Source organism: Ostrinia furnacalis, unplaced genomic scaffold (assembly GCF_004193835.3).
Source record: "Ostrinia furnacalis isolate ACB-3 unplaced genomic scaffold, ASM419383v2 OfSCF0404, whole genome shotgun sequence".
Classification (NCBI taxonomy): domain Eukaryota; kingdom Metazoa; phylum Arthropoda; class Insecta; order Lepidoptera; family Crambidae; genus Ostrinia; species Ostrinia furnacalis.
This window is the reverse complement of record NW_021130643.1, coordinates 177,416-303,467: the sequence shown is the minus strand read 5'-3', so window position 1 is coordinate 303,467 and position 126,052 is coordinate 177,416. Positions and strand designations below refer to the sequence as shown.

Genomic DNA, 126,052 nt, shown 5'->3' with positions numbered 1-126,052 from the left:
TCATAGGGCATGCGTATACCTCGGCGGAAAAATTAGAACCAGTTGTGGTTCTAGAGAGAGTCGATTTAATTGCGCTCAAAATTGCCCATGATGCGAAACCTTTGTCCGTCAGTAGTACAAATTCTGATGTCAGATTGAAATTAAAGCCAGTTGTTGTTATTGATCGGGTCGATTTAAATAGCGGTCGGGTTAGTAACGTAACGTCAACTAAAACTCGACACCGAGAGGCTGTTAAACGATAGGTCGACCCAAAAAAAATAAGAGATCAAAATCTAAGTAGATCATCGAAATAACAATCCTTAATTCAGATGTAGTTGGAAAGATAGTTATTGCATGTTATTTTGTACAACATGTGCATTGCGCGGGAATCTGGCACACGTCATTATTGAAGACGAGAGACAGGAAGAGGCACAAATGATTGTTAGCGTTCAGCTGTGGTTCAGCGAAGGCAAACCAGAGATTTATCAATAAACACCGATATAGCTATGGGGCAATTATCCAGACAAAACTCAGTAAATATGGCTATGGCGTTCACATCGTAATAATAATATTAAATATGAGTATATTCATAAACTCACTTTTAGCTTTAGAAAGAAATGAAATTAGATTTTGAAAACTTTTACTAGATAAAATATTTGTATTTTTGTATATTATTTTAAAGAGGAAAGATTTCTATTTTTGTCACTTGTCATTTTTGCAATGGAACCCAACTGGATTGCGAACAGGCTTTTTCCAGCTTCACTGCGCGATGTTGATGTTGCAACATTGCAATTAGTTAATATTTTGCGCAAAGTCGTGTTCACTCGCGAACGTATCGATACTCGGGATAGTTACTTGTTCACTGGGAACAATTATACGGTTTCTTTTTGGAAATTTGGCAACAAATTTTATTTATTTAATAGCCATGCGGTTGGCGAAAATAATAAATTCAATCATCGGGACGAAAACCAAAACAAGGCGCGTTTGTTTTGGTCCCAAAATTTAGATGATCTCGCTAAATTACTGTTCATAGGGCATGTGTATACCTCGGCGGAATNTTAGACACTGAGAGGCTGTTGAACGATAGGTCGACCCAAAAAAAATAAGAGATCATCAAAATCTATAGTAGATTCTTCTGCATCCAAAAATCGAAATTAAGTAACGAAATTAAAACCAGTTGTGGTTCTAGAGAGTCGATTTAACTGCACTCAAAATTGCCCATGATGCGAAACCTTTGTCCGTCAGTAGTACAAATTCTGATGTCAAATTGAAAGGGTTGCATTAGATTCAATAGACATTGTACCGGTGCAATCAACCAAACGAGGTCTACCCAAAAAAAATAAGAGATAATCAAAATCTATAGTAGATTCTTCTGCATCCAAAAAATCGAATTTAAGTAACGAAATTAAAACCAGTTGTGGTTCTAGAGAGAGTCGATTTAACTGCGCTCAAAATTGCCCGTGATGCGAAACCTTTGTCCATCAGTAGTACATATTCTGATGTCAAATTAAAATTAAAGCCAGTTGTTGTTATTGATCGGGTCGATTTAAATAGCGGTCGGGTTAGTAACGTAACGTCAACTAAAACTCTTAGACACCGAGAGGCTGTTGAACGATAGGTCGACCCAAAAAAAAAATTATACGGTTTCTTTTTGGAAATTTGGCAACAAATTTTATTTATTTAATAGCCATGCGGTTGGCGAAAATAATAAATTCAATCATCGGGACGAAAACCAAAACAAGGCGCGTTTGTTTTGGTCCCAAAATTTAGATGATCTCGCTAAATTACTGTTCATAGGGCATGTGTATACCTCGGCGGAATACTCTATTCATAGATTAGCTGTCGTCAATTTTGCACCATACGAAAACGTTAATTCCGATGTCCCATTAGAACCACGCGACACGAAATTATCAATTTTAAAATCGCGGTGGGCAACCCTCTAGTTGGGTTCGCCAATGATCGGGCGCCTCATGAGATATAATGCAATGGAACCCTATTGGATTGCGAACGGGCTTTTTCCTGCTTCACTGCGTGATGTTGATGTTGCAACATTGCAATTAGTTAATATTTTGCGCAGTCGTGTTCACTCGCGAACGTATCGATACTCGGGATAGTTACTTGTTCACCGGGAACAATTATACGGTTTCTTTTTGGAAATTTGGCAACAAATTTTATTAATTTAATAGCCATGCGGTTGGCGAAAATAATAAATTCAATCATCGGGACGAAAACCAAAACAAGGCGCGTTTGTTTCGTTGCCAAAATATAGATGATCTCGCAAAATTACTGTTCATAGGGCATGCGTATACCTCGGCGGAATACTCTATTCATAGATTAGCTGTCGTCAATTTTGCACCATACGAAAACGTTAATTTCGATGTCCCATTAGAACCACGCGACGCGAAATTATCAATTTTAAAACCTACTCTAGTTCTTGAAAGTGTTGCATTAGATTCAATAGATATTGCATCGGTGCAATCAACCAAACGAAGTCGACCCAAAAAAAATAAGAGATCATCAAAATCTATAGTAGATTCGTCTGCATCCAAAAAGTCGAAATTAAGTAACGAAATTTAAACCAGTTGTGGTTCTAGAGAGAGTCGATTTAACTGCGCTCAAAATTGCCCATGTTGCGAAACCTTTGTCCGTCAGTAGTACAAATTCTGATGTCAAATTGAAAGAGTTGCATTAGATTCAATAGACATTGCACTGGTGCAATCAACCAAACGAGGTCGACCCAAAAAAAATAAGAGATCATCAAAATCTATAGTAGATTCGTCTGCATCCAAAAAGTCGAAATTAAGTAACGAAATTAAAACCAGTTGTGGTTCTAGAGAGAGTCGATTTAACTGCGCTCAAAATAGCCCATGATGCGAAACCTTTGTCCGTCAGTAGTACAAATTCTGATGTCAAATTAAAATCAGTTGTTGTTATTGATCGGGTCGACTTAAATAGCGGTCGGGTTAGTAACGTAACGTCAACTAAAACTCTTAGACACCGAAAAGCTGTTGAACGATAGGTCGACCCAAAAAAAAATAAGAGATCATCAAAATCTATAGTAGATTCATCTGCATCCAAAAAATCGAAATTAAGTAAGGAAATTAAAACCAGTTTTGGTTCTAGAGAGTGGATTTAACTGCGCTCAAAATTGCCCATGATGCGAAACCTTTGTCCGTCAGTAGTACAAATTCTGATGTCAAATTAAAATTAAAGCCAGTTGTTGTTATTGATCGGGTCGATTGAAATAGCGGTAGGGTTAGTAACGTAACGTCAACTAAAACTCGACACCGAGAGGCTGTTAAACGATATTATTATGCTGCCCCAGAACCCCACTGTTCATAGGAACGCGGCTAAACAGTACTCACAAAAAAATCCTTCGGTTAATAGGGACGCGGTTAAACGTTACTCGCAAAACAAACCCTCTGTTAACAGGGACGCGGTAAAACGGTACGCGAAAAATAATCCCTCGGTCAACAGGGAAGCGGTACAACGGTATTCGCAACAAAACCCAGACATAAAACACGCGTCGTTAAAACAGTATGATACAGTAAATCGAAATTTAGAATCCGCGTTGCGTGATTCGGAAACTTTTATCGGGCAAAAACAAAACGACGACTTAGATTCCATTCAAACTCATTCCATAAAAAAAATGTCGTTTGATATTGCTAGAGTATTTTATAAGTCAAAACTTTTTTATAATTAGTTTAAATTTCAATTAGATGTAACTGACTTTTTAATTTTGGAATGGAAATGGAACCCAACTGGATTGCGAACGGGCTTTTTCCAGCTTCACTGCGCGATGTTGATGTTGCAACATTGCAATTAGTTAATATTTTGCGAACGTCGTGTTCACTCGCGAACGTATCGATACTCGNTAGATTCTTCTGCATCCAAAAAATCGAAATTAAGTAACGAAATTAAAACTAGTTGTGGTTCTAGAGAGAGTCGATTTAACTGCGCTCAAAATTGCCCATGATGCGAAACCTTTGTCCGTCAGTAGTACAAATTCTGATGTCAAATTGAAAGAGTTGCATTAGATTCAAAAGACATTGCACCGGTGCAATCAACCAAACGAGGTCGACCCAAAAAAAAAAAGAGATAATCAAAATCTATACTAGATTCTTCGGCATCCAAAAAATCGAAAATAAGTAACGAAATTAAAACCAGTTGTGGTTCTAGAGAGAGTCGATTTAACTGCGCTCAAAATTGCCCATGATGCGAAACCTTTGTCCGTCAGTAGTACAAATTCTGTGTCAAATTAAAATTAAAGCCAGTTGTTGTTATTGATCGGGTCGATTTAAATACCCCCTTCGTTAATAGGAACGCGGTTACTCGCAAAACAATCCCTCCGTTAACAGGGACGCGGTAAAACGGTATTCGCAACAAAACACGCGTTGCGTAATTCGGAAACTTTTATCGGGCAACAACAAAACGACGACTTAGATTCCATTCAAACTCATTCCTTCAAAAAATTGTCTTTGAATGACAGTCACAATAAGTGTCCTCAATGTCAGGCGCGAATTTTTGTTGAGGAAAAAGGTAGAGTCAAATGGTGTTGTGGTTTTGGAGCATATAATGTTCAAAATTTACCGCGCCGTTAACCGAGGAGTTCTATTCTCACCCAGCTTTCCTCTAAGATCACGAGCTTTCAATAATTTGTTTTCGTTTAGCGCATTAGGAGTTTCTCATGGTTTTCATCAACCAAATACCGGTGTTTCATTCTTAAAAATTCAGGGCCGAACTTACCATCGCGTTTTCGATTTGGCTTACACCGACACAACTTATTTAGTTAGCCGGAATATTTGTTTAGCCTCATTTATATTATTAATTAAATTAGTTCTTTAATCAATTCACCTTAACTGTCTTTAATTAGAGTAACTGTCAAAATAGTTTAGTTTATTTGCAATAAACAGTCATTGTTGTACGATTCATCGCTCGTTTTAATTAATCAATCCCTTAAACTCACCCCACCCTGCTACAGTATATTATTTTAAAGAGGAAAGATTTGTATTTTTGTATATTATTTTAAAGAAGAAAGATTTGTATTTTTGTATAGTGTTATCTGACGTCTCTTTTTCCGTTAGATTGTGACGTGACGTTTAAATAAAACATAGCTATCAGTTGGGTTTTGCCGCGTATTCCCGGTGTACACCGGTCTCCAGTCATTCCCAGCGATTATTTTGATAATTCAAGTACATATATAACTTTTGCTCAAACCGTTTTTAACACGCGATTAACAACAATGCCAGAATCATTAAATGAGGCTGCATTTAACGAATTTCCCTTGGGCTCACCAACGTCTATGAGGGTGGAAAGAAAATCTCTTCGTAGGCCAACTTTTCCATCACCGGCAATCTGTACAATATGGAGTCAGAAGGAACACCTCATTGCATGTCCACATTCATTGTATTCCGAGGAAGGGTTTTCGTGGCTACTCTTCCATTTATGTGAATGTGGCACTGTACGAAATTCAATTAATACAAAATCTTATTGAGAATATGAATAACACACAAAAAGAGAGCCAAGCACAAATGGCTACACTGCATTCTCTGGGCGATATTGATGTTGCAACATTGCAATTAGTTAATATTTCTTCACAGCAAAATCAAAGTCTATAAACGACGAACGGGTCATTTCCCAGAAATGTACACAGTATCACTTAAATCCAACAAAACAACTTTATTGTGGGCGATGTTAATGTTGTAACATTGCAATTAGTTAATATTTCGCGCAATTAAATGTTTATTCGAACATCGATACTACTACTAGTTATTTGTTCATCGGGAATAATTATACGGTTTCTTTTCCAAACGCGGTAGACGCAACTAGGGCAGTCAATCATCTGGACGAAGCCCTTAACAACATAATTACAATAACATTCATAGATTGGTCTTTCGTCAATTTTCCTCAAACACAACCACATACAAATCGCGAAGAAAACAATTAAATATTGTATTCGATGCTGTCGGTCTTTACGGCCATTATCACGCTTGGCCGAGTTTACCGCGCTTATGCGGCATGAATAAGTTGATTTTATTCAAGATACAAAACACTGTAATAAATCTTTGTTACTCTTCTTTCCAGACTGCCGCATATTTTTCCATTGATGGTTATGAGCCACCGTACAAAATTAATCAATTGAAGATCGTATTGAGAATGTTATGATCACACAAACGACGCGGAATATCAAATTAATTCCATTAATAAAAACCGAATTGTGGAAAGGAAATATCCAGCTTCTCTGAGCAATGTTGATGTTGTAACATTGCAATTAGTTAATATTTCACGTAATTAATCGGGACGAAACCCTTAACAAGGCGTATTGCCAAAATCTTGATGATCTAGGTAAATTACTGTTCAGAGGAAATACCTTTGGGCTATATGCAACCGCAACAATTTTCTATTCATAGATTACTGATTCCTGACCTTTGCGTTGCAAATTGAAATGGAATTCACATATTTTATACATCCCAGAAGTCTGAGCCAAAAGTCAAAGAATTTGAAGAATATTGTTATTATTCAATCAGAACCTTTTTAATTCCATCGCCGATGAAAGTCCCGTTAGTGCCTGGTGTATTTAACATTGTATATTACAAAACCAAACAGGTTTGTACATTTACGACGAACGGGAAAGGATAGCTGAAGGCTAACATTTAGATATGCAGGTAGTTCGTTGCATTACTGATTTTATGTATGTGATGAATGAATCAAAGATATCGGGGTGGCTGGAGAGACGATTCGTATTCAGATGACTGTACCAGAACTTTCAAATGTAGATTGTAGTGACGTGGAAGATATTCCGAATCTCAATTTTAGATTCGATTCAGTACCAGAAGATGAGGAGCCCAAATCACAACTTTATAAATTGTCGATACCATGGAAGATGGGTCTTTTGATGGCTAGGTACACTGACAACCAAACCTATAGGTTTGTACATTTACGACGAACGGGAAAGGATAGCTGAAGGCTAACATTTAGATATGCAGGTAGTTCGTTGCATTACTTATTTCAAGTATGTAGTTACGTGACTTTAGTTAATAATTAATAAATACTACGGTGGCTGGAGACGATTCGTATTCATATGACTGTACCAGAACTTTCAAATGCAGATTGTAGTAACGTGGAAGATATTCCGAATCCCAACTTTAGATTCCAATCAGAACCAGAAGATGAGGTGCCCGAATCACAACTTTATAAACATTGTCAATACCTTGGAAGATGGATTGGTAAGCCCATCATGATGACTCTGAAGTAAGTGCCACTTGAAAATTTTAAACGAATTAAAAAAGAAGGTAATTTGAATGAAGAAAATTGGAACACTTCTACAAAGTTGATATTTTAGTCGTATACCGCTGTTATTGACTCTTGTTAAATATCGTCGGTTTCCATTGTGTTCATAGAGTTTTAGATTTGTGAATCCTTGTAAACAAAAATATATAGACAATCGTATTGCTGGATCTTTGCAGTCTTCTAGAATTGACGGCGTTCAAAGATAATGATGATTACCCTTTAGGCACAGAAGTTCCAAGTTGCAAAATGTTCAGGTTGCAAAATGTCCAGGTTGCAAAATGTCCAGGTCTTGACTGCTAGATTGAGGAAACCTCAGTCCCAAAAGGACGTTTTAGTAGTAGACACTGGAGACCTGTTAATTGTAACTTTCACTCCTAATACGATAGGGGTAAAATCGAAAAATGAGCTTAAAATCTCAAGAAGAAACGAATGAAAAAATCACTTAAGGTTTATAAAAACTAAGAAGAAAATTGATTTTATCTAGGATAAGCTAAGATTTTTGTCTATGGTAATCTTATTAATGTATATTTACATATTAGTTTCGATAAATGGAGAACCAAAGATGGTTTGTTCAGAATATGACTGTTAGAGCGGCTTAAATCTACTCATCTGTGTATTTTTAAAGCCTGTAAACCTTTGAAAAAGAGGCTGACAATAGTGTCTGAGTTTCTTGCGCTGCTTCTTCTCAGCACTGGCCCTTTTATTGTCCTGAAGCAGTGGTAGGGTTAACGGGTTAACTACTGGGACGTGTAAAAGTGCTTTTTTTATTGTACGAAAAAAATTACAACCCTTAGCGTCAAGTTTGCCAAACGTTAAATATAAAAATTCATTGTGAACGATGACTTGTTGTTGATATCTCAGTATCATTGCTTAATTTCGCGTTCTTTTCAGAGTTGTCAAGAAGCTTGAATTGGCTTCTATCAATACCTGTATTGAGACAGTATCCTTTGGCTTTAATGACTGCAGCAGATATGCTATCCATTAAAACAATCCTCCGGAGACAAAAACCATCGATTTTGGAGTCGAGTATCTTCCAATTTGATGTCCTGAGATCGGGCTGTACCCGTTGTAACAATTTTAAAACTCTTTCGATATCTAGACGAGCAATATTCCGTGATTTCCAGGCCATTTTTACAGGTTTGGGGAGATCTTTTGCATGGAAAACTTTAATGTTGATGCCCTCAATGGTTTGCTTGTCAAAAGAAGAAATGAGCCAATCTGCGGACTGAGCACCTTCACAGGTTATTTGGATTTTGCCCGAATCAATATTACCCATGTTGACAATTGGCAATGGATCAGGTGCTTCTTCTAGTTTATCCCAAATAGCCCCTTGGATAGCGAGGTAATCGATGTCGGTTAATGCAGTGTTTGGGTAATCTTCAGATATTACAAAAAGTTTGTATGACACCGTTTCGGAAAGATCATGGGTCTTAAAAAGTTTCACAGTCACATCCTCTTGCTCTGCTGGTGAATTGCAGGTATAAACGTTCGCTTCGCTGTAGGTTCGTTTTTGTTTGATCTTCGACTCAGTTGAGATATATTTATTTACTGAACCGTCATGGCAAGGCAGATTATTGTCCCCCCCAGAATACGTGGGACAGCCTGAGACTAGCTCAGGGAGGGATTCCCCAGCGCTGCTGGAACCCTCCTGGGGTAATTTCTCTTTTAAATTTGCCTCCATAATGTCTATTTCCTCTTCCCCTTGTTTTTTACGAAGTTGTCTCTCCGGCCTCATGGTCCGCGGGAGGTTGAACCTCCTACTCCACTGCTATTAGCAGAAGAGCGTTCCCCTATCCGCCACCTGGGGACGCGGCCTCTAGGGTTAAGGCTACCCCGAGGCTGAATTAACATCTAATCTTAGACAGCCCACACAATAATAAGAAATACTAACAGATTTGGTGTTAAAGACATTTTGACAATTTCGAACAACCTTACAGTGGTTAGTAGCGCGTACGTGTTACTTATCATTGGTATTGACAGAAAAATATCGAAGGATTGTAATGATGGGGGGCAATTGTAGTAACCTCCCCGCGTTGCCCCGTGGAAACGGTGCATGCGATAACGTAGCCCGGCCCGGTTAGCTACTACATTTCTGACGACCAAACGGTCGGTCTTTGAGGAGACTTGGCGCCTTCCTTCAGACTACTGTATTTCGCCTGCAGGCTGCAATGAGCGCATTGAAGGAAGAGCTATCAAAAGCTAAGACAAAGTCATCGGGCAATATAGGACCCGGCACCGGCGGCCACGGCAAAGGCCAAGGAATATAATGATGAAGGTCTTTCTCTATGATCACAGGCGTGAAAACTCAACTTCACACCACATCTATTCTAACAACAACGAGAACACATCGGCATCTTGTGATACAACCACAAAGCCTCAACATACTGAAAAGGATTGTTAAAATGTGAAATGTACAGAATCAGACAACTCTATACAGCGCTTACAACGTCACAACTCAAAAATTTCAAAAACTTATGGAGGATACACTGCGGGGTGTGCCTGGCTGTGGTATTCTGTGACGACAATTGTGTCACAGGTGTTGATACACCCAAGCATACGAGTAATTTGCGAACGGTACTTGACGAGGATACGTAACACAAACTATTAGTTGATTGCACGCGCGGGAATTAAGAGACCAAATTACCCATTTAAATTATTTTTTTGTGGCTCCTTATACGCCGGCGCCTTCTTCTGAAACACCATCCGCCAAGCACCAGCAGGCGTCGGCGGAAACTTAGGCGAGTATAAGCGTAGCGTCGAGGATACCAGACTTCTGGGCTGAACCGTGACTCTGGTTTGTCCCGTTTAAGGCTGTGATAGACTTAACGACTAGGGGATGTGATAAAACAGAACCTAGTCGCCACCAAACTTTATCTGCCATACAGCAAGTCAGCAACAGCTGCTGTCACCGCCACAAGAGAGACGGTATCAGAATGTAAAAGATCGGCTCCCACAAGTAATATAGGTCTGAAACGCGTCAATTCCAAATTTTTTTGGGGGAGATGAAACTGGGCACACATAAGCCATCGCAGCTTCTCCGTCTTGGCCCGAAATAAATTACCGGACTCAACGCTGCAAATAATGTGGGCCAGACACTTGTCGTCGGCAGTTCAGTTGTCCTTGCTGTCACCGAGGTCAAGAATTTGGAAACGGTGGCGGACAGTTATGAAGGTAATCAGGCCAGTAGAAATAGCCGAAATAAATACTCAGGCACATGGTAGCAGCAGCGGTCTCTAATGATCTGCTGGAATTATTTACCAATGGAAATTTGCACTTGGAATAAAGTCTGTCAATTAGGACACCTTGGTTAAAAAGGAATTCAGAGTACCCAGAATTAACAACAGAGGTTTGAAGTGTTTGATTCCATTTGCCGTCATTCCGTTCATTTGTCGTACTTGTGCAAGTTGTCATTTTTATCAATGGCCCAAATAAATCTTTCTCCAATATGTAGCAAAAATGAATCAATGATGGGAGAAATTAGTAACTCAAAAACAAGGGTAACCTTCGCATTAACATGGACGAGTATTTTTTTTTTGGTTGATTTGTATAACATGTTTCAAATTATGTATCTTAATTTATTTTTTTACTGAGATAGTTTTTGCAACCTCTCGCAACCCCCCTATTGCATAACAACAAAGGTGGTCATTACATAACAATAACTATGAACTGGCAGCATTGGTCAATTTGTTCATTGTAAATATTTCAAGAATGTTTACCTCAAGTCAAGCAAAACTAAATGTTGTGAACCACAATCAATAAAATAAGTCATCATGAATTGTTGCAAAACATAAAATTTGCACGACTATTTCTGCTGTTATTTTTGCAGTTTACAATACTGCGACTTACGTAGGACAAAAATGTAAGATTTGCATGCTATACATTTAAGATGGCATAAGTACAACTGAAAAAATGTAATAACACCCACAAATTTGTGAAATCCCCTATTTAATGCAAATGACGCTGCAGTGACAAGTTAAGACGTAACAAACTTATTTTGATGTTCTCCAATTTATTTCTTTTTCAAACCAATAAACTACTTTTAGACATAACATCACAGCAGCACAGTAGACTCACGACAAAAACGAAACACAGACATGTGATTCTTTGCCCTTTTGTCGTGTGACTATGGCCTTGTGATTTTAAGTCTAATTCCGAATCCACACATTTATTTAAGAACTATAGTCGACGGGCGCCCGCAGTGAGTGTGCGAGCGCAACAGCAATATAATTACGCGTGAGCGATAAGGATGGGTAGCTTGGGGTCATTGGACAAAATTCTACGTGCACGATATTTGAGACTTTTGATAAATTCACTGAAAATTCCAACATTGGATTTGCAGAGCGGATGATATTTTGGATATATCCGAATTAAAGGCATACATACTTGTGTCAAGTTTTCTAAAATACAATGTTCTTTTTAACAGATCGACGATGTTTTAGACATAACATCACAGCAGCGCAGTAGACTTACGACAAAAACGAAACACAACTGTGATTCTTTGCCCCTTTGTTGTATGTCTATGGCCTTGTGATATTAGTCTGAAATTGAAAACAACAAAATCATAGAATTCACAATTACTCTGTTAATGAAAGATGTTAGATTTAATAAATGGAGAGAATGGATTTAATAAAAGATAACAACGAAGAATAAAACCTTTAAATTAACAGGTTACGACGATATATGCGGATATCCACATCTCATTCACAAATCGCATGAGCTTAAGGGACAAATACGTTTTAAATTATTTCAAAACATGAATTTATCATTGTTCAGACCGAAAAAGACCTTTGCGAGATCTGTGAAACTCATAAATGTAAAAAAGTTTTGCGGGAAAAATACATATTTAAATAAAAATGCATCAAGAGCAGAAATTACAATCTGATCAGATCATCAGATGAACCTGACAGAATCGCGTTTTGACAGCTCAAAAGTGTTTCTGACAAAAAATAGCCCATTTCTGATAACTAGACTCATTTCCGACAAAAACTAGTCTATTTCTGACAACAACTAGCCTATTCCTGAAAATAACTAGCCCATTTCTGATAACATACAAAAAACAGATACAGAATACGGGATTATATCCTGTATTTTTAAGCTACGAGAATCAATCTAACTCAAAATATATTCAACACTATAATTGGTCAAAATATTGATATTTCGCCATAGATTTTGTATGGCAAAGCTATACAAAATTGATAACCAATCACAGACTTGAATATAAGTTTGAGTTTGAATCGAATATTGAGATTCGTTTAACAATACGACCCAAGTTCAAATTCTTAAACGCGTCTCATATTTTACAAACGGAATGTTTTAAAGTTGAAAAAAATACCCATCTCATAAGATGTGAGTAGGAACATCTAATTATAGGTATATTTTTATTACAAATACAAAAATTCAATTAAAGGCATGTTTGTATTGACCTATTACATAGGAAAAGTTGGTACAGTCAGTGTCAATTAGTTCATAACACCCAAAGTTACCGTCACGAACTATATGACGCTGAATGTACGTACTAAAGTAAACAATTAAAAATTATGTTACTGTAACTTAACCTGTATTACACTTTTGGATAGTGACCAAGTAATAAAACTACTAATATAAATATTTTATGTCATACTGTTTGTAATCTTAAGTACATTGTTAGGTAGTCACAGGGAAAAATGTCTTGTAAAGAAAAATATTTTGTCACATTGCTAAATATTAAGTAGTTGCTTGATTATTAAATATTTTAATATAGATAAACAAGACCCTGCCTTTAATAAATACAAACATTACAAATAATTTCTCTAAAAGTTGATTTTAATTTTACAAATTGTCATTGTATGCAGTCAATAACGATATTGACCGGGCTGATATTGAATTTGAATATTATTTTCATTGATTAACTAACATACTTTGCATCCCACTGCCGACCAGAAAGCTGTTACTGTTTACCAAGAATCATATGATAGATTAATATTTCGTTTCACAAGAGATTTTTAATAGCCGATTGCAGACCAACCAGTGGTCATTTTACTCTATAACAAAGGAACAAAACACATTTCAACTCATATCTACACTCGCAAGCAAAAATATGGAATCACCCTAATTGTTTCGAGCGATCACAAAAACTAAATGACTAATAGAAGACAAATAAAAATGGTACCGTTTTAAAGGTAATGTTATAAACTTTAAATCAATACCAAAAATACATACATAGCCATTCAGTTCTTAAAATCGCTCGGTACAAAACACAATTCCATACTTTTGCTTGTAAGTATAGAATCTAACTTTACTTGCTTTTCATTTACCGTCTTTATCAGTGCAGTGGGACAAGTTATTTGTCTCATAGAATCAGTTTTTCGGTATTAATCCTACGCTTCAAGGCTAGCAATAGCCATTTTCAAAGCACCTTCCCTGGTGACGTTGCCTCCAATGAATCCGGTGCTATGGCAGAACACACAGCCTGGGATACCAGCCACATCACTGAGAATTTCGTCCCGGACTCCCCACCATTTTGGGTGAAGGGGCTTCCTAAAATCAGTAAGTTATATTTAATATCCAAGGCAAAGAGCAAGATGTATGATTAATAAAATTTGAGATTAGTCATAATAATAATGGCTTGTAATGAATGCTTATGAAAGTATACATAGTAGTTACATAGAGCAACAGGATCATTTCAGTTAAAAAACAACAGACATGTATTTGATGTAATAATATACAATGTTAGCAGACATTGATAGTTACATTTCCAGGAAATACGGGAAAATTACTTTGTTTCTATTACTGTTTCCTAATAAAAAGATAAAAAAGAGAAATTTTAATGTAAACCAATAATAAATATGTATTAAAATTGACTTTTGATGTAACTCACCTTGTAACAAAACTACTGGCATACTCAGGAATCGCTTGTACTCTCCAGGAGTTAGGTTTATCACAAAAAATGACATACTTTATTTTCGGTTCCACCGCTAACTCATTTTCCAAATCAAAAAAGTGTTCTTTCCATGGAAATCGCTCTTCAAACTCCATGATTTCTCCCGACTTATGAATTTGAAAGCGTTTGTCTATGGCACTTTTGACGAAGTCACGTGCCGGAAGCCAAACATTAACAAGATAATTGACCGAATACAGAAACTCTTCACCGACTAGGGCCATGGCTTTGGAGAATATGTCATCTAAGTTAACTTCCTGTTTGGAATTCCATTCTGGGTTAAGTCGGGCTACTCTCGAACTCAGATGAGTACGTATTTTGTACTTTGGCTCTTCAGCAGTCATAGGAACACCATTATCAATAGCATCAATTTCTTCGATGAAATTCTCATATACCTTCTTGTAGACGAGTTTCAAATCGTCTTTGTTAAGAAGAGCTTCTTGAGGAGCCAATTGCTGTATTAACTGCTCCCCATAATATGTGTAGATTAAACCAGCTGAACTTAGCCTAAAAATAGCATTAAGTTTTGAGTACAAATCATAATTTACTTGTGCAGTTAGGTAAATTATTGAATAATAACAATAATGTATAAGAACCAGAATAACTGAAGTTTACCAAAAAAATAACTCCTCATTCACTCATGTCCAAAATAAGTTAATCTGTGCAACAACTTACTTGATTTTGTACTTTTCTCCAAATTCAGGGCGCAAGGAGCTCAGGCTTTCGTTGAATTCGCGTTGATGGTGGTCATAACGCTTCTTTGTGTGGTCGAATACAGCTCCAACGTCTACAACTATGTCACATTCGCCGAGTTTCTCCGGGCTTCTGGTGCGTACAATCTCAGCATCTTTGTATTCGGGAAGCAGCTTGAGCATGTAGCAAGCGAGGACATCGTCGCAATGGAAAACACCATCGTGGGTACCGATCTAGAAAAACAATCGTTTATTGAGAACAAAGGTTGCACAACTTGCACACAATATGGAATCCTTAATTATCGATTGCTAGGGCGCAAGTTAGGCAAATTAATGCTTAAATGCTGTGAATGTGCCCCGCGAATGCATGAGAGAGTGAAATCTTAACCTCACAAGTGCATAAACTAAAATATTCACCTTCATATATTTTGTTAGTAACGCCCCACTTGAAACAAAATGCCTCTTAAAATTCCTGGAAATGCCTTCAAGTGGCGTTTTACAATAACCAAAACTACTCAGCCTAACTAAGGACTTTATCAACATTACAACATGTAAAAAAACCGCGTGCTTAACGCTGTACTTACAGTTTCAACAATACAAAAACCGCTAGCGTATCCACTTCGTCCTCCGCTGATTTCGCCATTTTGTTTTTGTTCAGTTGTTGGCAAGACGATCAATAACAGTAACTAACAGTGAAGGTAAACCCGGATTTTGGATAAGCTGCAAGCAATTATTTATATTATAGTGTTTATATTTATTATAATGTATGAAATACTTCAAATAAACTATGTTGTTTAGATCTTGTGGGTTTGGTGGGAAAACTTGGCGGTTATTTATTGCATTACATTGTAATTTTTAATCAATTTCATTGTTAATCATAAAAATCATGATAAATTGAAACATTCAATTAAATTATCTGACATTGTCCATTTATACCGGTTCACTACTTCACTAGCAAACCAGGTACAATAGTTTTGAATACAAAGTATAGATGGCGGTAGGATTGCGGAAAATAATATGTACATCAATAATAGATGGCGCTACGAAGTTTTAAATACAAATTACAGATGGCGTAAGCATTGCGGAAAAAACTACGTAAATAAATGATAGATGGCGTTATCAGTAGGAATTAGACCATAGACCGGCGCGTGGTTTACAGCAAGATGTCATTTTTAGGGTTCCGTACCTCCGTCCCTCAAAAAGAAGAAATGGAACCTATTTAAAGCAATGTTTTTCAACCTTTTACATGACACGACCCATTTAGTATGAAAAAATATTTGGCGACCTTATAATGTTACAAAGATGTAGTAGGGACCGAATACTTCAATCCATCCAGTCATCATTTACGCATTTGGGTCATTCTACCGGCCAAGAAAATCACGTGTCCGGGGCCAAAAAGTACCCGAATATCATAATATTTTAGTAACAAATATTTTTATCTAATAGTATAACTTTGGTTCTTGTTGTTAAACCACAGAGATAGTTAATAATAGTTAATTAAGTAATTTAAAAAAAATCGTAAGTCGTCAAAAATNACATCCCCAAGCAGGCTCTAGATTGGAACCCCCAGGGAAAATGCAAACGTGGTCGCGCCAAAAAAACATAGCGGCGCACTGTTAAGACTTGGAGCGAGATCAAACGCGAAGCTCAAGACCGAATGCGATGGAGGACTGTTGTGGACGCCTTCTGTCCCATATAGGAGACATAGGACATTGAGTCACTAATATTATATGTATAATGTATATGTATGTTTTTTACTCTTTTACGCAACAACTACTTAACAGATTTTGTTGAAATTTTACAATATTGTCGTTTATACATCAAAATAACAAATGGCTAGTTATAATAACATTTATTTTACCATAACTTAAAAAAAACCTTAGAAAATAAAATATTTTGTTTTATTTTTGATTACTCTGACTCCCAACTTTGATTACCCCGACCATGAAAATTTTGATGTCGCATAACTTTTTATTCCTGCTTGCTACAGATGGGCCAATATAAAAAATATGCTCTTAATAATGTCTATTTTGAAATGTTTTACCTAAACTTACTCTAAATTCAAAAATAAAAAAGGTCGGGGTAATCAACAAAATAATCCAGATCCGGAGAATGACCGATTTGCATAATTAGATTTCGGACAAATTTATCCTATCTTAACACTATAATAATGTTTATTTTTCTGAGGTAGTTTTTCGACCTCAGGTTGAAAAACACTGCTTTAAAGGATTACTTTTCGGCAACGGCAGACGACAACTCGGCAACGCGTAGAGCCATCGAAATTCATCGAATTGGAAATTAAAACGATAAAGATACTCAGGCAGATCACAGGCTTCACAGTTTATTTACTGCATAAAAGCTTTGACTTACGACTTTGACTTTAACTTTGTGATGTGGGGTATCGTATGAATGGGTTTAATTGGGATACTCATAAACAGATTTTTATTTGTATTTTTTTATGATGAAAAATGAAAAGAAAACCTACAAGTTTGCTTGAAACCCTCAGTGCGCGAGTCCAACTCGCACTTTGCCGGTTTTCAGACAGACAGTGTTACTTTCGCTGTCTGTCTCTCTTTCACGCCTAAACTACTGAACCGATTTTGATGAAATTTGGCATAGAGATAGTTTGAGTCCCGGGAAAGGACACAGGATAGTTTTTATCCCGGTTTTTGAAACAGGGACGCGCGCGATATAGTTTTTCTGTGACAGACAAAATTCCACGCGGGCGAAGCCCGATTTTTTTCCGTCCCGCCCGATTGATTTCAATCCTCGCCATATTTATTTAGGTGATCTATTATTATGTCTTATATGTATAAACGCATTATCCACAAAAAAAAATTACGAACGAAAGTGGAATTTTTAGCGAATATTTTCCGTGTGACATCAACTGTACTGTGGCACGCAATGCTGCAATACGTTTACACTGCGGCACCATCGAGCTACGCGGATCGTTCGCTTAACATGTCGGATAGCCTAATGAAGAAATCCACGTAAAGTAGGTAGTGTAAATAGGTATTTTTCTTTGACTAACTTAAGTTAAAGTTCGTTTTAAATTTTTTTCGAAGTTAATTTTTTTACTGATTCGTAATCAGAATAATCTACTTAATCAAATCCCTAAATATGACGAGGATTGAAATGAACACCCTGTATTATTTATGTTGTTAGTGTCGTGAGTTGTGTGCTTGAATCCTTGCTCTTGATTCTACGGCAGTATCAGTCACGCACATTTTTACTCCATAAGTATGTACCTACTTTTATTTTGTTTCAACTTTAAAAAGTTAAACGAACGAACAATGGTATCCAGCGGAGTCAGTTGATGGAAAACTCTTAGCCTAGGCGCAGACCATCGATTATTCGTCGGCCGATAGTTTAGTCGGGCAGTTGATATGTATGGGCATGTATGGAAGTGCGCACATTACACCGATTTGATTTGGCCGATTCTTCATATAATTTAAAATCGGGCACAACAACTATCGGCCAACTAAAAATCGGTGGTCTGCGCCTAGTCTTAGACTGGGTTGCATCAATAAACTTTAACAGTAACTATAACTTTAACCGGTGTTTTTGTACGGAGTTTGACAGACTTTTATCATAGGCTGAGTTGCACCATCATACTTTAATTTCAACAAACGTCAAAGGTCTGTCAAACTCCGTACAAAAAACACCGGTTAAAGAAATAGTAACGGTTAAATAAAATAAGGTGGTGGAACTTAACCTTATTTTGTTATTTTAAAGTAAAATGATGCAACCCGTGCAATTTACCCTTCTAATCCAACAAATATTTACCTGTTACCTAATCCGTACCGGGAGTAGCGAAATAAGTCAACAACTCATTTTATTTTAAAGAAAATTTGATTCATTCTTAGGCTAAGTTGCACCAACTTACTTTGACCGTTACTTTAACAATAACCGGTGCTTTTTGTATGGAGTTTGACTGGTTTTTGACGTTTGTTAATGTCAAAATATGATGGTGCAACTCAGCCTTAGTTTCTTAGTTATCTACCTGGTCGGGAATCGAACCCTGGACTTCTTGCCATAGTAGTCAGTTCCGAACCACCACAATAAACGGCCAACATAATATAATTGTGGGAACAAACTATTTACATAAGTACCTACCCATAAGTTTGTACGGAACCCTCGGTGCGCGACTCCGACTCGCACTTGACCGATTTTTTTTAATTTACACTTTTCGTTGAGATTTTATGCAATAAAGATTTTAAATAAATAAATATGTATAAATGTATGTATTTAAAAAGTATTTAAATATGTATTATATCCATTAAGCTAGCACCCATAACACAAGCATATTAATTGCTTACTTTGGGGCTAGGGCGTTGAAATTGTTCAAAGATATTTATAATTTTTATTTACTTTCTCACAATGTGGCATCCGATAGTGGACAGTCCATATTGAAAAAATGACAAATCGACCACCATACTTTTATAATACTTTTTTATCCATAACGCGGAAGCTCTTCTTGACTTCTTCTGCTTGATTTGTGGTTGGCTAGTAGATAATGCCACAACGCATTAAGTCAGCTAAATTGTACAGACGACATCTGATAATATGATAATAATCAAATATTAAACAAGTTGTTTGAATTTAGAGCTAATACGTAGCAATGTGTGGCTTTTCATGCAATTGTGGCGCCCAACGTGGGGTTGCGTATAGCTAAATAGAATAAATTGTTTACAGTTTGGAGTAAAATTAAATAAGAATAAGATTTTTATTCGTGGTAGCTCAAGTGGTTGTCGCTACTTTTTACATCCTTCCTACTAATATTATAAATGCGAAAGTTTGTGTGGATCTCTTGATGTCTGTTACTCTTTCACGCAAAAACCCGTTCAGAAGTTTTTGATGAAACTTTACAGTATTATTGTTTATAACCCAGAATAACATATAGGCTATAATTTATGACGATCTGTGACAAACTAAATTTCACGCGGGTGAAGCCGCTTGCAAAAGCTAGTCCTATATACATATAAGTGGACCGCAGCGAAGTCCGCGCTTGCGGTGCGCCTAAGTTCTTACGAATCTTACATAACCCATAGATGCCCTTCAACTAAGTTTGTAAGCATGTGTCCTTAAAAAACTTAAATAATACATTTTGTGGAATTAATTAGTCTTTTCTATTACTAACAATAATGTTTAGACTTCGGTCATCAAGATTTTTTATCTCATCATCATTTCAGCCATAGGACGTCCACTGCTGAACATAGGCCTCCCCCAATGCTTTCCATGTTGATCGATTGGTAGCGGCCTGCGTCCAGCGCTTCCCTGCTACCTTTATAATGTCGTCGGTCCACCTTGTGGATGGACGTCACACGCTGCGTTTTCCGGTACGCGGCCTCCATTCCAGAACCTTGCCCCATCGGTCGTCAGTTCTGCGTACTATGTTCCCTGCCCATTGCCACTTCAACTTGCTAATCCGTCGGGCTATGTACTTTAGTTCGTTGACGTTTAGTTTTTTATCTGCCTACTTGTATATTTTATCAACCTGTAAGTAGTAACATTTATTTCGGTCATGTCATCATTAAATGCATTGTTTAAACGATTTGATAAGTGTAATAACTACATAGTTGGTATAATAGTGAGAACATACCTTAAACGTGACGTCGATCGACAGATAACTACTGATTGGAGCTCTCCCTTTACTATAATTAAACATTAAACAATTAGAACTAATTTAATAAACGATGCGAAAGACGTCAATGCTGTATTTATTTATACATCAACTATTTTTGTATGTAATTAGGTACCTATATTTGCTTAGTTTAGTTTGAAGATAAAAAGTAATTTTTTTTGTTTATTTGTTTGCTCTTTCAAATTCGTTTTGAGATGACGTCAGTAAATTTTATTGTGCGTTTGTAAGACCGCACTTTTTATTATATTTAGTACTTATGTAATCTAAGTTACGGTTATTTTTATAGTGAAAGTCCATGACATGTGGTGACAAGTTAAACTAGTAGGGCTATATTTCACCGGGACACCATGGCGGCGCAACCAGTCGCCGGCTACCAACAAAATGTATGCAGCTCTATAGAGAGTTAGGGCTATATTTCACCGGGACACCATGGTGGCGCAACCAGTCGCCCGCTACCAACAAAACGTATACAGCTCTATAAAGTGTTACTCACCTGGTGTCCGTTTGGTTGCGCAAAGCTGTATACATTTTGTTGGTAGCGGCACTAGCGGCGACTGGTTGCGCCGCCATGGTGTCCCGGTGAAATAAAGCCCTTACTCACCTGGTGTCCGTTTGGTTGCGCAAAGCTGCATACATTTTGTTGGTAGTAGGCGACAGGTTGCGCCGCCATGGTGTCCCGGTGAAATATAGCCCGTAGAGACCATCATTTGGTCATTTATGCCCGTTTTCACCATAAATCCCTAATTTTTAAGTGACCCCTATGGTAACACATAATAGGATTTTTTTTCATTAGGGTCACTTAAAAATTAAGGATGGTGAAAACGGGCATTAGTCTCATTTCTACAGGAATATGACCCTCTCTGTTTATCAGAGGCAAATGGAGCCAGGCAACATACTACAATGGCCAGGCGGGTTGTAAAGGCCTGATGTCCGCATATTCGTTCTTGACTTACGAACTTTTTAGGTACTACCTGAAGGTTTTACTCGTAGACTAATTCAGGTAACTAAAGCTTATCTACAGGTGTCATTTAAATACTTGATAAAAAAAAGGGTTACTACTACTCAAACACGACTATTTTTCCAAAATTAGGTCTTCAATTTTTTTTTAAATTACCCATATTTTGATATTGGTCCTGTAGGAAAAGTAGTTGTTTTTGAGTAGTGAATCAACCCACCAATCAAATATATAATTACATAATAAAATAATAACATTGAATAGTGCCCGTTTTCACCATCAATCCCCAATTTTTAAGTGACCTCTATGAAAACAAAATGCCTGTTATGTGTTACCATAGGGGTCGCTTAAAAATTAAGGATTGACGGTGAAAACGGGCATAGGTCCTTTAAAATATTATGACTCCCAAAGTTGCTAGGACTTTTTTTTATTTAGGGATCCGTGAAGTGCTAATTTTTGTTCAAGTCCTCCTCTTAGCTAAGCTTGGAAAAATCTGGAAATATTCTTGAACATGGTGCTTTTTACGAACTTTTAAGGAAAATTATAGTTGAGATGAATCAGTTAGTTCATGAGTAATAGTCGTTCAAGACGGGCAACTACGGAAATCTCTACGCGTGGTACGACACGCCAAGTGTTTTTTTTTGTTTGATCAAGTATACAATTACCCTGTTTAACAAAGCTACATAGGACTGTGTAATTTAAAAAATCTACTACTAATCGACTTTGAAATGAGTAATCATTAATATTATGTTCATTATGGCATCTGTTGTTTTTTGTATAATTATGAACTTTTTTAACAATTAGTTAAAAAGAAGATTTGGTGAAATTGTATACTTATTTGTAATTAACGATTAATGTTGTAATTAATTTAAAGACGCTGATTTGGCGTGGATTATTTTTTTAATCCTGAAATAACGATTGATATTATTGCACTATAAGCTAAAAAAATAATTAATGAATGTTTAAAATATAGATGTTGCATAATTTTTGTATGAAACATTTTATAATTAATTTATTACAGAGCAGCGTAGCGGCCAAGTGAAATAAAAACGATGAAGTCCTGTAATTTTTAAAATATTTTTTTATAACTTTATTTTATTTATTGTTATCATAAATAAGTGCCACCAGTCGTTTAAATTGAATAAAATATTTTTGATTTTGATCCTAATCGATTTTTTAATTTAAGATTTTTTCTAAACCTGAAAAAAAAAAAGGTCTGCAATCCGGTTCGAAATAAAGTAATATCTTTGGTTATTGCTCTAATAAAAACTATCATGATTTCAAGACTATTTTTTTTTGTGCTTTACAAAAAAACTTAAAAAACTTTTTTGTAGACGGTACGCCAGACTAGTTAGCGCTGCGGACCGTACGCGCCATAGGTCGGAGGAGCTTTTTTGAACACGTGAGTCTAGATACGGCGCGACGCCTCAGTCCCGCGCGGAAGGCCCCACGGTGCGGTCGCGTGATGCCGTCGCCTCCTACGATCGCGCTCTCGAACTCGAAAACCCGGTAAACATGTGACCGACAACAAATATCATAGAGTAAAAATACCGAAACAAACTTTTTTGAGGTTACTTTTTTTTTTCTACTCAAAATTTTGACACTTGCCCAGAGCGCGGAATCTGTAGTTGCATAACAATGCAGTGAAGGCCGAAGGAAAAGTTGCGTTCTTAGTGTTTGTAAAGTTTTCCCAGCGGCCGCTCGCTCGGTGAATTTCGACTTTTTCAGTGCACGCGTACGGTTTTTCGAGTGCCTGTTACGAAACGCCGAAATACGTCGCTTACCTTTACCACGGGGACTGTTAGCCGATAATTGTCGGGCGAAATTTCTTTTGGCACGGATTTGTGTGCGTTCGTCTTTAGCCGTTTTACACGTCGATTTGTGTAAACATTTGGGGCGATTCTTTTTATCGGCGTACTCACTTAGTGATTTATTGTGGGTCACAAAATTACTAAAGTTTTTTCGGTGTGAATTACTCTCTGATGTTTGAGTGATAGGTGCTGAGTGGTGTGCTATAACGTGTGTGAATTTCAGCTCTACAGCCGTTGGGAAATAGCTGCTGTATCAGTTACCTTCCTTGTGTGATATAAAACCAATAGTAAGACGTGTTTATATTACAATAACCACAACTGAACTTAATACACTCGGAAACGGTAAAAGTGACACAGTTGACAAACGGGTGGTTTGTCGATGTATTAACTATATCGATATTGTCGATAGTGTTCGATATCTTACCGAAAGTGTAATCTGCGAAAGTGATTTGTTTGCTGACGCTACCACGTGACGGCTTTAACGGTAAGTGATTTTAAAATTTTAACCCATCTTCAAAAAATTTTGGTGACTTTTCTAATATTTTATTTCTTAGGGTTATCTTGAATTTCGTGGGACATCTAGGTTAGTTACAAAGTTTCAGTCGCGATTGAGAATTTTTGGAAAATTGAAAAGTTGTTAATATAATTATTTGCAATTTTATTGTCATGTCTGTTTTAAATAATGAATAGTCGTTAGGTTTTTTTTAAATTGGAAACGAAATGAAAATAAGGCTAAGATAACTTCTGTAGTCTTTAAATAATTTAATACAGGAGCTCATGTAGGCTGTTAGCTAAAATAAAATACAATGTTTATTTACGGATTATTTAAACGACTGGCCATTTTTTCCTTATTTTATAAAATCTGTTGACTTTGGCTGCAAACATAAATTGAAAACGAAAGTGCAACGTGAAAGTAAAATTGACAGAGATTTTTCCTCTTATCCCAATGTAGTAGATATTTACTCGTACCTAAAGTATTTTTATTACATCTTAATGATTTTTTAAAATGCTAAAGCTACATATAGATATTTAATTAATAAACAATAATTTTATAATATATTGACATAAACTTAAAATTTATTTTTTTTGTATTTTTTATTTTGTAAATAGTTTTTATCATTAGTAATTTTTAAATGCTAAAGCTTGTAGTCAAATTAAAAGAAAACCTAAAATTTTGTCATCTCGAGTTACATAAAGTGACTGGTTTTATGCTTTATTGATAGCTTTTCTTACATTCTTGGCCGCTTTAAACAAATGTTTATTTTACATTTCACGGTTTTCTAAAGGTTAACATGTTTATACCTTTTAACCTTTAATAAAATGTAGGTTAATAAGTGGTAGAGTAAGCTCTACTTAAATTGGAAAGTTTCTAAGTCCTGAAAAGTGTGTATTCTAGTAAAGAATTTAGTAGGTAACATTATCAATAGTAGAACAAATAACATTATATTTCAAAGGTAATCGAATTAGATTCCTTTTTTTGGAAAGTGTTCTAACAATGACCTATTTTAATTTTAGAAGGAAAGCAAAAAAGCAAATTTTTTTACTGTGTAGTTTTTGATTTTAGTTTCCGTACTGTAACGTTGAAACTTGTGTGTGATATTTGTTACTGATACAATATTCTAGGGAATGTTCCCAGCAATGGTCCTAAATGTTCCTGCTCAATAGAAACATTAAGGGAACTCTACCGGGATTTTCTTTGACGTAGAAATGTTGAGGAATGGCACATCCCTACGAATATTTAAATAGCTTGAAAAAATCAAATTGCCTCGTAGAAATTTCGACGGGTCCACCTAATTTCTAAGTAGCTTATAGTTAAGAACAGTCGCCTCGCAAGCGAATGGTCGTGGCTTCGATTCCCACCTTAGACAATCCGAATTTTTCAAGTTATGTAAAAATTTAGTTTTAGATGTGACTCTGAACGCTAGAAAACTTTAATAACTATCTGTACGAATGACATACCCGTACTCACAAACGATGCTTGCTTAAGTGAAGCAGCAAATCGAACGTTGCGTTGGCGTTGAATAGAGCTCTGTGATTGGTTCGTGTGTGACTCTGTGCGTACACGCGCACTGTGAGACCTCATAGTAATTGTGAATACGGGCGACATGCGACAGTAAGTTTTAAACTTTCAGCAGTCTGTGCTGAAACTGTGAGCGTAGTGACCTCGACCGCACTATTGCAACTAAAAATAATGTTTCAAATTCTCTAGCATGTAGAATTAGTAAATACTAATTCTACATGCTAGAGAATTTGAAACAATTAGCCTATCTATTTAGATAGGCTAATTGTTATCACCGTTTTTGTGATTGTTATGTCATGATGACTGAAAAATTAAAAGCATTTAAAATTTTGCAGTCTTTACACGTAGGTACGTAGGTTACATGATTTTTTTCAAAACTTGATATAATCGAATTGCCTGAAGTGGGAACCCACGATCTTTCAAGATGTATTCAAGTTATTTTTTTAGTTTGAGATGTAACTTAACTTTAGACAATTTTATGGGTAGTTTTGACGTTTTTTTGATTATGACGTGACGGAACATAACACATCTGGAGTCTCGCTGACATTGACGTAACAAAATACCCTCCTTTGCCGCTGCCATATCTCAAGCACTGTCTGAGTAATGTACTACACCTTAGTACATACGATACCACAATTAAGCCTGAAATCGCCACTATACAATCATCATCATCATCATCTCAGGCACAGGACGTCCACTGCTGAACATAGGCCCCCCAATGCTTTCCATGCTGCCCGGTTGGTAGCGGCCTGCGTCCAGCGCCTTCCTGCTACCTTTATGATGTCGTTAAGTCCACCTTTTGTGTGGACGTCTCACGCTGCCTTTTCCGGTACGCGGCCTCCACTCCAGAACCTACATACAATAACATTCCGTAAAAAGAAATGTGAAGACGCGTAATATCTAACACTGATTTAACGCGATAAGCGATGAAAGCATACAATGTACGATAACCGTACAAATTACTTATCGCTGGCCCGCTTGTGTTATCAGTTATCAGCTCCAAATATAGCGGAAGCCAGGCAATGATAGATTGGTTGTCAGGTATCACTGTGAGGCTAGATCTAGAAGATTTAGGGATAAGAAATGTATTGTTAACCCACATAGAAGAGGATTATTAGGCTCTGGTCTTCTATAAGCGCCGTAGGCCGCGTGCGCAGTGTTTAGGGTTGCCAGCCGGACATGTTTGGATTTTTACGGCCTTGTCCGGCTAACAAACGGCCTAAAAAGGCCAAAGCCTAACAAAGGCTTTTCATGTGACTGCCGCGCCAGGCGAAAGTCGAGAGAATAATATGAAGCGCACGCATCAGGATGTTGGGCAACCGATGATGGTAGTACTCACTCGTGAGCTATGACATTAAAAGAATGAAACATGTATCCTTAAGAGCAATTGACGATTTGTAAGTACATTACTAATTTAATTAGCATATAAGTAATACAAATAAAGATATTTTTGATTTTGTCCTTTAGACGCCCTTTATGACATCCACGGGAGAGTGGTGTAGTCGATTTTTATCCCGATTTTTGAAACTGCTGAACTGGGAAATAAGCCTTTCTGTAACAGAGCGAAATTCAAGCGGGGAAATCCGCAGGAAAAGCTAGAATTTAATAATGTACACGTGGTTAGTAATAAGGGTCTTCTTTTGAATGGCATTTTTTGTGTCTACCATTTAAATAATTATTTTAATTAGTGCCCAATGAGATTAAATATCTTCCCTAAACCGGTACCACCAAATTCTCGGTTCGATTCCGTGCGAGCGCGTCGTTCGAGTTTGAATTTACAATGTTGCAGAAGTGTACCAATCAAGATTATACAGGATGGCCCAAAATTTTTTGGAAATAGCAACGCTTGATATCTAGAAATCGGCTCGAGGTAGGGATCCGAGAGTGATGGGAAACTGTGCAGCATAATTTCATAAATTTTTAGTCACTATGGAGCGCTTCATAAAACAAAATCGTGCTTTTGTTGTTAATTTTTTCGTATAGTTCCATACAAATCATTGCTTTGGTAAAAAATACACAAAAAGAACGCTGTTTTCTCATGAAACAGTTTCCCATTACTCACGCGTTTCTACCTCGAACCGTTTTCGAGAAATCAAGTGTTGCTATTTGCAAAAATTTTTGACTCACCCTGTAATATATTAAATATTCACCATCTGTGTAGCTGGTGGCAGACTTAACGAGACACCACGTCTGATATAATTCGATGGAAACTGATTTTTTTTAGCTATTGCCTGATGAGTTCCTTTAATGTCGAGTTCAAACTAATTTAATATTTTTTCTAATTTAACTAGACTGGGAATCTTGGGAGTTATTGCTTTCAAGTTGATTCACTGCTATTCCCTGTCCTTTAAACTTTAGGTATACACAAGACCCATAAAATTTGAGAATCTGGTTTACTTTTATTTTATTAATAATTAAGTAGTAGTAGTGTAGTGAACTACTAGTAGTGCTTACAACACCTTAAGATCAACAAGTTGACTAATTAAATCTTGTTCTGTTTTAATTACAACATTTCTTAACCTGTTCGCCGCAACAGGTATTGTCGCTTTCATTAATGAATTATTTACAAAACATTGATTAAAAACGTTAAGTTTAATTATAAAACATAATATTCAGACTGGGTCGGTGAATTGTGTTGCGTAAATACATAAATATAACCTAAACAAAATCCTTAATTCCTCTCAAAGCATCAAGGAACGTCTTCATCATCATCATTTCAGCCACAGGACGTCCACTGCTGAACATAGGCCTCCCCCAATGACTTCCATAATGATCGGTAGGTAGCTTAAGGCACGTCTTAGCTTAAACTTAAGTCAGTATTCTGAAACCATACTCAAGTATGAATTTTATTTGCTGACATTTTCTAAAATTAGCAGCAGAAGTTGAATTGATTGTGAGCTTAATGTGCATTCTTTGACGTTTAAAATTCTCAATCATGTGTACTAGAGGTACTATAATAAAATAGCTATTATGCCATTGACTTTTTAATTGATATTGTAGCTTTTGAATATATTTTATCACTTAAAAATTAACTAAAAAACACAGTAACAGAGTCACAGTACTTAAGATAAATTACCTAAAGCTCATTTTACATGCAAAATTCTCCAATCTACGAAAATTGATATCCATCTCTATAATAAACCATCCATTTAACAAATAAACATACAGACGTAGAAAATCAATAGCCGAAAAGTCAATTAACCTTAATTTTGGTGTGAGCCCTAAAATGCTGCTCGTAAATAATCATAAATAAAAGTGAGAGAGGTATTCACAAGCTCTCGTCTCTACAAGCTGAATAATTAAGTGCTAATGCTGATATTAAAAAAACCGGCCAAGTGCGAGTCGGGCTCGCGCACAAAGGGTTCCGTAGCAGCAAATATAATAAACTTATTATGTCAATTTATACACCTGGTGAATGGAGCCTAAACTCTCCCGATATTTTGCCTTGTACTTTTATGTATGAATATTAATTTTATATATGTATTTATAAATATTCCGTGCTATAGGCGTAGGGCTATAGACCTACATTATAAAGATTTTATATCATCGCGGATTTTAAAAGGTGTACAATACTGTAGTATATTTTTTGATCTATCTTATAAGGTTCAGCCATCGTTTTCAGTGTAAGCACAATAACTTAACCAAAATTACAGTTAAATCAACCTATCTCAAAAACTATAAGAGATACTTTGATCAAACCAAAAATCGTTGAAAGAGTTAATTAGCATGCATCACCTCTATTTTTTTTAGAATTTTATACCCCGTAGTTATAAAAATAGAGGGGGGGGGACATACTTTTTACGACTTTGAGAGCTGATATCTCAAAAACCGTTCACTTTAAGAAAAATGTTTTTTAGAAAACTTTATATCATTTTAAAAGACCTTTCCATTGATACCCCACACGGGTATGTACATCGAAAAAAAAATTTTCATCCCTCAGTTACATGTATGGGGGGCCCCACCCCCAATTCTTTTTTTTACTATTTAGTGTCATAATTTTGTAGCGGTTCATACAACACATATTCCCATCAAATTTCATCACTGTAGTACTTATAGTTTCCGAGTAAATCGGCTGTGACAGACGGACAGACGGACAGACGGACAGACGGACAGACGGACATGACGAAACTATAAGGGTTCCGTTTTTGCCATTTTGGCTACGGAACCCTAAAAAGGGCATAATATAAAAAATTACATCCTAAATTTTATTGCCGATGGGCCACCCTCGTAACGTAGTCTGCCTAACCGAGGTCCCGTATTATTGATACGGCTGATACGGCGGTAGCTACGTCCCTGTATTTCAGACGTTTTGTAAGTCTGACTCTAGGCCCAGGATACTTGACTTTAATTTTTTTGGAGGGTATTATAGTGGCCTACAAGGTGGACCGACGACCTCGTAAAAGTAGCAGGAAAGCGCTGGATGCAGGCCGCCACCAACCGGCCTTTGTGAAAATCATTGTGGGAGGCTTATGTTCAGCAGTGGACGTCCTATGGCTGAAATGATGATGAGAGTGGTCCAACCCACTTGAAAGTTAGTCAGTCCACCAGTCCTTTTGTATTGTTGACGTCATTTTTGACATTCAGATGTTAACGACGTCCACAAATGACACATCTCTGAAGGGTTATGGCGAAATTTCACCGTCACTGCACGTGTGACGACCGCCGCTAAGAATAGTGGCATAACTACCCACTTCCTAGTTCAAGGGAGTCGTTAACAGTCCAATAGCTTTTGTTTTGCGGGCTTTTAGTCAGATAATCAAACGGCATTTACTATAGTTTTATTATACATATAAAATGCGAATTATTTACATTCTTGTTTGTTATAAAACGGAATATAGCCGTGTATCTGGGTTTTATGTATGAAGTTCAGAAAAACACTAATGTTTTAACTAGCGGACATTCTTGGGATTGTAACGTCGAAACACACTTAAAAGTTATACATTAATTAAGCCATTATTGTGTCAATCAATCGTAAATAAAACACCAAACGTATATTTGACAACATTAGGAATTATTGAAACATTTATTTATGTCATTTCCAAATCATTAAATAAAAAATACCTTTATCATTGTGGCAACGTCTTAGTGGCCAAAAAGTTGTAGAATGCCCCCGCGCATCCGAATTCCAAACCCGCAATAGACGAAGCCACGGTATGCCTACTAGGGCAGTAAACCAGAAAAATCACTCTACCAAATGATTTGGATATCATCAATTTAGAAGGAAAATAAACAAAATTTTGTAAGAAAGTCAAAAAGCAAACTGCGCAAATAGAGATAGAAAAAAAGAGAAGATAGAAAAAAAAGAAGATAGAAAAAAGAAGAAAAATGCAATGCAATGCAGGACAGGCAATGCCTAGTGTGGAGGTCTGTCTTCTAATTGATAATTCTGTTCTGTCTAATTGATTTGGCAATAAATATTTTCATTTATTTTCAAATTTTTATTTCAATTTGTCAAAATACTGATGCCATTCGCGATGTCAATTTTAATAGTGTATTTCTATCTAATATTTTAATAATGTCGTTAAACAACAGTAATATATCTTTTACTATCATGGTAAATTGTCCTACTTATCTGTTTTCTACTATGGCTGAACTTTCCGCCATTAACTCACCGTAGAAAAGTATACAAATGGTGCCCATAAACTAAGTCAAAGGCCGATGGTGTTTTATAAAACAACGCTTTAATGATTGAGGAAAATTCTGAGCGAACACGTGTTGAAAAGTAGGACGAGCTTTTTCCGATTTTGAATATTTTTGTCCAATTAACACTTTATAAGTAAAAGTGACACTATCTTACGGCCCAGTCCGGTGCGGTCTATGTATTTATTCATACATATTCATTGTCTTTTACGATATGTCAATTATGAACTCTCTCCCCCTTTAGGAAATTGATCACTAGTTAAATTGACATAGTATATAAATATACAGGGTGTTAGGTAAATGGGTATATGAACCGACACTAGCCCATGTTAACATGGGCATATAAATGGTATGGTGAAGTCAGAAAATTAATATCTTCATTTTAATTATTTTAATTTTCATACAAATCGGATTTTATAAAATTTATTTTGTATGAAAATTAAAAAAAATTAAAGTGATGATATCAAATTTCTGACTTCACCATACCATTTATATGCCCATGTTAACCTTTAACCAGTGACACGTAGTCTCACAGGCGTCGCATGTTTTTCAAATTCTTAGAATTGACCACTTCCCCTCGCTTGCCGCGACCCAGCGTCTTAGTAGCTTTTGTTTTAGAGCTAAAACGACCATCAAAGAAGGCAGTCGTGTTATCGGTTGTTTTGCACGAAAGTGATACGAATTAGAAAATCGATCGTAGCCTGTGAGGCTACATGTCCTTAGTTGTCATACAAAAACTTTTACACTCTACTTTTTATTTTTAGTGCAAAATGGCAGAAAAGACTAGGAAAAGATAACTCCAGTCCACGAATTCATCAAACAATAAAATATTACGAACAGTCGGTCCATCGTATGAACCTTTTGAACCTCGTCAAGGTTCAAACGATGGGACTGTCTGTTCCATCCTGAAACAAGTCAAGCCAAGCGAAGGGCATGCAGTATTTGTCTGCCTAAACTACACAGAATGACAATGTACATAGCGGACAGTGGCGTCGTAAGGGGGAGGGGGGGGTGAGGGGTCCGCCCCGGGTGCCAAGCATCAGGGGGTGACAACGGAGTGACAACTCATTCGCGCAAATTAGTACCCACAGGTGCATCTGCATGACAAGGACGTCGCATCTGATATGTCATGATAAGGGGGTTCGTGCGATTGGTATCATCATATACGATAGCTCATGACTTAGTACTAACATCTTTCGTCTTCAAATCGGTAACCCGAAAATTCTGGGGGACGCCTGACAATTCTGGGGTTCATTAGCCCCCCGCAATATGAACACCCAACTTATGGTCTTATGAGGGGTGGGAAGGGGGGGAGGGGGTCGCCCCGGGTGCCAACCCATGCTATGCCGCCACAGTACACGTGTGTCGGGGTGTTGCAATCTCATATGTTTGCAATGGTCTCGCCTTTTGTGCAAAAATTGCCATTGATTTTATGCCAAATTGAGGGGGTGTCAGAATTTTCATTTTCAGTTTTCAGAAATGGCTTTTATGTTTTTCCGGTGTCTATATTATTAGATTTTTAGTAAAAAGTATTAAATTTGACAAATAATTTATATAAAGTCTATTAAAATGCTAAAAAAGGACCTCATGTCAATTGAGGCTGAAAATTACCACTAATTGGTATTTATAGTTTTTTTTCTATGTAATTATAAAAAAAATGTTTTATTTTATTTAATTTGTTTTATTGACATACCAATAGTTAAATACAAACACAATTTTAAATAATCCACATGCAATTTTGTCAATTTTTTGATTTCGAAGTAGTAGCCTGTGAGACGTCATGTCCCTTATAGTGTTATTAAATTGTCATGTCACTGGTTAAAGGTTAACATGGGTTAGTGTCGGCTCATATACCCATTTACCTAACACCCTGTATAGCACCACCTGAGTTGCACCACCTAACTTTGACCGTAACTATGACGATAACCGGTGTTTTTTGTATGGAGTTTGACAGATTTTTGACGTTTGTCAAAGTTAAAGTAAGATGGTGCAACCCAGCCTTAGTGTTTTAAAAAAAAGGTTTATCGAGAGATTTTAAAAACTTTTTTGTAATAAGTCACTGTAGGTTTTAAATTAAATCACTAGCGCACTAGGTTATAAATAGTGTTACGAATGAAATGAATTAAAACTGTTGTCTTTTGCATTTGCATTTGTCCATTTATCAAGTTGTATCCTTACAAGAGAAAATCATACCCGGCTAGTGAAATGAGGCCGACTGTATTTGTCTTTGTAATTACTAATTGCAGACAGGCATAACTAGGTCTGGATTAATGGAGTCAGGTCAGTGTAGGCGCCTGATTGTTGTCGGTAATTAATTTTGAACTTACACAGTACTTATTATTATTCTGTGCTTACACTGTTAATGTTAAGTTGGTTAATTTATAACTTGCTACTGTTGAGTTGGAGTAAAGTATAGTAATTGTTGTAGTTTATATTAAACTTATAGTAAGTATTGCGACTCAGAAAAACATACGAGTTGGTACGATTTTATGCTAATCACGGCGGTGGGAACGGGAGGTAGGAATAGTCATTCTATTATCAATTGCTCTTCTTTTTAAGACAGATGATAAGAAGTTTGTTTGCCAGTATTTTATATCTAGACTATGCAACCGCTATAGAACTTACGTTGTTTTAATTTAACCAGTCCAGTTGCATGTGTGAGGGAGCGGCAGCCCTTCTAAATCTAGAAGCTTTATCCGAGTTTGCCTGTGCCACAAAATAGTCAGACCCAGAAGAACCTCTTAATATAACATCTGATTATAGAAAACTAGCTTTTGCCCGCGGCTTCACCCCCGTGAAATTTCGTTTGTTATAGATCGTCATAAATTATAGCCTATAAATGTTATTCTGGGTTATAAACAATAATACTGTAAAGTTTCATCAAAATCCGTTTAGTAGTCTTTGTGCGAAAGAATAACAAACATCCAGACATCCAGACATCCAAACTTTCGCATTTATAATATTAGTAGGATAAGGAATAAAACAAGTACCAACAAACACAGGGTTTTTCAAGTTATTTTAATACTTAGTTTGAGGTGCGACTCTTGAAGCTAGAATATTTTAATAATGAATATTTAGAATATTTTATTTACCGCCTCTGTGGTCTAGTGGTTAGACCACCTGCTTCAGACGCAGAGGTCCCGGGTTCGATTCCCAGTGGGGGCAGATTTTTCTGTTCGGTTTGGTTGGTGGTAGGGCTTAATCTAAGTCCGCCTGGCTAGCTACCACCATCTTACCTAAGTCTGTCGCCATAACAACAATGTTAACAGCATCGTTGTGTTCCGGCAGTTAGAGGTAAGATAGCCAGTTCCTCCGTGGTTGAGGATTTCGGGTGAAGCTCGCTTCCACCTTCGGCCTGATCGTCACTTACCATCATACAGGCCAAGAGCTTCCTCGTTGTGGATAAAAAAAAAATATTATACCGGATGGTCTTAAAAGTGACGTCACTTTTTTTTTATTTCTCACACCTAGGTGTATCCGAAAATAGTCTGGGTTCTAGGTGGTTCTCATTAGTGATGCACTTGAGGCGCTAACCGTGCGGTTACGGTTTGATGCGAATGTACGAGAACTGCCTAGCAACCACGTGATTATCGCTGTGTCTAAACCAAGCAAAAAGGGATCAAAACAAACGGGACTATTCCCACCTCTCGTTCCCACCGCTGCAACTCCTGTATAGCCAGGATCTACAACTTGACCGCCAATAAAAAACCCAACCAGTGAAGGTCAAGTTTTTCCCGGGGGAAATTAAACTGTCATTGGACCCGCAACGAAATTGATCAGAAGAACAGGAGTTCGAAGATAGGGCAAAACTAAACAAGGAAAATTCAGAGCAAGCTTACTGCGTTTTGGTAACTTATGTTTACCGGCATCCACACGTGCAATACAGGTCCTTATAATAATAACACGATAAGGGAGGTAAATGCATGCATGATTGGAATTATACTAGCTATTTGAAAATTTAACAACATACAGATGCGAATTGCGTCCTTAACCGTCGCTTTCAGGATCAAGGAATTCCGCTAGGACCAATATAATTATGTTAATAGGAAATTATGTACAGTCATAGTAGCTATAAACGGTTAGGTACGGGACTATTCCCACCTCTCTTTCCCACCACTGCAACTCCTGTGTAGCCAGGATCTACAGTTTGACCGCCAATAAAAACCCAACCAGTAAAGGTCAACTTTGTCCCGGAGGAAGTTAAACTGTCATTGGACCCGCACCGAAATTAATTAGAAGAACATATGAGGTGTTCGAAATTAAGGTTCGGTAAAACGATTAGGTAATAGGCATTATTGAGGGTTTTAAAATAACCATTTAGCCCAGAAAACTCCATTATGTTAGTTAGGTTTTAAAACGGGCAGGGAATGCTTTATGGCATTAAATTCGTACCAATTTAGAGAATAAAAGCACATTTTTGGAAGCTCTACTATTTTGTGACTTGTGTTAACATACAGCAAAAGTTAATATTCAAGTTACATTTTAATAACACCTTATTATAATATTCATTAGAGATAATGTGCGTGACTCCATTATTTCTTATTAGCAATTTTAAGCCATACGACATCAATTTTAGATGTTCCACCGTTCCAATTACCATATTAGCATTTTGATTGTATGAAACTTTTACGATACTTAAGCATAATTAATTAACAATAAGCACGTGCTATTGACATTAATAAATTCCATGTCAACATAACTAATCAACAAATATTTGTCTAACGGAATCTCCCCATCAACGATGCCGATGTGTGCATGTTTCACATATTAGAGTGTTGCATAATTAAAGTAATGTGATATAAATTATTTTTATTAGACAGATTTTATACTACCGACACGTTTCTATACGAACTTAAACGGTTTAACCTCAGTCATAAATAAATAGTAGTAATTTAGGGCTTAACACACAATTTAGGTATGAGCTCATTTGCATTCGACATCCAGTTAGGGTCATTTTTTATCGACTAATTGGCTAATTACTCAAAACTCTAAGCCAGAGATTAATAAAAGTAACATTAGCGTATTTTTTTTGTCATATTGTGGTACCAGTGTTAATAGTAAATAGACCACCTCCTCCACTCTTACGTGGATGTTGTAAGAGCCGACTTAGGGACAAATATGCGAATATCATTCCTCTACAACCAGTCTGGCCAGCGTTGGTCAAATCTCTTGGCTCTGGTAAATTATAGAGATTCATCTTCCTACAGTGGAGACTAAATGATCTGATGATATTAGAATGCTTATGCCTGAGATCGGACCTTGGTGAAAAAACTCGACGGGCAAAATCAAAATTCGTCCCCGTTATACTAACACTAGCTGTGCCCGCGACTACGTACGCGTGAAAACCCGTTTTTGCAATAATTTTCATTATTGCTCTGCTCCTATTAACCGCAGCGTGATGTTGTATAACCTATAGCCTTCCTCAATAAATGGTCTATCTAACACTGAAAGATTTTTCCAAATCGGACCAGTAGTTCCGGATATTAGCGCGTTCAAGTAAACAAACAAACAAACTCTTCAACTTTATAATATTAGTATAGATACAGAACATACTCGTAGAAACAGCTGTATTGCTCTTCACAGCTGCATAAAGTCATTCCGTCGCACATTGAAAATTGTATACGATCTATTTACAAGAAATAAAAGCAAATTGTACCGCAATCGCCATCTCTATATCCGTTCGAACGGTGTAAACTCGCGATTTTACGAGAACACAGACAAGGGGTTTGCTCTACAGGACATAATGTGCTCTAAGGTCTATATTTAGTTGGATTAAGTTACGTACAATGTTGTGAGGTTCAGTTTACTTATTTCGTTGGATAAGATTTTAATAAGGAAGCGAAGGGTAAATAAGATGGTCTCATTCCAAGACTGACTCTATTTTTATTTCTATTATCATCATGAGGCAGTTAGTCTCCATTGCAAAAGCAAGACACTCTAATTTATCAGAGACATATGGAGGATTTGGGCTATACTACTCCCCTAGCCTAAGACGGGTTTAAGAGTTGGTATATTGTCCCTTAGGTAGCCTTTTACAACGTTCACAGGAAGTGTAAACCTATATGTCTTCTGATGGAATCGCACTGTTTATATCTCACTAGCAGCCGCCCGCGACTTCGTACGCGTGGATCCCGTTTACCCCCTTAGGGGTGGAGTTTCGTAAAATCCTTTCTTAGCGGATGCCTACGTCTTAACATACCTGCATGCCAAATTTCAGCCTGGACCGTCCAGTGGTTTGGGCTGTGCGTTGATAGATCACTATGTCAGTCAGTCAGTCACCTTCGAGTTATACATATATATTTAGATAATCGTTAAAGGCCTTTACTTTTTTTTAAAGACTGTTTCCCTCAAGAGTTTCTCTAAGAATTCTAATACAAAATACTCGACTCTATTAAAACTTCATAAGACATTTTTGTGTAATATCTGTAACATGTGGAAACATTAATCATGTAGGTACTACGTATGATCGTTACGTGGCTGTCGTAATGCGACAGTCATTCAACTTCGCACGATATAAATATGCATACAATTCAAGGTTATCAATCCTCATTCAGACTTTCGACGCGGACTTCAATTTTACTTTTAATGTAACAGTTTGTTTAAAAGTAGATGGATTACAATGTAAGGGTCAGTCTGTTAATTGTGCTGTTAGACATCTCGCAGTGACGTAACAACGTTTCTTCTTTTAGACTTACAACCTAAGAATAGCTTGATATCAAGTAAATGCTAAAGAACCTTATAATTTGAACAATACACGTTCACAAAGTCCGACATTTGTTATGTCGATGTGCTTTAAACAAATATGCATGTACTTTACAGACATTATGATGCTGTATTGATTGTGATTGTTTGTAATTTACTTCCAAATATCTTCTTTAAATTGGAATGCCGGTAGACAACAAATAAACTGTACTTTTTAAAGTACGTTATCGTATTCAACAATTCTTGAAGACGTGTAACAAGCCGCGAGAGATGCGCCGGCGCATCTATTATATCTGGCGCTATAAAATAGAAATGTGTTTCGTGTACCACTCTTCGTGCATTTTGGTGCCGTGTTACTAGGTGTAAATGTACTACAGCAATACCTTGTATTAGTCGTAAAATACTGTTTTGTAATGTTCTGAAGGCTCAGTATTTCTCGGAAAGCCTTTTCTATCATACGGTCAAGAGAATAAGTCAACAGATTTTCTCTTCCTTTGATCTAGTGGTTTATCAGACCACGACACCAATATGTACTGTGGTTGCGTGTTACTAGTAAAGTATTGTATACTACAGCAATACCTTGTATTAGTCGTAAAATACTGTTTTGTAATGTTCTGAAGGCTCAGTATTTCTCGGAAAGCGTTTTCTATCATACGGTCAAGAGAATAAGTCAACAGATTTTCTCTTCCTCTGATCTAGTGGTTTATCAGACCACGACACCTGTACTGTGGTTGCTAATTAGGTACTACTAATTGTAAGTATTTTTTTAAACTTTTATTTGTCAACTATCACTCCGTTTACCTACTGTTAGCGACCGAGCTGTAGACCCTGACCTTTCAGCTGTGAGAATGAGGGAAATGAGTCCCGTAATATGATGCATCCCCCCACAGGATAGACAGACGATCTCATAAAGATTGCAGGAAGGCGCTGATGCAAACCTCTGCCAACTGGCCATTCTGGAAATTATTGGGGTCTATATTCAGAAGTGGATGGTCTGTGGCATAAATGATGATGATGATGATACTATGCCGTCGTATACATACTACCAGCGTTGCCAGACGTCCCGATTTTGGCGGGACGTCCCGATTTTTAAATCAAATTTAAATGTCCCGCGCGGGACAGGCTCGGTCCCGCTTTTCGGAGAGAGACACTCACTTCACCAGACTATTGTTTGAAACGTTATATTATTGTAAAGAATTAATTTTTTTTTAATTTTTTTTTCTCTTTTTATTCTAAATACTAATTTAACGATAGAGTAAATCTGATTTAAATTATATTTTTTTTGTTAAAATACATTTTCTATGGCTACTTTTGCTATCTATTGTCACGTAAACGTAATTTTAAGTCAAATAAAAAGATAAATATTTGAAAACCTTTGATTATTATAAGTTTTTTTACTATGTCCCGCTTTTGACGGAAGAATCCCGCTATTTTCACTCAAAAAGTACCAAAGTCCCGACTTGGCGAAAAAAAAACTGGCAAAGCTGCATACTACATACATAGAACACATGTACGCAAAGATAGGGTTTCTGTCGGACAAAACCTCAAGTTTTCTCGACCAAATGAAAGTGTACGCGAATGCGGTTTGCTAAGTGTGTCTACTTACACACTAAGTGACGGATTCTGTTACAGTTCACACAATACTAATATGATTTGTACTTAAAATGTTCTTTTAATTTTAATTGTAACAATTTTTAATTGTTCTGTGGTAGAGACTCTATTAAACCACATGCCAATCCTACATTTATGTCACAGATTTAATTTCGTAATCGATTTGCTACGTCCAGCATACATCTACTACTTCTTACTACAATAGGCCATGTACAGACGAAGACACCTAAAGCTAAAGACTATAATCTAACAGAATAATGTAATCAGAATCTATTGTTCCAAAAAGTTCTATTTTGCAAAAATCCATAGCCCAATGTGCAAGCGACTATACCTACGAGTACACTCGACTTTTATGTTGTAAGTTCGTTCGTTTGTTTATACCTATTTTATCGTCCACTGCTGGACAAAGGCCTCCCACACACGACAAAAAAAAACTCACAAAGTTATTAATAAATTATCACTATAGTTAAGTTTCCCAAAACGTTTTATTAAAAAAACAATTCCGAGTACTCTTATCGTTCTCTCAACATGAATAAGTGTTTGTAAAACAATAAACAGCGCGTTAAGATGCGCGGGCGCACAACAATTGCTCAGATACTGACAGATACGTCTCAGTAATGTCTGTGTGTACTGATAGCGAGGGGCGTAGTGTAGTTAGGTCAAAGATAGATTAATTAAAAGCACTTCAACGAGCTATTAATTAATTTAAAAGGCAGGTGAAATTTAGTTTTTCCGTAGTTTTTATCCACTCTTTTTTCCCACTCTTTTTCGCTGCATCTCCTGCCAGGATCTACAGCTTGACTGCCGATAAAAACCCAACCAGTGAGGGTCAAGGTATTTCTGTAGTTGTGTTCTATTAGATGTGTAGACCGTTAACAGCATTGTTGTGTTCTGACAGTTAGAGGTAAGATAGCCAGTTTCTTTGTGGTTGAAGATTCCGGGTGAAGCTTGCTTCAACCTTCGGTCTCATTATCACTTTCCAACAAGTGAGATGCAGGTCAAGACTCAGAGCTTCCTCGTTGTGGATAAAAAATACTCTTAACATAAGTTAGTTTTTGTCGTGTGGTTTCGACAAATCAGAATAGGACCAATCAGTACTCTTCCCGTAGATGTCGTAAGAGGCAACTAAGGGACAAATATGCGAACATCAGGCTTCCCCAACCCGTTTGACCAGCGAAAAGTTGTAAGCCAAATACTCCAGAAAACTTTGTTAAATTGGAGAGAATCGTGATCCTGCAGTAGAGACCAAATGACTTATGATGATGAGGTTAGTTCAAGTCTATTGTCATTTTGTTAAAAATCTATTGTTTCTCAAAAAATACAATAGTCGGAACTAGCGTAAAAAACAACGCAGACAGACACATTATACATATTCGTAGTTGTTTTAATACACGTGTAAATATTGACAATGAACTTACTAATGATTTCTTTTCAATAGCATCTCAAGAGGCTACAACATGTAACGGGTGCTTCCAAAAAGAAATCAGTCAGAATCGCACAGATTAGTTTTTGCTAATTAAGAAATTCATTGGAACGATACTGAGAACGCGTAACCAGTGATTAGACGTTCAGATCACAAACAAGGTCACACAAAAAGAACTTTCGAAAATATACTGGGGTCTGTATAGATAGAACATACAGGGTGGAAACGATAAGTGATCTCACTCGATTATTTCTAAACTATACAAGATATCTAAAAAACTGGTCACTAATCCTGAAAGCGCTTCAAGAGTTCTATCAAACGTTTTCAATAAAAGGTTACAGAATAAACTAGATCTATCTGAAAATTCAATGATTCCGGCTTCAATACATTTAATTTTAGTAATCTTTCAAACAACCCTCAGTGAGGACATGTGTTGGACTTGGAAAATGGAAATTAGATACATATTTTGTATTGATCTTTGCCACTTCCATTTGAACCCTAAAAACAGCGGTTGTTAGGCCTTAGATCTATCTAGATCTAATTTTGACATCGCAAAAAAAAGTAAAGACAGAATCTAACAATAGAAAGGCTTAAGGTGATTATACTGTTTCAATTACAGTAAAAGGTAACTTAGTCGGACCAAAATGGATTTTTAGATTTTATTGGTCATTATTTAATACCTTGGATTGATAAAATTTCATATATTCTGAACAATTTTTACCAAAAAACTGGTCTTAAAATGCGTAGGTTCAATGACAGGAACATCTGAGTCAATACTACGTATAATTTGTCATTGGCTGATGTTACAGATGAGCTAGAAGAAACAACTCATTTCAGACAAACTTATTAAAATATTTTAGTCCAGTAACAACCTAAGGACTATACATTTTAGAATCGTCAACCTAATTATGTTTATGAAAGAAAGAACGAAAGAAAAAGAAATAAAAAATACTTAATTGACAACTAACACAAAACACATCAAAACAATGGAAAGAAAAAGAGAAGAAAAAAAAATGTTGTCAAAGAGGTCACCGTCTCAGTATCCTCTTGACAGTTGACATGTTACTGCCAAGTGCCAAGACACTAGTTTTCAGTGGGTACCTTGTTATTATGATGCGATTTAATATTCAGTAGAGTCATACAAAATTATTATGGAATGGTTCTTGGTTTGGTTAGAACCCGAGTATATTTTTGGATGTTGCAATGTGTTAATCATTCATTTTCCCATTTATGTATCCTTTGGGAAAGAAGGAATCTACTTCTCTACCTGCTATGGTGTAGGTCTCGGAGAAGTATTAATGGGGCATTTCCAAGAGCTGAAAAGGCAGTCCACTTTAGGATAGGTACTTACGGAAAGGCTGTACAGCGGCCGCAATTCGGTTTACCTGGATACTGAAAGCTGTATAATGAAGTTAACAGCGCTTCTACAGCTCTTAATAGAAGTGATGTTTCTAGTGACCTGTCGGTTCTTTTTGGTCTACCCTACTACATATTAATCGGGTGTACGCCTAAATGTAAAATGAACGTAAGTGCCAGCGATTACAATGATTGATTATGCCAGTTACTCACTTTATACAACCGTTTGCATTTCAGATTACGCTAAACGAAACATTATCTTGTCTGTCTGAGCTTTGTTAACTGTGTTAGATCTAAAAAGTTTTCTTAAAAACTGTCTACAGTACCTACACTAAGATTTGATTGTTTGTTTGTACTGAAAACTATTGGATCCATTTGAGAAATTATTTCATCATTAGATTTCTACATTATTTCTGATGAACATAGGCGGTGCAAAGTTTGCCGAGCTAGTAGAGTATGAAATATACATTCTTTTTAGCACGTAGCGAAGTCTACTTCCTAATGAATTTGATTCTTGGCTATGACATCCATAGACAATGTCAAAAACTAATTACAACCTTTTTTAAACTGACAGTATACCTCCATTTCGGTCGCACGTTACCGATAAGAAAGGCCAACGCCAAATTTAAAAAAAGAATCCGAGAGATTTCAATTATAGAACGCACACCTGAATGCGAATATTGACCGAGCCTCACTCAATGGCCGAAATGTTTTTTTATTTCTTTTTTTAGACGGCTGCCAGACAATTTAGGTATTTCAATGTGGCCAGCCAAATTACCTTTCGGGAAGTGCGTGTTGGCTGACGCATCGAGACTTTTTTCTCGTAGTTTTGATACGAAACTTTTTGTTAGAATCTAAGTAGTGATGCGTGATCTAGATAATTTGCGATGGTACCTACCTACTTACTTAATTGCTATAAGATATGCCGAATGTTAAATAGAAACGTCTATCAGTGTGTTGATACTCGAAACTTTTTTAGATATCTGTCAGTGTGTTGCTACTCGATACATTTTTATCATTGGCCATTTTTGACGTCCACTGTTGGACTTAAGTTTCTTTCTATATGCATTAAAAGGATAATAATCCAATAGTATATTTACCTATACAGTCGTATACAGTCAAGCAGGAGATATTTATGCACTACCTGCTTGCAGACGTATTGTTTTTTAAATAACTTGAAAAATCGAATTGCCTAAGGTGGGAATCGAACCCACGACTCTTAACACCAGAAATTTTTAATAATTAGGTATAGATAATGTTAATATGTATAATTGGCTTCTTTCGCAGAACTCCAGCGGCCCTAAGATGTCGGCCAGTCTGCTCTTTAAAAATTCAGTCCTCTATCTTATCTCTAAAGATATAAAATACTACATTGACTTAATCAGCCCATTTCCAGCCGATATAAATCCTTTCTCTTTACAACCTGCCCGTATAAATCCGAAACAAGTATATAAACTGTTTTTACTTCTTAATAGTCAATATAATAGATAGTTTTAGTAGTTTTGCAACACGAAAAATGTAGTGATATCAGGCCGCGACAAAAACTAATAAAAAGTCCATATATGGCACGCGGGCTATAAGGAAGCCATATTGGATTGATAGATCCAATAACATTTATCTAAATAACTCGATACTTTATATTAAATCAGGAATCGCATGTGGTCTGGTTGATTACCGTTATTACCCTGACTCGGAAATCCTGGATTTGATTCCTAGTAAGTATTAGGGCCAAGTTGCGAATATCTCCATGTAGAAAAATATGTAGCGTCCTAATCTCAGACCTACTGAATATTCATTTACACACAAAATTTCATAAGAATCGGTTCAGCCATGTTTGTCACTGTTGCAAGCACCTTATATAATTTTATGTAAGTATACTAGATTTCGATTCATATCCCTTTTATTATAAATGTATAGAATAAGTCACGCAACGATATTTCACGATTTGAATACATAATGAAATACAAATCTACTCAATTAAAATAACGTTAAATTAATTAGGTTTCTTTGTTAAAAAACACACAGACTTAATGAACATATCGATTAAGGTCATCTATTTACAAATCATTTATTGCAAGGTATATTGTAATCGGACTAATCTACCGATTGCAGGCAAAACTGAATGACACGGTTGCCTAAAAAAGTCTATGTTCACACTATAGTGATAGATTCACGCATTTTGCATGTCAACAGTGAACGCACATGACAAAAAATGGGCCAAGTTTGGGCAAAAACGGAGTTCAAGTCGCGTACGTCTTTGATGCTAACTTTGTTAGTAATAACGAAACTCATTTCATTATGTTGGTTGATAAATAAAATAAATAAATATCATTGGACATTTTGAACTGCGCCGCTAGTCCCAAACTAAGCAAAGCTTGACTAGACAACGGATATAAACATACTTAAGAACTTTTTTTTAAATATACATATTATACATAGAAAACACCCACTTTCTAAACTAAACACTTTTTTTACTTTACTTTTACACTTTTAAGCACACATGAAATCAAGCACTGAAATAATTTTAATAGAGTAAAGAATACAGTGGCAATTATTTTACAAAAAAAACCACATAAACGAGGATATAAATAGTAAACATAACTAGGTTCTGTTAAATAATTAATTTATTACTGAAAAAACTTGGCGTCATTTTTTCAAGTGCACAAAGTCGCCAAGTGGTTACTTACGATACCCGCTAAGGTCATAAAAGATTTAGCGCTTTTAAAAACAGGCAAAGACTGTAAAATTTTATAGGTAGGCTCAAAACATGTCTAACAGAGTGTCAAACTGAATCTTATAATAAAATTGTAATAGATGCTATTTTTCGACAAAAGTCATCAGATAACTGCTTCCGTCTATTGCCGACTGCTAACTTAATTGCACATCTAGATAATGCGTAACTCAAAATTATCAAAAATTTAGTTATTCCGATTTTCAGAATCTGCGTCAAAAGCTACGTGAACTTGCTGTTCCTGTAAAATGAAGTATTTTGAGTGAGACTATGGCTGAGTCTGAGTTACGTCATCTTTACTTTAACCGGTACTTTTTGCATAGAGTTTGAATGACTTTTGACGTTTTTTATGTAGTTACGAGTAAAATAAAATAGTGCAACCCAGCCTTAGGCTGAGTTCTTAATTTAACTTTGTCAAACGTCAAAAATCTGTCAAACGCCATACAAAAACCACCGGTTATCGTCATAGTTACCGTTAAAGTTAGGTGGCGCAACTCAGCCTAAGTCTAACGTGCTATTAATAGTAAAAAACTGCTTTCATCTATTGCGGAAATGCGAACTACTAAAATAAAATAACTAGTTATCATCTTTGACTCTTCCTAGGATTTTTAAGTCAGTTCAAAATTTGGCCTTGATCTAAATCTGGTCCCAATTCAGGCCTTTCCTGCAATTCCAGTCGGGAGCGAATGCAATCATCCCATCGGGCTTGTCTTTTATAAGGAACTGGCCACCGCTCGGACCCCTTCGCTATTTGGAGTGCTATGACCCTGATGGACTGTGAACCGACGTCCCCTCTGTGGCTAGTGCATAGATGTAGGTTGCTAAGTTTCTCTTACTTAAAATACTGTAGGTATAGGTAGTGGTCATATGAAGAAACAATCAATTGACATTAATTTCCCATAGATCTTGTATGGAAAACCGGATTATATCGTCAACAGTTAGGCTGGGTTGCACCATCTTACTTTAACTTTATTGATTTAAAATTGATAACAACAACTTAAAAACTGTAATTTGATTTTATAACCCTGAAAACTTCAGTTTTGTAAGAACTTTCGAAATAGTATAGCCTACTTTGTATGACTTGTTTATTCTAAGATTATACAAAAGTAAATGACGACCTCATAAAGGTAGCAGGAAGGCGCTGGAAGCAGGCCGCTAGTAACCATTCAGTATGGATCATTGGGGGAGGCTTATGTTTAGCAGTCCTATGGCTGAAATTAATAATGATACATAAGTAATACAAATCAGCCGTTGTATTTGCAATCACATAGCGTTGTGAAACAGTGACCCGTGACTCATCGGCTCTTATTTTCATTGCACTCGGATGCGTTTGACAGGTCGCGTATTTTTAACCGGTTGCAAATAGACGATTGGCTGAACGCAGCGTCAATGGGATGTGGGGCAGAACAATGATTGTGATAATGATTCGCTAATCCTCCACTTCAATCAGATATACGCCCGATGATACCTTATCGGCACCAAAGTTCTGGAATAGAGGCCTCCCCGCAAGCGACGTAGGACGTCCACTCACAAAGTCATCATCATCATCATCATCATTTCAGCCATAGGACGTCCACTGCTGAACATAGGCCTTCTAGCTCAGACAATAACTCGCAGCACCGCCCCAAAGACTTCGGGAGGACACCGTCAGGTTTTAGTGAGTAGGCCCTGCCCATCTGGCAGGGAGAGCCTTACATAACCCACTGGTTCCCCCGGGCCAGTGGGTATGCAATTTCAAATTGGAAAAAAAAGGCCTCCCCCAATGCTTCTTGTGTAAATGACAACTACAGTAATAATTTTGCATGCCTAAAGGTGGAAGATGGAGATATCTACTTGAAAAATTGTAACACCTACTGATGTAAACCCATTTTCGCAAAATAAATGATTTGATTTGATTTGATTCTTTCCCCCAATGCTTACCATGTTGATCGATTGGTAGCGGCCTGTGTCCAGCGCTTCCCTGCTACCTTTACGATGTCGTCGGTCCACCTTGTAGGTGGACGTACTCACAAAGTGGAGGCCTTTATTCAGCAGTGGACTGGACGTCCTGTGGCTGAAATGATGATGATGGATCTATACTGCTAATATTATAAAGCTGAAGAGTTTGTTGTTTGGTAGAACGCGCTAATCTCAGGAATTACTGGTCCGATTTGGAAAAATATTTTTGTGTTGTATAGCCCGTTTATTCAGGAAAGCTTTAGGCTAATAACATCCCCTTTCAGTCAATAGGGGCGAATCAGTAAAGATAAATTACAAATGGGAAATATTTATTCAAACTATTTTCACTCGTACGAAGTCGCGCGCACAGCTAAGTGTTAAGCGAAATTTTTTTTAACATTTTTGATAAAGACAATTTTTAAGCTCTCGTTCCAACCGCAACAAAATTGTGTAAGTAAGAACTCGTAAGCTACTAAATAAAATAAAAAGATTATATAATCGTCATACTAATTGTAAGATCGATTTATAAATATTAGGACTATGGGTTAATTTGCTACTATGACGAAATGCTAAGTGATAATAATGGACTGGTACATGTCTGCTGTGTCGAGTTGGTGAAAAACCCACTAAGTATTAGCATACTCCATGAAAGTGGTACTTGAAATCTACATTCTTAATTTTAACTTACGCCCGTATTCGCAAACGATGCTTGCTTAAGTGAAGCAGCAAATCAATCGCACAGCGTTGAATAGAGCTCTGTGATTGGTTCGTGTGTCACCCTGTGCGTCCACGTGCACTGTAAGACCGCATAGTAATGTAAATACGGGTGTAAAACTTTGACAATTTTTTTAAATAATTGTTAATGTCAATTCCNCTGCACATATTTGATGTACTTAAATTTGACTATTCTTACCGTTAGATAATTCCTGGCAATAAGTGGTGACTGAGTTTGTTCCGGCGTTTCTTCTCAGCACTTGCCATATGTTTGTCTCGAAGCGCTGGTAGGGCCCAAAAGATAAGGAGACATGTAAAGTGCCCCATAAGGGCTACCTTTTTCTTTTTTTATTATTTTCTATTGACGTTCATAAGTGCCACTTGTGGTCTAAACTGAATAAATATTTTTGATTTTGATTTTGATTTTGACAAACGCAATTAATAAGTACTGTCGAATTTTTGTCGCAAAATAGCTCCTATCATAACTACGATGCAAAAGTGTAAAGCTTAATGTGCACTTATTAGTTACAGTATACAGGTTGATGTGCGCTTACTTAGCAACAGTCTTTATTGACCCAGAAGCAGATCTATCAACCTGCTCCGATCACTTAAAGGTTAACTGGCCAAAACTGCAGCGAAACCGGAACCTTGACGAGTTCAATGGCTGACAGCAAAAAACGTTGCGTATTTCTGCCAAATATAGGCCTAATTTTGTGACTTATCAGTTTCCATTTTTTCCCGGATACAGAATTCATAGACAACGTAATTTTTTACCCGACTGCGCTAGGAGGGTTATGTTTTTACGGGTTATTGTCGATTTGTATAGTCAACTCGTCACAGGGAAACGCATGTGTTACGTCACGTTACAACTCACACGTCATAGCTCTACGTTGTCTCAAAATTATTGAGTACATTTTTTCGCACACAATATTTTATCTGTACACGCAATTATCTGAGGCAATACAATAATGTCAGATTAAAATAAATACGTGCAACCTTTTATTAAAATTTAAATTAAGTACCTACTGGAATTGGTAAGAATTTATCGCATTCACAATAATTTATCTTATTGCTTTAAAATTTGAAAACGTGTGCAAAAAGACCTTCAACTTTTATAATGTATACTTGGTACGCTAAAGTGTTAACCAATCCCGAGTGTGCAAAAAGTTTGAGATATTAACACTTTAAACTTTCTTTGAACAGACAGCAAATCAACTGTACTCGTATATTCTTGATGCAAATTCACCCCTATTACTACTGCACAAGACACTTCAATATTTAGCTTGATATGCTGTCGTCTGTACATCTTACTGGTTAATATAATTCAAACTCAATACACCAATAGCCCGAGGCCTCTCACCAAACTCCCAAAACTGGAGTGCTTGCTTCAACAAAAAAGTTGTAAGTGTAATTTAATGTGTGTGGTTCCGTATTATTTCGGTGCTATTTTAATACAAAAAGCTATGTCTTATTTTGAGTAGATTAATGGATAAAAATTATTAACTACAAATAAATTAATATTTATAGTAACGTATTAAAAATGACCCTGCCTTCAGTTTAAGTGCTCATATAACACTATTTGACCTCATTGAGATTCGAATCTGCAACCTCCGCTGGCGTCACTCCAATAAGCCAACCACTAGGCCATGCCGTCAATACAGATAAATAATCTGCGATTATTATCAATACAAACTTTCATCTGTAAGAAAGTTTTCTCAATTTATCTCTTTACTCGTAATTATTACGTGCTAGACACTTCTTGTTAGCACGATTTAGACCTGCTATTTATGTATTTATGTCAAACGCACTGGAAAAGCTTCCCGACCAGTATTCAGAAAACACTTGTAAAAGTTATGAACTAATTACTCCAATTACAAAAGAAACGGTATTGGCACTTTCATTATAATCAAACAAAAAAATAAGTTTAAGGCACAAGTATTTACAGTGTTCCAAAGGACAGTGTCTAAATGGTACTATTCCCACCTATAGTTCCCACCACTGCAACTCTTGTGTACTAGCTACCTCTTGCTAGCATGACCGCCAATAAAAACCCATCCAGAGAAGGTCAAGTTTGTCCCGGGGGAAAGTTAAACTGTCATTGGATCCGCAACGAATGTCAAAGGGAATCTAAAAAATAGAGCACAGCTACTTGCGCAGACCCAGTTTGGTTGGTAGGGCTTGTTCTAAGTCAGCCTGGCCAGCTACCACCATCTTTCCTAAACCTGTCGCCATAGCGACAATGTTAACAGCATTGTTGTGTTCCGACAGCTGGAGATAAGATAGCCAGTGCCTCTGTGGTTGAAGATTCCGTGTGAAGCTCGTTACCACCTTCGGCCTGTTCATCACTTTCCATCAGGTGAGATGCAGGCCAAGAGCTTCCTAGTTTTATATAGAAAAAACAGGTGTGATGGCTACCTAATGGAAACTCTGAACCATTTTGGCCTTTCGTGGTTTCTTTATCATTACTAAGGAACCCCAACAACTCCACCCATTCTTACGATCGTATCGACGTGCACTTAGACTGAAAATTCCTTTAAGTGTACTCAATGGAGAATAATTTTTCGGGTTCTCCTCGATAGTCATCAGTTTTAAACTAACATACAGTTATAACTTATTCTGGCCAAGCATTGCGATTTTGAGAGGGTGAGATTCAGAATTTCCGTGACCTCTATTCAGTCCTTTGATATTTATCTGCATATTTATTTAAATTAGTAGGTAGCTAGTTTTATTAAATTAGTCATAATTATACCAATGTAGAGCAGATTGTTTGAAACCAACCTCGAATTCATAAAAATGAAAGTATATATTTTCCTGTAAAGGCCATTGGGCATCTCACAACGCTTTCTTATAAAGCTTCTGAGGCTCTGAGGCCTCTATTTGGAATCCAAAAGTACTTAATAATCCAAAAGGTGACTTTAATTATTTATGCATAAGTAGGTCTATGCAAAGACAAGTCTTTAATCAAAAGTCGGCCAGTACTTTTTGCGTGAAATAGTAACACATCCACGCAAACTTTCACATTTAATTTAATTAACGTTAGTTCAGAAACATCTTGCAAAAAGACAAAACTGTTTTAATTTTACAAATGGATGACGAAACTAAAACACAATTTAATGACTCAAAATCAATTCATCTCTATGGCAACTCTCTAATTAGTCGTATCGATGGTAATCAACGCTTTGTAGACAGTTAAAATAGTTAATTTTACGCATTTTATCGGCTTCCCAAAACCAACAGATGCTAAATTTATCTGCCGTGTCCGGAACTTATCTTTTAGGCTGAGTTGCACCACCTAACTTTGACCGTAACTATAACGATAACCGGTGTTTTTGTATGGAGTTTGACAGATTTTTGACGTTTGTCAAAGTTATAGTAAGTTGGTGCAACCTAGCCTTAGTATTCAATGTCCAGTGTTTTTCCAGTGCTCTGGTTTGGTTTAGACTCTATGCCAATTTAGTTGGTTGTATTGCATAAAGTTCGTATGCCATATTATGCATTTAATGTAATTTATGAATGAAAGCCTAATCTAGATTCAAATATGTCCACTTATTTACAAGAATAACTAAGCTAGAGCCTTTAATTTTGTGATGATTTGATACAGTCGCTAAAAACTCTACCACAGGCAGGTGACAATTTCCTTCACATTACTTTAAACTTTAGGCATAAGATATAAAGTTCTATAGTAAAATATTGACCCTCTGATATCCGTATACATTTAAAAGTGTTAATGACGTCATCATCAATTACTGATTCATTACTTAAAGTCTTAAATAAATAGATAAAATATGGCGTAACATTCATTAAATCTACAAAACATTCAACACAATCGTACATTACCTAGTAAATGACAGCACGGTATGCAAATCACAGGTCAGCCGCCGCGACATTCATGTGTACGAATGTGTTTGTTATATACTATGTGTATTATGTATTATATTAGTATGTGCACCTGAACATATCCCCTTGTAATTGGTCTAACTGCTAGATAAACGCGTTTTAGTTTAACTCAGATATAGTGGGTGGGCGCAGTGTCAGCGGGCTAGGGTCAGAAATGGTTGAAAAACCAGCTGAAAATTCTCATATACTTGGGCTTTTGTTGGTTGGGTTTTATTGGTGTAACGGAACGTACCGTAAATCGCAGCGTGGGATGTCCACCTACAAAGTGGACTGACGACCTCATGGAGGTAGCAGGAAGGCATGCAGGCCGCTACCATCAGGGTGATATGGAAATCATTGGGGGAGGCCTATGTTCAGCAGTGGGCGTCCTGTGGCTGAAATGATGATGATGATGAAGCTGTAAGATCCTGGCTACACAGGAGTGGTGGGAACGAGAGGTTAAGGAATGGTTCTGTGACCAAAGAATGAAAACACTTTGAGTATTTTCAACCGACTTCAAAAAAGGAGGAGGTTCTCAATTCGACCCGTATGTTTTTTTTCTATGTTTGTTACGCGATAACTCCGCCAATTATGAACCGATTTGAACAAATCTTTTTTCGGCGTATAGATAATACCTCAAGGGTGGTCCCATTTAAATTTAATAATAGAAAAAACAACCCCCAAGGGTGGAAAATTGGGGATGAACTTTTTTATACGCAATATCTCCGCCGATTATAAATCAATTTGAACGATTATTTTTTTGTTGAATAGGTATTATCATAAGGGTGGTTTCATGCGAATTTGAAGAAAATATTTCACCCCCAAGGGTGGAAAATTGGGGATGAACTTTTTTATACGCAATATTTTTAATTTTTAGATTTTTTTTGTGTTCACGCATTTGAAGTCGGTTTTATTTTTTTCAAAAGTTAATTATCAAAAACGCTTATCGCTGTTATAGAGCCCGTGTATCACCATCTAGCGGCTCGGTTTTAGGTCGGTCGACTTGCCCAACAATTGAATAATGACCGTTGCTCACCACTTAGCAGCTAACAGTATTTGTTTTTATATTTAGATGATAGATGGCCGCCACTAGTTTGATGATTCATTGAAGCCGGTAATACTGAAACGAATTAATTTGTATGTATGCCCATGTTTAGCATAAAGAAATGTTCAAAATACAAGTTCATTATAAGACCGGATGGATAAGAATCTGTCCAGATTTTTCTTACGTTTCTTATATGACGTCTACTGCTGGATAGAGCCTTTCCAAGGATTTCTATAACGACCAATCTTGCGCTACCCGAAATCAGGTGCTTCGCGCGACCTTTACTATATCCTGGTCCTTTGAAGCCTGTCTTCAGTAATTGTCACCACTCAAGATTTTTTATTTAAAAACAGACTAAAAGAAGCTTTGAAATTCAAATGACGTTGCTTTAATAAGGAAGACTAACTACACTGTAATTAGTACAGATTGAAATAAGACCAAAATAAGCCTAATAAGACGTATATACGCGTATTTATAGGCGTCTTTGAATGTCAGCTACACGCAAGTAGCGTCTATGTCTCTACTACGAGTTCAACTATACGATATAGATATAGGATACTTATTTTGGGATGACGAAATACTTTCGATTTAATATCACTTATTATTATTTTTTTCAGTCGATTTATTCCTCTTCACTTCACTTTTGCACTTTCACACCTTTGTGTGTTTTGAACGTAATAAAATGTACGCCAAATAATTTAAAACTGAAAGAGGTGAAATAAAGATGATGAGAAATCCATAAAATTTCTCTTGAAAATTCATATTTATGCTGCTGTACGAAATACGAAAAAAACGCAAACCCGTGGGCGAAGCCACGGGTTGTAGCTAGCAAGGATATTAATGCTTTTGTACATTTCTAATGCAGGGCTTATACAACACCGGTATCACACTAGATTAGATTTAAAAGGTTATCTATACTTAATTAAACGTTGTTCAGAACTGATTGAATATACAGCTTTAAGATCTACAACGGTGATATAAGTATCTGTCTTAAGAGCCGGTCTCTTATGGTGTTTTAAACAACCTGACACCACTTCAAGTCTTTTACTAAATCGTAAAGGAGTTAATAACGATTTCCTGCACATTCCTGTTGTGATGTCATAACTCATTTCTTATCCGATTTAAAGCCATACGTCATCAAGCTACCATTTCTGGACACGGGATTTATATCAGTTTTCTCAAAGCCATAGGTTAGCGGTACTAGTGTCAAGTCTCCTGTTAGCGTCCACGTGCCCATTCGCAGTTTAACGACGGTACACTCTTTAAAAACATTGGAAAATACTTAGGACTGTCATCCAGGACCTAATTCCACTTCTCTTTCCCACCACTGCAACTCCTTTATAGCCAGGATCTAAAGGTCGGCCTCCAATAAAACTCAACCAGTGAAGGTTGAGTTGTCCCGGGGATAGATTACTATCTTATTAATCAGAAGAAAATAGAAAGAGATAATCCCCTTCATATTTTTTTTAAGTAACTGTCCTCACCATAGGTTGATTAGGTTGTCTGGAAGAGATCGCTTCATAGCGAAAAGACCGCCTAATTGTACCTTGTGTGTTCCTTTTCTTTCTGTTCTTATCTTTGGTGTGCAATAAAGTGTATTTATTATTATTATTATTATAATCGAGTTCAAGTGTCACAAGTCATAAAAGGAATTTATAGAAGGCTTTCAGTTTTGTTACTGTGTAACAGAACGGTTTTTATGGCTGTTAAACTATAGAGTTTTCAAGATCCTTGGTTTGACAAGACCGTCCTTTAGATGCGCATTTGTAGGTGGACGCAAACTGGGGAGAAGACCCTAGCCCTGGTTCTAGGCTACTGTATAACTGCTGACGCAGTGAGTTATGAGTTTACACTGACCTAGAAGGTTTATCTGTTAGCAGTGAAAATCTGAATAACATTAGGAATATTTCACTTGAAATACGATGGTGTACGGAATTAATTATTTCGTATCGTACGATAATGCAACGGGTGATAGAAAGTGCATGCTTGGAAGTTTGGCCTAGACAGTTGATTTATTTGTTAGATTAAAATAGGCTACCTACATATTGTTAAAAATTATCACCAAATACCTACTTCGGATTACGGGACTATAACCTCTTGTTCCCACCATTCACTCCTGTAGCCAGGATCTACAGCTTGATCGCCACAAAAACCCAACCAATGAAGGTCAAGTTTGTCCCGGGGGAAAGTTAAACTGTCATTGGACCCGCAACGAAATTAATCAGAAGAACATAGGAGGAGTTCGAAACCTACTTCGGATGTGAAAATATTAAAAAAAAGATTTGACGTCTAATCTTTTCTGCATTTTCATCTTTATATCTTTATATAGAGTCTCTTGCATTGTAACCAACTTTTAACCAGCTGCGTTGGGAAAAATAACTTCTGACTGTTATTTCAATCTATTCAAATTCTGCATTTAATAAACTTATTTCATTATCAATGGTACCTACTTTATCATTCAGCTATCAGATTCTAAATAACTTAAAACGAATTATTTAAAATACGGCCATTTTTATCTAAACTTGACCTCGAGTCCCTTCTGACGCGATTTGTACCGAAATGACCTGTCCCACAAATGTGTACAGTACAGTTTATTGTATGAAATTGAATTTTATAAACATAACTTATTGAGCTCTATCTCTACATTGATTCGGAATGCTTATCTAAGTGCGGTTCGATTCATATTTTATGCATGCATTTTTTATCTATTCTGCGCTATTACTTAATCTACGGTAGGGTGACCAGAGCACAGACTGTGGGACTTTTTAAGGTTTTAATAGGAAAGTACACCCTATATTACTTCTTATAATACACTCGATTACTTTATTGGTCCTTCGTATAGTTGTCTAATGCCAGTTTTCACCATCAATCCCTTATTTTAAGTGACCCCTATGGTAACACATAACAGGAACTTTGTTTTGAAATGCGTCACTTAAAAATAAGGGATTGATGGTGAAAACTGGCATAGAGCTAGTATATTCTGTAGAGAGGTGACCTTTTTTGCTACTAGAAAATATTATACAGCATGTTAGATAATATTAGGATCTCTTCGCCAGAAGGGTTTAAGTGGGAGTGAACTGATACGTTATACTCCTTTAATCTGTGCTTACATGTAAGTACTTACCTATTTATTGAATGAAAACAGCCTTTCTCCGTCGCTGGTACAAAAAATTGCAAACAATCTATACTAATATTATAAATGCGAAAGTAACTCTGTCTGTCTCGCTTTCACGCCTAAACCACTGAACCGATCTTGATGAAATAGTTTGAGTCCCGGGAAAGGACATAGGATAGTTTTTATCCCGGTTTTTGAAACAGGGGCGCGCGCGATAACGTTTTTCTGTGACAGACAAAATTCCACGCGGGCGAAGCCGCGGGCGGAAAGCTAGTATTTTATACACTGTTCAAGATCTGTTTTAAGATTGGATTATATTCCAGGATGATTTAAATAAATTAAGGGTTCTTCAATATCTTCTGTACAAATCGTTCAAAGTCTACGTCATGGCCGATCTTGTTCAGGCGTATGGTGACCCTATATGGACTATAATAGCCGATTTAGATGTTCTTTCCATCGATATTACGGAATACCCATGGCCCCTGCTGTTCAATAATTTGTTTTTCCACGCGAGACAATAATTCTCGTTACAACTCTATTGAGAACGTGGGTGGAGTCAATTACGAAGGTAATCCATACACATTTATGTTATTATACATTCTTAAATTTTTATAAGGAGCATTGGCGTAGCTGCGTAGGTATCTAGGCTTTTTTTCAGTGGGCCTGTGCCCCCGACATGCCATGTCACAGCGATTAGTATCTAGGTAGTACCAGGGATGTTATGGATATCCGTAACCGTAACCGCAACTTTCGGATATCCGAAATAAAAAAATATCCGTAACCGTAACCGATTTAAAAGTTTAAAGGCATAGCAGCCTGATTTACCTTTATAATGCCATCTAGTATCAATTTTTATTATTTTATTTATTTTTATTCAATGTAAAGTGTGCGGCCATGAATGAACCGTGTTGGACAACTATTGCAAATTGCATTCTAAAGCACAGATATGTAACCGTAACCGAAACTTTCGGATATCCGACATAAAAAAATATCCGTAACTGTAACCAAAACCGGTATAATATTATTCCTATATTCGTAACCGAAACTGCATATCCATAACATCCTAGTACTATCATCTTCAAGTAGGTTGCTGGCTGCTGCGCCCACCATACTGGGGGTTCTGCTATAAATTCTACCTATTTAAAAATCAAAGCTTTACGAATTTAAACTCTCCGTTATTATTTAGTTAGTAGACCCATCTATGATATTTAAAATAAGTCCTTGAAATAGAACAAACTCTGCTTAGAAAGACAAATGAAATCGAGTTACATTAACCTTTTGAGTTCGTAAGACCTAAGTCTAGCAGACTTTCAGGTGTCCCTTATTTCCAAAGAAATAAGGTCCTGTTTAGGGACTACATCGTGTATGTTTGCACAATGGCTGTCATCTGTTTCTAATTGAGATGTCGCGACTACAAATGCATACATTACCTACTTTAATGCGAATGTATCGTCTATGGATAGATCTGGGATAATACATTGTAGTATATTAGTTAGTTTACTAATTTAGTAGATTAAAGAATTTGCCACTTCTATTTTCGTATAATTATGATCTTCTTACTATATTGGTAGTAAGTAATAGACGATACAAACAGAACTAAAACCCAAGGCTTATAAGTTAGTTGTAACCCTTATAAATCTATTTTTTTTCTTTAGACTTCTAAAGAAAATATTATTTCTTGAATTTATTTCAGTTTTTTCATAGTCTATCATGAGAAACAAAACACATTACCTACATAGGGTAAACCAGAGAGTGATTGCCCACTGGTAGTGATTGCCCGCTTTAAGAATAATATTGTTAGGTGCTGACTTTGAATCACTCTAGTTAGATTTGAATTTACTAAGTAGATAGATGGCTCCGAGATCAATGTACAGTAGATTTAAAATTTACAATAGGAAACACTAAAAAACAGTTATGGCGGATTTTGTCGAGACGGGTGAAAATGTTAGTCAAACAGGTTAAGACTTTAACAATTTTACTAAAGAATTACTTGCGTAGAGGTTATTTTTTTTTTAAAGTTATTTAATATTCAACTAATGGTGTACAGTCATGATGAAATTATAAGTGTTTTTTTCATTATCAATGAAAATAACTGATAAAATTTGATTTCTAACGGTCATTTTAACGGTGGGTAATCACTGCACGTAAATCTGTATATTTTTAGTTATTGCCCACCATCATTTCAGTTATTGCCATATGTTAATGTATAGTTATTGCCCAGGGCAATTATTATTAGAGTGTTGCCACCATGCAGTAGCAGTGTTTAAGTTGCTCATTGCTAGACTTGTTTTGCAATTTACAGGCATAATTAATGTTAAAATGGCTTTTAATGTTTCATTTTCAGTATGCCAAAGACCCCAAAGTTCAGTATAGCATAGAAAATTTGCAAAAAGCGATCGAAGCTGTATAAGATGTATCCAACAATTTATCTACAAGATAAATTACTGAAAAACATGGTTAGGCTTGAAAAAATTGATAAAAATTCAAACGCAAATACAAAAAATGAAAATCTTACGTTAAATCTACTAGTGAAAATATTAATTGTAAGGAAATAGATTTGAACCTATAGGGAAGAATAACCAACACTAATTGAAAATTCTGAGCAACCATTTGAACTGATATCAAAGAAGAAAAAAATAAATATGTACATATAAAATTTATTTACACATAAATTTCAAGTTTTTGCGTCATCTATGTTTTAGAGTAGATGATTCTGTCTCTACCGATTCCGACTCATCAACATCAGCTCAAGAAATATTTGATGATATAGTTAATAAGGCCAAACGCAATTTATTTTGAAATTTTGAAGACTGTACTACTAGAATTTAAGTTTAATGTTTTGTTTTGTTTATTTAAAGCCTATTTTGTCATTTTAAAATTGATTATTTTGTTTTAAGATACTGGGCAATTACTGTGCTTTGATGTGGGCAATTAGTGTAAGTAATGGGCAATGACTGTACTTTTTGGAGGATTTTAAATTTATTTCAATATTTTCTAAGTTACGTAAGTTTTAACTAAAAACTGTTAATATTCTGTTTAACAGTTTATCGAGTTATAAGAAAAAAGTCATAAATGGTCGATAATTAAAATACTTTCTTTAATTTTTCATCTCAATGTGTTTGAAATCCTTAAGTGGGCAATAGCTATACGGTTTACCCTACCACATTCATAAAATTTCCTATGCTTGATACATGTAAGAAATGTTGGGTTTCATATAAAAAATGACAGGTTCTGTTTTTTTTATACACGATACAGATATTGTATCTTGTATGATAATAGTAAAGTCTTGTCAGATTGTCGATCAGTAGGCCTAGGATGCGCGCTACGATAAGCTTTTAACGCGCCATTTTATCGATTTTACGCGATAAGCCCATACATTTGTCGTCTAAATTCATCGATAAGATTTTATCACGGCGCGCATCCTAGTTGTTGTAATTCTTGTAGTAGAAGCCGATATACAAAATGTTTTAAGGTGCTGTCAGTCTGTATATCTAAGGCAGAGTGCACACGAGTTTATATCTCGTACGTCCACTTTGTCGGTCGCACTGGTTCTCGCCGTTAGTATAAGTAAACAACACACATTTCATTTGACATTTAGGGTTGTCGACACAGAGAAAAATTTAAAAATTTCCTAAAAAAAAAATATTTCAGTAATTTGTAGTCAATAAAGTATTAGGCTAGGCAGTTTTATTTGGTAAAAATTTCGCTAAGTTAACTTTAACTTTTTAATTTTTATTTTAACGGCGGTCAGCGTAGGACTGGTCGTTAGGGAAATCCTTGAGGGAGGCATTTGTCCAGCAGTGGACGTCATTTGGCTGAAACGAACGAATGAACGATTTTAACTGCAAACTCACTCTCATAATATCTGCTATCAAGGTATGATAGTTCGTACCTTCATCATCTCATTCATCAGTCAGGCTTAAAAAAGTAATTCATTTTGAACTGTCTTTGAATACAGTCATAACAGTACAATTTAAATTTTTCGATTTTTTTTTCATTGACAGCAGCCCTGGCTGTCGCCGAAGAACCATCTATTAGCGGAATTAACGATCAAATATCAACGGAATGATTGGGACGTGTGTTAGTACGAAGCTGGCATATATCGCAAATGGAATTCCAATTCAAATTCCACATAAGGAAACCTTTGCGTGCCCGTGCGGGAAAACTATCACTAAATTATGATTTTAGTTAACTCAAAAACGTGTCGTCCAGCGACTTGGCCCACTTTTAGCTTGGCCCACGGGCCAAGTCCCTGGGAGACTCTTAAAACATTAACACATTCAAAACGTGACCTTTGATTTAAAAACTCTCTAAAGATTGACTAAGAGAAAATGTAAGTATCAAGTTCGCTATTTTATTAGCATTGAGTAGTTGCATCTCAAACAGAATTAGAAATAACATGAATACCGCTTTCGGCGATTCGATTTTTTCAAGTTAGGTATTTAAAAGTAGCTTTTTGTATCTTGTAATTTATGAGCCATAAAGTTATAAATAAAATAATGATCTAAAAGTTTCATTTCGAGAAAAAAGCTTCATTTTAAGAACATTATTTTTACCTTAAAATCAACAAAAAGCAACCTAATATTAAATTATATGAAGATGAAGATGCAGAAACGTAGACAAGAACATGTAAAGGCAAAATAAACACGTCATAGTTAACTTAATGTTTCAATTAAAATGCTTTAATTATCACAGATCTTTATGGCCCGCCATTCATGTACAGACAGCACATCACTAGATAGTTGATGTCACATCTTATGTCGTTGAAATAGGCTCTATTTTGCAATAAAAGTAGTCTGATTCTGTTAACTGTACCTCGCGTGTGGACATTCCTTAAGTTACATCTCAACAGTGCGTTATACGCATGTAAATCTGTAAATCTCTAGCTCCATATATTATCTCGTGTGTTCGCCGCCTAAAGATGGCGACTGACTTGACATAAAAAGGTAGAGGTCCCCAAACTGTTGTCACGAAGAGCGCTCGCAGTTCCTACAGTTTGAACATTTATGCTAAGATTTATTTCATTTAACGAGTGCGAATATATCTTTATATTTAAGGTTAGATTTCGTATATGTAGTATTAGAGACCGGTAGATCTATTTTCATAAATAAAAAACTGGATACTTAACTTGAACATTAAACTGCCTCATTTTAAATGCAATTTATCACTTAGCACGGAGATGTCCGCGCGCGTCCCTCTATTCTGACATTTCACAAAAAATACTCTACACGTATTTTTCACTTTTTCAAACTAATGAAAATTGAAAGAGATAAAGTGCGCCAAAGTTCATAAGAAGAGGCCCGTGACGTCAATGCGTGCATAAAAGTGCCGCACGTTGTGACGTCGTGCGGAACTTCAACGCACCATAACTAGATTGACAAATAAAAATATATGTGTCCAATATTTTTTGATATTAAATATGACGGACTAAAAAAATTTTTTTAGGAAACTAGCCTATTGAACCCCCATTTGAACTCCTCAAGTTTATTTTCAAAACATTTCTTGCTTCCCATCCAGTCAAACTACAAAGCAAGCATTTACCTCTGTTATTTGCATTTCCGAACCAAGATCGTCTCGAAACCATTACAAGCGAACGGTGCAAGTTAATGTCCACCTTTACGATACGGCGTTTTTATTGCAAGATTTACGAGTCGGTGTGTACCCTTCCTTATGAGACGTTTATAGATCATTTGTCAAGACTCAGCTTTGGCTTTGCATTTTATATTGCTGATAGTTGTACTTAAGATCTGTTGTGGAATGGGATTCTCTGTTCCAAATATTGCTCTGCATTTGAAATGCCATTCGGTGTTAAAGTGACATCTTTGTTTAAGCGTCTTTATTTACGTGTTTTTTAGAATGTTAATGCCTACTTTACCTAGTTAAATGGGCGTCAGAAAAGCATAACTGTCAAAAGACAGTAAATATTAAAAAATATATAGGATGAACGACGAACGTCATAATTGTATGGTTTTGTCGATGGGAATAATGCGTAGACAGCAGACAGTCATAATGATAGATGCAGCATTTTTCACATGTCTTCATGGGATTTCATATTGTCCCTTTTGGAATTCAATCTGGAACCACAGAATAACGTACTCTGATACCTCTAACTATTGTACCTAATCCGTGGTGTGGACAATTAGCAAGTTATTAGAAATTCTAATTATTCAGTTTATTTTCTAGTTGCCAAATAGAGTCAGTTTATACTAAAATTCTTCAGCAAGGTTCTGGAGTGAAGGCCGCGTACCGGAAAACGCAGAGTGGGACGTCCACCCACAAGGTGGACCGACGACATCATAAAGGTAGCAGGAAGGCGCTGGACGCAGGCCGCTACCAACCGGGCAACATGGAAAGCATTGAGGGGGTCAATGTTCAGCAGTCGACGTCCTATGTCTGAGATGATGATGATGAAACTAAAATTATTGCTCATACATTTTATAAATAGGTATACGTGTCAATGACCCGAACTACTTCAATGAGGATCATTTCGATTTTTAGCTGTGAATGCAGATTTATAGGGCTAAGAAATCCTTAATACACAGTGCAAAAATTTTTGTTCTACGACAAAAATTGACGAAGTTATGGCCAAATTACTAAAATGGTTCACTGACCGCCCGGCGCGGGACCGTTGACGTCACTGTATCCGATCCGAACGCTGCCGGCGTACTGCGTGGATAGAAAATATTTTTTTCTAGCCAAACTATCAGTTAAAGAGAAAAACTTGTAATGACATTTATTCATCAGTGTACCTACCATGAGTTTACGTTAGGTGTGCTCGCTAGCGACTACGTAAAAAAATGGGTTCTATATTGGCTCACATAAAATTCTAAATCCTATTCTTTGTCTTACTACCGATTTGTGTTCATAATAATCTCTCTTCATAATTTTATTTTTCATACTTTTTTTATTCATACATTTTTATTACTACCATCGGAGCTCATAACAGTTAGTAATCATAATGTTTTTNCGTATGTTGACTTTTAGCGGCAAAAACGGCCTATGTTTTTTACTTAATATCTTCGTAAGTAATGGTCCGATTTGGATAATTCAAAAAGATATATCTTTCTTATGTCTTAAAGATTAACGTAGATACTAGTTTTATTGAATTTTCTACAACAGTACTGATCCTCATTAAGTCTTAAAGTCATAGACAAAGTAATTCAAACCCACAATTAGACACTTGCCAGTCAATTAATGTCAGCTGTATGTAAACATCCCGACAATCAGAGTAAGCGGGTAGATGAGACTAATTGAAACTACGTCATACTGATTTTAGATCGTTTAGAAAATACTGACGTCACAGATCATTCAGAAAAAAAACGGAATTTTTCTACTTTCATTATGTTAACGTTCAGTTTATGAAACTCTACTTATCCCTACCCTACCCTACCCTACTATAATCCTTTTTTTATGCAGAGCAAGGCAGGTATTTGACCGAAATCGCACCTGATGTTAAGGGATATGCAGTTTAGGATGGTACATATCTGCCCTGTAAGTGCCTATTTACTATTAACTTAATTAAAAATAGGTTCATTTTAAGATCCATAAAGCATCCAATTCAAATTCTACTAATCATGCTACTAACAAAAATTAGTTAATAATGAAGTGTGATGCATCTTACAAATTTTACACCCATTGATACTCACTTAACTACTTTAAATAAATCGGACGCGTGTAAATAGGCCCATAGCGGCGACTTCAAAATAACACTAATTGAACGTAAGGCAATACACCTATAAACTATAATTAGAGTTGATGATGTGACAATGCTATTTTGTAACCAGTGGGAAGATTACATTAATTAATGGGAAATAGAAGAATATCTGATTTGACATATCGAGAAGAGGTTCTATCGGGCTGATTATAAACTGGTAGTCTTCTTTCTTTCGTAAATAGGTAGAGACCATTGATAGACAACCAGACGGTCAGATTATTTATCCATGATAGTTATATGAGTTTAACAATGTAAAGGGCAGACAGGTGGCGAAAAGTACTCAGAGAAAACTAGGTATATCTACCTACTCTTAGATGAATCACATAGATTCAGATCAAAACCACCAAAAACGTCCTTGAAATATCTTTTTATCAGAACTAATTGAGAACAAGCAGCGCTAAATAGAACGGGCAATACACCTATAAACCACAATTAAAGCTATTGATGGACCGACAGACACTTGTATTTAACGACAGTGACGACAATGTATGTTCTACTTCTGCCAGACTGTGGGCAAAATTGTATACCTCTGTAGTTTACGGGATTATTCCCACCTCTTGTTCCCACCTCGGCAACTCTTGTTTAACCACGATCTACATTCTACAGTTTGACCGCCAATAAAAACCCAACCAGTGAAGGTCAAGTTTGTCCCGGGGGAAAGTTCAACTGTCATTAGACCCGCAACGAAATTAATCAGAAGAACATAGGAGGAGTTCGAAGTTAAGCTTCGACTTCCAAACACTACTAACAATTTCATGCCTCGTACTTTAACAAAACTGTTAAAAATAGCTCTGGTCTCTAAGTTTGCGCGATTTACGCCTCAATAAAAGGCAGGTTACCTAATCAAATGGTATACGTGAACTTTCGCACGTACACGCATACATAAAGCCAAAATCATAGCTCAAAATGTCAGGTATTTATACTATGCTAGCCGATTTTGTGCCAATTGCAATAAAATTATGGTCTCGTGACTTGCTTGTCACACCATGAAAACTTTTGTATTGTTGTGACATCATCTATTAATTTGTAAAGTCCATAAGAAGATCTCTACCCGGCGCTTAAGTGAAATTCATAGAAGCCAGTTTTAAGAAGTTTTTATCATTTTACAACCAACATAATCAAGCCAATTCAACGTGCATTCCTCATCATACATTAAAATGACTCCCGACAACATTAATTAGGAAAGATTGAGTTCTTCCAGTCGTAAACTTTCATTAGAAATTGGGTGAAGTTAATTAAAAATGAACACTTTTAGATGCGGTTGTAGAATTTGTCATTGTTAATGTAAAATTTTAGAGAAATGTTTATGACTGTGACAATAACTAGCTGACTAGACATGATGAGTGAGCAGACGTTGTAAATACTTCAAATCACATAACAGGTGAAGCAACTAGTACTGTTCTTAATATAAATCGTCGCGATGCAGCAAATGGTGTCAAAGACGACATAACTATAGGTTTACTAAGTGAAGGAATGGATTGAATTGAAGATGACTTGAATGACGAACAAATGACAGAATCAATATCTATTAACGAATTTGTGATCTCAATTGGCTTTAAGTAGATCAACTTAGAAGTCGTTGTGGTTATTCTTGAATATCGTTTGACATTCGTATCAATATAATTTATGGTATCTGTAATGGTGTGTTTTCTTAATTTTATGAGACTTTATGTTTTACGGGTTATCTCGTCGAGATTAGATGCCAAAGGTCAAAACATTAGAAAGATACGTTTATGATATCCTTAAGCTTGAATTAATTATTTAAAATGGAATATTATATTTGTGATTAAGTAATCGTGAAAATTTAATTCATTACATCATAGCATGTAATAAGATTCAGAGAAACATTTACTGCAGTACATATTTTATTCTATGAATGATATGACTACTATCACTATTGCTCCAGACTCTATACGTGGAAAAAAGTTACAGTTTTGACAAACATAATGCGCAAAAAAAATTTCTAATCAAAACGCCGTCTCAACCCGACAAATTATTTCGTTACGTTCACAACCAACATTCCCAACATCTGAAACTTTGCGTGGAAATTAAAAATAACACAAATTACTGTTCAGTTCATTGAGCAAGATGATCTAGCGCGGTCGGCTGTGATCTAGACTGAGAATAGTCCCATCGCTGCGCGCGCGCAAAATATCGACGCTAATTTTGTACTGCGCAGACCGGAGTTATGCATTGTCCCATGTCACTACCGCTTCTGGGTTTGTGTTTGACAGTTTTATTTTCTGCCAACCTGTTTTTGGGAGTTCGATCTTTGGAGTATCAAAACTCCGTTATTGATATTTGAGATGTTACTCGCAGTATTTGGTTTGAAGAATTCTGATCTTCAATTGTCTTTTATTTTCTTCTTAGATTTCGTTGTAGATATTGGTGCCAGCAAAAAGTTGCATGAAATTCCAGAGAGTGCATTGATTTAAACGAAACTTACTCGTATTCTGTACCTCTAGTACGAAAAACTTTCGAGTTCGTTTCGTTGCGTATTCAAAGTGTCATCGAAAAATTTTGTATGAAAAATTAAACAGCGCCCCCTATATTATAGCCGCCCTAGGGGGCGCTGTTTAATTTTTCATACAAAATTTTTCGATGACACTTTGAATACGCAACGAAACGAACTCGAAAGTTTTTCCTACTAGAGGTACTGCTAGAATATAGTAAAAAGTATTTTGATTAATGAGACGAAATACACTTACATTGTTGTATATTACTTATTTATGATATTTGAACATGCTCTATCAATTACTAACTTGAAAAGTTGATGTTTTACAACAAACTGTCAGCCGTAGAGATTGTTTGTGGAAATCGCTTGTGAATTAGTTTTACAATCATGATGTAATCTTTAAGCTTATAATTAGCATTGGCACCACGTGTTGTAATTGTTCTTAATAATATAACGCAATTAGTATTACAATCAGCACTTTCATTTGTGAGGCATCCAGGTTTCTCTATAATGTTTGTGAATTCCCAAATTACTTAATTGTAATTCCCAAAATTATTTGTGTCATTTTTATTTGCAAATACAATCAGTTTTGTCTCCGTTTTGTATTTTTTTTAAATTATTTGTGTTATTAAAGATTATAGTTTCTGTTTCTTCATTTCATACAGTTCCGAGTCTAACGGATGTATTATTAGAACATTGTTAAATAAATGTATAACCAGTTAAGAATTGTTATTCAATTCGAATCAGTATCGACGTTACTTGGCCAAAAATATCCCACCAACAGGAGATTAATCTTCAACTCATTAAAAGTTTGTCAGATGCTAAGTGCTAAGATATATTTGTATTTTAAACATGCAAATACCATATGTATGAGATTAAGACCGGGGACCCGGTTACCTGTTTAATCCTAAACACACATATTGTAGTTTTAACTTTTGATTTGGAACTCTTTTGGTTGAGAACGGTTAGATATTAACTTTTTAAACGCTGGAACTTTTTCGAATGCAAAACTTTCTTTTTTAATTTTCAAGGTTCAGCCTCAACGGAAAAAACAATGAAAGAGCGCTGATTTTGAAAATGGAACGTTATTAGAAATGAAAAAGTTGAAAAAACATGCCGGTAGGGAAGTTCGTTAGACCTATGAACAGAATTAATTAATTTTATGGATTTTTTCTACTATTTCCTTAGACACACTCATACTGAACGAATTAATACCAGTGTTTCTAGATTATTGTTATTCGAGAGGGTTCTGTTTCATCTTAATTTTAGCCTCAGGACGTCCACTTGCTCAATATAGGCTTCCCCTAGTGATTTCGAGGTAGGCCTGTTAACAGCGACGCATCTAGCGGTTCTAGCGTCTTCCTGCAACCTTTTGAGATCATCTGTCCACCTTGTGGGTAGTGTCCGTTACACATTTGGATATTTCCGATGATGACTTCTACTTCGACGTCATAGAAAAATGTTACGTCACAAAGTTTGTTATGGCTACCGAAATACATTTTAGTGCGAGCCCACTAATTGCGAACGGTATCGGCTACTGACACCACTGTCAATATCCTACCACGTGGAGTCATAAACCTTGTATGGTGACGTCAAATGAGAGAACTGTTGGATACAGTATTAATTATGGAAATGCCTTGTTTTGTTGATAAAACAAAAGAAAGGTTAAGTGGTTTAGGACAAAACTAGTTAATAAGTATCTGCTTTTATTGTTGCTCATCTGATGCAAGAAATAGTGGCAGATCAGACTATACCTTATATTTAATATTTGTGGCAAAATCACTCTTTTTACAACTACATACTAAAATAACACAGTCCTTCACGTGTCGTGGTCGTTTTTAGACACATTCACTACAGTACAGATAGATAAGTCTGTAAAAATGTAAACATCCGATTTTAATTTCTTTAACAAATCACAATCGAACGAGTAGACTATTCGATTGTAAATCTTGAAGAAATCGATAGCGAGCTCATTGTCTCGAAATCATTGCAGCCCTCAATCGACGTCGAGACATCAAAAGAAACCATCGACTTTAATTCGATTGCACTGATATCGAGTTGATATCGAGTGTCTTATGTCATAGAGTCCAATTGAAACTCTAAATGAAGATTGTGATTTTATCTCGACGGCAGATGGCGACTGAATAGGTCAATTAAAACTGTTATTGGCAGATGAAGTTGATATGAAGATAATGAGAAGTAAGTTTGTAAAATACTTAACGTAGTTGAGCAAACTATCACTCAAAATAAAATTAACAAGTGGACTTTGGCTAAAACAAGTGTGGTTTTTAAATTTTGGGCTTTCTCGGTTCATCTCTTGGTGCTTCGGACATCCTGGGTTCGGTTCCCAGATGGAACAAATCGAAAAAATGCAATTTATTTACCACACAGAAATAATCTTATCGTATTTTTTCAGCACTTTTCGTTTCACGACTCCCGTCAAGTCACTGTGACAGTTTACGTTCATATTGCGAGCTCTTTTGCTACAAAAATGTTGTAGGATGTGCTGTCAACTGTACAATCTCCTGTAGTCATTTTCTCTATTCTTCGGAGAAAAACTCTAAGGGCTCTTTAAAATAAGACGTTTTGAGACGGACGTTTGTCGTGCGTTTGCGAGGCCGCACACTGTTGGTAATTGATTGTCATTTTTATTCCAACGCAGTTGTAGTACAATTTTCAGTGTGCGGTCCTGCAAACGGACGACAAACGTCCGGCTTAAAACGTCTAATTTGAAAGAGCTCTAAAGCGCATTACCCTATTACGTATTTAGAACAAAAAAAAAAACGTAACAGAAAAGTATCTATTGGACATCAAAGTGAACTCGAACGCTCGCGTCGATGCCAAATCTTCGCTAAAAGACGACACCTTAAAATAGTGGCATTTCTAATGGCTTACGCCCAGTTTTCAGAAGTATTTCCGCGCACCACGTCACGGGGTTATTGACCTGTGTTATCGTGCTTATCAGGTTTACGGCCTTGTGAGGTAGGACTGGTAGTTTTAGTGCGAAAGGAAAAATATTGAGTCAGCGTCAAATAGTTAGTCACGCCAAAAGTGGGTAAAAAGCTTATTCCGATTGTAACAAAGACGTGTTGCGAACTTTTTGGCTACTTTGGGTGCCACGAACTACTTATTTGACACTGACTGTCAATGGTTAGCGAAAGGATTGTAAGGTCTGTGGGTCTAGACAAAGTGCAAATTATAATCGCAAACTAGTCGAAAAGTGGTCGAAAAGCCCCTATTTTGTATGGAGTTTTGACGGATTCGATTTTCGATTCGATCAAAAAGTGCGTTTTGTCTAAGGGGGCTGTGGGTCTAGACAAAGTGCAAATTATAATCGCAAACCAGTCGAAAAGTGGTCGAAAAGCCCGTTTTTTGTATGGAGTTTTGACGGATTCGATTTTCGATTCGATCAAAAAGTGCGTTTTGTCTAGGGGGGCTGGTTTCCAAAAAAGCGGAGTAAAGAGATGTGTTTGAATAACCAATCAGATTTACAGGAGCTTTAAATAATGCCTAATTAATTATTATTGTGAATATAAATATTTTTGGAAATTTTGTTCCGTTAAACAAAACTCGCTATTTCTCCAGATTTAAAAAGAAATGTTTATTTTCCAGAAATGAGGCACTTGGACTCGTCGAGAATGAAATTACTAATAATAATATTTACTTTATAGTAACACTTTCATGAAAATAGTTAACTGATGAGTTCAAATGTTCATATCTGTTCAGCTAAAATTGCATACGTCAGAAAACTCAGTTCTGCGTCAGACCCAGCATGGGACTGTACTTATTAATAACTTACACCTCATAAAATACAAGATTCTTATCATATTTTGTTAAAACCACAAATTGTTATATTTGGAACATTTTTATCGATTAAAAAACCTAAAAAAGAGTCATAAATGTTGTTTAGGTCGTTGGAACGAAATTAAAAACGCATAAAATAAACCATTAAGCTAATGGATGAGTTTGATTGCATTTGAATGTTTAATCGGACAATAACAATCGATGATACGATCTTGTATTCAAAATGCGTTTTTGGCTAAACACGTAATACACTCGTAGTAAAAATTACAACCAAAAATTCCTTTTAAATCGTTTTTGATCTCTTTTGTGCGGTAAATTCTATGCAATGCAATAATTACCGATTTCATTATTTATTTTTCTTTTATTGAGTTAGGTTGTAACAACTGGTTATTTTTTAGCCATGAATATATTTCTCATTTTTAAGTCATGTAACTCAAATGAAATAAAATCCAGTAATTTTTGTTTCCAGCTATAAATTAAGTAGGTATAGGGAAGAAAACCAGATCTTTTTAAGAAACTCTTTAAAAAAAATAAATTCAACATTTTAAGATTATATCAAGTCAATATTTTAAGATAATAAACTGTGGTAGAGTCTTTACACTTTAAAATATTTTCCTAGCTAGGTATTTAGCTATCTCACTGGTAAGGCTAGCAAGTGAATATGTAAAGTATGTAAATACTTCGTTTTATGTGCTTTTTATTACTTTTCGTGCGATGCAACGTGGTTGTGGTCTCCAGAGATCATGATTGTTTTAGTTTTTTATGTCTAGTACCTAAATAAATATTTATGAATGCAGTTAAATCATAAAACATTGGATATTTTAATATTTAAAGAACTAGTTACAAAAATATAAAATTATTGTTAAGATGACTTAATGGCACGCACACAACAGTAATACTTATTAATTTACTATTTTATTCTACCAATAAATACAAAGAATTTTAACTAAAGTAATTACTTCTAATTACTTTTTACTTTGAGCAGTTTCTTCCAGTTTATTAATACAACGCAGGCTGCATAATATCTTGAATAAAAACATAGATTTCTCGATAAAAATTACTATTTCGGATTACGTCACTCAAAAAAGAAGTATTTTTTTATTAAAAACGGGGAACTAATAACAATGACGCCAGTTGTCAGGGATGACGTATTATGACAACGCGTTTGTCATGTGTCACGGGCAACTGTTGTATGGATGGGGCGTGATGAGTTAATTGCATGTCCCGGAGAAATGTTTTTGTACTTTTTTGGTTGGCTGTACAAGTTACAAATGGAAGGGTGGATTTTTCAATATTTTTTTCTTTTGGAGAGCTTGGGTGGGCTTAGCTTGAAGGGAAATTCTTTCCAGTAAAGTAAAAAAAATCTAGTAATAATTGATATCAATAATTTTGTACCGGCTACTCTATTCTCAGTTTGGCCCTAAGGTTGACTGGGGGGGAATGCCGAATGGCATTAAGTTCGCCTTTTCATGTGGCCTATAGAGATCAGGCCGAAGGTTCACCTACTACTCATTTACCACGTAGAAACTGGCATTATTTATTAGTTAAGGTACAGTTACTTATTTAGTACAATAATTATTATTGTTTTGTACAAGTTTATCAAAAATAATTTGTCAGATAGATGATACGAGTAGCGCCACAGATTACAAATAAGTTACGTTGCTTTTTTAATGAACTCATATTTCACGTATAATCTATTTTACTAAAAACAGTGACACTTCCAGTTAAAAAAATATAGATTTATATTGATTTCATACACTTTTTCAGTTGATGTAACTCCCAAAATGAAGCCATTTGATTCTGTCACCAACAGCCGGCATTTATAAGGCGGTCCACGTTTCTCGCGTTACACGTTACATCACTCTCTATTCGGGTATGAATATTGGTCTTTACGTTTCTAAAGCTATGTTTACATGTGAAATTTTCTAGATTTATGCTACCTTCTTATTCGTTTTATGGCTTTATCTTTGATCTCCTATCTTGAATGGTTGTTACTAAAAGGTAAAGATTTTTTTGACTTTTTGATCTGATATTTAGACTTATACATTTTTGCAAATTGATTGTTGTTCATAAAAAATACAACAGTCGAACATAGAACCTTCCTCCTTTTTTTGAAGTTGGTTAATAAAAATGCTCATTTTGTTTAATAAACTAGACTAGTCAGAGAATCATTCCAATCTATACTTAATATTAAAAATGCGAAAGTAACTCTGTCTGTCTCACTTTCACGCTTAAACCACTGAACCGATTTTGATGAAATTTTTTATAGAGATAATTTGAGTCCCGGGAAAGGACATAGGATAGTTTTTATCCCGGTTTTTGAAACAGGGACGCACGCGATAAAGTTTTTCTGTGACAGACAAAATTCCACGCGGGCGAAGCCGCGGGCGGAAAGCTAGTTCTTCATAAGTCTAACTCTTCTACTTTTTCGTCAGTTTTCTCGCTTGTGTGTACGGTGCCTTACGTGTTATGAGTAACCATTTTCAATTAAAAGTATGACTGCAGGAAAAATGGCGGGCATCCCGTAAATAATGAAAGGAATATGTTTTATTTGAACCAATATGTCTGTGTTATTATTGAAGACATGTTTATTGTGTGCATGATTAATACACACTTTTGGGAAAACATATTAAGTATGCACTTAAAATGTATCTGAAATTACACGTGATAAAATATTAGACCGAACGATAGAAATGATTTTTTTATCCGCAATGAGGAAGTTCTTGGCCTGGCATCTTCTTACTATTTCTCAAAATCAAAAACGTCTTTATTTGTCTAGACAAATTGACGTACGCTTCGAGACAAACATTTGGCAAGTGACAAGGACAATTTATTGTTCTTATAAGTAGCCTTTACTTACAGGTCTCATTATTTTTTGCCCTACCAGCGCTTCCAGACAAACATTTAGCAAGTACTGAGAAGAAGCGCCGCAACAAACTTTATGATTATCATCATCATCATCATTTCAGCCACAGGACGTCCACTGCTGAACATAGGCCTCCCCTAATGGTTTCCAACAATGGTATTGGTTACGCAGATGNTTATATCTAATTTTCTAACGTTTATCCGAAGTCAGCTTAAACTGGCGGTAATAGGCGCATTTACGTTACACAGTTTTATTTTTATTTTTTAATTCCCAAATAGTTTTGTCTGCAGGTAGAAAACTGTTTGGTTTCCACATCTCTGTGGTCATTCTTGGCGTTTCTGCCCCCCTAGACAAAACGCACTTTTTGATCGAATCGAAAATCGAATCCGTCAAATTCCATACAAAAAAGGGGCTTTTCGACCACTTTTCGACTGGTTTGCGATTATAATGGCACTTTGTCTAGACCCACTGAACGTCAAGCTTTGACACACTTCACCGTAAGAACTTAAAACGCAACGCACATATTCGCAGTCTCGCGAGTGAAAAAACCGCACTTTTATCTCCCGCAAATCGCACATAACGCACAACGCATTCGCAGCAAACCACCTACGCATTCAAAGCCCAAATTGCTCGTGACCCGAACCTGCAGGGGAAGTGAAGCCGATCCATCTTCATCCCGGAGTGTCCCGGAGCCAGCAGTGGTCGAGCTGACGGAAGGGGGCCCGAGATTGGCTCAGAGGTTAGTGGGACCAACTATTTCTCCTCTGCAGGCAAAATCATTTGGGAAACGTAAGTTGGACTTCCGATTAAGATCCCGCCTGGTGTGGCTATTTAAAATGTAAATTATTTGTGGAAACAATACACAATACCTGTATTGTGTATTGTTTCCACAAATAATTTACACAAACGCATCAAACTCAACGTGTATTATTTTGAGTCGATTAGAAAAAGCATATCGATAGTTTATTCAAATGAGGAATCGATAAAAGCGTATTGCATAAATACATTCCCATTAGTCACTATGTGAAATGAAAACGCGCGTCTTTATACGCGACCTTGACACCAGCGGACTTATTCGAGAGCCGTTAACTTGGACTTGAAATGTAATGGACGATGGTACAGTAGGTTCATAATAAAAATTATTTTTAAAGAAAAATATTGGTTTATTTCGCAAATTTTCTCTGACAATAAATATGCATCTCTGTCTGTACCTATGGGACCAAGTAGAAGAATTATACTTTGTCGCAAACTCAAATCCATTATTAAATCTTTGAGGTAGAAAAATAAAGGACCTGTGCGAAGCTAAACAAAAATGTCTCTAAATTCTTTTAAGGAATAAGGAGTTACAATTCGGGTTGTTCCGTATTCATCCTATAACGTCTCATCCCATTTCTTTAATCATCCTAAACTCGTGTAATTTTTATTTAAATAACATTTTTCAATCTCACTTATGTTAGACCTTAGAAGGTCTTATTCACATTTTCTTTAATCATCCTAAACTCGTGTAATTTTTATTTAAATAACATTTTTCAATCTCACTTATGTTAGACCTTAGAAGGTCTTATTCACATTTCTTTGCAAATCGAATAGTATTTTTTTTCTCCTTATTAATAAGACTGAAATGAGCACTCTGTACATACCTCCATTATTTAACCTACCGATAAAACATTGTATTCCTGACCCCCGAACTTTTAATTGGTTATAAAAACTCTTATAAAGAGGCTCTTGGTCATATAAGAGTAGACTGTGGAGATTACACAGAATGCGACGATCTGTGGTTTAAATGATGCAATGTTAAGGTTTAATACAAACGATTTTAAGCTATTTGAATTGTAATGGGTTTAATTTGGGATGACATGGTAAGACATTTTATGTTTAAGTTCATGGTTTAATGGTGTTTAGCTGGAGCATAGGTATTAATATAGGAGTTTCGAATCCGTGAAATTACTTATCTGGATTTTGTATACTTTTCATTCGTCGTGAAGAAACGTTGCGACACTATGTTGCATTACAACATCATACAGGGTCGTGAACTACCACGACAGATCAGGGACTGACAAATTAGTAACATATTTTTGTGTGGTGACCCGTAATCCTAACAACAGTTTTGAGTTTTTTCTTTCAACACTCCAGTAAGTACAACCTTAAAATAAACAACTGTCTGTCTGGATTATCTGGTAGAGATTGCTTGGTACTAAGACCGCCTATGTTGTGTCTTGTCACTTCTGTATTTCTTGTATTTGTCAGTATTGTGTGTTATGCACTAAGGAGTATTAGATAGATACCTAGATCTACCTAATAAGTACTGGCAACTCTACCAAAACCTCCCAATCTTTTAAATACTTAGTTAATCAGATACAAACAATAAATAAGGCTAATTCGTTGTTAATAACAAATGAGATAGATAAGAGCTTGATTTTTATGCATTTGAGATAAAATATTATAATCTTCGTTAATCTCGAGGTATGTTTGATTTTATTCAACAGTAGGATAGAATAGAATATTAATTAGCATTAGCATTATTTAATATATCTTTTAAAAGAAAGATAAGGCGCCATAAGATTCAAGAAAATATTTTATGGTCGCTTATGTTTCCATAATGTTATAGGTTTTCCTATTTTATGAATTTGCCGTTTTGTATAGAGTATTTTATAATAACTCATTATTTATAGATGCTATAACATTTTGAACATTGACAAACTTATTTTTCACTATCCTAAGTCATATTCCATTCTAATACCATTTCGAACTTTATATTGTCACTTTTGTTACTTCACTAATTATGTAATCAAATATGCATATAATTTTTGATTTATTTATTGACAAATTGTGTTTCTCAATTACTATTTGAACTTGTAATTACGTCTTTCGGCATTGTGCAATTGACAAACAAGTCGTAATTTAGATAAAATTAAGCGGTAACATTAATCTTTCATTATCTTCCATGCTATTCATTTATGAAGACGATGCGCTATAGAAACTTACTACTGATGTAACATTTTAAGAAATAATAATATCTTAAAAATTGCACTTAAGCAGTTTGGCGTCATAATGTTTCTCTCTTCATTTTATATCTCGCAATACTTTCCCAATTAATTCTAACAAATCGCGAATAATATGATTATTATAATTCATTGGCAACAGTTTATCGCGTAAAGTGTTAATACCAACGTAGAGGTAATCTCGAAACTGCAAAACACATTCGTTCGATTGTTAATGTCCCGATTCGATCCGCATATTAACATACCGATAACCCGTTCACAAACTCAGATGTCTAAATATTTTTTGCCGAAATTAAGACACGCCGTCTTTTAAACGTTTGATGTCAGGGCATTTAAAGCGGTCCTATTTTTTTTAACTACGTAATAGTAGGTTTAGGAAATACGCAACACATTTTATTTTTAATCTCAATTTTGTAGCCAGTATTAGTGAGTACATAAATGGAAAAGAACAGTTCTAAAGTTCAAAAAGGTTAAAGCAGTAAAAGGCGTGAGGCGTACGAAAATTAATTTCGAATTCTTGCCAACCAGTTAGAATTATTAATTACTACTAGGGTTTCTGATTTCTCGACCTATTTTTATTCTCGAGTTTCGAGAATTCTCGAGGCCAAAGTCTCGAGTTTTCTCGGGTCTCGAGTCTTTTAATGAAAACTGCTGAAATCGGTTGAAATTTAATAAAAACACAGGTTTTTTTAATCTAATATACCTACTTTTATGTACAACAATCGATAGTAGAATTTAGTACCATTTATTTTGGTAAGGCAATAAACAAAAAATAAAATCTTCTTTCATAATTAATATTTACTAATAATCATAACAAAAGTCATAAGTCGCGTGTACTTTAAGGATAAATAACAATAAAAATCTAGAGCTACTATTGAATCACTTCTTCTTCTTCTTTCTTCTTTTTCAGCCAAATGACGTCCACTGCTGGACAAAGGCCTCCCCCAAGGTTTTCCACAATGAACGGTCCTGCGCTGCCCGCATCCAGGCTCTTCCCGCGACCTTTACCAGATCGTCGGTCCACCTAGTAGGAGGCCTGCCCACGCTACGTCTTCCAGCCCGTGGTCGCCACTCGAGAACTTTCCTGCCTGTGAATCACTTCATCAAGTCCAAATAGTAAAATTACGATAAATAAATATTTTTTTTTTACTTTAGTCGATACTACGCTTCCACGCAATCTATGCACATGTCGTGGCAGCTTTTAATTAAGGCTACACTATAAACACGTATTGTTTTCAATGTTTTTTCCAGTTAATGGGGATGTTGCCTGGGTCAAAAAGCAAGAGTTTTAATTAGTCCGTCAGTTAACTTATAAAAAAATACTCTACACGTATTTTTCACTTTTTCAAACTAATGAAAATTTAAAGAGATAAAGCGCCCCAAAGTTCATAAGAAGAGGCCCGTGACGTCAACGCTTGCTTAAAAATGCCGCACGTTGTGACGTCGTGCGCAACTTCAACGCACCATAACTAACTATGTAATTATTTGTTAGATTGACAAATAAAAATATATGTGTCCAATATTTTTTGATATTAAAAATTACGGACTAAAAAAATTTTTTAGGCAACTAGCCTATTGTGTATGTCTTGTTAGCTGTCCTTAAATAAATAAATAAATAGTTTTTTTATGAACAAAAAAACATTTTAATATTTTTTTAAATTTCTTACAGACTGATAACGACTTGAATAAACTTTACGAGGAGGGACGAATATCTAACCTAACGTCTGTTAGGTAAGGTAACTGTCTAGTTAACAAATTTTTCAGTCTTTAAATCAGTCAGATTAAACATATTATGTACATAATAAATATAGCATACTCGTTGGTGAACATTATTACTTAGTTTCGATTGAGATCATTACCTACTTGCAAATCAAATCAGTTAAAAAAGGAAAGACTAGGCCAGTCTAAAAGCAACGTTGACCTATTAAATAATAAAAAGCAAACTTTTGTCTAAAAAAATAGGCTTTCAAGAATATTAAAGCTTCAAAATCGAAACTCGAGAATTCTCGAGCTCCGGTAATTTTTTTCTCGTCTCGAATGAAGCCAAATTTCTCGAGTTTTCTCGAGTTCGAGAAAGCTCGAGCAGAAACCCTAATTACTACTACAAGTTAATTTGAAAGTGGAACAGTTGATAACGACCCACAAATCAACTGATCAGTAGCGGTCGTCCGCTATCGGTTGCACTTGGCAACGGTTTTCACGAAAATATTCTCTTTTTTTATAAACTTGTTATTTTTGACCAGTCTTCGGGCCCTAATGGCCGTTGCACTTCGGACACTTTGTACGTAACGGCTCTCGGAATGCCACTGGCAGCTTAGAAAAACCGTGACAGTGTTATTTTTTATTCAGATTACTACATGTGTTACCTTCTTTCTTGGAATTCCAAATTTGAATCTCGCTTTTAAAACTGTGAATTTATGCACCTAATTTTAGAACTTTTGAGGAAAACTATCATCTTTTGTAGCGTGTATGTCAAAAAGTAGCGAAGGGCTTCTAAACCATTTCCTTTTAACAGTCACCAGAAGAGCTAACAACCAAAACTTGAAAGTGTGTGCGGATTAATATCGGTAACAATGTTCTTAAGACTCAAAATACTGTGGGGTGTTGACACAAGTATTTGTCGCGTACAAACATGGCTGTTTGAGTTTCACACTTGACTCGTGAAGCGAAAATCGTCGTTGTGTAAATAGATTTATGTGGCAACGCGGCAAAACTAAATGTCGTTTACGATGATGCACAATATTTTTTTATGCAGTAGACCTGCTCATTTTTAACGAAAATGTAGGCCACTCTATATTAAATAGTCTTCACTTTAAAGGCCACCGACAAAACTTCTCGTGGTCAGAATAAAATCTTGTTAATAGGCCTATGTTCAGCAGTGGACGTCCTATGGCTGATGATGATGATGATGATAATAAGCGTTAGCATCTAGTCGTCACTGAAATACACCGACGACAACTCGTCATGGTAGCCTCTTATGTCGTTAGTAATAGAGGCTATTTTGCAACAAAAATGTGTAATCTTATGTGACGTCTGTACATCTAGTGCTGTCTGTACATAGGTACTAGTGGGTTTTCTGACCTTTACTACTTTATAAGTAAATGTCGTGTGCGTTAAGGATTGTCTACGGACGTCAGAGCGGTTTTATTGCTTTGCGCTTACCGCTGATAAGTAATACGACAACCGGGCTACGCCTGGCGGGTGCCGTTAGAAAATATGCAGCTGGACGTCATAGTTGTCAGTGCGCGGATTTATCTTATGCAATTGGTACTTCTAGATTCGTTGGGAAAGGTCTTTCACGTTTTATTTTCATCAACAGTAATCGTTTAAATGTTTTCAAGTTAACATTAATTACAAACAGATACCCAGATTGTCCCACGAAACATTCAACTTGTCTATTTTTAGACGTATCAGTTACCGATCTTCGCATTTTGTAGATCACGTTGTAATATTAAATTATTATTTGTTCCAGATCGTGTGTTCGCCCGCAAACCAGATAGTTTGCGGCTTCGGTAACCGAGACCTATTGCGCACACCGAAATGGTGCAACGATAGAATGTTCGCAATGACAGCGATTCGAATGAAGCGATATCGAACTGATAGTTCTTGATTGAATGCTCGTCGCCACTTAGAGTGCCACGTTGGGCGCCAAAAATTTGGGGTTATTGAACTGTTAGTGTGGGTTATGTTGGGTGTTGAGCAGTGACGGCGGCCGGGCGGCTGCAATGGGCGCGGCGCGCCATGGTGCGCTCCCGCCCGCTGGGGTTGCTCCTGGCGGCGCTGGCGTTGGCGACGTGCGCCGCGGCCCCGGCGCCAGAGCCGCGCGCCCAGCGATCCGCGAACCTCAGCCACATCACGGGCACCTCCCGCACGATACAGATGTTCCTAAGGAATCGCTATCTGCAGCTCATGCCAGATGGCACTGTCAACGGCACCACAGATGGCAACAGCGCTCACAGTAAGTTTTTTTCAATATCTTTTTTTTATTTATTACCTACTAGCTTTCCGCCCGCTGCTTCGCCCGCGTAGAATTTTGTCTGTCACAGAAAAACAATATCGCGCGCATATTTGCTCACCGTTTAGACCTACCCTGGACTACGACAAACATTTTAAAACCAAAATTAGCTCAATTGGCCCAGCCGTTCTCGAGTTTTAATCAGACTAACGAACATCAATTCATTTTTATTTTATAGAAGATAAATAGATTACACCTTACATCACATCTTTAATTTAAATAGTGCCTTAAATCCTCTTGAGGTTTGTCCAGAGTTTTTTTTTTATCTAGATTGATAAGACATGCGAAAAAATTAAAATCACTTAACCCATCAAACTTCAAGCGGTTGCATAAGACCGCTTAACATTTGATTTCTATTGTGTCTTCATTCGCGCTCCTTGAAGAGATAAGTAAGGGCTTTTAAAGTTCTACATTGAGTTTTATGTGTAAGGTTTCACTAAAACTAATTTTCTGTTATCTTAGGTATAACGTGTATGTACTGTCGTATAAATTCCCGGTAGAAGATACTTCTAATACTACTAAATACATAAATAATAATGCTATTTTATTAAAAACCCTTATTTTTAAAACTCTAAATTCCACCTTAATGTTTTTAAAGCAAAATCGTATTTAACATCTGTTGAACTATGCGATAGCATAAACCATGTGTTTAGACGGCTAGGCCACAGAAAGCGAAACTAATTTGTTGTTCCACGCAGTAACAAATGACTTATTTGCAGTCATAACCATAATATTTGCATATTATTTGTTGAACGGACTGCAAATGATTGGAGGTCTCAAATGTGTGTATCGAATAACATAAAATACTCAGAGAAATGTTAGCTTAAAAAAAGATGAAGTTACAAATTATTCAAATATTTGTCATTGAAAGTATAACCAGTCTCGACTAGTTCCACAAGTTATGAATTAATGTATCCAATCCAACAAATATTAAAAGAAACTATGTAGCACGCGCCGAATAAAAAACACGAACAAAAACAAGAAACGCGTGTAAGAGCCATAAAAGATACAATTGATAAAAAACCCATAAAAACTCATAAAACTCATTTATTTCTGTAAATAGGCTTAAAAAAAGCACTTTTACACGTCCCAGTATTAACCCTACCACTGCTTCAGGACAATAAACGGGCCAGTGCTGAGAAGAAGTAGCGCAAGAACCTCAGTCACTATTGATAAAAGTTATAGGTCATATTATACAGGGTGTTAGGTAAATGGGTATATGAGCCGACACTAGCCCATGTTAACATAGGCATATAAATGGTATGGTGAAGTCAGTTACCATGTTAACATGGGCTAGTGTCGGCTCATATACCCATTTACCTAACACCCTGTATGAATTCGCAGGATACTAATGAGCTGGTTTTGATAAATTACGTAAGTTTCTAAATCAAAAAGCCTACTAATTAACTCTGCCCACTGGTCAATGACTGCTAACCTTTCCCATATAAATTAGTTATTTTACGACACTCCTTTAATATTTGTCGCTTATTCATGACGTGTGACGATATACAATCGACATAAATCATATTTCCACTTCGGCAATTTTTTTCCACACAAAAACTAAAAGATACATCTCGTGCGATGGACATTTAAATTGTTCTGTAATAACATGGAAGCCGTGTGGTGGCTCAATCTGGCGGGTAATTACATATTTGGTGAATAATACCTTCCAATCGGTTAGTTGAAATTGTGATAATGACTCAATAGATATTATCGCCAGTGGGGTAACCGTGGTGGTCTTTATGCAGACCACTTTGTGGAATAGACTGTGATTTGAAGGCTTTTTTTTTCAACAAAAGCTCTTGTCGATATTTGAAATTTCAAATACACATGACAAAACTATGTTTGAAACTTATACTCTTATCTTCTCTGCTTGACATGTAGTTGACTGCCAGAGCATGCCACCCGGTATTAAGTTCGCCACTGTACATTGTTTAAGTGCAATATAAATAAATAAATAATAATAAATAAATACCCTTGGACATTTTACACTGCGCCTCTAGTCCCAAACTAAGCAAAGCTTGTACTATGGGTACTAGACGACGGGATAAACATACTTAAATACTTTTTTTTTGTAAATACATACATATTATACATAGAAAACACCCAGACCCGTCACAGAAATCAAAATTCATCATTTCAATTTCTGCCCGGCCGGGAATCGAACCCGGGACCTCTCGGCATAGTAGTCCATTCTGAACCACTGCACCAATAAGCTTAAATAAATACCTTTTTGTTTCAAAAGAATTACATGTATTCTAGTAGTAGTATTAGTTTAAAAGGACGTTAACTAGGTTTCACCGCACGTGTAACTTTTTTGTAGTAGTTTTACAAAATTTGCTAAATTTTTCATGTATTATTGAGTCAACTGACATACATTTAAGAACTGTTAATACCAGGAACCTGGTAAACAAAAAGGTAACAGAAGCTCATCAATCAAGTGGTAGAGCATGGTTTTGACATGATATGATAGCGTTTGCCAACTCTCGAGGTATGGCTAAATGTATAAGTTTTTCATTATGTATTTCAAATAATGTTGTGTCAGTCAACTTAAAGGTTTATTAATTTAAAAGTACGTACATGTGGAACACAAAGTTATGATATTAAAAAAATATGAGTACCTAATTAAGGTGCTAAACAACTACGTTTTTGACATAAAAGGGTTCATAACAATTGTTTTCATTTCATCATCATCATCATCATTTGAGCCATAGGACTAGCGTTGCCAGACGTCCCGATTTTGGCGGGATGTCCCGATTTTTAAATCAAATTTAAATGTCCCGCGCGGGACAGGCTCTGTCCCGCTTTTCGGAGAGAGACACTCACTTCACCAGACTATTGTTTGAAACGCCATATTATTCTAAAGAATATTTTTTTTATTTCGATTTTGTTTTTTTTTTCTTTTTTTATTCTAAAGACGAATTTAACGATAGAGTAAATCTGATATAAAATATTATTTTTTTGTTTAAATACATTTTCTATGGCTACTTTTGCTATCTATTGTCACGTAACGTAATTTTAAGTCAAATAAAATGATAAATATTTGAAAACCTTTGATTATATACGTTTTTTTACTATGTCCCGCTTATGACGGAAGAATCCCGCTATTTTCACTCAAAAAGTACCAAAGTCCCGACTTGGCGAAAAAAAAAACTGGCAACGCTGCATAGGACATCCACTGCTGAACATATAGCTCCTGCAATGATTTTCCATGTTGACCGGTTTTTTTCATTTGTTTTATTATTATTGCTGTGAATCAATGGTTTATTGATTAATAGTTATTGTATTATCTTGAGGTTTCTATAGAACTAACGTGTCTGTATCTGAAACACCATTAGATTGGGATCACAGAACTAATAACCGCGAGTGTAGTAGTTTTATCGCAATGGGAAGTCAATGCCATGCTCAAATCGTAATGGAATCGTACTTTGGAGAGATTGGATTCCGGTTACTTGCAAATTTTTTACCTTTTTGTTTGTTTATCTTTATCTACCATCCCTACCTTTTTCAATCATAAAGGCGCTATATCAAATTTTAACCACGTGTTTTTTTTATCCACAACGAGGAAGCTCTTGGCCTGTATCTCACCTGATGGTAAGTGACGATCAGGCCGAAGGTGGAAGCGAGCTTCACCCGGAATCCTCAACCACGGAGGAACTGGCTATCTTATCTATAACTGCCGGAACACAACAATGCTGTTAACATTGTTGTTATGGCGACAGACTTAGGTAAGATGGTGGTAGCTAGCCAGGCGGACTTAGAACAAACCCTACCACCAACCAAACCGAACAGAATCTGCCCCCACTGGGAATCGAACCCGGGACTTCTGCGTCTGAAGCAAGTGGTCTTACCACTAGACCACAGAGGCGGTTAAAACCATCTTTGTTTGTACTAAAACAGCGACTTGAGATTTGAGTCTTATTTAAGTCTGTCTAAAAACACTCTTATCCTAAGTAATTACATCACTCTCTACAGCAATTAAACTTCAAAAAGCAAAATTATATTATTTCGTTCACAAAAATTGGGTGTAAACATGAGATTTGGCAAAAAGACGACCACCAACCATACTTAAACTCGGTCCCGGAGTTAAGGGAACATAAAACTTCATTTTGATGGCACGATTATTGTCTCAAAATCGGTCTTATCTGTATAATAATTAGCTTTAGATATCATAAATACCATAAAGACCCCTTTTATGACTGGTACGATCCTGAATAACTTATGGTATTAATTTTACGATGTTTTTAGTACAACTTTTACGTTTGGACACTTCGCGTTATGAATGTGTCCTATACTGTCAGAAGTAGGTCATAAATAGACATTATTATTGTCTATACCGTATTTGCATTAGCAGGATCCAAACCCCCTAAGGGTTTGTTCCTACGGAGACATCCCGTTTTGCAGGAACAGTTTTTTCCAGGATCCCGTTTAGTAGTATTACGTGTTTTCAAACACCATATAATTAACTAGCGGCCGCCCGCGACTTTGTACGCGTGGATCCCGTTTTACCCCCTTAGGGGTGGAGTTTCGTAAAATATTTTCTTAGCGGATGCCTACGACATAACATCTACCTGCATGCTAAATTTCAGCCCTATCCGTCCTGTGGTTTGAGCTGTGCATTGATAGATCACTATGTCAGTCAGTCAGTCACCTTTGAGATATTATTATATATTTAGATTATGTGTGTTCACACAACAGTCCAGTTTTGCGGGAAAACTGGATTACCGTAGGAACGAGAATCGAGCCCTAAGCCTCCGTCGTTCTTCGTAATAAGTTCCCACGTCTCCCTTAATCTTTTTAAAACATAAACCATTAAATTTAACAATATCAAATCGTACAGCTTTATCAAAATCCATTCATGATTATGCGTAAAGCACACGAGACTTCCTGGTAGGTAGTCATTTCCGCAAATTGCCGAGTTTCAACAGCCACCGCGACACCGTTATATTTCGTGTGCATAGCCTTATCTTGGATCGCCGATATTCGATATTGCACCGTATTAAAAGTTGCTAAAGTTCAGAATGGTAGGTGATTCTGAAATAATATTTATGCTGCGGTAAAAGTTCCAAATTGGTGTTTTGATATTTTGATTTAATCAGATTTAAGTTATTTCTTATCTTTGTTCTTAATGCTTACTTTATTACTAGCCGATAAATTAGTTTTTAGAACAATAAATTAGTTTCTAGAATTTTGTTAAAATTATAATTGTAAACAGGAAAAACCGCCAATTGGTCGTGTCCGAGTTCTGAATATGTCATAAGATTTGTTCCATATTAATGGCATATTAAGATGTAGTTTTGGCTTTGTTTTTGATATTAGTCTTAAACAAAAATGTTTACATTAAAACTCCAGACCTGTCCAGGTATTTTATACTTAACATACAAAATACAACCGCAATCTTATTACATATACCTAGCACATTGTTCCAAAGAAAACTTCCTGACTCGTTATTCAGCGTATAATTATATTAAAGAAAACTTCAGACTTTTTGTTTCAGCGTATATTTACAGGTTTTATTTATTATAAGCCATTTTTAAATCTGTCCGATTTCATAATCTACCCGCGGCATTTACAACCTGTCTTGTACTGCTCTGATTATATCAATTACTCCGCATTGAAGGCGATTTGGCAGCCATTAAGCTGAATAGCTTCTTCTCGATACAACTTCATTCGGACGTTCATTGATATCGATTGAAACTATCGATTTGTTGGTTTAATCTCTGCCTGATAGTCGACATAGAAAAGTTATTGAGTAACTAGTTATAGAGTAATTTTGTCTGTCACAGAAAAACTATATCGCGCGCGTCCCTATTTCAAAAACCGGGATAAAAACTATCCTATGTCCTTTCCCGGGCCTCAAACTATCTCTATGCCAAATTTATTCAAAATCGGTTCAATGGTTTAGGCGTGAAAGAGAGACAGACAGACAGACAGACAGAGTTCCTTTCGCATTTATAATATTAGTATATTATTATGTAGATTAGTAAAGAAACCGTTTTGCAAGTGATCTTAATTTGGCGTGGACTGTTTTATGTCGAAATCGACACTTTTTAAAGAGTAGTTTCCTCCCGTATTCACAAACATAACTATGAGATCACACACGAACCAATCACAGAGCCCTATTCAACGCTGTGCGTTCGATTTGCTGCATCACTTAAGTAAGTATCGTTGGTGAATACGGGCGTTAGTGCACCAATTACTGCACTATACTTCGGTCAAGTGTTTCAGTCAGGTCATCATCATCATCATCATCATTTCAGCCACAGGACGTCCACTGCTGAACATAGGTCTCCCCCAATGCTTTCCATGTTGATCGATTGGTAGCGGCCTGCGTCCAGCGCTTCCCTGCTACCTTTACGATGTCGTCGGTCCACCTTGTAGGTGGACGTCCCACGCTGCGTTTTCCGGTACGCGGCCTCCATTCCAGTCAGGTGGATTACTTTATTCCCTACTAGCTGACCCGGCGAACTTTGTTCCGCCTTAATGGCAATAAATAAGCAGACTTTTTTTTAATTTCGAACGGGATAAAAAGTTTCAGCTAAATCGGTTCAGCCGTTCTTGAGTTATAAGTGGTGTAACTAACACGACTTTCTTTTATATTAGATTACATTATGTCCTTGTTTCTCGTCTGAAAATGTCTTAATTCCTGAAAAAGATACGTATCTATATCGTAATAATATCTTCTTCACCGTATTTTGACTGACAAACTTTCATAAAAAATGTTTAAAAAATTACAATAACAAGCGAAGAGCTGACCAATTACTCAGTCATCTTATCTCTGAATATCAATTACATTTATTGGTGTTATTTAAAATGCCCTAAATTACTTTTATTTAACGACGCATTCAAGAACCGAAAATTGAATATCTGTAATGGTAGTCGTAAAAGAGAAACATCTTTGCAAAAATTGACCATTGATATAAGCTTCATCTCTATCATTACCTGCAAGTTTGAGTGAGAGAGATTGATATAAAGTCAAATAAATCGAGACCATTTTCAGAGTAAAACCATTGAATCTCTTTTCAAGATATTTATCTAAAATCCTTAAATAACACTAAGTGAACCTTAAAAATGACAGCTTTTAATATGTCATTTGGACAAAAAAAAGAGCTTATTTCAGGCTCCAGGTATAATATAGCAGCATTTTTATACTTGTGGTGTTCTATTAAATTGTATTGTTAAAGTGTAATTTAATAGTAATAAGATCCTGGATGAGCCTGGATGCGGGCAGCGCAGGACCGTTCATTGTGGAAAACCTTGGGGGAGGCCTTTGTCCAGCAGTGGACGTCATTTGGCTGAAACGAAGATCCTATCAACATCATAAGTAATTAAATTCTTCTTAATTAATAAAATACACCGCAAAACTAATGCCACATTTATTGGCCAATTCGCAATTTCCAAGAACATAATATAATTTCTTAATATCATATGATTTCCGTCCTTTGATCGGCCAACATTACAGACTAGGTCTTAAGATTCTAATCTCAAGCTTAAGGTACTTAGCATCTAAAATGAGTTGGACACGGGCTATCGCACAATACATAGTAATCGGGCTATTCAATCTGCTGAGGACAGGTTAGGCTGAGCGCAGTCTTGAGACTGTGTCGGAAAAAGTTATTAATTGATAAGTTGAAATTATTATAATAAGGAAGGTAAAGGTTAAGGTTATCGTCTTTCTGATATTTGTAAAACTTCATGATTTTACGTTAGCTGAAACTTGACCTTATGTCACTGTTTTACGATTGGATAAAAATATTCATCATCATCATCATCATGTCAGCCATAGGACGTCCACTGCTGAACATAGACCTCCCCTAATGCTTTCCACGTTGATCGATTGGTAGCGGCCTGCGTCCAGCGTTTCCCACGCTGCGCCTTCCTTAAAAATATTATATTTCGTATATTTTCCAGTGAAATCAAAGGGGTTTCTACTCGTAAATACAGTATCATCATTTTCGGGTATTTACTTCCTCTTTCTTTTATTTACACTGAAATGCTGAAATGAGCTATAGCAAAAAATTTTCCTGAAAATGTCGTATGCGTATGTTTCAGAGCGATTTAATGACCGTAGGCCCAAAGCACTGACTGGAAGTAATACAAAAAATCTTCAGTCTGCTTCGCAGAAAGTCGAAAGCGTTCGCTTACCCTTACATATCCTCACAAATATCAGCCGGCGCCATCATGGAATCCGTGTCGCGGACAATAAATCGTTCATCCCATTGATGGGCGATCGCAGCGTTTAATCGCAAATCTGGTGTGGGCCGAACAATCCAGTGTGGGTTAGTTTTGTGCTTCACGCCTTAGCTTTTTAGTTTTGTTAACATTGTAACGCGTTGAGTTATTATGAACGATGCGTTTACAGGCCATATGTAATGGTAAATGTATTAGAAATAGCTTTACCCGTGGTTTGAAATTCAGTTTGTCACAGAAAGACTGACCTACTTGACACTTGTCTTCGTAATTTGGTCAATATCAATTAAAGTTCTCTTATATTATTTTGAAGTTTAAAACAAACTTTTATTTAAAATATTTTGTAATATTAACTAAGAAGATTAATAAGATAATACTTAGGTTTATAGTATTAAGCTACGAGACCAATTTTTATTGCATTATCCAAACCTTTCTTTGTAATCACCTCTTCAACCACGTATTAGTTAAGTATTACTTAAGTGTTCTGAATAACTAACTATAAATGTATTCTGTGGTTCTTGCTGAAGTTATAGAAAGTGATGAATATACGAAACAATCATTAAATTTAATTAAACTTAGCGTGTTAACGTCGACCATTAACAAATATTTGGTTGATAAATAAACCGACAAGAGTGTTGCCATTAAAAAGTTTTACGATTTCCGTAATACAAAATGATGTACCGAAACGTCCAAAGATATAATGTGTCACTATAAAATTGGGCTTAATCGGGCAACACCAAAGATTATGGATGAGAAGCCGCAGTTCTTTGATAACTTCTCAGTAGTTTGCTTTACTAATTTTATGTAAATACCGACATGTTTTCAGCTGGTTTACTCGCTGATGATTCCGTATTAATAGTAGTATAAGCCTTTATTTTTGAATGTTGATTTCAATTTAGAGTTGTAATTAATGTTAATTTAATTTCAATCGATTTGTATAGTAGCTTGCACTATGCCACATTAACGCATTATCTATGATTATAAAATCATTGTAATCAATTTTATATCACCTTTATTCTTTTAGGAAAAGTTTTTCTCAAGTGTGCTTAACTTTATCATCACGGTAAATGTATTTTGCAACAAAATTGTAAAGTCTAATGTACTACTGTCTGTCCATAATATTAGTTTATTAGGTGTACAAATATACGACTAAATATAGGCTAAGTAATATACTGTATATCTACATGTGGTACAGTCAGCGTCTAATAGAGTTCGTAACACCCAAAGTAGCCAAAATTTTCGCAACACGTCTTTGCTACAATAAGGGTTTTCGCGAATGAAAGATCCGCTGGATGGCGGGACGTGGATGTGGGGTCTGACTGCTGCGTGATTGGTGGATTTTGACATATCTATCAATGTCATGTCAAAAATAACCAATCATGCAGCATTTGGACCTCGCGTCTACGTATTGCCATCTGGCGGATTTTTCATTCGCGAAAACCCTCATTGGAATAAGGTTGCGTTTGTGGTTGCGTTGTCAACTTTGGCCACTTTGGGTGTCACGAATTATTTGACGGTAACTGTATTACGAAATTAAACGTATCAATGTCACTATAGCGGAACCCCAAAATTCTTCCGGAATGAACTGTTTGATATAACCGTTAACGACTAGTCGGGTTCCCATACACCTATCGTATTACAGACGACATTTATATGCGCACCTGTCAAAATTGATCAAACGTATCTCTAAGGCGCGTATTTACAAAGATATATAAAGATAATCCGCTAATTAGTATGTAATCGGTGACGTAACAACATTTCGGACACCTATCTGTTAGTCGGACTGTCAATTCGATTGATTTTAACAAGTATTCGATTTTTTGTTACCATTATGATAATGTAAAATGCAAATGTAAAGATTTGATGAGATTATATTATTACATGTAGTGATTATTATTATTAGTATATATGTTAGGGCTAAAGATAGGTGTGAACATAAACTTAAGATTAGCCGGCTAAACTTAAGTTTATCTTCGACGAGGTGTTAATGTTAGTTTCTTCTATCTTTAGCCGGCTAAACTTAAGTGTAACCGCAGGCCCTTGGCTAAAAATGTAGAAGGAAATGGAAAAGGAAACAATGTATTTAATGTTTACTATTTTGACATGAAAACTTTATTAAAAATAATCACTTTCATTACACATACTTTTATGTAAGTACCTATGTAGGTATTCAAAATTACAATAATTAAAATAACAAAATATTAATTACTTAAAATAATATCTACCTAATCATTAAAATAAAATAATAAGGAACCATTTAATCATTACAGAATCTTCTGTAGGTATTTATAATTACAAAATGCGCGTTGTTTCCCCACCACCCCTATAGGCCCTCCGCCGGCCTGGGCGCGCCCATCGAATACATTTTTAGCCATTTCGTTTTGGCTAATGTGCATATTAGCCGGCTAAAGATGGAATATCACGACGCAAATTAACATGTTATCGAACTTTAGCTGCTTCTCGAAGATAAACTTAAGTTTATCCGGCTAATCTTAAGTTTATGTTCACACCTATCTTTAGCCGTAACATATAGATTAAATAGATCATAAAAGTCAATAATTACTTTAATCTCATCTTAAATTTATAACTCGAAAAGTAAATAAAAGTAGGTATGTAAAATAGGTGATACCAACATCAAAAAAATTGTCGAACAGACAATTTTATTAGATTATGCTTCGAGTCATTAATTAATTTTAATATAATTCTACTTAATCACATTTTCTCCGTCGGGATTCGAACCCGTTATTATGTTCTCATCTATGTTGTGTAACTCAAATTTTTTGGAAAAAAACTTTTCATTTTTCATCTTCATACGAGTAGTTGAAATGTTTGCGATTAAGCGCACATCTTGCTTTACTTAGGTGTAGAAATGAGGTGTCACATTATGAGGAATGTATGAATTTGTTATGTTCATTATTCAAGTATTAGTGTCGCGTATGAAATCCGACGATGTATGGTTCATTCAATGCATCCCACACGGGGATTGTGGGATGAGCGAAAAATCTTTGCAATCTATGGATTGTGGTAGAGAAAGATTTGAACGATTTATTACGAATTTATCAGGGTGAATAATTTTACAGAAATAAGAAATAAATACATATTTACGTATATTGGAAATTAACATATCGAAATCAAGTCCCAAATAAAGCAAAGGTTCCAAACAACCGTCTTAAAATGGGTGAAATTGAAATCGTTGGCATCCTTTAAAAATAAGACTCTATTCGTGATACATACGAGTAGTATATACGTAGACTTAGGGACTTAGACCTTTCATATTAAGTTCATACTTAAGTAGATAAAGCGCACTCAAGCAAAAAAAAACAATTCAGAAACCGGAGGTTAGTTTGACCAAATTATTTTTAAATACGTTTATTTTTACAGCTTTTGCAACCAAACTAAACGGTTTGAAGAGAGCCCCATTGTTTCAAACGCCCCAGAATAGACGGCGATGAGTGAAAGTTAACAGGCATTTAAAGGGAACGTATAAATGTAGTTTTGGTAGCAACAGATTTAAGGGAACGTATATTTATATTTGGTTTTAGTAGCACATCATACTTTTCATTTTTGTTGCAAACTCGTCCTTAAGATAATTGCATAACACCCCATAGTAATAGTATGACATGCCACCGTCTACTTATAGTAATAAAAGTTTGTTAATTATTCTAAAAAGTGTGAATTTGCTACAAAGTTTATGTTATAAGTAGAGTTTTGTGACATTTTGAAAATTATTTTCTAAAAAATCATTAGCATTTCAGTAAGAAAGTTATACAATTTTAAGCAATTTTATGTCTGTCTGGTTTTGTGATTAAGGTATAGGTAGGTAGGTATCTTAGTTTTTTATCACCACCAGTGTTTAAGTAGTATTTAAAATTCAAACGCATTCAGGTTTTTGATTTTGAAATTGATTTTTGACCGTTGCTCGCGGCAGCTAGTTCGAATTCATAATATTAAGTCAAAAGCAATACGTAAAAAGTTATTTATTCCTATACTAAATGCGGAAGAAATTCTTTGATTAACTTAATAAAGATGAATGGCGGGAAAAATTGTATCTGCCAGATAGACCGATCCTGAATTGCCTCTCTAAATAAGGAGCGGACATTGGCGCGGAATAATCAAAAGGTATTAATGACCGTTATAGAACACATTTACGCCTTGTGGAATTTGACGCGAATTTATGATTTTTCTTAATAAAAAACTTGACACCTAAAATTCTACTTTAATACGATGGAGTAAAATTTAAATTGCAACGGCGGTTAAAGCCATACATATGCATGGCGGGCTGCGCTTGCCCATCGACGACAGAGAGATTGATCGCAGGCTGTTTAATATAGCAATTTACACCTGTTAACTCCTTAACAGCTTCCGTAACGCTTACGTAACGTCTTCATCATGAAATAACGCATCTTAATAGCTTTTCCAAAGAAAAACGAGCGAACTGAAATTCGGTGAAGCACAAGGGTTTAAACGCCTTAAAATTTCCGATTTAAATCAAATTGCTTCAAGTGATTTAGTGTAGATCGACTAAAATAAAAACCTCGTTTATTCATACATATTAATGAATTTCAAATAACCAAACTCATTTTATTACACTTGTTAATAAATCACAAACGTTTGCAAATAAATGATTAATTAATGATTGCCAAATCTTAGTTTTATGTTTTGATTACTTTGCGCGTATTAATTATTTTAATCCATTTCGTACTGGTCTGTCTTGACATTGGAAATGTCACCGCGTTTGGTTTCGGTACAAATTTGGTCAAAGAATAAACAAATGTTTAGTGGCACTTTTCTACCTATCATAAATCAGATCATTAATTTAGTATCTACACTATAAAATAATATCTAGATGATAAAATAAGTAAGTTTATCAATCTAACTAAAATAATATTTCGTGTAAGCTTAAGCCTCCTCCTTACATTTTATATTTAAATTGCAGCGCCCAACAGGGTCATAATTATCTGTATTAACACATTGTAACACCTATATAACTATCATGGAAGCAATAAACGTATTGAGTATTGAGTATATACTACAGGAGCACGTCCCCTCTCTAATTTTCCAGAGGCAAATGGAGTACTTGGCCTACACCACACTGGAAGGAACTTTTATACCGCAATGTACTTTATTACAGTTAACAATCACAACAAAACGTCAGTTAAGTGTACGTGCACTTATATAAATTATAACCATAAGAATTAAATTAGTTTATTAAACCTAAACAAAGTTATCAAAAATTATTGCTTTTAGGTTTTACGCAAGTACCTATCCAAATTATCACTTGTTTTGAATTTGATTACTTAATTCAGTTATTTCACCCGTGTCAATTTCCTGACGCCGAGATAAGGGGAGTAATTAATTAATCTTCTTCATGCTCTTATCAATCTCAGTTGAAAAATACAGAACACATTCTGATTAAGATGTTTAAAGTCTTTTATTTTTTCTTCGGCGAGACTGATTGCGGATCGCTATGCTTTTGCCAAAACCACTTCGAGATATCAGTTGGGACGGCTTATGCGTTCAAAAATAAACTTTATAGCCTTGAATTAAGTGCAAGTCAATTCAGCCCGCGTGTATTTTGATCTGATGTGGATATCAATCACATATGTCATCGTAATAGCTTCGTATTAATTGAATAAGGCGTATGACATTCTGTTTATGCAGTTGTATAACTTTGTATTTGGGTTGAACGATCGGAACAGCCGATAGTCGTCGAAGTGGAATCATTGCGATTAATTTAGATAATATACGAAATTGGAACGCGCTAAATAGTGATAAATAACATCGATGAATTATAACGCCCGTCAATAATTACACGTCATAATGTTCGATTGTGATGCATATTTGCCAACTTTTATTGACATAAGCATTTATAGCTATTAAATTTTGTTGATTTATTTGAAAGTTGTGTTTACGGCTTATTAATTTATATTCAGCTGGTCACGGTTGTTTGACTAGTAGATGGTAGATTGAATAGTTAATGTCATATCAATATTACAACTGTCTATTTGTAATATTTCTAATGTCGACTAGTTTATGACGGTAAGCTCGTTTTATTGAGCTACGAGCTATTACGCAAAACGGGAATATTCCAAAAGTAAAAATACTAGCCAATGCTATTTGCACCGGAATATAATAATACATCTACTGTCCTTTCCTTCAGTTTTTTAATTATTAATGTCATAAATTAATTAATTTTTGAAGTACCTAATAGTTTCAATTATGCGTATTGAGACTCACTGTTTGCGCCGATAGAGTTAATCATAATTAAAACATTATTTCCAGAAATATTATAAAATAGGCATAAAATACGCTTGTTTTTCTTGCAAGCCCTTCTGCAGTTCATAATCTTTGCCCCTTATTAGTACAGGTGCATCGACACGCGCAAACTGGTCGGTCGGGTGTAGCCCGACTCACTTACCGAAATGATGTACCGCCAAATTGTGTGGCGAAAAAATTATACAGCCCTTACCATAGATTCTTATTTGTAAAGCCAATAAATCATGTTCTATAAAAATTATGGTTGTTTTGTTTCTATGATCTGAGTTTGGGATCTATCGTAAGACCTACTTACAAGCTTTTACTTGTGACGGAGTGAGTAAAGAAAGACCCGCGTAGTTGCGATAAAAATTTAACTACATAATTACACAGTATTTGGATAGAGATATCTGGCAGATAATACTCGTATAACCGCCGATCAGTTAATCTAATAAACAGTTTATATTGCACACAATATTTAAAACTGGCAAACAAAAGAAATTCAAAATTGAAATGACACAAAATTTAGGCGGTCATATCGTTCTTTTTCTTCTTTTGTTTTTCTTAATGTCCAGTGTGTCAAAATAATTTCAGGTGGTAGGTAACTGTCTGAAACTTAATCAAAAGCAGTAAATTTTTTTTAAAATATCTTTTTAAATCTGCCCATCGTTTATCAGGAGGAATGAAGGAAAATATCGCTCGTATTCACAAACGATGCTTGCTTAAGTGAAGCAACAAATCGAACGCACAGCGTTGAATAGAGCTCTGTGATTGGTTGATATGTCACCCTGTGCGTCCACGTGCACTGTGAGACCTCATAGTAATGTTTGGGAATACGGGCGTATACATAGCTTGTACGAATTCCTTTCGAGTTTCGATCGAGTCCCCATAGTTCTCTCTCACAAGAAAGAATCAGTCCCGAGGTCCCGAATCCCGCATTGTGACTGACCTTGTAAATTGAGTTAGTGGAAGCCGAATTTGGTTTCATGTTTTATTCATTGCTCGCATTAAAATTTGTTTAATTATGAACCCTAATTTTAGGGGGTACGATTTTAATTCGATTGGAGCGACTCGACGTCTGCAATTAACGAGTTTTAATCGGTAAAAAATTTTAAGAAATGCGTCACGGTATCTCTGCGAATGTATAAGAAGACATTTTGAATTAGTTCAGGTTTCTTATGTGCAGCCAAGAGATGGCGCTGTATGTGTATTTGATTGCAATAGCGAGTTGCAAGTAATTTATTTTTACTTAATTTAGATTGACTTATATTTTATCCGTGCTTTTAATATCATTGCAGTTGAAATACAAATGAATATGTACATACATACGTTCCTATTAGAAATTATGTGTAAATCAAGTAGATATTAAGCACATAATTTATTTTTATAGCTTTTGCGAGGTGACATTTAGTTTGGCATAGATCTACTTTCAGATTTACTAACTGTACCATCAAGGAAGCCTACATCACTTGCTCTACGTGTCCGCAGTCAATAAACTATGTAGAGTTTAGTTAAGTATATTAGGAGTTCGTTTAGCTGATTTTCATGCCTTGGGCGATAATACATGTGGGGCTAGGGTTGCCAATTATAACATCCGGCATCACAACATAAAAAAAATATAAAGCTTTGACTGTAAAAGACGAGGAACTAGACTAGACCCTCGAATTGTTATTAAATGTATTATTCCCATAACGAGGAGTATGAACACTGAACAATTAACATAAAATTAGATGATTAAAATATACATTTTAGTTACAAATGTTGTAATAAAGCATCTCTATATTTTAATTTAAAACCGTCAAATGTATACTGGCCGTTAAGTTTACAAAAATAGTATTTTTTCTTAACGCTATTTTATAAAACAAATAACCAGGTTAGGTTTACCTAACTTTTTTATACAACTATCTTAATATCGAAATGGTAGCCCTACAGATAACGAGCGCGACAGCCAGCTGATTTATGCCCTGCCGATTGCGCGCGCGCCGGTTTTGTTCTACGCGATTTGTGAGACCGCCTCACTCTACCGGTCATATTACGTGACGTGATATTTTCATTTTTTTAAATATATTAATGGGGCCCCACTCTAACTAACCATGATTTCGTAAAAGTTTACTAAGTAAAATGTATACAGGGTGTTAGGTAAATGGGTATATGAGCCGACACTAGCCCATGTTAACATATGCATATAAATGGTATGGTGAAGTAACAAATTTGATATCATCATTTTAATTTTTTAAATGTTCATACAAAATAAAATTTATAAAATCAGATTTGTATGAAAATTAAAATAATTAAAATGATGATATCAATTTTCTGACTTCACCATACCATTTATATGCATAATATGTTAACATGGGCTAGTGTCGGCTCATATACCCATTTACCTAACACCCTGTATAAATATACCGATGGTCGCATACCTAAATGTGTGCATTTAGTGGCTGTTGCGTGAAGCCCGTGTGCTGACACTAATAAACCTCACCAACGTGTGCTGATCGCCATCGCCGCGCCGCGTTGCGATAACGACGCGATCATAGGGAAATGACAGGTCGCGTGGACTGTCATGGGACGCGCGACCTGTCAATGGCCTTTGATCGCGCCCCGATGGCGATTTGCACGCGTTGGTGTGGTTGAAGCCTAAGAGATAAACATGAGGCCTCCGCAACCGATCTGGCTAACTGGCTAGTGTGAGGAACGGGGAGTGTAGGCCAAATTTCCCATTTAATTCTGGAAAACCCTTAAAAAACAAGTCATCTAGAGATTTCCACGGGAAAAGTCCTATTCTGTTCTTCTGAAAACGCAGTCTAGGATAGGATATACTCGTAAATAAAAGATAAATGTTGAACGAACCATAAACCATCCATATTTATAACCACATGCAATAATATCAATTCTACAAATCATATTAACACATAAACGTCGCTTGAGAATGTACTAATTAATACTCGTATTATTAATAAAGACCAAAGCCCGAATGTACTAATTAATATTATTAATAAAGAAAAGACCAAAGCTCTCCTAATTGGTAGGATGCCAGACGTTTAATTACCTTTTTAAATCAAGGACAAACAATTAAGAAGATCGATGTGTCTGCTCTGTATCTAGGATCAAATCTTTGATAGCTCGTCACAGTTTTATAGACCATTATAAATTTGTTTAATTAACACTTTATGTGTTTCTCTGTGACGTCAAATTCTTTCTATATTCATAAATGAAGACGAAATGGCTTAGTGGCCTGGTTTGTTTTTTATTTTTCAAGTATTGTTTTTCAATTTGTTTTGATTGTTGACATTTTTATCTATGTTGTCCAGTTCTAAGTGTGATTGTAATCCCCGTAAATGACTTAAAGTAATAGAAATTAGAAAGAAACTAGAGTATCGAGTACAAAATGTTTCACTAGTTCGTTTACGGATCTCCTCATTTCTGATTCGATCTCGTAAAGAAACACCAGCTCCATAGCACGCTGTGCAATTTTGAGCTTATTTATAAGGCCTATATTGAGAGGCCACGTTTCCAAGCCGCGTATCATAACTGGTAACACACACTGATTGAAGATTTTCGTCTTTATTAGATGATGATAATGGTGAAAGAACGCGTCGGTGCGCGTGCCAAAGAAGCCATGCCGGCCTTTGACACAGTTAATAAGTTTCCAATCCACCTGAAAACCGATCCAAATCAATTTACGAGGTATCAATCACAAATAGATCGGCCACTTTCTCCCGAACAATGGCTCATTGACAAACAATCATTGTGCGCCACACAATGCACAGAAACAAGTGCTGAGTTACCGGCTTTTTAAAATCGAGCGAGCGAAGCGGCTGTGGGCTGATTGGGAGCGGAGCGAGCGGTGGTCCGTCATATTATAGACCGTTTCATCCGCGAAGACGCGCCCCAGCATTCTTTCGCTAATGTTTGAGTGTTATCGGTACACGTTAAATTATCCACGAGTGCACACGCATACTACAATAATAACGCTCGGATTGCTTGGTTCAAACTCCCCGCACCCCGCGCTTCCCTTGACCAAAAATTGGTGGGGCGCGTCTTCGTGGATGAAACGATCTACATTAGAAATGAACCGACAGCATAAAAGAGTACTTGCTAAAATTATTAAGTTCTGCAGATTAAACATCATTTAATTTAAATGTAAATTAAAAGAAAGCGTTTTCAATCAGATGGTCATGCTTTAACAAATACTTAAAGAAAGCGGAACTATTTTTGCAATTACCATTTTGTCTAAATAGTCATGATTATTTTATAATCAATTAAACTAAATCAATCGATGCAATTAAGATAGAAATCGAGTAAATTCACCGAAAATTAAAAACCTAATAGCGAAGAAATTTCCGAAGCTATTATAATGTTACGCCCGTATTCATAAACATTACTATGAGGTCTCACAGTGCGCGTGGACGCATAGGGTGACACATTTACCAATCACAGAGCTCTATTCAACGCTGTGCGTTCGATTTGCTGCTTCACTTTTACTTCACATATATTTTCGTTCCACGCTTTCAGTGAGGCCACAGCCGTACTGGTCAATGCAGTTGCACTGTTGCATATGCGACATGCGCTTACGCAATTCCGAATGGTTTATTTAAATACGCCCATTGTCTTAAGACGAGCCCTAATTGTACCTTCATGTTTATCATAATGCATACCGCTGTTGTATTGCAAACGATCATCTACTTATATTAATTATTTATTTATTTATGAATAGAATGGTAGTACCAATAACAATATTCAAACAAGTAACAAGGTTCAGAATGACATTTAAATACTTATACACAATTTAACTAAAGAAAACTACATAAATCACATGCGATTATTTTCACAGTAACCCAGACATTCTACTAGTAACGCTCCTCTGCAAAAACGTCACATTTTGTTATAAACGTTAAATATTATATAAAAAGATTTTTACATCTTTATGAATGTAATATACAACCAAAACCATACTACAGCTAAATGCTGTTTACATGTATCTAATTTAAAACTAACAGAAAAATATATTGTCAGATGTCAGTCGAGCATATGGACAAATGATGATATCTATTTCTACCCTATCTTTACTACAGCATCAAGTAATAAAGTCGTCTTATCTCACTCCTAAGCAGCTTTTATAACTCCAAATAAAATACAGAACAAATTATAACATATCCAATAAATAACTACAAACGATGCAAAGATACAGTGAACTATAAAACTCTAATGAAACTGCTATAAAGCAATGAAAATACTTGTTCAAAACTGAAGACCAGCCGCATACAAATGTAAGTGGCTGTTATACAGCTCAAGGCTTTATTGTTAGTGTAAATTAAACAACCGAAAGAACGGTACGGCTCCCAAATTTTACGATCGGAACAATAAAAAATAATTGTTTCGGACTGACGAGGTGACGTATAAATATACGGTGTTTGTACTCGTTGAAATTTAAATTAAAGACACACCAATGGTATCCGTCACCAAGTTACAAAGTATCATTAAGGGTGCCTATTTTTTTCTGAATTCATAGAGCCTTAAAACGTATGACGTACCTAGGTAGTCGCCGTTAATGCTGTCTTAATTCTTCATCATCCAATGGCAGTACAATGCTGGACAAAAACCTTCCAAAAAGCACTGTAAAACACCTCTTGAATCCTAAAAAATTACCTGCCGGGTTAGGATGCGCGCCGTGCGTGATATACTTTATCGACGTCAAAATGTATGGGTAAAATCGACAAAATGGCGTGATAATAACCGCTTATCGCGGCGCGCATCCTAGGCTTACTAAAACATAATAATATTCTTTAGATTCTAGATTTTTTTCTTCAACATTTCATAAAATGTGACAAAAATATAAAAGTCACAAGTTCGTAAGACAGCTTCTAATTGATCAACTCAGTACAGATCTTGAACCAGGGTTAAGGCTAACATACAATTTCATACAACTTATTGATTTATCGATCATCTCTACCATCGATCATCCATTAGTCAAGGTTTAACCTGACCTAAATTACTTCTATAATCCGTATAGAAGTAATGTAGGTAAGATTTACATATAATGGCCACCTTGACACCACGCTCGTGGCTGACATAGGAAATTAAAGCCAATATTAACATAATAATATGTTTCTTATAAAGCACTAGCTTTCCACCCGCGGCTTCGCCCGCGTGGAATTTTGTCTGTCACAGAAAAACTTCATCGCGCGCGTCCTGTTTCAAAAATCGGGATAAAAACTATCCTATAATGTCCTTTCCCGGGACTCAAACTATCCCTATGCCAAATTCATCAAAATCGGTTCAGTGGTTTAGGCGTGAAAGCGAGACAGACAGACAGACAGAGTTACTTTCGCATTTATAATATTAGTATAGAAGTATAGATTAGAGACCACACTTCGCACCGCTGAAGAAATCAATTGGCAATAGAACTTTAAGGCTAAGTTGACTTGACTTTAACCGTAACTATAACGATAACCGGTGTTTTTTGGCATGGAGTTTGACAGATTTTGACGTTTGTTTAGTTAAAGTAACATGGTGCAACCCACCCTTAGGCTGAGTTGCACCACCTAACTTTGACCGTAACTATAACGATAACCGATGATTTTTGCATGGAGTTTGACAGATTTTTGACGTTTGTTATAGGTTAAAATAAAATGGTGCAACCCACCCTTTTAATATTTACACTACACTCCCTACTCCCACTTTTTCTATTGGCAGACTGTGTTGACTGAGTTTGTTGCAGTGCTTCTTTTCAGCACTTGCCAAATGTTTGCCTCAAAGCGCTGGTAGGGCAAAAAAAGAATGAGATGTATAAAGGCTCCTTAAGAGCATTTTGATGATTTGTAAGAACTGATTGAAATCATTTCAAAAAATCCGTTTAAAAATTATTAGAGTTATTACCAGATTTAGCATCATAATAATTGAAAAAATCCAAATAGGTAAATGAAAAAATTAAGGAACTCAATCAAATCAAAACAAATAGCTAGGCCGAATAAGGTGTTTTAAAAGTTTCTAAACTTATTAAGCAATTATTTATTTAATTTATTTAACTATTAGTCTTCACAGTTGTATGTTGTGTGACGAATTCGTAATTTGTCAAGTGGGCGTGACGTGCCAAAATAGGTCTAATGTCAAGAGCAAGTTAATTCATCGTTCATGGTTCCGTATGTAACCTTTTATAGGTTTCAAACATTTTAATTAAGTTTTGATTTAACATTTTTTTATATCTGCCTAGATGTCTTAGGTTACTTACAATAGTTTGACGACGATTAGCAAACAAGTAATCTTTCCCAAAAAATAGGCATTATGAAAGAAGCTATTAGATAATTAATAATTAGTATTTTCTTAGAATTTTTAATTAAGTGGTTTGTAAATTAATTATTTAATAAGCATTTATAAGACGGCGCCATTTTTTAATTAATTTGCAAAAATAACCTGTTAGTGGCGTAAGTTTTAACGAAATGTCATAAATGACAGGCGAGTGTCATTTGACAACTGAACAATATCAATTTTAATTAACTCTTCGTGTAGCCATTTTAGCAATGTTACATAATTAATAACGAAACTGAAAACTATTTTTGCATCTGATCCGCTAAGACCATTCATAAATATTCCAAATAAAATAAAAATTACAAATAGGTTCTTATTAACTGATTTGAAATGAAATTAATTTAAAAACGCGATGAGTTTTTAATTATATGCTGTGTGAGCTAACCACAGATTATAAATTGGCGCGAATCGGTCTACGTCCACCAGATGGCGTTTGATGACGTGGTAATTAGTCAGCTGGCCGTCCCATGGAGCGATGGGACCACCTGGAAGGCCTATTAGAAATATAATTTGTGTGGGATTTCTAGGTTTTTTATTTAATATTCATTAAGTTTTCGTGTCATTTGAGAAACTAACGGTGCGTTCTGACGACCCTGATATATCATATAATTTTGTACACGCGACGCAAAATGCTTTTCGGCATGGTGCGGTAGAAAACAGTTACATCGGGTGTTGAACTACTTTTTTACAAGCTTTATTTATTAGAAGGAACAAAACTAAGTTTATACTTAGTAATCACAGTCTTATGACTGTGATTACGAGTATAAAGTGAATATGGTGGCAGTGTGCTGCACCATGGCCTCATTTTCAATTAGGTTAACCCCATGTAATATTATCTCATTTGGAACGGGATAAGTAGGGGTCCATATTGGCTCACCTAAAGTTATTTACCCGAAATTGTTCTTCCTAACGATTTTAAATCCGAATGATCACTCTTCCTAAAATTTTTCATCCTAAAGTTTTCATTCATACTATTTGTAGTGCTACTGGCGATGTTCATAACACTCATGTTTCCGAAAATTTTAATTAATAATATCATTGATATAAATATATTTAAACTCCTACTGTTTTTTATCATAACACTTTTATCCCTAAACATAATTACCATAATATTTTCACTCATACCACAGAATAATAATAAGTACTACGTACAGGTTTTCTTCGCGAAGGTAACGTAAGGTCACAGTTCTAACCTAACCTAAAACAATAATTTTATGAATAGGACCGATTCGTTTCTGTAACTTGACTAAATGACTGGAGCGGGACTCTGGCTTCGCTCGCTCGGCTCGTGCGTTGTGGTCACAGTTCTAACCTAACCTAAACCAATATTATGAATAGGACCGATTCGTTTCTGGAACTTGACTGAATGACTGGGGCGGGACTCTGGCTTCGCTCGCTTGGCTCATGCGTTGTGGTCACAGTTCTAACCTAACCTAAAATAGTAAATTATGAATAGGACCGATTCGTTTCTGGAACTTGACTGAATGACTGGGGCGGGACTCTGGCTTCGCTCGCTCGGCTCATGCGTTGTGGTCACAGTTCTAACCTAACCTAAACCAGTAAATTATGAATAGGACCGATTCGTTTCTGGAACTTGACTGAATGACTGGGGCGGGACTCTGGCTTCGCTCGCTCGGCTCGTGCGTTATGGTCACAGTTCTAACCTAACCTAAACCAATAATTATGAATAGGACCGATTCGTTTCTGGAAATTGACTGAATGACTGGAGCGGGACTCTGGCTTCGCTCGCTCGGCTCGTGCGTTGTGGTCACAGTTCTAACCTAACCTAAACCAATAATTATGAATAGGACCGATTCGTTTCTGGAACTTGACTGAATGACTGGGGCGGGACTCTGGCTTCGCTCGCTCGGCTCGTGCGTTATGGTCACAGTTCTAACCTAACCTAAACCAATAATTATGAATAGGACCGATTCGTTTCTGGAAATTGACTGAATGACTGGAGCGGGACTCTGGCTTCGCTCGCTCGGCTCGTGCGTTGTGGTCACAGTTCTAACCTAACCTAAACCAATAATTATGAATAGGACCGATTCGTTTCTGGAACTTGACTGAATGACTGGAGCGTCACTCTGGCTTCACTTGCTCGGCTCGTGCGTTATGGTCGCAGTTAAACCAATAAAATAAATTATGAATAGGACCAGTTCGCTATATACTTCCTCAAGTATACGTGCTAATGCCAACAAACTTGAACTTGAGACAAGTAATATTATCGTCAAAGAAAGAAATCTAAACAAAAAAGATATGACTTTGAATAATAGTGTAAAAGATGGTTATGTTGAGAAAATATAGGAAAACAAATAAAAGTATATTAGATGTTTATTGCTAATGATATTATGAAGTTGAATGCTTCGGAATTATGAATATTAGAGACAGAGTAGTTAGGAATTGTGATTGTTAGGATGAAAAATGTTAGGAAGAACATTTTCGGACTTCCAATTATCGGTGTTGAAAATTTAGGTGAACTTTGGCGCACCCGATAAGTAGCGCAATGAGCAACCACAAAGTCAAACTAAAGATTATAAGAGAGTTCGAAATATAATATCGACTTATAAGACATTAACTTATCAACCTTTAATGGTTGGGTTTAATTGAGTGGAGGTCATAATGTAGATCCTGGCTATACAGGAGTTGCAGTGGTGAGAAAGAGAGATGGGACAAGTCCCATTCACCCCACAGTTAGTAAGTTGATGCAAGAAAAGCTGAGTTAAAAACATTTTTACACGACAGTTATTATTACTTTTTTTATTGGCAGCAAAAAGTGAATGAGAGTGATAAATACAGCAAATATTTATCTCGGCACAACCAATAAAGAGTTCACTGCCATTCAAAATAACGTGTGAAGTTTACGCAACAGCTGTCATAACTCCCGCCATTTTTGGTGCGCTCCGAAACTTGTCTTTGACACAATGGACGAAAATTAGTAGAGCGGCTGTAAATTAAATTATTCTTTTAAAGCTTTGGACTGGTTATTTATTATGCCCGCTTTTGAGATGGTATTTGGTTTGCATAAGTTGATTTAGTGCGAGTTATTTTAAAATACGTGAAATAATAATGTTCATGGTCGTCGGAAAAGTTTGTATAGCAAATGCTTTTTTTTGCAAATCTATAACAATTATGTCATTATGAGCTCTTTATTACCTACTTTTGTCACTTAATAAAGAGTTTTCAAAATTTACGCGTAAAAGAACCGCGCCTACGACCATAAATTACCTATTAACAGACCAATATGGGAAAAGACGCGTACTGACTCTATTTTTTTTTAAATTCTCAATGTGTCCAGTTTTCATTAATATAAATAAAGAGTTTGAATTTGAATTAAATAAATCGATTTCATTTATTTTGTCATTCTTTACACCAGACGAAAAAATATTTTCAAAACTTTTTACACACTGGCACAAAACGTTTAATTGTTTTGACACACAAATTAAAAAGTTTACGAGCGCGCGCGATTTTCAATGACTCAATGCAATACCGACCTTGGAGTTGAGTGTTTAAGTGCAATTTTGGTTATCAATGGCCACCCAAGCCGTTCTCAGGCTGTCGAGTAGCGCCGTGATAACATTGTAGACTTAAGATAAGTTATCAGTAACATAGATTTGGGGTTTGCATAAACTGTTGTTACGTTATTCGTCAAGTGGATTTTCTCATACGTGAATTTAATTATTGTTTATAACTAATCCCAGATAATTGTGGGAAAATTGTTAATTAATTTTAATAAATGATTGGACAGTCCTCTTTTTTCACGTTAGTGGAGGTACGATATAGGTATTTGGCAGTAGCTGCGAATGGCGCGTATTAGTCTTACGCTAACATTAACGTGTTAAGTTTACATTTATATTATCAGTAAAGGAATCAGGAATATACCGACTAGGTAGGACCTTTATTAAGATCCAATAAAAACCATGAAAAATATGGAACTTTTTTCAAAAATTGCACTTGTTCTTAAGAAAACTTAATCATTTTTAAAGTATAAAAGAACTAACTTTCCAAACAGTTGAAACTATCCAACGACCTCAGATTCTCGCACCTCCACTATTAATTGCATTTAAGCTGACCTAAAGAAGCAGTGACAATAGTTACGTGTAAACTCTCAGACGGATGCAATATCAGAGAGACAGTGGTGAAAGACAGTACTTTTAATAAAAATCTTAAATCATTTATTTTCAGACAAAGCAGTCCATATTTTGGTTAAAACGACAGCATTAGGGCTGCTACATTAGATAGTCTTTTAAAATTTTAGGGCGGATTTCACTAAGCGAGATTCACTGAACTCAGTTTAAAGAAGCTGTGTTTTCTGTCAGTTGTGTTAGAACATAAAATAATTTTGTTGTTTGCGTAAATAATGAGACTAAATAAAACCGTTCAAAAAGCGAGAGAGTCATTAGCTGTCGACATCGTGTAACAAACTAAGATCGTATTAGACGTCAAATCTCGACCATTGAAATCCCAAGCAAAGCACTGTCAAAGGGACAAAATTTTTCAGAAGCAAATAAGTAAGACGAGTTTGTAGCTGAGGAACTCCTTTTCAATGTGGAATTAATCCCAGATTAACTCAATAAAAGCTATGGCGATAGCTATCAAGCTAAGCTTATCTATAAAGAGGTAGCCCTGGAAGCGAGTTTGAATCGCGCCGCAGTCGGATTATCTGTGCGCAAACACAGATAACTTGATGGATGCGCCGGCACCCTGCAACTAGCTGGAATTTGGGGCAATTTACGGGGAAATTATGGAAAAATACCTATGGAATTTCAGGAAAAAATAAGGAATTGGAAGATTATTTTAATTCCTTAAATCAGCAAATATTTTTTTAAGTTGATATTTTTTGAAGCAGCTTCCAAGTAGATATTTTTAAGACACCTCATTGGAAATTGACAAAATTACTTTTGTTGATGAAACTTACATTTACTGCCTCAGAAGTCTAAATAGTTCTATGCATAATAAATTATTATTTAAACGGTTAGTCTTCTATCAAAAGAGTTATCAGTTAAAGAAAAACTTATGAAAAACCGTAGGCGGACGCTGCGTTAAAACAATCATCTTCATCATTATCATACATTTCCACTTTTCTTTAGATAACAAGCCGTATAAATTTTACCGGATTTGTTCCCCGTCTCGTCAAGCCTACGTAATCGCGACAATTTATGTGCCTGTTTAACTATTTTAGATAACACACCCTATTGTCATAGAAAATATTTAGAGCTATAAATATTTAAATCATTGAGATTCCTCATTTAAAGTTATGACTATTTTAAAACGTTTAGTGGGGCAATCGTATATGGAGCGATTTGGGATGATGTTTGTATTCTTAAAATGCTTAACCATTTTAATATTTATGTTACAACAAACGATCTCTTGCATATTCGCCTTATTTCCATTCACAAATGTATTAAACATGTGCACAAATACCAATCGAACACATTTTTAACTCCAGACGTGTTCAGATTTTCGCCACATAAAATGTCAAAGTTATGTAGTAAGATCTACATCAGCACAACAAAAATAACATCATCGGCCACGTCAATGTATTCTGTGTCCACAAAATAGACGTCCGATGGCCGAAACGTCAACGGCCGTAGTTCGCACTTCACCGCGCCCGATCGCACTTGGTCGCACTTTGACAGTTTTATCGCCAGTGACAAGTGTAACCATCCAGTGTAAAACACTGCTGATGCAAAATTTATTCAAATCATTTTGTATTGTCTCGTCATTCGTGAAATGTAGTGTAAATCCCTTTTAATGTGGGCCGTTTTGTAAATCAGTAGGCACGCTCTAATTCGTTTGACAGAATCGATTCGGAATATATTTTATGGCAGCGATTCATTACCATAATATTACGTAGATTATGTATATTATAAAGCAGTATTTTGGGACATTTAAATGGAAATTAGTCTTTGGTGCATTAAAAGAAAATGATGAATAGGTACCTATATTTGATGATCTGTAATAATTCATCACAGATGGTTAATATTTTATATTAACTTACATCACGACGAATGATTTCGTATATTCTCACTTAATTCAAGCATTATATTATAATCAATTTAAATTATTATGCTGACTGGTGATATAAAAATACGAGTAGGTAGGTACTTATTTCAGTAGTGTTTACATACGTGTCTGGCATTGATCATAATAATAAAGCTCAACTAAACCAGAATGCAGTAGCCACACCAGACCATAACAATGCGATAAATAGACAAGTAAAAGAAGGTGTCGGCCACAATCACATCTTATGACACAAATGACAGCTGATCGGCTTACACCAGCTACACCAAACGAGTTGTCTGAGCGCTGTCTGGTGCGGTGTCACTTGACACCACGCTTCATTATGCTCCTCCGAGAACACATTCGACACGGTAAAGGTTCGACCAAACCAACGCGTGTAGCGATGGCAATCAATAGAAATCAGTAAGATCGCCATCACGTTCAGTTCACGTCAGCAGGCTTTGGTTTGGTCGAACCTGAAGGAGTTGTGGTATGACAACAGCGGTTTTAACTGAATGGTAACTTTATTGTGCCAATATTTACCTTTTGTAACAAGCATCAGATAGGTAAAGTTTGCTTTATTTAGAAGTAGTCAAGTAATGATGACAGGGCAAGATAATAATCAATTCGTGATTTTTTAATCCTACTTCCTTCCTAATACAACGAATATTTACAAAAATCTCAATGAAAATCTTTGAACATGGATGGATATTTGTCTCTCTTTCATGCATAAACTACTCAAAGGATTTGATGAATCTTTACAGTATATTTGTTTAACATCTGAATAACACTATAACCAAGCCAAAAGGCAGTACCAACTTATTAGGATAATATTCCCATTTGTTTACGTATTCACTGTATTAGATCAAACTGAAATAGTAGCTTTAGTTGTAACTACACATGTCTTATTCAAGAGAAAGCTTGATTGAAAAACGGCTTTAGGTTAATTACGAATTTGAACGAGCGATCCGCAATCTGTTCACGTATCTAAGAAACATACATCAGCGCGGACATTGAATCAATTACTACGTAGTCGAGCGATAAGATTTTAGCGATTAAAATAATGATAAGAAACAAAAATCATCCAAAGCTTTGGAATGGTTTGCTTTAAATGCTTTAAATAAATGGAATGGAACGTAGATCTTTTTAGGTTGCTGCTATTCATACATTGCTTGGTTCATGCAATAAAACAAGTTTCAGAAAATTGAGAGCTGAATACAGAAAGAAACATATTTCTAGATTGTTTGTCAATTAGCAGTGTTACTTCTATGCGAAATAAGTATTTGTCGTCTTTGTAAAAAATATTTTGATGAACTAATTTTCTTATTGCTGATTTATGTTTAAGGAGTAAAACAGCTTTTGAAGTAGGTCACTCATAAAATTCATGTTATCTATTAGTTCAACGGGTCACCCAAGGGCCCATATTCAGCCCTCTACTATTCCTTATACTCATCATAATAAATACTAGTGTTAATAAAGCCATAAATCTTGCACCACACGTTGCGTGCCCCGTGCGTAGGCGCAGTTTCCTGGCTGCCGACAGTGGCGGCCTCCGAGCGACACTCGACTACAATGCTCCCCGTGTTTCAGAAGGCTATTAGGACGTCTGGTAGACCTGACTTAATAGACAGTGGTGGAGATAGCAGGAGATTTATGTCTGTGACTCACGGATTGTAGATGAGGCGAACTTGTTGATGTAGGTGAAATTATGTAAGAGGTCGTTGAATGCTTGTTTGTTAGATTTATTATTAACTAGTTTCTGATCGTGATTTTGTCCGAGTAGATTTTGGTGTGACAGTAAGTATTCATCGCGCACAGAGGTTGATGATTCATATCAGGAAGATGAACGTTTGAAATGATATATTATTAACGATGATAAATTTTAATGTAGCCTAATATGAAACTCTACTTCCTACCAAAATAGCTAGGTATCATGTGACTTTGGCAGATTATGCTCGTTTGATGATGCTTATTGTCTATTTGGAGGATCCATCCTAATATTGAAAGTGCATCTTTAATTGAAACTTAATTTTGCCCAGACGCCGGCTGCTCCAAGATCAATATTATCTATGTGCAGCTAAATTGAGATGATTTCAAATAAACCCAGTCTTTGCTTGGTTCTGTCCAATTTGCGAACTGATTTATGTCTTGTTGCGTTTCCGTCCGACCTGAATACCTCATCTGTTTGTTTCTAGGAAACCGTCAAAATGCTAAGTATCACAACAATATTTTGAGTCAACTTATCAATACAATTTGTCTTTAGAAGTGTTTTTTAAACTGCTTTATCCGAAACAGCAAATAGCAACGTTAAGTATTTGAGTACAGTTCTTTTTCATGAGTTTCCAGGTGACACTGTTTTGGGTGTCTGTATTAATAAATATTTGAGTACAATATTTGGATTATTATAACACCTGTTTTGCTGTACCTATTACCTCATTTTATTAATACGGCTACTCTTTTTATGTGGTAAAGAAAGTACGACATCTTTAAATTGAATATTGAGGAATACATCTAACTATATTTTTTCCAACAATCAAATTCACTGTCTCGATAACTAAGCAGAACTTGTATTCTAGCGTTAGTTAATACTTAAATCGATAGAAAGTTATATTCATCAAATTCTCATGCTCTCCGATCTTCATCCGACTAACTTTGCTCCCATTGAGATTCGAACCTGACTACCCAGAGTTGATGTTGTAGATTGCATATGGTTTGCACTCTTTCATCATCATCATCATCATTTCAGCCACAGGACGTCCACTGCTGAACATAGGCCTCCCCCAATGACTTCCACATTGCATGGTTGGTAGCGGCCTGAATCCAGCGCCTTCCTGCTAACCTTATCAGGTCGTCGGTCCACCTTGTGGGTGGACGTCCCACGCTGCGTTTTCCGCACTCTTTAGAACTTGATAAACTGGCTAGTTAGCACTGATTTGTCTTCTACTATAGATGCTTTTAAATATTTAAACGTCTATCTTTTGTTTTTTAAATATGTCATTGTCATCAACCAAATTTCTAAGGCGTATGCGTCATTTCGCCTTGAGATTTGTAGACTCGGCTGTCTACACATAGTTGTGTACACAAGTGTTCGCGTTTTTTCGAACAGATGTGTATGATACAAATATGCGTGTAGGTTTGTACGCGGTTTCAATTTTAGGATGCGGATATTGTGTTGTTAATTTTAAAAACATTTTAAGAGAGTTTTTTAAGGACTGGTAGAAATCTCTCTCCATCAGTATAATTTACCATCAAATCCACAATTTGACTTGAGTTCCGCCTTCCCCTTCATATTTGTTTTATGTAACTGTCCTCCCCATAGACCGTTGTCTGGAAGAGATTGCTTCATAGCTATAATACTGCCTAGTTATACCTGTCCGTGTGTTTCTTTTATTATTACTTTGTACATGAATTATTATTTTTAACTGATGGCTTCTACAACTTCACATAACCCTAGTAGTTGTAACCAAAATCAAGGTTACAACGTTACCTTTAGTTTTAGCAAAAAATTTACGGGACCTTTAAAAAAAACATACATGTTTCGACCTAGCCTATTGAACTTTACGTTGACGACCCATTCTGTACAGATAGGCCTCACTAACAATGACGTCACACAAAGCCAGTTTTCAATTCTATATGCTTTACGCAATGTAAACATCTATAAACATTTACATATTTACTTATGTGATAAATTCACTAAGTCTAAGGCGGTGAGTACGCGAAAAAGCAAGAGCGCAAATGTACACAATTTACACCATTTTTCACTGGTTTTTACCAATAATTACTGGAACTTTGGAACAGATGTGGAATTGTGTAAAGCAATCGTTATCATTTGACAGTTCATAACGTACGATTATTCTGTCAAACGCTTTGTTTAACTGTCTTTATCGTACGTTATGAACTGTCAAATAATTACGATTGCTTTACATAATTCCACCTCTGAACTAATTTGTAAAAAATGTCTTGGATATTTAAAAACATTTACTTAAGCCGAGTTGCACCATCTTATTTTAACCGTAACAATAATAACAATAACCGGTGCTTTTTGTATGGAGTTCGATAGATTTTTGACGTTTGTCAAAGTTAAAGTAAGATGGTGCAACTCAGCCTTACTTTAACAACTTTAACTATACAAGAAGAGGAAGGGACAGATGATCCAGTTCTAAGCTGGCTAATTAACAAATAAGCTCAATATTTTAAAAATGAATACAGTTTTGTTGTAGTCTGTAAAAAATATGTAACTGCATAGAGATAAAAATGTATGGAGTTACGGCTTTGAAAGTTTCTGTAGGACTTAAGTCCTGTTATAAAAAAACAGGTAAAGTCACCAAGTTTTCTCTACATTTACAAAAACATACAAACTGTAGGTTGGTAAATTTGAATACAATGCCTCAGAATGCGGTGTAAAGTCTGAATTCTAGGATGTTCCGCGTTGAGCAGCCTTGATATATGCCTGTGTTATATTCTAGTTTGGACCTTTGTTCCTTTCGTATTCAGGTGTCAGTATAGTAGTAAATAAGACACATTAAATCAAGCATAAGTTAGTAGCAATTTTCATGGTGTGGAATGTTGTTTATATGGTAAAACTAGCATTCTGCCCGCGGCTTCGCCCGCGTGGAATTTTGTCTGTCACAAAAAAACTTTATCGCGCGCGTCCCTATTTCAAAATACGGGATAAAAACTACCCTATGTCCTTTCCCGAGGCTCAAACTCTCTCTATCTCTATGCCAAATTCCATCAAAATCGGTTCAGTGGTTTAGGCGTGAAAGCAAGACAGACAGACGGACAGACAGACAGAGTTACTTTCGCCTTTAATAATATTAGTATAGATATCATAACTTATTGTACCACGGACTACGTTAGTTCTATAAACAACATTTTGCAAATAGCTGTCAAATTCTTGCCAATGGTGTATTACTGTTATTTCCAATAACGGTTTAATTAACTGTTTAAAAGAAACAGCCAAACAAACTTGATTGACAACTAAGCAAAGCCAATAGCAACTACATAACAAACAGATCATCATCATTTCAGCCACAGGACGTCCACTGCTGAACATAGGCCTCCCCCAAACAAACAGATACAACACCTAAAATAAACTTTAATCTTTCAGTTGCATTAAGCTATCATCTCTCTAATAAGTAATTGCCACCAATGAGATTCAAACCCACAACGCATTTGGCTTTTTAGTTCTGTTACGCGAATCTCCAGTCCCTGAATATTTTTCACTGTCACAGATTTTTGTATGGCAACAAGGCAGGTATTTGACCACAATCCCACCTGGTGTTAAGTGGGATGCAGTCTAGGAAGATACACCATATCTGCCCTATAAGTGCCTATTCACTCTCGCCTTGAAAATTCCCGGATTATAGTCTTCGGGAAAGCTGCAGGCAGCGAATTTCAGTCCCTAGCTGTTCGCTTTATTATTCACTGTCACAGGATTCAAAATCATCAGATCAAACGGTCGTATTGTATTACATTTTAATGACTGTAAAAATAATTAAGCACCATCTAGTAAATTCCTTCACACGATCTTATTACTCGCCTTCCTTTTATGACGGTCATATTCTACAAGATGACATAATCTACAGTTAAATTTCGAGGTACCGATTAGTATGGTGACATTGGTAACCCAATAGCCTTGAGCGCGTGCGTCAAACTGACGTAAGTGACGTGTCAAGGGAACAGTGAGGTAGGTAATGTATACAGCTCCTATAAACCGGGGCCACGCAATGAGCGATCATAATTGAAAATAGAGCGCCATGATGGAAAAGATTAAATATCGCGTGGTGACAGCGTTTTAGTAGACTGTCATTTGTTTCATAAGATGAAAGTGTCGTTGAATCTGACTGAAGGCACTTTTTTAGGGGGACCATTCCATAAATGCCTATGTTCACACTGCTGTGTAAGGAATAGTACCGTGTTGCTGAAATGATGATGATGATTCCTTATAGATACAATAAAATAATTTGATAAAGGTATCGTAAAGTGCAAGTATTAGCTGGCAATTATGCAAGTATATTAGAAAATGTCCTTTTCACCAAATAATAATACTGTATTTTGAAATATCTCAATTTAAAACGGGACATTCATATATATTTTCCCACAGTTCCAAATAAGTTCTAGGTAGAGCTTGAAAGCTTAATCTTCCGACAAATCTCAATTAGCTTCGTCAAAAAATCCTTCGTTTTGGTATCTGGAACATTATTAACAGAAAGAGAAAACTGATCAAGAGCTTTGATTTCTATCCATATTTCCATGCCACGGCCATTTGTGTTGTTTGGGATATATTAATTAATTTATCTACGAGTATATTCCCGCCTGTTTCGTGGCCACACAGGGTGCAATAAAAGGCTCGTCCGCCAGATTCCTTGAAGGGCCGCCACACTGATATTACGTTATGTCAACTCCTTGTTCAAATATGATATTTTAATTAACTCGGCTTCTATGAATTCTTCATAACCGTGGCTACATTTAAATAAGGAATTCTTTAGATAAATAAGCTTGATGATGTCTAAATTACATTTAAAATGAATGAAAGTTAATACAAGAGGAAGTTTGGTTAAATAATCCCAACTATATTAATATTATAAATGCGAAAGTAACTCTGTCTGTCTGTCTGTCTGTTACGCTTTCCCGCTTAAACCTCGCAACCAATTTTGATGAAATTTGGCATAGAGATAGTTTGAGTCCCGGGAAAGAACATAGGATAGTTTTTATCCCGGTTTTTGAAACAGGGACGCGCGCGATAAAGTTTTTCTGTGACAGACAAAATTCAACGCGGGCGAAGCCGCGGGCGGAAAGCTAGTTGTTTTATAATTTAATATTTAGTAAGTAATATAAAAAAATATTGATTAAGACGGCCGAAAATACAGTGACTTCTTATTATATCTATTTTAGATGCTTATAACTTTAAAACTGTGCAAAAAATACTAAACACAATACACTATGCAACAATCAAAATTCTTACTAATATGAAGAACATTTGAAATCCCAGAATACCCTATGGTGATTGCCGGCCCTTATTCAACTAGTTTATACGGTGGCCCTTTCGGTGTTCTAATAGTGTGAATAGCTTCAAAAGAGTTGAGAAGGTGTCCATTGTCAGAAACGTCACGATCAACCACTTCTTAAAGCCTGTCACACTTCATCATCATCATCATTTTAACGTAAGGCTATATGGGAGTTCTCTATAGGACGTAGGCTCGTTCGTTCGTTTCAGCCAAATGACGTCCACTGCTGGACAAAGGCCTCCCCCAAGGCACGTAGGTAAGCCTTAAAGCAAAGGTGCGCCATAAATCAGTAACTCCCGCTTGTCAATGTCATCCACTTTGCAGAGTCGAACCATAACTTGGAATTCCTCTTATGCTCTTCTGATTATTTCGTTGCGGGTCCAATGACAGTTTAACTTTCCCAGGGACAAACTTGACCGTCACTGGTTGGGTTTTTATTGGCGGTCAAGCTGTAGATCCTGGCTACACTGGAGTTGCAGCGGTGGGAACGACAGGTGAAAATATAGTTAATCCCAAAAATAACTATTGTAGGTACAAATAAAATCGTCCTTTCTCATTGCAGGCTTAATTTGTACCGATGCTCATATCAATCATGAAGTTGAGGAAGGTTCTTATCTACCGATACGGAAGTCCATGTTTGACGAGCTCTATCTTTCATTCATTTCGATCGGCCTGATAACTTTAAAATGTTATCACAAGTTCTAAGCCTTAATAAACATGGAACATTTTGGAATATTTATAGATTCGGCAAGCATAAGCCTATAATGTTATTATTTGTAATTTTGATTCACCAGTTTTTTATTCGTTTCCTTACATACTCATATCTTGATAGCGTTTTGAGAAGTCTTTCAAATAAGACTTTTGAGCTGGAAATTTGTCGTGCGTTTGAAGGACCACGCTAAATTTTATGACAACTGCGTCAGAATAAAAGTGTCAGTTAGTCGTCTCGTCTGAACTGACGCTGACGCGTCCTGCTGAAAACATCTAATACTAAAGAACCCTTATTTTTAAACTCGGCCTTCACTGGTTAAGCTTTGGTGTATCCTAGCTATATAAGTTACAGCAGTGGAAAAGAGAAGTGGGCTTAGTGCCGTAGAATCCCGTAGAATCTCTGTAGAGCCAAGTCTCTTGCTCAACTCACAATTAAAAAGGTGTTACTGTTCACTGAATAAAAGTAGCCAGTTCCTCCGTGGTTGAGGATTCCGGGTGAAGCTCGCTTCCACCTTCGGTCTGATCATCACTTACCATCAGGTGAGATACAGGCCAAGAACTTCCTCGTTGTGGATAAAAAAAAAATTTCTTTAGGACTTCCTTCTTTATTTCCTATAGGCCTGAGCAAGTTATACTCGTAACATAAATGACAGTGGACACGCTCCCAGAAACCATGCAATGGGTGCTGTTGTCAGTATCCCGCTGGCTTAAGTAAGTCTTCTCTTTAATATATTATCCGTGGTGGCTGACAGGGACGCAAGATATAAGCGGTAGCGGGGGTTCATGATTTTATAATAGCGTTTAATCTTATGAAGCGCTTCAGTTTAAATATAATTCTTCTGACTTCTTCTCTGTGTAGTATGGTTCATAATGGATAGTCTGATAAAGCTTGTAAACTGGTCAAAATAAAGCGAACATCATAATCATCATCATCATCATCACATCTGCTGCTGAACATTGGCCTCCCCCAATGACTTCCAGATCGGTCGGTTGGTAGCGGTCTACATCCAGCGACTTTCTACTACTTTTATGAGGTCGTCAGTTCATCTTGGGGATAGCAAAATAAATAATAGGACTAACTAAATAAATAAAGTAACTAAATAAACCCAACCGAACTCGGTGCCACTAAAAAGTTTCTACCAAATGAGGTTTTTTCTACAGTTTTCTATCTTTTTTGTTGCTATAGCTAGTAACTTGACCCATCTCTAGGGCAGCAGTAACTCGTCTTCTATTTTGCATTGTGTCGTACGTCGCGGCGACACGCCGGCGTTTCGCAAAACTTGTCGTATGCTAAATACTATATGAAAACATAGTGTGTTTTGTTTGCTATAGATGTCCGCTTCGTTCGTTCTTTTCAGTTTCATGGTTTGATTCTTCACACGAGAGTTTCGATCTGTTACAGTTATAATAAAATTCTACTTCTGTCGTAATTCATTCGACAGTATCATGAAATGTCATCTCTAACTTTAGAAATTACAACAGGAATTCACTTTCATCCTCGACTTTGCTCCCTATTGAGGTGTAAGGTAGCGTACCTAAATCTTTCTCTTAGGTCCGATATAGAAACCATAGTCATTAACAATCTTCTTGTTTAATAATTTCTCATTGTGTTGGGTGTAGTGTAATGTAGATGAGGGCACATCAAGCTAAGGCTTGAAATCTCTTAACAAGAGTGGTATTAGATGCTATTTTTAAACAAAAATGTGCTGTTATGTAATATAAAATACTATAATGTGTCTACTAAATATATGAATCTAATTAAATGCCAGAAGCTGCAGTAAAAAATTAAAAGCATGTTAAAAAGCCTATCGTTCTTAACCATTTACTATGGCTATTGCGAAAGCTTAATTGCTTAATATGGAAACGGTACCCGAAACTTCTAATTACAGTATAATTACCATTGTAACGGCGGGCAATTATCGTTAAATATAAACCAGATCACAATATTACCATTGTTATACAGGGTGTTTGGTTATTTACGCTGATGGAGACCTGTCGGAGAGCTTTGCAAAATTAAATTAATTATCATTTTTTAAGCGTCTCTATTATATTAGAAATAATAGTTACCTACTTGGTAAATACTTTGCTTTTGAGATTAATAAAACTATAACACATTTCAGATATCAATAAAAAAAAACATTTCTTTACAAACGGGTCAATCCGTATTTATCAAAATTCAATTGGGAACTTTTTTTTTTGAGAATTAATTTGAAAAAAAAGTAAAAATTTTGAAAAAAACAAGAACACAGTCTGTTAAAACTCTTTTCCTGATTCCATTAATATGAATTTTGAACAATGTGATTAGATGTTCTAAAATATCTAAAAAAATACATAATTATTTAATTTTTAGCGTTAAGACTTAAGAGTCGCATCTCAAACTAATTTGAAAATTATAAATAACTTGCTTTGTTTAAATTGTGGGTTCAATTCCCGCCTTAGGCAGTTCGATTTTTTCAAGTTATTTATAATTTTCAAAATACATAATATTGTATATGATTTATTATCCTCCAACCACCATGTATACCCGTAAATGCCACTAATAACACCATTTACGTTAGACCTACTTTGACAGATGAGAAAAAATCTTTTGTAGAACTTCCGACCTACATAGACATTACTATAATTAACTAGTAATTACGCTTAATTGCCTGTCTATCTATGAGTATGATATGGCAGTGTTGCCAATACAAGGCGTAAGCAAATTAAAACATTTTTTTACATGGCAATTTTTGTAATTGATCCATCACACCTACTCAGTTAATTACGTTTGTTTTTTACGAGCTTCGGACTTTAGTTAGGCTCAGAGACTCAGAGATTGAAACGAACTTAAGAAAGAAGGATTTTGTTTTTGATAACCTGTGATGGCTTAGACGCAGAACGTCATATCGCAAAATGTCATTGCGAAAAATATGGCACTTTTTCTCAAAAAATTCACACTCGCAAAAAGTCACTCAGGTAAGCTTTTTTGAGCACGTCTGTCAGTTCGTTCGTTCGTTCGTTTCAGCCAAATGACGTCCACGACCGACGACCTGGTAAAGGTCGTGGGAAGAACTTGGATGCGGGAAGCGCAGGACCGTTCATTGTGGAAAACCTTAGGTGAGGCCTTTATCCAGCAGTGTCATTTGGCTCTGCCCGCGACCTTCACCAGATCGTCGGTCCACCTAGTAGGAGGCCGGCCCACGCTACGTCTTCCAGCCCGTGGTCGCCACTCGAGAACTTTCCTGCCCCAACGGCCGTCGTCTCTACGAGCTCTAAAATCTTCATTCATAGAATTTTTCGAGCACACCTAACGTTAACTCATAGTAAGCGCACTGCTTGCTTCACCTCAAATGCATTGATAGGGCCTGACGTAACGTAACAAACTAACAACATAACGCCTAACAAAACCGCGCATACCAGGCGTGTCTGCATTGAAAGCGATAATGCACGATAATGAGATGATAAACGATACAAATAAGCCGAAATAAGACGTCTCGCTATCGCGTGCGATCGGCGGGTATCGGCCGCGCGATCTCGGGTGGTTCCTGGTTTGGAAGCTTTTAGTTGGGAAAACTGGGATAAGTAATAAGATTTGGAGGTTCTAGTTGGGAAAAGTTGGATACTTAAAATGTATGATAGTTTTTTTTATTTTAACGTTTATTTGAATCTCATTTGTGGGTAATACTTAATGATTAAACGAACTTAAAAAGTGAAGTTCTATCATAATTATGCAAAAAAAAAAAAAAAATCCTCAACTAACAGTGCGTAAACTGGCATCACCGTACGTGATACTACATAATTCTTATTTCTAATCTCGAGGACAAAGCACGAGCATAATTTTCAGTAATTCTGTATTATTGTTTCTTTTTTCGTATTTTGCGTCATTTGGAATGCACTAACGAAACGAAATGTTCTTAAATGTGATAATATTGGTATTCAAGTCTCACATTTACATATCTTTCTTCTCTTGACCTTGAGAATAGTTGACTTTATTACATAATATTTACAGAAAAATAAACTAGGATTTATGTTATTCCGTCTTTTTATTTAAAATATTTTTTAATACATTTAGTTCCCAATTAACTAGAGCTTGCTGGTAACGCTCCGTCCAGAGACGCGGTGCGCGCGCGCAGTTCACACGCGCGGAAAAATACAAAACAAAAGGCATTATTAACGGCTTAATTGCCTGGCGGCCGGCCAAGAGGTCCTGCCTTCGATTTCCGGATTGTGCCAGTGCGGTTTTCTAATTTTATTCAGGTGGCAGGGTAATGAGTTTACAGTGAATGGGAGATTCTAGTGGGAAGATAGTTTGAAATAGGTTTACTCGTACATTTTCCAGGCATTCTTTTGTTTCTTATTCTGATTATAAAACTATGCCGCCAAACTTAAGGGCTAACAAAAGGAAGGTTTTTTCAAAGCCTAGATTCAGACTCGATCGGATGGATCATTTGTGCTTTAATGTTTCCGTAGTATTGAGTACTTATTAGGTTAACTGATGCCCGTTTTCACCAGCAATTCCTAATTTTTAAGTGACTCTTATGAAAACAAAATTCTCATAGGGTTCACTTATTAGGGATTGATGGTGAAAACGGGAATTAGTGTTTAAGAATGTCGGTTACGACTTCGTATTCTGTTTTATTTTATTTGTCTTTAACTTAATTAAGAACAAAAAAACAAGGCTGTATCCTTGTTCGACACATGCAGCTTAAAATAAATCTGCATGAGATAAATTAAGATATCTCTTGTAAATAAAACTTTGTAATGTATTCATCTACTATCGTATACAGGCTGCTTTAATTTGAAGCTGGTTAATTGGTAACATAATTAAGTGTATTAATTAATAATGAACCATAATTAACACCAGCCATTGCAACCTACACGATCTAACAGAAGAGCCCTAATTATCAAAATACGGTTCATCAGTATACCGCTAATTATTAAAATCAAATACAATACAGACCTCGTAACCACGCAAACCACGGTAACTTATGTGATTGTATTAAGGTCGACTTTGCCACAAAAAGGTAGAGTATGCATGCATTGCATCGCGCTGCGCGTGAGTTGACGGATCACCTTGATCGAGTTTGACGCAAGCTCTTACGTAACAGGTGCGACGACCTTAGGGCAAGCGCACACTGCGGATTTTGTGCGGATGACAGCACATCAAGTTGCACTGGGTCTTATACAGGGTGTCTGTGTAAATATGGATCAAATACAAAGGAGTGATTCTACGGTTCAAATGCAACATTTTCTACAAGAGAGTTCAATTTTATTTTACCCACAACGAGGAAGCTCTTGGCTTGTATCTCACCTGATGGTAAGTGATGATCAAGCCGAAGCTGGAAGCGAGCTTCACAAGGAATTCTCAACCTCAATTTTTAGATTTAGAGAGAGAATTTAGAACTAGCCGCTCTACTTTGCCCGCGGCTTTGCCCGCATGATATTCTTCCTGTCACAGAAAGCTTTTATAGGTATCCTTCCGTTTGGCCAAATTACTTTTCGCCAAATTTCACTTCGCAAACAACTTATCGCCAAAGTTTCATTTCCCAAATGAACTTTTAGCAACTGTACTTTTCGCAACTAATTCATTTGGTCAAATTATCATTTGGCCAAATTTTACTTGGCAAATGTTTATATAGCAAATGTTTTATGTTGCCAAATATTATATCCCAAATAATTTGTTTGGTCAAATTGACACTTCACATACTTACCCACCGTTACCCACATCAAAGCATAAGGCACATGATCATGGTTTTCACAATAATTTTATGTAAAACATTGCAGAAAATAGTATGGTTGCAAAAAGTAGGTATTGCAGAAAATAGTAGGTTAGGTTAGGTTAGAACAGTGACCCTTAATGCGCTAAGGCGAGCGAAGCGTGCCGCGGCAGCGGCCGCCGAGCGCTAGAATCACCTCTATTGTTAATGAATCATTTGGAAATTTCGATACAAAGAATGAAATAAGGAAATTAATGTAGAACAAATTTTATATTAACTCCCCACTAAACAAAATAATAACCACAAGCTAATTTGTATGTACCATTCTATGCACCAATCAAATTATTTTGTAAATAGTTTATCGTGAAATATTTTTGCCTAATGAAACATTTGGCAAACCATACTTTGCCAAACAATAATTTGCTAAAAAATAATAAGATGCCAAGAAAAACATTTGCGAATTAAAAGTTTGCAATAAGTTGCTTTGCCAAATGAGAATTTGCCAAATGAAAATTTGCGAAACGTTGTTTGGCCAAACATTAGTAATCCGCTTTTATAACGTACATCTTTCAATAACCGGAATAAAAACTTTCGCCTTTTTTTTTGAGTTTATTGAATTCTACTTATCAACATGGTAGGTAGATGACATTTTGGCCTGCTTTTTCCGATTTAAAATTTAGTTTACACTTAGGAGGAATATTTTGTAGAGCTAAAAGCACATCAGACTATACACTTTTGTTGTGAAATCGCACCTATTATGACTGCATAAGCCGCCACAGTGTTAAGCCTGATGTGCCATCTCTACGTATTTGTGTAGTACGTTGTTTTAAACTTTTATGGTCAAAAACATTAGAATAATTATTTCCGAAGGCGATCGTAATAAAAGACTGATCTTGGATAGACCGATGTGACTGCCAATAACATATCACCCGCTGGATCTTCAGTTACTTCATGATTAATAAGACGCTTGTAACAGCCCCGAAATATCGGAGGCTCGTAAATAAAAAGGTTAAATGGTATAGTCTAGTCTGTGAGCACGTAGAATTTTGTCCAATGACCCCAAGCTACCCATCCTTATCGCTCGCGCGTAATTATGTTGCTGTCGCGCTCGCACACTCATTGGACAAAATTCTACGTGCTCGCAGACCGGGCTTTAGCAATCCCGAAAATAATAATTATTCTAGTGTGCAGCAGCCCTGCACTTATGTTTAGACGCAATGCCAGGCATCCACAAATATTTACCTTTCAGCCTACTTTGTTACGCGCTATTTAAAGCTATGATTTAGGATTTTTCTCAGTAGCCTCTAGTTTTTAGCATCTTTATTCTCGGTTGAAGGTCATTGACAAATGATTAGGATGCTATTGTAGCAATTATTCCGCGTTTTTATTAATGGTTGAAGTTAACAATCTTTATTTACGCATTATCTTGCGTCGTTTAATATTTGGTATTTAGCGACTTTAACAAAAAAAGCAAACTTTTTTCTAAAATTAAGTTGTGTACATTTTTTATTACCAACTTCTAAACTCAGTAAAATATTGTTTACTGACGCATAAAATATATCCTTTCAATTCTGCCCCTTTAACATAAAAAAGGCACAACTACTTTTTTTGTGAAATTCAGTTGAAACAAACGGTTCTATTATGGTTTTCGTAAAAAAAAGTCTGATACCTGTTTTCACCATCAATCCCTAATTTTTAAGTGACCCCTATGAAAACAAAATTTCTGTTATGTGTTACCACAGGGGCCACTTAAAAATTAGGGATTGATGGTGAAAACGGGCATAAGTACCTTTATTATTCGAGATTTTTCAAAATTTTGATCTGATCTAGAGTGTAGACTATATTTGACAGACCAAACCCGCTCAAAATCATATTAAACATTTCCAATATCACGATTCCAATCCAATCAACCACTAATACAATCTAAATACATTCATTAATTTGTCCGAAAAGAATTAGATCCGCCCTTCAGTATATCAGGATAACCATTAAGTCATATTTATCAAAATTACCTTGATTTATTAACTTTTCCCTAATACCGACCGGTCACGCGAGCCTCCTGAGCACTTCCTTAATAAAGTAGCCTATTTATTAAGGATATTTGTAGTAGCTTTGTTTTTTGTATTTGCCTTTTATTAAGATTTATTTGGTCTATTTATTAGGCTTTAATGGAATGAAATTGTTTATAGGCGTGTCATATATCATTTAGGTAGGTTAGAAGCGTATTTTTTTTTAAATGCGTGTTTTTGCGGAAAAGTAAGTTGACTAATTATTTGATTAGTGGATTTTATTTATTGTGGATGATGAATGATTGTTTGTTTTGTAGCAATATTTTTCTAAAAAACTAACACATTTCAAAATACTCGAATGAAATCATAAATCACTGAAAATTCTTTATTTTATTTGTCTAAGAACTTAATAAACTTTACATTTACTATTTAAACATATTTATGTATAGCATAAAATATGGTAGGATATTAAAATTACATGACATTATTAAGGAAACTTCGAGAATTGAAATCACTTTCCCCTCATGATTGGACTATTACACTATCATATCTATAATTTACGAGGCCATTTAATTTTCTAGTAAACTGTACAATTTAGAGTTCTGTTAACGTTTTAGTCGCACTTAAAGTTTTAGATTACAAATTAAATACAGAAACGTTTATTGATTAATCTAAAAATCTTTTAATTAGTTTAGAACGAGAATGGCTGTATTTCAAAGCGAATTCCTATTTTATGAGTTATTAAAACAATAGTTTTTATGAGTTATTAAAAAAACAGTGGAGACTAAACGCCCGTATTCACAAACGATACTTGCTTAAGTGAAGCAGCAAATCAAACGCACAGCGTTGAATAGAGCTCTGTGATTGGTTCGTGTGTCACCCTGTGCGTCCACGCGCACTGTGAGACCTCATAGTAATGTTTGTGAATACGGGCGTAACCCCTGTATTCACAAACGATGCTTGCTAAGTGCAGCAGCAACGCTATATACGAAGTCGAACGCACAGCGTTGAATAGAGCTCTGTGATTGGTTCTTTTGTGATACTCCACCACTCAAGTATTGTCTATGAATAGGTTTTTGTGACCCTATGCATCTACGCGCACTGTGAGATCTCATAATATTGTTTGGGATATGAATATGGGTGTAATTGGCACGTGGTCGCTAAAATCAAGTGGCAGTGGGCGGGGCAAATAGCTCGTAGAGCTGATGGCCGCTGTGGCAGGAAAGTTCTTGAGTGGCGATCACGAGCCGGAAGACTTAGCGTGGGCAGGCCTCCCACTAGGTGGCCCGACGATCTGGTGAGGGTCGCGGGAGGAGCCTGGATGCGAGCGGCGCAGGACCGGTCTTTGTGGAAATCCTTGGGGGAGGCCTTTGTCCAGCAGTGGACATCTTTCGGCTGAAACGAACGAACGGGTGTAAATGACCTGACAATGATGATGAACTCTATTACATAAACTATCATCATATATCTTTTATTTGTTCATTTTCATTTGTGTTTTCGTGTCAAATAAAGGTTTTTCTATTTCTATCACCCTTTCGCCCCATATTCGTGGCGTGAAAAGCCAAGAGATCCCATCCGATAAATTTTCCCCCCATAAAACCTCTTAGTGGGTGTTATCATTGCCCTCGATAACGGTGGGAACCCACTCTGTAGCGTGTAGACATTGCCCTCAACCTTTATTTTGGTCCTCGTAAAAATTTAATACCCTTACAATATAAGGCGCACTGTGCACGAGACGATTGAGCGACTAGTCGCAGAGGCGATTCGGATTGTGACTTTGTTTTCTTTGATTGCAAAATATGTTTTTGTGGATAGTCCCGAATAATTTCCTCTCATTTTCCTACGTGAGTTTGAATTTGAATACAAAATAAATTTATGTATTTTTTTGCACTAACTGTTAAATAATATCAGTTCAAAGTACAGACGACGGCATATCAAGATAAACACTTTATATACCATTTTGATGTCCTGTTAAATGTACTTAGAGCAAATATAAAGACTAATGAAGTCGCACGAAGTTATAAACAGTTTTATAGTCCTAACAGAATACATATACATAGATGAAAAAATCATTTCACTGATTTGATTTAACTCGACCAGTGATAAAAATGTCATTAAACGCAATGTCTTAGTACTTAATTAGAGTTAATTTAATTTTTGTTTTATTACAAAATCATTAATCGTTAGCGACTAATCGTGCCGACATCTCCGGCCTTACCCAACCCCGTGGTCCAGCGAATCTCAGCGAAATTCAAGATTAGGCAGTAGTAAAAAACTTTATGTATATTTTGATGACTCGGCCTGAGAGGCAGATAAATATGTAGTAAAACGATATCGTCTGTCGGTTTGTTGCGCTTTGATTGTTGATAATGTTGATTTAATGGCGAATTAATTCGTTTTATGTCGGTCTATTAATGGGCCGCTTTATTGCTCCGTTTCTTGATGCGTGCGAAAGGGGTTCTGGTTTTTTGATCTAGTTTGTTAATTTATAGACTGAGTTCTCACTCAGAGATGTCAAAATATTTTCTTATCTAAAATCAAACTAGCAACTTAACGCGGTTTCGCCTGCTTGGTCTGTCATAAAAGATGTTGTGTCTTAAGTCTTCGGCCTGATCATCACATTCCTTCAGGTGATATGCAGGCCAAGAGCTCGTTGTGGATTTTAAAAATTATATTAATATAATTTATAAAATAAATACGTTTTCAATTATCCAAAATTGACTCGATTAAGAATTGGCGATGTAGTGTTTCGTATTTTTGTAAAATAAAATTAACAAAAGAATTCGTACCGTATTATCTGAGACATATAGATCAAGTTTAATCAAACCGTCGTATAATAATACCTGGTACATGCTCCCCATATCACCTGTTACGCTTTTCGGCTATAAACAACTCGCACGCTGCACTCGGCAAACAAATTTCGTAACAATTTTAAGATTCGATTAAGGTGGATATGTCACAAAGAAAACAAAAAATAACAACGAAGGAATGGTAGATTTATAATGATGGAATGCCCAATGCGCGGTTGCGGTTAAATCCTGCAAAGGACAAACGTTATCGTGGTAAGCACGGGCCAGTACTGATATGCAGGTCATCAATTCAATTAAAAAACTATAGAACAGTTTTTACAATAAAATCATTAAGTATTTTTATGAAGTAAGTACTTATGAACTGGGCAGTAGGCTACGCATAATATTGAATCATTTGCAATCCAATGGTATACGAATCTACACTGACTTTCGCTAATTTGTGCTTGAATTTTGATACGAGTACTATCAGGCTGGCTCCACACGTTGGATCTAGAAAATAGCTACTCCCAACATTAGTTCCAATATCCTCTAGATTCACGTGTTGGACGAGTAACGTTGGGGCCAACGTTGGAGCCAATAGGTATGAAACTGGCACTATGTGCGTTTTAAAATTCGAATGTCAAACTTTCAGGCATGTCCACAAAGTCCCATGCGGCGCGGCGCCCACCAAATCTGTTATCTTTCGCGCCAAAGGCACCGCGTTCGTTAAAGCTGCGTACGCGCACGGCATCATTTAGGCAGCGGAC

General features: G+C 36.1%; 2 protein-coding genes across 2 annotated transcripts; one reads left to right on the top strand and one right to left on the bottom strand.

The window, feature by feature from the left end:
• Positions 1-13,551: 13,551 nt before the first annotated feature.
• On the bottom strand, positions 13,552-15,501 carry LOC114363985 (UPF0160 protein C27H6.8). Its single transcript, XM_028319963.1, has 4 exons — positions 15,295-15,501; positions 14,861-15,111; positions 14,126-14,692; positions 13,552-13,785 (listed from the first exon to the last, which is right to left on the bottom strand). Exons 1-4 carry the CDS (start codon positions 15,418-15,420, stop codon positions 13,626-13,628), a joined length of 1,104 nt encoding a protein of 367 aa, XP_028175764.1. The 5' UTR covers positions 15,421-15,501; the 3' UTR covers positions 13,552-13,625.
• Positions 15,502-22,920: 7,419 nt separating this feature from the next.
• Positions 22,921-80,666, top strand: LOC114363956 (uncharacterized). The gene is made up of 3 exons (XM_028319893.1): positions 22,921-23,771; positions 78,772-79,257; positions 80,659-80,666. The coding sequence occupies exons 2-3, from the start codon at positions 79,041-79,043 to the stop codon at positions 80,664-80,666; spliced, it is 225 nt and encodes a 74-aa protein (XP_028175694.1). The 5' UTR covers positions 22,921-23,771; positions 78,772-79,040.
• Positions 80,667-126,052: the final 45,386 nt, after the last annotated feature.

What these genes read in the sequence shown, in the direction of transcription:
- LOC114363985 (XM_028319963.1), bottom strand. Translation starts at nt 15,420, where the DNA reads ATGTTGATAAAGTCCTTAGTTAGGCTGAGTAGTTTTGGTTATTGTAAA. An exon ending in GGAGAAAAGTACAAAATCAA is followed by an intron (nt 14,693 to 14,860) that starts GTAAGTTGTTGC and finishes TGCTATTTTTAG; the next exon opens with GCTAAGTTCAGCTGGTTTAA. An exon ending in GCCAGTAGTTTTGTTACAAG is followed by an intron (nt 13,786 to 14,125) that starts GTGAGTTACATC and finishes TACTGATTTTAG; the next exon opens with GAAGCCCCTTCACCCAAAAT.
- LOC114363956 (XM_028319893.1), top strand. Translation starts at nt 79,041, where the DNA reads ATGGTGCGCTCCCGCCCGCTGGGGTTGCTCCTGGCGGCGCTGGCGTTG.